Source organism: Lepus europaeus, chromosome X (assembly GCF_033115175.1).
Source record: "Lepus europaeus isolate LE1 chromosome X, mLepTim1.pri, whole genome shotgun sequence".
NCBI classification, from domain to species: Eukaryota; Metazoa; Chordata; class Mammalia; order Lagomorpha; family Leporidae; genus Lepus; species Lepus europaeus.
Genome location: NC_084850.1, coordinates 11,723,879 through 11,868,057, shown reverse-complemented (window position 1 = coordinate 11,868,057; position 144,179 = coordinate 11,723,879).

The following is a 144,179-nucleotide window of genomic DNA, read 5'->3' as shown; positions in this document are numbered from 1 at the left end:
TATGGACAGTTCAAACATACTTGATTGTATGCTGATTCATACATGCAGGAAAGTTAAGTTGTGTATTATTCAATTTTTTATCAATTTTTACTTAATTTACCAAATACACATTAGCCAAGAAATATGATCCCTAACTAGGGATAAAATGATGGGGCAGTCATTGTCCTAGTTTAATCATTTATGAAACTGAAGCTGCAGATACCTTCCTGAGTCACATGCATTAAACAAGTATTATAAATATTGCCTTACTACCTCACTTGATTTTTATAAGGATCAAAAGAGACCAGATCAAAAAAAGTACTTTGGAAACTTCAAAATAGTTAGTGACAATCAGTAACCATACTCTATGCTCTTATCATTAGACTTCCAGGGTGGTTAAAGTATCCAAAACACAAACACTTAACTTTTCTGACTTATATATTTGAATTTTCATAGGAGGTTTTCTTATCTCTGTTTCAACTAACTTAGCACAGGAAAGAAGGCTCTCTTAATCATCAAAATATGAATGTTTCCATGCAGGTAGCTAAGTCAATGAGTAGGACATCTGGTTATTTTACACTCATTTTAAATTTGTGAAATGTAGGCCGGCACCGTGGCTCAACAGGCTAATCCTCCGCCTTGCGGCACCAGCACACCAGGTTCTAGTCCCAGTTGGGGCGCCGGATTCTATCCCGGTTGCCCCTCTTCCAGGCCAGCTCTCTGCTATGGCCCGGGAAGGCAGTGGAGGATGGCCCAAGTCCTTGGGCCCTGCACCCGCATGGGAGACCAGGATAAGCACCTGGCTCCTGGCTTCGGATCAGCGAGATGCACCGGCTGCAGCGGTCATTGGAGGGTGAACCAACAGCATAAAGGAAGACCTTTCTCTCTGTCTCTCTCTCTCACTATCCACTCTGCCTGTCCAAAAAAAAAAAAAATTGTGAAATGTATTTGACTGGTTTTTCTGTTTTGATTTTGAGTATGATTGTAGCTTCCATGTAATTATGGCAGTTTTGCAACACATCATGGATGTGCATTATTTTTGAGTGCACATGAATGTGCTTGTTTTGATACTGTGTAGACACCAATCCATTCAAAATGAATTAGCTGTGTAATTTACACTGGTATGTTCCCTCAAAGAAATGTGATAAGTGAAACCATTGAAGGCCCTTTTGATTGGCAAAAATGTGTATCATTTATTAAGAATATGATTTTGCTTCAAAATGTACCATTTGCTTCTTTCATCTTCACTTTCTACTCTATTGTCTCTACAGGTTTTCATTTTGAACTACCTGCAATAAGTTCAAAGCTTTAAAAATCTCCATCAATGAACATAACTTTTCTTTGATTTTTCCACCCAAAAGATGTATTGCCCCATATTGATTTCACCAAAATGAAATGTCAAATAAGTCAAATAAGTTTTTCTAATATTATTAAAGACTTACCATGTTATAAATAACTACATGCATACTTTTATGTATGTATATTTTATGTACACCACTTAATTTCATTACTTTCAACTTACAGGAGAGAAACTGAGGCTCAGGCTTCAAAACAGATGATTCGATATTTTCCACTAGTAATTAAAACTCATTTTTATTATTATTTTGTATAGAAAAGCTACTGCTTTCTTCTCTCCTTTGTGTCACTTGCTGTTCTTGCCCTTAAAAACCATTATATTCTTGGAGCCATCACCAAAGGAAACCAGAAAATATGTCTTCTTTTGTAGACATATGAGGGACAGATTTAAATATGGTGCTATGCAATGTCCCTGGAAAAGATAAAATGTTCATTTTGGCACAATCTCGTTCCCTATCTCCAGACTACCAAGTCTGCTACATTTTCAGAGCTCTAGCTAACTCACTCCCTTACTCAGCACTAATTATTTGCGGAGCTTGTTGTCTCTAAATTATTCTAGAGATAGAGAGAAGAATGTGAAAACCAAAGACAGACCTGCTTTACTCATCTCTAAATAAAGCCACAATGCTTACCTCGAAAAGGGATTGCAAGGTCTAAATTAGAAACCTCTCAGGATAGTCTTTGTTTTACATATGAATTTAAGAAGAGGGGGTTACTAAAGATCAAACAAAATTAACTTGTTCTGAGACATTAGTGGAGGAAATAAACCCAAAAGACAAAGAATCCTTAATCAAATGTAGCCCAAGAACTATATAGTCCTTATGAGCCATGAGCCATATCCTATTCAAATCATAGCAGTCTATTATGAAGCCCCACAATATGTACTGAGTAGGTATTGAATACTAAGCATCATACTCAAATCTAAGGTGCAATTACAAGCCTAATGGAATTCAGAAATGAACAACTCTCTGCTCTAAATCGCTAGCTCTTCACTAGCCATCCGTTGTCGTTCTCCATGAGGTTAGAGTTTCTGAACTCCATCAGAGTAGCCTGAGCACTTCTTCCTAATCAGCTTAATAGAAATATTCTGCTAAATGCTGCTCTGTTGCAACTTAGCAGCCCAGGTTGCTCCTCCTGAGAAATGGAAAAATGTCTTTCATCCCTACTTGATGAGTTGTAGAAGATGAGAACAAAGCACTAGGTAATTTTTCAACAGGTCACCCTGCTAGATAAAATTCTCAATAAATCATACTGCTACATTTATAAAGATCACAGTTTGAAAAATGGCTTTGAACAAGAAGAGATTTGAGGAAAGACCAGTTAAGAGGCTATTGCAGTAATCCACGGGAGAGATTATGATAGACTGAATTAAGGGAGTGGCACTGGGGACAGAGAAAAACAGAAGGGTTTTGAGAGCTATTTTCGTAGATTGAACTGACAGAAGCTATGAAAAATGAGGCTTAAGATGTAGGCATGAAAGTGCTTATAAAGAGTTTGTGCATCAAATTAAGGGATTCAGATTTTATTGTAAAGGGTAGAAGTTGCAAACTGGTAGTCTACAATCCAAGAAGCCTACAGGACTATTTTGCTTTCTCTTCCCAGAGGTTTAAGAAAATCAACTACTTGACAATATTTAACTAGAGAGGAGTAGTTGTGAAGTCTTCCAGTCTACTAAGATATCCACCCAAGGCCAGATCCATTCATTTCTATTACCTGTCAAGCCCACATATTCAGTTGATATTGCCCCTCTTGCTGTAGATAACGAACAGCTCCTTGAAATATCTAAACCAGAGAGTGGCAGGGGCATTGTTTAAAGATAAATCTCAATGGAGTACAAATTGGAGAGACACAAGATCAGTGACAAGACCACTTAGGAGATTGTAGTAGTAGCAGGTCTGAGAGAAAACCAGACCTGAACTAGGACACTGAGCAATCCAAATAGATTGAGGGTAACGTCCAATGGTATTTAAGTAACTGAACCAATAGGGCTTAGTGATTCATTGATGTTACTACAGAGGACAAGGTAAAGCAGTCAAGAGTTACTGAGTTCTCAGGTTTCTGGTTGTGTGTATTTGAGTTTAGTTTAAAATACACAAGAAGAAACTGATTAAATTCCTGTTTTGAGTTCAATTTCATTAAGTATATCTCTATGAGAAAATTAAAGTTATGGGGTACATGAAAAATCAACCCAAGATGTTATCTATCACACAAAAAAGTCAACTTCTGAAGACAAAAATTGGTGTGGGGTCCCATTGGATATATAATCTATCTGATTTCCTATGTCACCATAGAACCTGCCATACTATTGCCAAGATGAGCATGTAGATTTCAAAAGCAAAAATGAGTGAGAGCAGGATAAACAAAGATAAAGTGAGAACACAAAGCCATTCGATTATGCCCATAATTTATGTTCACTAAAGAAGCAGCTTTATGCTGTCTATGCCTGTAGACATTTATTAAGATTGCTGTAACTAGTTGACACATAAACTTAATTCGGTTTTCTTCTATGTTAGCTAAGTTTGACAGTGGAATGAATGTTTCCTGTGGGGAAAGATGAGAAATTAAGGCAAATAAAATTACCATGAAGTAATTTCTTTTTTTCTACACACAGAATAACACGTAGTGCAGTGAAGATGAGGGTTCAAGATTACAGAGGTGTAAATATTTACTGATATTGTCCTTAAATTACCTGTAGATAGAGAGCCTTCAATGCTTTATCAGAGAAAGATGAATCCTGGTTTGCATTTCATCATTATTTACTATCAATTGTGCAGCCACTGTCAAGAAAAGAAAAGCTTATCTAAAACTGGAAGATTTTACAAAGTTGACTTATAATGAAATAAAATAGCCTTTTTATCAAAACCTAGTTCTTCCTTTGTTTCACCTCCTCAGAGGAGATGAATGTGGGTAGATTTGAAAGAAATTAAACATATGAAGACACCTTGTATTCAAGTTGCAGATGTCATCCTTTGATCATTTGTATTAAAAACTATCACTTTTCAAATTCTCTTTCCATCTCAAATAAGCAACAAGAAGGAGGCATCACTGATTTGTCAAGGATACTTCAAACTGAATTATTGTATGTAGCATGAATTGAAAAATAATATTATGGGAGATTTGCAACTGATATCTCCAAATCAAATTTGCCTCTCTTCTACTAGAAATTATGTATTTTATCTAATACTTCTTTTTCAATGTTATTTGTGTGTTGATGCTATTCTTTCATTTATGTATCAGGTTGCATGTCAACCATTTACATTTCCAGAAATCCAACTCCTAAGATCATCACCATGATCAAAGTGATTAGACTAATTGTATTTCTGTTAGAATCCATGTCACCAAACTGAGGTGATGTAATTATGTCTTCCAAGCAATGACTTTTATGATTTTCTTCTTCCTGTAGACTGTATGTCAAAACAATATGTTCAAGTGAAGATTTTAAAATGATACGTTTCCACTAACCTTTATCCCTAGCTCTAAGTTATTATAGGGTTGGTCTAACTCCAATAGAGGTTGCAGTTCCTGGGGAATGTGTTATGTTGTATTATCTTCATCTGAAGTTAAACTATCGGCACTTTTATCTGATCCAGTTGTACGTGCTTGAAGCCCAATGCTTTCCCTGGAATCTCTAAACTGGAATGTGATTAGTCTCTAACTTCAGTTTTACCTTGGCCACAAACAAATCTGATACAATTCTTGGAAAAGCAACTGTAGTGTACTAATCTCCTTCTAGTTTTCCTGAATTCCAGATCTAACCCCATCCACAGACAAGATAAAGTAGGCACATGAGGTTATTTGAACACAAATATACATGAAAGTCTTGCTAATTTTTCTCTTGTATTCTGTACTGCTCATCTAACCACCACCAAAGTCTAAATACATGTGATTTGAGACATTTTAGGAAAAATGGTATTTCGATCTGAATCACATATATTTATCTTTCCTCAGGATGAGAGGATTCTTCCACATGTGATTTAAAATTTCACTGACTTTGATGATTTCTCTGTAACCAATATTTGTCCCTTGCTTTTAATTTATGAAGAACATTCCAAGGAGCTTTTCTCCATAAAGGGAACAGTTATATATAGATAAACCGAAAAATGAATGGCTTTTTTCATAGCATTCCATTTTCTAAGCACGACAGATGGACATTCTAAGCCATTAATAAACGCAGACGAAAGATGATATGCTGGCTAGCTGTCTGACTGGTATGTTAGCAGAGTTTTCCCAAGATGAAACAATGACTTCAGTGAATATGAATGCTCCCCAGTTGTTTAAATAGATGGCTCAGCACTTGTTTTACTAACATACAATGTTAACTGGCAATTTACAAGCATTTAATAATCATATAAATGTATCATACGCTGATTTGAATATTGGACTGTTTATTGTCATTCTAACTAAAGGGCTTTGGAGGCAGAACATATAATTATTTTGTAATTCCGTTTAAAAGGGTATAGGGTTAATCAAGCATGTTGCTAATAAGAAATGATCAAATGAAGAGGCCACACAGCTGCAAATTTCCATAACTATATTGCATAATCTGGCTGGAATTCTAGAACATCACACTACTATGAAATCCTATATAATTGTGGTTTCACACAGTCTTCCATATTTGTCTGTACTTTCAATAAACATTGTTAAGAAAAAAGTAGAATATTCATCCAAACTTGGGCCAATATGGATTATATAAAAAGGATGATTGTCCAATTTACGTTTATACAAGGTAAACAAATTTCAGCATGCCTATAGTAACTTGGCATTTGAATGCCAGATTAGTGTAGCCATCTTCAAGTAGGCTTGAGAATGAGGTTCGTAAATGTTTGACAAAGCCTAATGAGCCATAATCATAAGCAATAGAGTGATAATATTGAAAAAGGAAAATACTATTTGAGATGTAGTTTTCCAGATAATTTTTAGATTTCCCACTGTATTATTTCCCTAATGCAAGTGGCGTATGAACGAATACTTCCTAGTTTAGAACTATGACCAAATAACTAGACTGCATTTTAATTCATATTCTTCATTCCCAGACCCACATAATAATTTTCATACTTTTCTACATTTAATGGGACTGGCCATCTGGCATGCATGAAGACCATTGTAAGAAAGAGCTGTGGCCCTCCTATTTCACACATATAGGTAAATGATGAAAGTTGTGTGAAGAAGGCTTTTAATGGAAGATTTTACTGGATGACAGTTATGGAGAATTTCACTAACATTTCAATCTGACTGGAATTATTCATTATAATCTGTAACAATCTTTGTAGTCAAGAGTGTGATCTGGAGAAGAGACTCAGTCTGCACAAGGCTTCTTGCTATAGGGTCAATTAGAACTGGTAGCAGACATCAAGTGCACTGTACCCCAAGATACACAGTGACGGTTTTGCAACTTTGCTGAATGACCATTTCAGTGGTCTGCAAAGGAATATGAAGTCAGGACTGCTTAAATACAGCCTGGGCAACAGAACAGGCGGTCCTCAGTGAGTCACAACTGCCATATGGAGAGAGAGAGAGAGAGAGAGAGAGAGAGAGGAATTTAAGTAATGTTGTTAGTCCCACATGATCATCAGTCTAAAAGGCTACTAGCAGAAGTGCCCTAGTGGTAACTAAACAAGGGATAATTATGTCAGGTTCAGTGCCTCCACTGTTTGGTTATCTAGTCATTAGACTTTTGATCTCCCTTTACACAGTACTGGCATCTGATACTATGTTTTTCTTTTCCCTAGCTCCTGTAACACATCTGTGTTGCATCAAAATCACAAAAGGCTTTTTAGCAGGGTTATTCTTAACCAAACAGGCTTGGGTTAGGTAAATATCCCATACATAAACAAAATATATTTTCCATGTTAATCCTTTTTAAATCTAACAAGAAGCATTTTGCAGAAACATGTTGGTCAATTAAAAAGGCAAATATCAGAGAACCAAAGAATGTCACAGCTGGAATGGAGTGGAAGAGAGGGTACTAGGAGGTCACCTAAAACAACCCTCTGTTTCCATATAAAGATACCAACATCCAGTAACCGTGAGTTGACAAGGTTTCAATGAGTTAAGAATAGAGCTATATGGAAAATATTTAATGAGAAGTTTAATGATGTCTATGATTTAGTTTGAAATATACCCAAAATAAGATGTACTGAGAGAGGGATAGAGGAATGGAAATGGGATAAATTAAATGCATTAATATGCTAACCATAGGATCTGAATTGTGAGGTTATGATTATTCATTGTGAAAAATAATTCAATTCTTTTGCATATGTTTGAAAAAATTCATAATACAATGTTGTGTATTTGAGCCTTACAGCAACATTATGTATCTCATAAGTCAATGAAACTGCGTATAGGTGCCTGAAGAATAACTCTGATGTGTGCATGGGTGAGTGTTGGCATCTATAGTCAAGGAAGATAATCTGATGGTAGACTCTCATGCAGAGAACACATTTTTACATGATACACTGAAAGGATTCAAGGAGACAAAATAATATTTGTTTATTCAGGATTATTAGTATTCCAGGTGAAAAAACTCACTCCATAGTGGCTTAAGCAAATAAAGTACCTGTCCTGGTTTCCATAACTAGAAAGTCTTGGGATAACCCTGGTTTGAAACTAGACTTGACCCAGGTTGTTTCCTGACTCTTCCTTCTTTTTGTATCAACCCTGTTGTTGTTCAGCCTCTTCCTTCCTAGTTATAAGACTGCATGTTTTCCTGTTTTATATCCTCACAGATCCAAACCCTAAAGAAATGTGAGCATGTCCCCTCTGAACAGTGAAAACCAAAGTCCAATGAGTGTATTTTATTTTCTTGGCTTGAACTATACATCCAGCCTCCCTGAGCCAAAGATCATGGCCAGGAACTGCAATACTCCAAACATATCTAAGCTGGCATGTCTACACAGACTGAGAAATTACTTATGTCTCAAAGGAAGTTCCAATTTGTGTTCCATAAGGCTGGAGATGCATAAATGATACGTTTCTTCACAAGTTGCTCTCAGAATGTCTCTCATATTGTTGTGGAAATCGTATTAAGGTCTGAGATGGTGGCAAAGATCAGAGGTTCTAGATGTAATCCATTTCCCAGTAAATTCTCTGATGTTTTTCTGAGTGGGGGGATCACTCTCCAAATGACTCAAAGTAGTCCATTCAGTATTAGGTACACACAGATAGATTTGGGATTAAGAGGACACCCTGGAGACCAGTATAGGACTTATTGGAAAAGGAGCTCAAGCTCTTGACATACCTAGATTCCAAGGAGGTAGAAGAAATCATATTCAATATCAAATAGCACCCTTAACTCAGAATCACTCTCAGAGCCATTTCCTGGAAATCTAAGCTATTTATTTCTCAAGACATATTGGAAGGAAAGTCACTGACAGTTCTCATTTTCAGGTAACATAAGTTAATTTCTAAATAAATTTAAGAGAAAGTATGAAATATTTCTATTATTACTGGACTACTCATTCCAATTATTATCAGCTGCACTTCTCTTTTGAGACCATTTTTATAATCATAATCATGCATTGGGTTAGACAGAGCTGTGAACACCATAAAGATACTGAAGTTGTCTATCCATTCCCCTTCCCAGGGTATAACTGGTGGATCTAGCAATGCTAGTCAGTAAGGCCAGGTTGCCATAGCAGACCAGAGTCTTTCTCTGTGCTGTCACATATGGAGCCAGACAGCAGTGACCAGATATCCGCCCAAGATTCTTTGTAGTCTACTACCAGAGAAATATCTCTCTAATGAGTAATGAGACTCTGAAAAGCCAAAAGCTGAGATCAAATTACTTGGGAAGATTAGAGGAAGGCAGCAAGTCATGACTGGCAGAGGAAAATGGCCTGGACAAATCCTAGTAATAATGCTGCTGCCAATACATTAGGTGAATTGGTTAAAGTGTCCAGGGTAGGAAAAATACTGACTAGTTTCCAGTGATGTCTGGCAACATGCTCACAGATCTAATTTAATCCATATAAAAATACCCCTTCAGACCTAACCTGACCTAAGCAGTCTTTTCCAAAGGTGGAATGCTACCTAGAAAATGTCTTGAAAAAAATTAATGAGCAAAATTGGGGTTTTAAAAATGTCTAAAAAAGTATCTTGATTCAATATCTGCACTTGCCTTATGTCTTTGTGCTAACTATGAAAGTTACTATTTTACACATTTCTCTTAGTTGTCAGGGAGACACAGCTCATCTTTAATTCCAACATATCATCTGATTGGCAAACACGGTGGAGGTATAAATTGTAAAAATGAGTATTTAAATTTCATTCATTCAAGAACTGTTTACAGAGCACAGACTATTTACTAGGCATATGCCATGCTTCCTGTTTGCCAATGGAAGGCTATGGCATATAAAATAGAGTGATGAGAAGTATCTAGAGGCAATGCGGACAGGTGCACAGGAGCCAAAGCCCCCAGGGTTTCATAGGTTATATTGAAATGCTTGGTTTCTATTTAAAGGGCAAGAGAAAACTATTGGAAGATCTGGAATTAAGAATGGCATTCCAATGACATGATAAGAAGGAGATTATTTAAGAATCCAGAGAAGAGATGGTGTTGATTTAATTTAATGTGATATTTATGGAAAATGAAATGACTTTAGTTACAAAATGAGCAAGGCTAGGTTATGTATATGTATAGAATGCTGAACAAAACATTAATTAGGCTCCTCTTAGGTCTCTGCTTGACCATGCCAACGTGGGGCTTCCCTTTATCTTTATAGAACATTGCTACATCAGACCGTTCCCTTGATGACTGACCATTCATGCCATATAGCACACTGGTCTGTCTTCAGCAAGAATTTTATTCCTCCTTAATAATTTTCTATCCATTGATCGCCTACCCTTCTCCTTAGTATCAACTTTAATTTGTCCTGGTTTGAGTCAGACTTGAGTCCAGTCTCTCTGACTGCAATATCTCATTGCTATGGTTTCTATACCTACTATCATGCCCTAACCTTAACAAAGTCTACCTTATCACCTTAACAAATTGAACTCTGTAATTAACACACAATTATTCTTAGGTGTTTAAATTTTAACTGAAAAGTGATCCCTGTTAAATTTAAGAGTGGAAAAAGAGAGGGAGGAGATGTACAATTTGGGATATGGTCAATCAGACTTGCCCCAAATGGTGGAGTTAGAAATGTGCCAGGGGATTCCAATACAATCCCATCAAGATTGCATGTACCAATGTCATCTCACTAGTCCAAGTGATCAATTTCAATTCACAATTGATGGCTCTGGTAGGTCTAAGAGTCAAAGGGATCACACAAACAAGACTAGTGTCTGCTAATACTAACTGATAGAATCAAAAAGGGAGAGAACAATCCAACATGGGAAGCGGGATACACAGCAGACTCATAGAATGGCAGATGTCCTAAATAGCACTCTGGCCTCAGAACAAATGTCATTTAATATGTTTTTCTTTAACAGAAGGAGGAATGAGGTGCTAAGGATAACATGCATGGGGTAATTTAGGTCTTGACTTAACAGTTACTCCACTCTTTTTTTTAGGTGCCCCTGCACCAGAGGCAGAAGAACCCAATATTAATTTCCTCTGCACCTTACAGACTAGTCATATGTTTGTGTTCACATTACTTTTCAGACCCTCAGTTGCAAGAAAACTCCTTTTTCAAAGATCAAAAAGGACATTCTGTGCTGACCAAAGGAATGTGAAATTGAAGAAGATGTACGGGTTTCTTTAATTGATGTCAGGTTCAAAGAGTCTGGTTTAAATGCAGAAAACCCTAAGTTTCCCTTCATTAACTATTATGGATTAATTATCAATGGCTAGGTCTCAATTCTTTTTAAATCTATTTCAGAGGCTACAGAGCAGGGAATGAGAAACTGACAGGATATTGGAACTAATGTAACATAGTCACTAGAGAAGTTTCATTTTTCTCTCAGATGAAGGAGGCAGTATGGCATAGAGGAAAATAGTAGCAATGCTAGAGTCAGATAGACCTAAGTTCAAATCTTGGTTCTGCCACATAGTGGGCTTATGACCTTAGAGCACATTATTTCTGAAAGTAATTTTTGTTTAAAATTAATTTGGAAATATTTTCACATTTATTATAAGGATGAAACTAGATTACCACAGTTTCCTTGAACCCCATAATGAGTACAACTGTGCCTACTTTTCAGAGTCAGTGTTTGGTTGACAGATAAGGAAAAACATGTAAAACATGAGACATTGAAGGTTTTAGATAGATCATAGTTGTTAATAGGAAAGAAATGTTGTACATAAGTAAAATAAAAATATTATTGCTAAAAAATTATAATTTGAATAAAACTGAGAAGAAACTAATTATGCCATTGATAAAATTCTATTTTTTTTCAAATTAATAAAGAATGTTGTTCGAATAATAGTAAAACAAAAACAACAGTTTTTGTTATTCAGTTACATCTTAACACTATGATATAAAATTACTAAATTTATTTCAAATGGTACCTCATCATATTCTGTGATTGAATTATATAAACTTATGCCCCTTTCCTCATCAAGTGTTCAAACACAAACTCTAGTACTATGACTCTTATCGCTCTCTCCCTAGCCTTTATAAATCTAATATATTACATAATTACCTGTTGGTTTGTTTTTACTGTATATTCTCCAAATTATGAAAAATTCAATGAGAGTAGGACCATTTTGTTTTGTTCAGTCACTTATCCTGGGCACCTAGAACTATATCTGCCACATGGTAAGCACCAATAAGCATATACTTTTGAATGAATAGTAATATTTGTGTAATTTGATCAAGCAAAGATGAGTCAACTAATATGAACTAATACATCAGCAAAGCTTTTGTTCTATCCACATGCAACATGCAGTTTACAATTTCTTCTTTTTAACTCACACTTTCTGTGATTAGGCTAAGGGAGGCTTCAATTAAACATATTTTTAAATTGAGTAAACTGAAGCTCAGATAATTTATGTGATTTGTCTATCACACATCTAATGTGCTATTCCTTCATTGAATCATGATTCTACAAGAAGCCATTACAGTTGCAGTCTCACAAATATAGAAAATAGTTATTCAAAAATGTTTATTATTCATTTTCAATCTATTTAAAAAGAAAACAGAGACAGAGAAAGAACTTCCATCCACTGGTTCACTAATCAAATGCCCACAATCGTCAGGACTGGGTCTAGCCATAACCAGGAGTCAGGACTCCCGAAGGATCTCTCATGTGTGTGACAGGGACCCAAGTACTTTAGTCATAGTGATTATCTGCTGCCTCCCAGGGATTCCATTAGTAAGGAGCTGTGTCAGAAGTGGAAGAACCAGGACTCGAACCAGGCAGCCAGACATGGGATGTGGGCAACCCAAGTGATAGCTGCTCTATTTGGAAAGATCACTTTAAGAATGCAGAATGAAACCTTTGTTTGCATCTGTTGTTGATTCACTTACTTTCCAGTTGAATTTCCAGTCTCTTGTATTAATGAAAGTATGCAAATAATGACTTTTTCCTCTACCTGCATTACAAAGGTTAAGGGCAAAAAACATACACTTGCTGTGTGATATTGCTTCTGTACAGATAAAGCAAAAATATTTGGAGCTTAGTTTATAAATGTCTGCATAATGGCAATACATAATAAAGGAAAATGCCTGGCTTCCATCTGACGGAAAGTGGCAATAACATACTAAGAGTGAGCCGGCGCCCTGGCTCACTTGGTTAATCCTCTGACTCCGGTGCCAACATCCCATATGGGCTCTGGGTTCTAGTCCCGGTTGCTCCTCTTCCAGTCCAGCTCTCTGCTGTGGCCCAGGAAGGCAGTAGAAGATGACCCAAGTGCTTGGGTGCCTGCACCCGCATCAGAGACCAGGAAGAAGTACCTGGCTCCTGGCTTTGGATCGGCGTAGCTCTGGCAGTGGCGGCCATTTTGGGGGGTGAACCAACAGAAGGAAGACCTTTCTCTCTGTCTCTCTCTCACTGTCTAACTCTACCTGTCAAATAAAAATTAAAAAAAAAAACATACTATGCTCATCATGCTTGGTTGAGACCTATATTTTTCTTCTTTATCACAGAATATTTTGTTAATACAGTGATATATGATGAGTTTTGATCATCAGCATCTTATTAAGACTCACCTGGGACAATTTGAACATAGCTAGACCTTGGCTTTTGTGCTTTGCCAGTCCTCCCATGCTGCCACCACCACTGTGACCCTGTCAAGCAATAACACACTTTTTGAATAGTTTCTTTTATCATGTTATAGCTTGCTCCTTTGCCAAATGTTCGTTGTAAACCCATGCCACCACTCAAACAAAAATAACTTTAAAAGTCAATTTATGCTAAATTTTTAGCCCAGATACATTTTAGTGTGAAATTAGGCTCCACCATTTACTCGCTATCTGGTTTTGGATAAACTATAAATTTCTATGTACTTCATTTTTTTCATCTATAGAATGGAGATATTAATATTCATTATGATACAGGATTGAGTGAAGATTAAGTGTGTGTGTGTGTGTGTATTAAGTATTTACTATTAAAGAGATACAGGTCACATAACATAGTCAAAGGAGAGATAGTTTTATCCCAGTTTGATTTCTGTGACCTGGACAAGTTATTTACTTCTCTGAAACTCAGATTACTTAGTAAAATGAGAATGCTCCCTATTTTACAAAATCATAGTAAGGATATTAAAAATATGCATAAAGCATCCAGAATGTTGTCTGATGCAGAGAAAATGTTCTATAATGTATTAAACATTATTCTTGGAAATTTAAAGGAGAGGGGCCAGCATTGGGGTATAGTGGGTAAAGCCACCTCCTGTGATGCCAGCATCCCATTATGGTAGCTGCTTTGTCCTGGATGCTCCACCTCTTATCTAGCTAGATGCTAATGGCCTAGGAAAAGCAGCAGAAAATGGCCCAAATTCTTGGGCCCCTGCTACCCACGTAGGAGACGCAGATGAAGTTCCTGGCTCCTAGCTTTGGCCTGGTGCATCCCTGGCCATTGAGGCCATCTGGGGAGTGAACCGTCTGTGTCTCTCCCTATGTATCTGTAACTCTGACTTTCAAGTAAATAAATCTTTTTTTTAAAGAGGAAATTGTAGCATATATTAATGTCAATCTAAATTTATCAATTGGATCAGACCTTAAAGGAGTGATTTTATTGGAGAATGAGACCTTTAACATATCTCTCTAACCACCAAAATAGAAAATTCTGTTTAAATACTTTCTATGGCAGATTGTATTTTCCTAAGGTGATCACAGCAACATCTCTTATTCAATATGCTCTTGTTACTGTGTAAATTTGACACACCAGGAATGTTATTTGGGTCATCAAAATGTTTAGGGAAATGCATATGATGAATAAACTTGGCATGAATTTTATTTTTTGCACCAAATAAGCTTATTTTTTTTAAAATTTTGCTCTCTGTCCACTTTCTAAAGTACCCTCATAAATAAGGGGTATATGACCCTTCCCTTAATTTGGGTCTTTGTGATAGGCTTGACCACCAGAAATGTTATGTGACTTTCAAAACTTGGTTTTATATATATATATATATATATATATATATATATATATGTCATGTACTTCTGCCTAATTTAGGATATTCCAATCACTATGAAAATAATAGAACTGCCCCAAGACTGCAATGCTATGAAGAAACCCAAACTAGCTCACCTGGAGATAGCACATGGAGAGGTCCCAAAGCTATGTGATAAAACCCAAGCCAGAACTTTGCAGCTAAGCCCTTCCCAAATTGCTATAGCTTAGATGCAGGAAAAGACAGTAAAATCCTTGTATTAAACCAGAGAACTTGGCATGGTTTGTTGCACAATTTTAAATAACCAATTCACTGTGAGCAAGTTTTCAGGTGTTTTACTCTGTTGAAAGATCTTTTACTACAAATTATTTAGTTCAGCACTCCCATGAAATAAGCTTTAGTATTTCTTTTATGTCTGAGGAATTATTCCTTTTATGTCTGAGGAAACAGAAGGTCTGAGAAGTTTAGTGATATTTCAGATGTCACACAGCCAAGAGCAGTGACAGAGCAGGAGCCAATTTTAAGCCAAAAAATTTCTTTATCAATATTACACACCTAAGAATAAAGAACTTTAAAAGATAAATATAAAAAGTGAGATGCTGTAAGCAGATGTAACTCATTTCAAGTTTTTCCTGGTGTTTGGCTAATGGATTTCCATAGTTCTATAAGTATGAGTTAGTGTTATTTTTAACTACTTAAAATGAAAACCTAAGGCATGTTCAATATTTACATTTAATTTTAGTAGATCTTGGTCATTTTATTGTTATTCAATTTCATATTATAATTTATGATTTCTTAGTGCATGAATATTAAGCAGAATAGGAAATGTATTCAGTGATTTATATGCATTTTTAAGTATTTGAGGAAAAATTATAATTAGGATGGCAAGTCCTGATAAAAGTCATTCTACAGAAATGGAAATCACTGCCATATTCTCTTATCTGAAAATGCACAGTGAACATAGATAGCCAATTAAAGACCATGCTAACTGTTCTCTTGAAATTTGTACAGATAATTTAAAATGTCATACTTTTATTTCATAGTATGTAGTTTCAATGTACAAAATGTTTTTAATCTATTTTTGATTTCTGATTGGTCATGGTACTGAAGGCTGTCTCCACAGCATGGTAAAGTGAACATCCAGAATCATCTCTCTTCAATGCATTGCCCTGTATACAACTAGGTCTTAGCCTGGTATGCTTAGAAAGGATGGGTCATGGGAATGAGGACTTCATCCAATTTCTCTTCCTCAAAGTTTTCAATTCAGAATTTTATTACTCTGGTATCCTATGTCTCTTTCCTTCAGTGATTTAAAAAAATAACTATTTTGAGAATAATATCTGTTGAAACTTGGGTTGTAGAGATATTTTTAGAAATCTTTGACATGACACTTCCTGAAATTCAGATTGACACTTTCAGCTTTCCTAGGATTACAGAATGTCAGAGTCAGTAGGGCTTCTTGAATTCATTTAGTCCATATCTTCTTTGAAAAATAGGCCAACTGAGGCTCCAAGAGAGAAAGGACATTGAACCATAGTTAGAGTAAGCTGGTGACTGGCTTTTTCTAAACCCAGGGCCTCACTGCCTATTCTTTATACAGGGAGCCTCTTGTTAACTTTTCCCTTGGGGCAATTTTGACCCTGCAAGATCATCTGAACGTATCATATATATTAACCAGCCATATGTATGATTCTCAGGTTCTTTCCCACGTGGTACGTGATCCTTCAAACTGTAATAGTCATATTACCATAAACATTGTAGAGTGTACATCTATAAGACACTATGGAACCTACAAATAGAATCCCGGAATGACTGATTTGAAAGACACAGTAGATCTATCTTATTCAAACACCTTCTCTGCCCACTGAAAACCACTTGACCATATATAGAAAAGACTATGGGTATTATAATGAAACGATTTTCTATACCATTGAAGGAATAAGGAATGTGTCCAGAGTCTGCTCCACCCTAGGCAGCCACACATGCAAACACATTCCTTTCCTACTTGCTCCTCAGGTTATTTTAGTTGCAGAAAATGAATTTTCTATCAAGCTTCTGCTGGTCTTTCTGAGATGATATTTGCACTTGAACACTCATTTTAGTTCCTGAACTCCTTTGGCTCTGAAATGTCTATTGGGATTGTTTCTTTTGTTCAATATCCATTGTCCTGAGTCAAGCCAGAGGAGTGAGTTCCCAATTGTTATAGAAGGAAATTTAGATGTTTCCAAACAGAGAAAGTAATGACAAAAAAAAAAAAAAAAGGAAGTCTTAATTGCTCTATCAGTACACATTGTACTCTATAAATATATTCAATTATTATTCATCAAAAGCTTTATTTTATTGTTTTTAACAGGTAACTTTTTAAAAATATTTTATTTATTTATTTGACAGGTAGAGTTACAGACAGTGAGAGAGACAGACAGAGAGAAAGGTCTTCTTTCCATTGGTTCACTCCCCAAAAGACCTCTATGGCCGGAGCTGTGCCGATCTGAAGCCAGGAGCTAGATACTTCTTCCTGGTCTCCCATGTGGGTGCAGGCACCGAAGCACTTGGGCCATCTTCTACTGCTTTCCCAGGCCACAGCAGAGAGCTGGACTGGAAGAGAAGCAACCGGGACTAGAACCGGCACCCATATGGGATGCTGGCGTCTCAGGATGATTAACCCAGTGCACCATGGTGCCGGACCCCAAAAATATTTTAAATGTTTAAAGAGATGCAAATTGAAATGTGACTTGATCTTAATGCATGTTGACTTACCAGACTGTACCCTATAAATATGTTCAATTAAAATAATAATAAATTTCAATTAAATCTATTACATTGATTTTAAAATTTTAATATCAAAATATAATTGGCTGTTGTCACAAAAGTTAATTTAGCCTTTGGCATTATATACATGAGAAAAATAATTTTTTTTAATAATAACATTAACTGGGTAATTCAGGAAATAAAATGTTGATTTGGGAAGAAATGTGCTTTTGTGCAGACCTGACTTAACCATATTCTCCTTCTAGCTAAACCAAATTTAGAGGGTAACGCTTTAATTCTTCAATGTGCTTCAGTCATTATCCCAGGCCAAATAGAATTTTCTCAGTTCAATAACAAACATTAATGTGGTCACAAGTGAGGTGTCAAGTTTCCCACCATGAACTTCACCCTTGAGATCGATTGTCACAGTTGCAAGGTTAAGTGATGGCCCCAGGCCAGTCATCATGCAAAACCATGGTCACAATGTGAGTATAAAATATTGTTGTAAAATGGAAATCACTTAATTAAACAAACAATAAAACCCAGACTTTTTCCCTATTAAGCAGAGGCCAATTTGCAAATTTCTCCATGTGCCTAGCACATAACAGACACAAAATGTGCATTGTGTTGAAAGCAAAAATAAAAGAACAAATAACTCCTTCAAGTTGAAGTTTCCATTATTAGTTAAAACACATACATTTTTGTAAGATTTGCACAACAATCCTATAAATTAGTGCTTCTAAAACATGAAGATATTCAGGAATAATCTGGTGATCCTCTAAAAATTCAGATTCAGATTCTTGAGCCCAAGAACATGCATTAGAAAACAAGCAGCTTGGTGATGCCCACATTATTGGTACCTGCATGATGCACATGTATTATAAAAAGTTTATGGAAAACTGAATTAAAAGATAAGTTTATTTTGGTGTAAAACATTTTTGAAATCGATGAGTTTTTTTTAATTAATATACATTTTCCACAAACTTTTTGAAGACTCCCCCTCTCATACTTGAAGTATTAAAGCTGCAGACTAGAATTTCCCAGACATTTTAATGCAATATTGTACTGAGAATAGATTTCTGTAGCCAGAGATATTTAGCTCCATATCCCTGGTAGCAAATGAGCAGAATCTAAACCTGATTCCAGAGGCAGTGAAGTTTCCACCAGTGGTTATCCATATATTGTCATTTTTATGTGTGCCAAGGGTAGGGGACATGTCTGGAGGCACATCTCTAAATAACAATAGAGATTGTTACATAATTTCCATCATTGCAATAAGTTATTCTTAATACTAACAATCTTAGATTGAACACTTACTAGGTGCCAAGAACATTATATAGGCTTACTCATATAATACTTACATAGTCCCCAAAGACACATGCTATTATTAGCCCATAGATAACCTCAATGGTTTCCATGGCCTTGCACTTTAAATAGTATCCACATATTGGTGATTCTCAGATTTTTATCTGCAACTCTGGCATCTCCTTCTGAACTCCAGATACATTATCCAGCTGGTAACATTCAAAATCTATAATGTTCCCTAGCAGAGTACCTTTTCTTCTCTCTAGTGACTTATTTTGTTATGCTGTTTTTCCAGGCAAGAAGCTTTAAACATTTTTAGTTATTTTTAACTACTCATTTTCTCATTCTATTACATCTAATTCATTAGGTTAAACTGTCAATTCAACTTTCAAAAATTGTCTGAGTCAAGTTACTTTTTTTCCATCTCCTCTGGCACCATCAGCTCTTGCTTGGATCAATGGGACATTCTCCTGGCTGATTCTCTGCTGTTCTCTCTGAGTAGCTTGGCTGGAGGGAGGCTACATGTTTGCAAGTGACAACTGGTGAAGGCTGACTGGTGGAGTGGAGCCAGGTGATAATAGCAAGCACTTATATTTCACTACTATGCTGTAAATCACTTAAGTAAATCACTTGTGTAAATCACATAAGTAATATATTTAATATTCACCCTGACCTTATAAGCCATCTAATATTATTCTCATGTTACAGATGAAGAAAGTAATATTTAGAGAAATCATGCAACTTACCCAGCATCATCCAACCAGTGACTAATGAAAGCATATTCAAACCAAGATAATTTGGCTCTAGAGTATGTCATTTGAACTCCTCTACTCTATATCCTCTAAGGAAACACTTTTATCTTATCACACTAATGAGTATACACTATGAGACAAAGACCAGGAAAAGGAGCACTTAAATGAACACATCCACTAGAGCAATCATGTGATCCTGTCTACAGATGGATAAACAACGCCAGGAAAATGAAGATTTTATAACTGAATTGACCATTTGAGTAAACTGAATCAAAATAGACAAGGTGCTGAAGTACATAGGCAGCTTCCATTAGAAACTGTATATTGCTAATTCTGTTGATTGACTCCCACATCCTTGGGGAGGTGTCCCTAAGGAACATCAATTGCTTTAGAGAAAGAACACCAGTCTGCTGCTTCCATATATTTAGACCAGCATATAGTTTTACACTTATCATCAATGTTTCATTCTAGCTTGAATAAGAAGTAGGAGAATATGAATACCAATACCTTCCATGATTCTAACAATACTTTGCCTAGTCTAAAAAAAAGTTGATCCCAAGAGACCTGGTTTACACTTAACTTACATATTAGGAAATAAAACTTATAATGTCACTCAATACAACCCTGGCAGCAATCAGTCTATGCACTGCACTAATAAAAAATAATTCACACCAATCCTTTGCCTGTAAGGGTTTGAGAGGAAAAGCATGTATTAGAAAGCACATATTCTGGTTGTAAGTTGTGCATGTGACTCTATTAGCATTGTCTACATAAGCTTGCTTATTTGTCCATCTTGCATGGTGGTCAGTATACTCCCCCAGACAAGAACTGCATTTTTTCACCTTTGGTAATATGCCTGGAAAGACTGAGGCCTTATTAAATGATTATTGGATAAAATACTCTTTGACATAGTTGATCACTCCTTCTCTCCTAAATACCCTTTGTATTTAAAGTTTGAGGTGTTACTCTCTCCTGGCTTTTCTCCTATACATACTGGCTATTCCATTTCAGTCTCTCAGTGTTCTATTTAACTACCTTGTGAATTTATCCATTCTCATGACTTGAAATGTCATCTGTATGTGAAGAACTCTAAAATCTTTTTTTATTCTAATTTATTTTTTTCATTTATTAAACTTTTATTTAATGAATATAAATTTCCAAAGTACAGCTTATGGGTTACAATGGCTTCCCCCTCCCATAACTTCCCTCCTGCCCGCAACCCTCCCCTTTCCCGCTCCCTCTCCCCTTCCATTCACATCAAGATTCATTTTCAATTCTCTTTATATACAGAAGATCAGTTTAGTATATATTAGGTAAAGATTTCAACAGTTTGCCCCATATAGCAACACAAAGTGAAAAAACTACCGTTGGAGTACTAGTTATAGCATTAAATATCAGTGTACAGCACATTAAAGACAGAGATCCTACATAATATTTTTTAAAATTAATTAATTTTCTATGCCATTTCCAATTTAACACCAGGTTGTTTTTTTTTTATTTCCAATTATCTTTATATACAGAAGATCAATTCAGTATATAATTAGTAAAGACCTCATCAGTTTGTACCCACACAGAAACACAAAGTATAAAAATACTGTTTCAGTACTAGTTATAGCATCACTTCACATTAGACAACACATTAAGGACAGATCCCACATGGGGTGTAAGTACACAGTGACTCCTGTTGCTGACTTAACAATTTGACACCCCTGTTCATGGCATCAGTAATCTCCCTAGGCTCTAGTCATGAGTTGTCAGGGCTATGGAAGCCTTTAGAGTTCGCTGACTTTGATCTTATTCCGATAGGGTCATAGTCAAAGTGGAAGTCCAGACCTTTCCCCTGAACTCTAGCTTCACATAGTAGACTGTCTAATTTATATCTCCATTTACATAGCTAAACACCAACCTCATATACCCAATGCCTAACCCTTGACTTCTGTCTCCTAGCTATATACTCTTACAGTCTTCTGCATCTTAGTATGTAACAACTTCATTTTTCAATAGTTCAGGGAAAAATTTAGTTGCACCCTAATGCCCAATCTGTCAAGCAAATCCTGCTGTCTCTATCTTGATGAGCTACCCCTGAATCGTTTCACTAACTCCACTGCTACCATCCTAATTCAAGCCAGCACAATCACTTGCTTCAACCATTGCATTAACCTCCTACCTGGTCTCACAGTTTCAACCCTTGTCCTTTACCTACTTCCCTATAATTCTCAGTGCAGCAGGGAGAGTGATCCCTTAAAAATCTAAAAGAGACCATGTAACTTCTCTGCTCAAAATCATATAACTGTTTCTATCGATGCTTTGAACAAAATCCAATTTTTGTATTATCCCTCATAGGTCCAACATAGCCTGTTGTGTTGCTACCCATCTGACTTCTTTTCTAGCTGACATCTCTCACACTACACTAGTTCACTCTCCCAGTGGCACTCATGTGCATATTGTTTTCAGGAATATAGAAAGCACATTTTCATTTCTTGGGAAATTCTTACTTCATATCGCCAACAGTTTTTTGGGTCTCTTCTCAAAAGCTTTTTTGGAAATCAGCTTTCCCTACCCAAGTATAAAGTAGCCCAATACCTCAATTCCTATAATTTCCTTTTATTCTTAATTAGTTTCTTTTCATAGCACCTTTCATAAATTGAAATATGTTGCATTTGTTTGCTTTTCTCTATTTTCTGCGTCCTTCCTCTAGGCTGTCAGCTCCTTGAGAATAGGGCCTTTAATGTATTTCTAGCACCCTGAATGGGGCCTGGAACAGAAGAGACACTCAGTATTTCTTGACAAAATGCATGAGTAAAATGACAGATTCTAGAGGGTAAACTATAAATTGTAATTTATACTTGTAGTTCGTGAAAAAAATCAAAATCCTCAGAAACTCACAGCTCCAAATGTACTCCTCATCTAACTTTGTAACCAATTAAACTTATAATTCTGCTCTATGCATCTCAGTATCTCTAATGCTTAGGATAGAAGTAGGATATGTAATGTATTCTGTAAATGTTGAGTGGGTGAATTTATTTTATGGTTAAAAAGAAGGTCCTAACTATTTCAACTTGTGCTCCTTGCAATGATCTGATACAGGCTTGTGAAAGTTGATTGTAAAACACTTTACAGTTGTTGGGTACTAGAACCATGCATTGTAGCAGTTGGATTTTATGTGAGTGGAGTAGCCACTACCGTTAGCACTGTGCTTAATTCAATGATGTGATTTGTCTACAAGGCCTCCTTCATGTGGCTTGCTCATCTCTTATGTGAGGATTAAACTGCTTGCTTTTGCATAATGGGAATATAGGCACATTACAGATAAAAATCACATTACTATAAAAGAGTTAACTCCTATAAAGCTTTATATGTATGCCAAACTAAAGCCTTTTGGGAATGACTCAGAATTATAAAATCCATTCTAAAACATATATGAAGTTATGGTTGAATATCAGGGCAATTTGGTACATAAAAATGCTTATTTTTCAAAATTATTCAGCAATATTGAAATGTTCATGCATATACTACTCACTAGATATATTATTGCAATTTATTTTTATTCTTTGAATGTTATTTTGATAAGCTTCAACATTTTCTATATGTAGACAATGAGCATAAAATGTACAGTTCAAACGAGAACACTTAAGAATGAAATTGGAATGGCTGCCTTTGTGGTGCAGCAGGTAAAGCCTCTGCCTGCAGTGCCAAGCATCCCATAGCTGAGTAACGATTTCATTGAGTCAGGCTCCTCCACTTCCTATCCAGTTCCATGTGCCTGAGATGCAGTAGATGATGGCCCACGTACTTGGGTCCGGACACTCATATGGGAGACCTGGGTGGAGTACTTGGCTCCTGACTTCAACTTGGCCCAGTCCTGGCTGTCATGGGTATTTGAGAAATGAACAACAGGATGGAAGATCATCATTTTGGCTGACGACAAAAGCAAACTGATGGCTTCAAGCCGTTTGAAACATGGGCTCCGTCTGCCCAAATGTGTAGTTTAGCTCTTGTGTAGGAAAATTCGGTGTAAATACATGCAGATTTCTGGTTGCTTGATTTTTTTCAGGTTATAACAAAATAGATAGCAAACACAATTATTGCAATGTCTTGTACTGTATATATTTAAGCCTCTTATTGCATTTATGGCACCTAAGTACTTATTAAGTGGGAGTGGATTAAACAAAATAGGATTGACCATGAGTTGATGAATATTGAAGCTGGGCAATAGGCAAATGGAAGTTAATTTATACTATTTTAAGTATTTTTGTTCATGTTTATCATTTTGTATGGAAAAAGCATAGGTTTTAAATTGTTTTTGTTTCTTCACTCCACTAACTCCAACTTTCATTGTGTGCTAGATTTAAATATTAAAGTACACAGGCTGTAATTTCTTTAACAGTTTATGATGAAAAAATTAATACATGTTAATAATGTTATCTACATTTTAAAAAATTGACTTTTAATTTCATATGCAGTTGAATAAATAATACAGATTAATTCTCCTTTATCCTTTAACCACTTCCCAACACTGGTAACTTCTGGCAGAACTATACTGTAATAGCAAAACCAAAGTACTGATATTGATACAATTAATATCACATTAGTTCATCACCATGAGGATACCTCATGTTTCACTTTAACGGCCACATCCATTTTTTTCTTTCTTTTCTCATGTTAGTGTGATATTAATTCAAAGAGAACAGATGCCATGTACTTCATGAATGCAATTCTGAGGATATAATGATTCTTACCTCCCTCCCTTCTCTTTCTTTCTTTGAGAAAGCACATTTTTAATTTACATTATAGTCAAATGCTAAATGCTCCACTAATTAAAGAGTTCAAAGACAAAAAAGTTAAAAAAAAAACTATAGTTCAGTGGGAATATATGCAAGTGCTATGTTAATAATCAAATGAGAAGATGTCTATTTCACTCATATACCATATATTTTTAAAATAATATGTTGTCAGTAATTTACAGTAGACCATCATTCTTAACCATTGGTTTAACAAAAATATAAAACAATTATTTATAAAACTATTTTTCAGCAATACTGATAAACACAAGCATTTCTTTTTTTTTTTTATTTTTTTTTCTTTTTTAATCACACATATAAGGGGGAACATACAAAATATGTCTTTCTGGGTCTGGCTTATTTCATGAGGTCTGCCAGTTCCAACCATTTTGCTCTAAGTAGTATAATTTCATTATTTTTAGAGCTGAATAATATCCCATCGTATATATGCACCACATTTTCTTTTTTTTTTTTTAAGATTTATTTGTTTAATTGAAAGTCAGAATTAACATAGAGAGAGAAGGAGAGTCAGAGAGAAAGAAAAAGATCTTCCAACCGCTGGTTCACTCCCCAATTGCCTAAAATGGCTGGAGCTGAGCCGATCTGAAGCCAGAAGGCAGGACCTTTCAGGTCTCCTATGTGGGTCCAGGGGCCCAAGGACTTGGACTTTCTACTGCTTTCCTAGGCCATAGCAGAGAGCTGGATCGGAAGTGGAGTAGCTGGGACTTGAACTAGCATCCATATGGGATGCCAGCACTGCAGAGGTGGCTTTACCCGTTATGCCACAGTGCTGGCACCTGGATATTTTTAGTCTTTGTGGTTCTATATGAATTTTTGGGACTTTTTTATTAATCTGTAACAAATGTCACTAGTATTTTGAAAGGGATTGCATTGAATCTGTAGATTGCTATATGTAGTAAAGACATTTTAATGGTTTTAATTCTTCCAAATCACGAGCAAGGGTCAACTTTCCAATTTTTTGTGTATCCTTGATGATTTCTGCTATCAATATTTTAGGATTTTCATTGTAGACATATTTCACTTCTTTTTAAAAACTATTTATTTCTAAATATTTGATATTTGTGGCTATTGTGAATGGCAATTTTTTCTTGATTTCTCTTTTGGTGATTTCTTTATTAGCATATAAAAAGTTTCGTATGCTTATTTCATAACCTGCAACTTCACTGAGTTGGTTTATCAATTGTAACAAATTTTTAGTGGGATGTTTAGGTTGTTCCATATAGAATATCATGTCACTACAAACAGGGATACTTAGAGTTCCTCTTTTCCAATTTTGATGCTGTATCTTTCTCCTCCCTAATTGTCCTTGCTAATACTTCTGATATTTTAATAAATAAGAGTGATAAAAGTGGACATCCTGGTACCATTCGAGATATGAAGGGAACTGCTTCCACCTTTTTCCTGTTCAGTATGATATTTACTGCTGGTTTCTCATATAATTTTGAAATGTGTTCTTTCTGTACCTAATATGTGCAGGGTTTCTTTTTTATCATGAAGGGATGTTGAAGTTTTTTTTTTTTTTAAGATTTTGTATTTATTTATTTGAGAGGTAGAGTTATAGCCAGTGAAAGTTACAGACAGTTACAGACAGAGAAAGGTATTCCTTCTGTTGGTTCACTCCCCAAATGGCCACAACGGCCGGAACTGAACCAATCCGAAGCCAGTAGCCAGGAGCTTCTTCCTGGTCTCCCACACGGGTACAGGGGCCCAAGCACTTGGGCCATTTTCCACTGCTTTCCCAGGCCATAGCAGAGAGCTGGAGTGGAAGAGGAGCAGCCGGGACTAGACCGGCACCCATATGGGATGCCGGCACCACAGGCAGAGGATTAACCTACTGTGCCACAGTGCCGGCCCCTGAAGTTTTTCAAACAATTTTAACACATCTATTGAGATGATCATATGGAGTTTGTTCTTCATTCTGTTGATGTGATTTATTGTGTTTATTGATTTGCAGTGTTGAGTTATCCCTGCATCTCTGGGATAAATCCCACTTAATTGTGGTGTATGATTTTTTTATGTGGTTTTGGATTTAGTTTGCTAGTATTTTGTTGAGAATTTTTGAATCTTTATTTGTGAAGGGTAGGTCTGTAGTGTGTGTGTGTGTGTGTGCGCGTGTTGTGTTTTTGTTCTGTTTTGGTGTCAGAAGTCCAAGATCAAGGCACCAGCAGATTAGCTGGTGAAGATCTATGGCCTACCTTTTGAAAATGCCTTCTATCTGTGTCCACACTTGGCTGGTGGGTTGTGAACTCTCTGGAGTTTTTCTTTATAAGAACAATAATCTCATTAGATTGGTGAATTAAGTTTTGACATTTTAATTGAAGTGTACACATATATCCAGGTATAAAGGATTAATTTAATGAGTCACTGAGCAGCAGCCAGAAATACACATAGTTTATATGAGCAAAATCATTGTCAACTTGAATTGAAAGAGAAATAGATGAGAGGATAGAATGAAATGAATGAAAGTTCTTATACTTCTTGAATTTTACATGATCAAATAATAGGTCTACTTGGGCACAAACATATGGCAATCTTCAAGAAAATGTAAGCATAACTCCGGCCGGCACCGCGGCTCAATAGGCTAATCCTCCACCTTGCGGTGCCGGCACACCAGGTTCTAATCACGGTCGAGGCACCGGATTCTGTCTCGGTTGCCCCTCTTCCAGGCCAGCTCTCTGCTGTGGCCCGGGAGTGCAGTGGAGGATGGCCCAAGTGCTTGGGCCCTGCACCCGCATGGGAGACCAGGAGAAGCACCTGGCTCCTGCCTTCGGATCAGCGCGGTACGCCGTGGCGGCCATTGGAGGGTGAACCAAGGGCAAAAAGGAAGACCTTTCTCTCTGTCTCTCTCTCACTGTCCACTCTGCCTGTCAAAAAAAAAAAAAAAAAAGAATAACCCCAAAGTGTATTAAGAGATTATAAATGCTACCACTCCCACCATATGTGCAGGGGAATGGCTGTTACTCTTAGTATTCAAAGGGTGAGGCTTCTTTGGTTTGGAAGTGACAGGATTTCACTAGCCAGAGTCATAGGGACAGGTCTATGGCCCAGTGGTGTAAAGGTAATTTCACTCATAGAGTTGTGGGGATGCAATTACCATCCCAGTGGACTTAGAGAAGAGAACTGTGAACCAAAAGAGATTATTCTGGAGCCATAAGATAAAATGGAACTTGTAGTGTTAGGTTTCAGATTTTCATAAAGTGTCTGATTTCACAGGTTTGCAGCTAGAGAAAATTTGCCTCTGTGTAAATTATACCTCAGATTTCATTCAACCAGACTTAGACAATATTTGGATTCAGATTTTAGACTTGTGAGTTGATACTAGAATGAGTATCAAAACCTTTAGGGCTTTGGGGGTAGATAATGCAGTGGTGATGTCTCAAATAAGTGGGTTTCTGTCAACCATGTTAGATTCCAGGATTGAGATTCTGGTTCATGGCTTTAGCCTGGCCCATCCCTGGCCATGTGGGTATTTAAGGAATGAAGGAACAGATGAGAGTCTCTCTCTCTCTCTCATTGTCTGTCACAATTAAATAAATAAGTAAAAGGTAAGTTAAAAAAAGAAGAGACACAAGAAAGCTATCTTTCTCTCTGAGAGCAATGATATCACTCTTAGAGAAAATGATATCACTCTTATAGGTATATATGTATCAATACATATATAAATATAGATATAGATTGATGAAATATGGAACAAAGCATACATTTTGCATATGAATGTCCAATTGTTATAGATCCAATTGCCAATGAAACTATTCTTTTTTTTTTTTCTTTTCTTTTTTTTCTTTTTTTTTTTTATTTTTGACAGGCAGAGTGGACAGTGAGAGAGAGAGAGACAGAGAGAAAGGTCTTCCTTTGCCGTTGGTTCACCCTCCAATGGCCGCCGCGGTAGCGCGCTTGCGGCCGGCGCACCGCGCTGTTCCGATGGCAGGAGCCAGGTGCTTATCCTGGTCTCCCATGGGGTGCAGGGCCCAAGAACTTGGGCCATCCTCCACTGCACTCCCTGGCCACAGCAGAGAGCTGGCCTGGAAGAGGGGCAACCGGGACAGGATCGGTGCCCCGACCGGGACTAGAACCCGGTGTGCCGGCGCTGCAAGGCGGAGGATTAGCCTGTTGAGCCACGGCGCCGGCCAATGAAACTATTCTTTCTAGTCTCTAATTTTCATTTGCAACTTTATCAATAATTGTTTATCTATGTATGCCAATGCACATAGATCCATTTCTGGACTTTATTCAGTTAAATTGAATTATCTATATAATTATGGAAATACCACACTATCCTGAATGTTGTTAATGTAAAGCCTTGAAATGATGTATTGTAACTCCTCCAGGTTTGTTCTATTTTTGAAAATTTTCTTTGACTATTCTAAGTTCTTTACATTTATATATGAATGTTAGAAACAGTCTCCAAATTTCTACAAAAATATCTTCTGAATTTTTATTTAGATTGTATAGATTCTACTAATTCATTAGATAAGAATTGACATTTTAACAATATTCAGTCTTGTGACTGATGGAAAAGTTTATGGCTCTGATTATTTAGATCTTCATTAACTTATCCGCAATACTTTAAAGTTATTAATGGGCAGATTCTGTAAATTTTCTGTCAGATTATTCCATTTTTTTTCTTTTTTTTTTTTTTGACAGGCAGAGTGGACAGTGAGAGAGAGACAGAGAGAAAGGTCTTCCTTTTGCCGTTGGTTCACCCTCCAATGGCCGCCGCGGTAGCGCGCTGCGGCCGGCGCACCGCGCTGTTCCGATGGCAGGAGCTAGGTGCTTATCCTGGTCTCCCCTGGGGTGCAGAGCCCAAACACTTGGGCCATCCTCCACTGCACTCCCTGGCCACAGCAGAGAGCTGGCCTGGAAGAGGGACAACCGGGACAGGATCGGTGCCCTGACCGGGACTAGAACCCAGTGTGCCGGCGCCGCAAGGCGGAGGATTAGCCTGTTGAGCCACGGTGCCGGCCTAGATTATTCCATTTTAATTCATACTTCCTAAAACTATTTTAAATTGTATTGTTTTTATTTCAATTTCCAGGTGTTTACTGCTAGTACACAAGCATAGTAATTGTACATCTAATGCCATTGCAAAAATCAGCTATAAGCATTTTTTAGATTGATGGGATTTTCTGCATTTGCTGTCTTTCTTATAAAGGCAATTTTACTTCTCTCTTTCCAATCTGGATGCCTTTTTATATTGCAGTTGACAGAAACTACAACGTGGAACAACCATTCCACCCACCCCTGTGAACTCAACAGTCTCAAACCGTGATTTCCTGCCTTAAACACCAGTAGAACTTCAACTGCAAAAATATCTCCCTCATCACCCTATACCCTGTTAAAACTATAGACTGTGTACTACACCTATAGCCTCACACCCAGATTTTAAATAAGATAGCAAATCTACTGGAGCAGGTCTGTTTCTCGAAAACTGACAGCTTGAAGACAGTGATTGCTTCCTTAAAAACAAACAAACAAAAAAGGAGCAGACCTCTGTAATTAGTGGGAAAAGTAGGTGGGATAGAAATGTGTCTGGTAGTTGGCAAGAAGTGAGTGGTTTTCAAAGTGCACAAATACATTATTAGGGGAAAAGGCAGATGAGTCTCATCTCCATCCACATAGACTTAACTATGGCCAGGTTACTTGAAAGAGTTTCAGACAAAACATAGAAAACAAAGAGAGTGGTGGGAGGTGTCAGAGAACAGAATGACCCACTGAATGGGGTGTCAGTTGTACATTTGGAGGAAACACCCTCTCACATGTCATGCAGTGATAAGAATTTAACATGGAGGTTCCAAGACAGTGGAATAGCCACAGGATGGCCTGACTTATGCGGGGCAAAATTAATGTTTTAAAAAAGGGAGAAAGTATACTCATAGGAAAAAGCTTCAGGAGAATCCCAACAGGAGACCCAGCAAAAGCAATAGAAACAATCCAGACCTGCTCAGAAAGAGCAAATACACAACAAAAAACAGCAAAAGCTTGGATCCTGGGAGGAAGATGCCTGCTCCAGCAAACCAGGCAAGAGGGGAATCCATGGGCCATGGCACTGCTGAACAGGGGGAGGATAGCTTGGTGAACTGTTTTTAGAGTTCCACACGAACATCCTAAGACAGCAGAGGTGGAAAGAAAAAAACAAGTCGGTGTGTCTCTTTCCTTCTCACTCCTTCCCTGCTACAGCAGAGACTTTCAGCCACCCTGGGGGGGTGGAGAGCTCATGCCATTTTTTTTTGACATAGGCAGGTAGCTGCTGCCAAACCTCCCAGTGTAAACCCCAACCAATCAGCAAGGGCAACAACTCAGAATTCCTTCCCCCTGGCAATGGGAGGGGTGGGGGGCTGCCAATACAGAGGGGAAATGCCATCTGCAGGACTCTCGTACCTATATAGCACCACTGAGAAGTGAATGGGGCTGCAGTGGGTGGGTACTTTGTGCTCACATTCACCACGGATCTAAAACCAGAGGGAAAAAAATTCCGCCCCCACCAACTGACACCAGAGCTGGTTGGGAGGGCCACACAGAGACAGCAGCTCTGGGAACACCTTAGTTCCCTATAGACAGGACTGGCTAGTGGGGCAGAGTGGTCCCACTGATAATCCATGACCCAGAGAGTCTTGGGAGCTGAATCTGAGAAAACAGTGACTGCATAAGAGACAGAGTGTGGCTAGGTCCTGGGAAACCAGAGTGTCCCCACACTCTCCGAACTCCTCCATTACCTATAGCAGCTCATAACAGAAGGAATTGTGCTCCAAGAAAAGACACCACAGATCAAATATACAGTTCATTAAGCATGCAGATGAGTGCTGAGCGCACTGGGGACTAACACCTGGGCATCCATCAGCTGTGAGAAGGGCTGGTCGCACCAACAGAGGTGACCATTCCTCTCCATCCAGCTAACCAGTGGAGAGCTACCAAACTCAACTGGGGTCTTACCCTGGATCCTCACCCCACCAGGGAATACTGAACAGAGCACCCTGGCCACACCCAACACACACTTCTTGGTATTCACAGAAAGTGTGTATGTCCCACTAAGCCACAGAGACACAGACCAAATATAAAAGACACCAGACAAAACAAAATTCTACAAATACGACAAATTAAAGGCAAAAATTCAAGAAATAAGAATAAGGAAGACACTCTGAGCCCCCCAAATGAACATGACAATAGTTAAATATTAGAAGGTGAAGATTAAGAGATTGAGGAAATGCCAGAAACACAATTTTAAAAAACTAATCATCAGATTACTCAGAAAACAATCAGAAGCCAATTCACGAAATAAAGAAAACTATACAAATGGAAACTTTTCCCATAAAATTGAGAACTTAAAGAGAAATCAAAATGAAATACTAGAAATGAATAATTCAATAGATCAAATAAAAAATCCAGTGGAAAGTCTTAACAACAAAGTTGGTGAAGCAGAAGAAAGAATATCTGAGCTAGAAGACAAATCTCTGGAAATTTTATAGTCAGACTGAAAACAACAAGAAGAAATTAAAAACTAAAAAGCACTGTTGGAGATCTATAAGATATTATCAAATGACCCAACATATATGTATTAGGATGTCCCTGAAGGTGTAGAAAGAAAGAATTAGAAGGCATTTTCAGTAAAATATTAACAGAAAACTTCCCTAATTTGGAGAAAGAAAGGGACATCCAAGTACAGAAAGCACATAGAACTCCCAGTAAACATGACCAGAAAAGATGTGTACCACAACACATGGTAGTCAAACTCTCCAGGGTAAAACATAAAGAAAAGATTCTAAAATTTGCACAAAAGAAACACCAGATTACTTTCAGAGGAACTCCAATTAGACACCAAGTGGACTTCTCATAAGAAACCCTACAGGCTAGGAGAAAATGGCAAGATATAGTCCAAGTATAAAGAGAAAAAAGCTGTCAACCCAGAATAATGCAACCTGCAATATCTCATTTATGAATAAAGGTAAAATAAAGACCTTCCATAACAAACAGAAATTGAAAGAATTTGTCATCACCTGTCCAGCCTTACAAAAAGATGCTTAAGGATGTGCTACACACAGAAACACAGAAGTATGGACATCACTATGAAGGAAGCTGATGGTAGGCAGAAAATCTCCCAGTAAAAGTACAAAGTAAATCCAAAGTAAAAAATAGGAATATTAATGGAAAAATGGCAAAGCAAAATCGTTGCTTATCAATAGTCACCTTGAATCTAAATGGCTTCAACTCCCCAGTTAAAAGACACAAATTGGCTGAATGGACTGAACAAGAAAGCCCATCTATTTGCTGCCTACAAGAAAAAGATCTCACCAACACTAATACTCATGGACTGAAAGTGAAAGGATGGAAAAAGATAATCCATGATAACACAAACCAAAAAAGATCTGGTGTAGCCATCCTAATATCAGACAAAATAGACTTTAACACAAAAACTGTCAAAAGAGACAAAGAATTACTGACTAAGAATATTGACTAAGGGATCAATTCAACAGGAAGATGTGACTATTATAAACATATATGCACCTAATTACAGGTCACATGGCTATTTAAAAGAAATGTTAATGGATTTAAAGGGAGTAATACACTCTAATACAGTGGTAATCGGGACTTCAATACCACACTTTCAGCAATGGACAGATCAACCAGACAGAAAATCAGCAAGGGAACAACAGAGTTAATCAACAATATAGACCAAATGGACCTAACAGATATCTACAGAACTTTTCATCCTATAGTTGCAGAATACATGTTCTTCTCAATAGTGCATGGAATTTCCTCTAGTTATTGACCACATACTAGGCCATAAAACAAGTCTCAGCAAATTCAAAAGAATCAAAATCATACAAAGCATCTTCTCTGACCACAATGGAATGAAGTTGGAATGAACTCAGGAATCTACAGAACATATGCAAACATGGAGACTGAACAACATGCTCCTGAACAAACAGTGGGCCATTAAAGAAATTAAAAGAGGAATCAAAAAATTTCTGGAAACAAATGAAAGCAACAATGCAACATATAAAAACTTATGGGATACAGCAAAAGCAATGTTAAGAGGAAATTTATAGCAAACAGTGCCTACGAAAGAAGTTGAAAAGGCACCAGCCGGCACCGTGGCTCAACAGGCTAATCCTCCGCCTTGCGGCGCCGGCACACCAGGTTCTAGTCCCGGTTGGGGCACCGATCCTGTCCCGGTTGCCCCTCTTCCAGGCCAGCTCTCTGCTGTGGCCAGGGAGTGCAGTGGAGGATAGCCCAAGTGTTTGGGCTCTGCACCCCATGGGAGACCAGGATAAGCACCTGGCTCCTGCCATCGGATCAGCACAGTGCGCCGGCCGCAGCGCGCCTACCGCGGCGGCCACTGGAGGGTGAACCAACGGCAAAAGGAAGACCTTTCTCTCTGTCTCTCTCTCGCTGTCCACTCTGCCTGTCAAAAATTAAAAAAAAAAAAGGCACCAAATATATGTTATCAATGTAAATCAAGGGCCTAGAAAAACAACAGCAAACTAAACCCAAAACTAGGAGAAAAGAAATAATTAAGGATAGAGAAGAAATTAACAAAATCAAAATCAATAAAACAATACAAAGATCAGCAAAAAGAAGGACTGGTTTTTTGAAAAAATTGAATTGACACACCATTGGCCCAACTAATGAAAAAAATTAGGGAGAAGATCCAAATTAATAAAATTAGAGCTGAAAAAGGAAATGTAACAATAGACACCATAGAAATAAAAAGAATCATCAGAAATCACTACAAAGAATTATATGCTAACAAAATGGGAAACCTAGAAGGATAAAAATCAACACATAAAAATCAATAGCCTTTGTATACACAGACAATGCCACTGCTGAGAATGAGCTTCTAAGATCAATCCCATTCAAATAGCTACCAAAAAAATAAAATACTTGGAATAAAAATAACCAAGGATATCAAAGATTTCTATAATGAAAATTATTAAATATTAAAGAAATAAATAGAAAAAGATACAAAAGATTTAAAAAAAAATCTTCCCTGTTCATGGATGGGAAGAATCAATATCATCAAAATGTCCATACTGCCAAAAGCAATTAACATATTTAATGTCATTGCAATCAAAATACCATTCTTCTTAGGTATAGAAAAAATGCTGAAATTAATATGGAAACACAGAAGAAACCGAGTTGCTAAATCTTTTGCAACAAAAACAAATCTGGAGGCACCATAATACCAGATTTCAAGACATACTACAGAGCAGTTATAATCAAAACTTCCTGGTACTGGTACAAAAATAGATGGATAGACCAATGGAGCAGAATAGAAATTCTAGAAACCAATCCAAGCATCTATAACCAACTTATCTTTGACAAAGGAATTAAAATCAAGAGCAAGGACAGTCTCTTCAACAAATGGTTCTGGGCAAAACTGCATCACCCCATGCATCAGCATGAAGCAAGACCCCTACCTTATACCTTCCACTAAAATCCACTCAAAATGGACTAAAGACCTAAATCTACAACCTTATACCATGAAATTATTAGAGAACATTGGGAATCCCTACAGACATCGGTATAGACAAAGAGTTCTTGGAAAAGACCCCAGAGGCACAGTCAATCAAAGCCACAATTGACAAATGGAATTACATCAAGTTGAGAAGCTTCTGTACTGCCAAAGAAACACTGCAAAGTGAAGAGACAACTGACAGAATGGGAGAAATTATTTGCAAACTATGCAACTGATAAAAGATTAATAAGTAGAATATATAAAGAAATTAAGAAACAACAACAAAACATACCATTTAAGATATGGGCAAAGGACTTAAACAGACATTTTTCAAAAGAAGAAATCCAAATGGCTAACAAACACATGAAAAAATATTCAGCATACCTAGCTATCAGAGAAACGCAAATCAAAACCACAATGTGGTTTCACCTCATCCCTGTTAGAATGGTTTTCGTACAGAAATCAACAGACCAACAGACAACAAATGCTGGTGAGGATGTGCAGAAAAAAGGTACACTAGCCTACTGCTGGTGGCAATGTAAGCTGGTAAAGCCACTGTGGAAGACAGTATGGATATACCTCAAAAATTTGCAAATAAACCTATCATATGACCCATCCATCCCACCCCTGGGAATTTACCCAAGGAAAATGAAATCAGCATATGAAAGAGCTATCTATATACCTCCATGTTTATTGCAGCTCAATTCACAATAACAAAAAATTGGAATCAACCCCAATGCCTGTCAACTGAACACTGAAAAAGAAATTATGGAATATGTACATGATGGAATACTACACAGTGGTTAAAAAAAAAAGAAATCCGGCCATTTGCAACAAAGTGGATGAAACTGGAAAACATCATACTTAGTGAAATAAGTCAGTCCCAAAGAGACTAATATCGTATGTTCTCAATGACCTTTGATAACTAACAGAGCACCTAAAAGACTACCTTTAGAAGTGAAATTGACACTTTAAGAATCAATGACTTTGAACAGCCTTAGTCTTGACTGTTGAGCAACAGCTTTTCTTTTCTTTTATTTCTTTTACTATTTTTTTCTTTCATACTAATCATAAACTCTTTATTAAGATAGAGTTAACCATATGTGTATAACATTAATTGAAAATAGATTTTAGTAAAGAATAAGAGTGAGAATAAGAGAGGGAAGAAGAAGAGGTGTGGGAGTGTCTGTGGGAGGGTGAGCATGGTGGGAAGAATCACCATGATCCTAAAGTTGTAATTTTTGAAATGTATGAAGTTTTAACTATAGTTATGCATTCCTACAGACTTACTTCTAAGGGTACAGTTCAAAAATTTGCAATGAGACCCCAAATCCCCTTAAGCTGGGTGGTAAAAAGAGCATTTTAAGTGTTATACAGATCATAGGGGTATGATTAAGTGTTAACAAGTGATCATATTGATAGGATCAAGTGTTAAAGTGATCATATAAATAGGATTAAGTGCTTGGTAATAATAATAGAATTAAAAGGGAGTGTATTCACCAACATGGGAAACAGTCCATTCAGCAGACTCATAGAATGACAATCACTTTAATTAGCACTCTGGCCTCAGAATCAGCAGTTAAGGAATTCTAGAATGGCACCTAATTACACCTAATCCTGAAATGGGAGCATTTCAGGCATGGAAAGCCAAGACACTGTGGCAAAAAAAATGTTCTACATGAAGGACCTTTGTGTGTGAGACTACAGCAGAAAGAAATGTCCATCAAAATAGGATGCACTTTTCTCTGAAGAGAGGAGAGAACTTCCACTTTGCTTATGACCTTTTTAAAATACTGAAGGAGTTTGTGGATCCAAAGGGTTTCCATAGACAAGCCAGCTCATGTCAAGAGCTTCAGGTGATCACTGACATCATAAACAAGAGTGCTAATTTTTAAATTTATGGCAGGAGTCACTGTGCACTAACTTCCCATGTCCTCTAAGAGTTGTATTATGAGAGTTAATAGTGAAACTTGTTCTCAAAGTGTTACTTCGTTTTAGTGTATTAAGTGGAGGATATTCTTATGCCTCATAACTTATAGCTATGTCTAAGTGCTTGCAAGAGATGTGTCATTCTTGGGTTCTTTAAAGGTAATTAAATTTCTTTAAAAAAAAAGTAAAATTACCTCTGAGATGCAATGACTTTGAACAGCTCTTGTCTGGACTGTTGAGGAACAGGTTTTTTTCTTTTTCTTTCTCATACAAAATGTTGAACCCTTTACCTAGGATAGAGTCAATCTTCTGTGTATAAAGTTAATTGAAAATAGATCTTAGTAAGAAATAAGAGTGGGAACAGAAGAGGGAAGATGAAGAGAGGTGAGAGTTTGGGTGGGAGGGTGACTGAGTGGGAAGAATTACTACGTTCCTAAAGTTGTATTTATGAAATGCATGCAAATAAGTACTACTACTACAACAGCAAAAGAATTTAACATAGATTGCTGAGGAGGAGGCACATGTCAGCATGGGCAAGCTCTCAGTAGTGCCATTCTGTCTCTACCCACACTGCCGTGACCCCCTCATCTGAACCCCCAGCCCCACCCATGGTCATGTGCAGGTGGTGCATTGTGATGTCTAAGCCCCTCCCTGGTCAGGGTCGGATGACCTGGAGGGTAGCATGCTGACAGAACAATGCCTAAGTTTGTGACGCAACCCCACCCAGGAGACTATAAATAGGGCGACGCGGTGGGCCAGGGCCAGACGGCTGGACAGAGCCACGATGGAAAAGGCAAGCTCCCCACCACAAGCTGCAAGCACCAATGTGGACAGGAAGAGGAAGGCCCCCTCAGCCCGCGTCCAGGTGCCTCGACAAGGTGAGTGGACCCACCCAACTCTTCCTCCTCTCCCCCCAGCCCCTCGCTCCCAAGACTCCTACCTTGTCCTCGCCGGACACAAACCTCCACTCAGCCCACACCCTTTCCATGAAGCCCCTAGTCCCACGCCTCCTGCACCCTGTTTCCCAACCCAAAGCCCTTCTCTGATCTCCCTGCTGTCTCTCCAGGGCCCAAAGGCAGACAGCAGCGTAGAGGACCTGTGCGAGGGAGAAAAATAGTCCGTCCCAAACTGCGCCGTCCTACCGTGAAACCGAAGAAAGGGAGGGGGTCAAAGCCCGTCCAAATTTATTACTATCTGAACACGAAAATCAGTCCAAATGTGCCAGCCAAGGCCAAGAAGGACCGGGAGGCCCCCAGCACCTCGTGCGGGACCCCGGCTGCCTTAAACTCGGCCGTGAAGCCCGAGACTTCGGAATCATCTAAGAAGTCACCCGAGGCTCAGCCGCTGAGCAATGCTCAGTAAGCAGATGTTGGGTTAAACACCAACATCGTGCACGGGGATGATTGAAATAAATCAGTCTCTTCTGAGATGTGTGTGTGTGCAAGTGTTTGTGCGCGCACTGGGACGGGCAGAGGGAGGGAGGACGGGACAGGGGCGTGTTCGGAGGGGAGGCATCAGGACTGGCAGAGGGAGGGAAGATGGGACAGGGGTGTGTTTGGAGGGAGGGAGGCATCGGGACTTGCAGAGGGAGGGAGGGATGGACAGGGGCGTGTTCGGAGGGAGGAAGGCATTGGGACTGGCAGAGGGAGGGAGGGAGGGACAGGGGCGTGTTCGGAGGGAGGGAGGCATCAGGACTGGCAGAGGGAAGGAGGGAGGACAGGACAGGGGCGTGTTCAGAGGGAGGGAGGCATTGGGACTGGCAGAGGGAAGGAGGGAGGGACAGGGGCATGTTCGGAGGGAGGGAGGCAGCTCCAGCGGAGCTGAGGGCCAGAACAACAGGTGCAGGGTCAGGCAGACAAGGGGGAGAAGGCCTGGTTGGCACTGAGCACTGAACACGACTCTTCCTTAACGCTATCTCCACAGTGCGATGAAAAAGGCCTGGTGATTTGGCATGCGTTTGCAGGGGTGCGGATCCCCAGAACACAGGTGTGGTAAGCTATGTGGGATGACAGTGCCATCCCTCTGTACACTCAGAGAAATGCATCATCTTTAGGCCACTGACCTCATAGTGGGTGTGTGACGTTCATTTACGTCGGCGGGGTATGTGACGTCCCACTTCACGTTGTGAGCCATTAAAAGGCCTCAAAAGGACTGAAGCCCTCCGCCTACTCAAGTGAGTGAGGACACCAAGGAGCAAAGGAATGGTACTTGTAGGCTAGAGACTCAAAGGTTTGGGGCACTTTCTTTGTCAGGCGAATTTGAGCGGGAACAGTTGGCTATGAAGGCCATGGCAGAGGCAGGGAGGGATGGACAGGGGCGTGTTCGGAGGGAGGGAGGCATTGGGACTGGCAGAGGGAGGGAGGGAGGGACAGGGGCGTGTTCGGAGGGAGGAAGGCATTGGGACTGGCAGAGGGAGGGAGGGATGGACAGGGGCGTGTTCGGAGGGAGGAAGGCATTGGGACTGGCAGAGGGAGGGAGGGAGGGACAGGGGCGTGTTCGGAGGGAGGGAGGCATCAGGACTGGCAGAGGGAGGGAGGGAGGGACAGGGGCGTGTTCGGAGGGAGGGAGGCATCAGGACTGGCAGAGGGAGGGAGGGATGGACAGGGGCGTGTTCGGAGGGAGGAAGGCATTGGGACTGGCAGAGGGAGGGAGGGAGGGACAGGGGCGTGTTCGGAGGGAGGGAGGCATCAGGACTGGCAGAGGGAGGGAGGGAGGGACAGGGGCGTGTTCGGAGGGAGGGAGGCATCAGGACTGGCAGAGGGAAGGAGGGAGGACAGGACAGGGGCGTGTTCAGAGGGAGGGAGGCATTGGGACTGGCAGAGGGAAGGAGGGAGGGACAGGGGCGTGTTCGGAGGGAGGGAGGCATTGGGACTGGCAGAGGGAAGGAGGGAGGGACAGGGGCGTGTTCGGAGGGAGGGAGGCAGCTCCAGCGGAGCTGAGGGCCAGAACAACAGGTGCAGGGTCAGGCAGACAAGGGGGAGAAGGCCTGGTTGGCACTGAGCACTGAACACGACTCTTCCTTAACGCTATCTCCACAGTGCGATGAAAAAGGCCTGGTGATTTGGCATGCGTTTGCAGGGGTGCGGATCCCCAGAACACAGGTGTGGTAAGCTATGTGGGATGACAGTGCCATCCCTCTGTACACTCAGAGAAATGCATCATCTTTAGGCCACTGACCTCATAGTGGGTGTGTGACGTTCATTTACGTCGGCGGGGTATGTGACGTCCCACTTCACGTTGTGAGCCATTAAAAGGCCTCAAAAGGACCGAAGCCCTCCGCCTACTCAAGTGAGTGAGGACACCAAGGAGCAAAGGAATGGTACTTGTAGGCTAGAGACTCAAAGGTTTGGGGCACTTACTTTGTCAGGCGAATTTGAGCGGGAACAGTTGGCTATGAAGGCCATGGCAGAGGCAGGGAGGGATGGACAGGGGCGTGTTCGGAGGGAGGGAGGCATTGGGACTGGCAGAGGGAGGGAGGGAGGGACAGGGGCGTGTTCGGAGGGAGGAAGGCATTGGGACTGGCAGAGGGAGGGAGGGATGGACAGGGGCGTGTTCGGAGGGAGGAAGGCATTGGGACTGGCAGAGGGAGGGAGGGAGGGACAGGGGCGTGTTCGGAGGGAGGGAGGCATCGGGACTGGCAGAGGGAGGGAGGGAGGGACAGGGGCGTGTTCGGAGGGGAAGGAGGCATCAGGACTGGCAGAGGGAGGGAGGGTGGGACAGGGGCGTGTTCAGAGGGGAGGGAGGGATGGACAGGGGCGTGTTTGGAGGGAGGGAGGCATCGGGACTGGCAGAGGGAAGGAGGCAGGGACAGGGGCGTGTTCGGAGGGAGGGAGGCAGCTCCAGCGGAGCTGAGGGCCAGAACAACAGGTGCACGGCCAGGCAGACAAGGGGGAGAAGGCCTGGTTGGCACTGAGCACTGATCACGACTCTTCCTTAACGCTATCTCCACAGTGCGATGAAAAAGGCCTGGTGATTTGGCATGCGTTTGCAGGGGTGCGGATCCCCAGAACACAGGTGTGGTAAGCTATGTGGGATGACAGTGCCATCCCTCTGTACACTCAGAGAAATGCATCATCTTTAGGCCACTGACCTCATAGTGGGTGTGTGACGTTCATTTACGTCGGCGGGGTATGTGACGTCCCACTTCACGTTGTGAGCCATTAAAAGGCCTCAAAAGGACCGAAGCCCTCCGCCTACTCAAGTGAGTGAGGACACCAAGGAGCAAAGGAATGGTACTTGTAGGCTAGAGACTCAAAGGTTTGGGGCACTTACTTTGTCAGGCGAATTTGAGCGGGAACAGTTGGCTATGAAGGCCATGGCAGAGGCAGGGAGGGATGGACAGGGGCGTGTTCGGAGGGAGGGAGGCATTGGGACTGGCAGAGGGAGGGAGGGAGGGACAGGGGCGTGTTCGGAGGGAGGAAGGCATTGGGACTGGCAGAGGGAGGGAGGGAGGGACAGGGGCGTGTTCGGAGGCAGGGAGGCATCAGGACTGGCAGAGGGAAGGAGGGAGGACAGGACAGGGGCGTGTTCGGAGGGAGGGAGGCATTGGGACTGGCAGAGGGAAGGAGGCAGGGACAGGGGCATGTTCGGAGGGAGGGAGGCAGCTCCAGCGGAGCTGAGGGCCAGAACAACAGGTGCACGGCCAGGCAGACAAGGGGGAGAAGGCCTGGTTGGCACTGAGCACTGAACACGACTCTTCCTTAACGCTATCTCCACAGTGCGATGAAAAAGGCCTGGTGATTTGGCATGCGTTTGCAGGGGTGCGGATCCCCAGAACACAGGTGTGGTAAGCTATGTGGGATGACAGTGCCATCCCTCTGTACACTCAGAGAAATGCATCATCTTTAGGCCACTGACCTCATAGTGGGTGTGTGACGTTCATTTACGTCGGCGGGGTATGTGACGTCCCACTTCACGTTGTGAGCCATTAAAAGGCCTCAAAAGGACTGAAGCCCTCCGCCTACTCAAGTGAGTGAGGACACCAAGGAGCAAAGGAATGGTACTTGTAGGCTAGAGACTCAAAGGTTTAGGGGCTTTCTTTGTCAGGCTAATTTGACCTGGAACAGTTGGCTATGAAGGCCATGGCAGTGGGAGTGGCTTGTCCCTTGTGCATTGAGGGAAATTTTACAATGTAATTCTTGTATACCAAAAAAGGAAGGGTCTGGCAGTTGGCTTGGAAATTAAGAAGTCCCTGAGTCTTGTCTTGGAGTGTCTGAGTTCAGCACCCAGCTCTTGATCCCGATTGCAGCTTCCTCCCAATGCAGACCCTGGGAGTCAGGGCTGATGACTTAGGAACTGGGCCCTTTAATCCCGCATGTGACGTCTGAACTGAGTCCCCCAGCACAGGCTTTGGCTGTAGCTGGGGACATTGTGAACATTTGGGGAGTGAATCAGCAGATGGAAGTGCTCTATCTTCCTCTTTTTCTCTGTCTCATTCTCTCCTTCTCTCCCTCCCTAAACTAAATTAATAAAAAGAAAAAGAAAATAAATAAACAGGAATACTTTTGTATAAATTTAACAAACCTTGTACAGGGTCCATACACTGAAAACTACAATATATTTATGTACATACCTAAATAAATGGAGACATACTATCATCACTAATTGGAACATGCCCAGTCTTTAAAATTTCAATTCCCATCAAAATGATCTATGGATGCTATTGCATCAAAATTATATCAGGTTTTTGTTAGATATCAACACACTGCTTATAAAATTTTTAAATAAAGCTTGTGACATAAAATTGAATATTTTGGATAAGAAGAACAATGTTGGAGGTTTGACACCAGCTGCTTAAAGACTTAAGCTAAAACTATAGCAAATAAGCCAATGTGATACTGGTTGAGGAACAGACAACTAGATGAAGAGAAAAAGAATAAAGAATTATGTCATAGACTCACACAAATATGACCTAATATTCTTGATAAAATTTCAATGACGATTGAAAAATAAAAGCTGTTTCAAAAAAGGTACTTAGAGGCCAGCACTGCGGTATAGAAGGTTAAACCTCTACCTGCCATGCCAGTGTCCCATATGGGTGCCAGTTCAATTCACAGCTGCTCCAATTCTGATCCAGCTCTCTGCTAATGCACCTGGGAAAGCAGCAGAAGATGGTCCAAGTCCTTGGGTCCCTGGCACTCATGTCAGAGACTAGAAAGAAGCTCCTGGATCCTGGCTTTGGTCTGGCCTAACCCCAGCAATTGTGGCCATTTGGGGAGTGAACCAGAAGGTGGAAGATCTCTCTCTCCCTCTTTCTGTATCTCTGCCTCTCAAATAAATAAATATTTTTTAGATTTATTTATTTGTTTGGAAGTCATAGTTACACAGAGGACAGGCAGAGAGAGAGAGAGAAAGAGAGAGAGAGAGAGAGATCTTCATCCGATGGTTCACTCCCCAATTGACCACAACGGCTGGAGTTGCGCCAATCCAAAGCCAGGAGCCAGGAGCTTCTTCCAGTTCTCCCATGCAGGTGCAGGGGCCCAAGGACTTGGCCCATCTTCTACTGCTTTCCCAGAGCATACCAGAGAACTGGATGGGAAGTGGAGCAGCTGGGACTTGAACCAGAGCCCATACAGGATGAAGGCACTGCAGGCAATGGCTTTACCCACTACACCACAGTGCCTGCCCCATTTAATAAATCTTTTTAGATAAATAAAACAAAAATGTGTTTAAACAATTGGCTATGCATATGCAAGAAGGGAATTTTTGTGTCTGCCTTTAATCTTTTTTTAAGGGAAAGGGTTTATTGGGGGGGACCCAACAGAATGGAAGGAAGGGATGAAGGAGGAAAAGATGGAGAAGGAGGGCGTAAGAGAGAGATTGAGAGAGATCAAGACAGAGAGAGCCACGTGTTCAGGAATAGGTCCTCTTAAAACTTTGCTGGGGGGTAGGCAGGGAAGTAGGAACAGCCAGTCCCATTAGGATGGGGGTGGAGCTTGACACCGGTAGTTGGGCTATGTGGCCACCTGGCTTCCAGCAATGGCGGCAGGGGCTAGAGACTAGGAAGGTGTCGGGGTATAGATTGCACCGTAGGTAAGACTGTGCCATTTTACTAACATTCTCTCTTTGTTTTTTATACAGTAGGAGTTGCGTGGGATTACATCGGCCTAAAAGTTCAGGAGCATCAGAGGGATGATGATCTGTCTTTACAGCTACTTCCTGCTGACATGGGGCATTGAGGTACTCTCTGCTAGCATGGGGCGATGTCTCAAGTCGCTGTCTCCTGGGTGGGGAGCCGAGTATATCCCTGTAGCAGCATTTGGTTGGATGCCTGGTTGGTGAAGGCCTTGGTTCATTCCATTATCACCTCCTGTAAATACTTAAACAGACACGGTAGTATAAAAGACAGGGTTAGAGTAGCAACCAATGGTCTTAGTAGTAGCATTAACCAAGTAATGAGAGGATTTCATAGAATAGAGGTAATGAGGGGAGTTTCTGGACCCTTGTAAGGACTGTTTGATGGATGTGGTTTGAAGCTAATCTCAACCAAGACTGGGAGAAAAGCCACTCATCTTTTGCAGGTAGAGGGGTTTGTTTGTAGAAAAATTCTGAACAATCATACAACCTTAAGTGGGGGAGAGGACCATCAATACACACAGGTCAGGAGTAGAGCCATTGATGTAAGAGTAGAGGCTATGATGACAAAGGAATGAGGCCCCAATTGGGCTAGACAGGGTGTAGAACAAAGGATATAATGAATAAAGGCACAGCAATCTTCAACATAATATTAGCAAAGTGAATTAGTAGCATATAAAAAGCATTATACTGTAGGCTGGTGCCGTGGCTCAATAGGCTAATCGTCCGCCTGCAGCGCCAGCACCCCAGGTTCTAGTCCCATTTGGGGCACTGGATTCTGTCCCGGTTGCTCCTCTTCCAGTCCAGCTCTCTGCTGTGGCCCTGGAGGGCAGTGGAGGATGGCCCAAGTGCTTGGGCCCTGCACCCACATGGGAGACCAGGAGAAGCACCTGGCTCCTAGCTTCTGATCAGCATGGTGTGCTGGCCGCAGCGGCCACTGGGGGGTGAACCAACGGAAAGGAAGACCTTTCTCTCTGTCTCTCTCTCACTGTCCACTCTGCCTGTCCAAAAAATGAAAAATAAAAAAAGCATTATACCCTATGACCAAGTGCAATTAATTTTATTTGGAATCATTATTGAAGGACTTAAGAAGCTGCTGTTTAAGCCACAAATAAGTTCTCTGATTGAAGTCAGATAGAAACTTACAGAAGGGGACTGAAAATAATCTGGTGGGCTTTAAGCCTTGTAAGTTAAGAAGCCCAGACCTATCTATCTCTTCACATGGGGTATATCCTAAGGGAGGTGTGAACCTCCTAGGGGAAGGCACCCTGTTGACTTTCATTACTCAGCTGGCCTGGGAGGAGAGCTGGCCAGGTAAAGGCAGGTGGCATCTCTAACAAGAAATTTACAGTTCTGCCTGCAATGTTAATGACCCTACCTGGCCGTCCTCTCAGCAATGGTGTTACTTGGGAAAGCCCTGGCCATTGCAGCCATTTGTAGAGGGAATCAGCAGATGGAACCCCCCCCCCCCCCGCATGTAACTAGTTTTCAAGTAAAAAATAAATAAACCTTTAAAATAAAGTGTGGAGATCAGCACTGTGGTGTAGCAGATAAAGCCACCTGCTGCAATGCCTGCCTTCCATATGGGTGCTTGTTCGTGTTCCAGCTGCTTCACTTCTGATCAAGATCCCTGGTGGTGGACTGGGAAAAGCAACTGAAAATGGCCTAGGTGCTTGTGTCCCTGCTACCCACATGGTACACTGGAAGAGGCTTCTGATTTTAGATTTGCCAAGTCCTAGCTATTATGGTCATTTGGTGGGTGAGTTGGCCTATGTAAGATTTCTTTCTCTGTCTCTCCCTCTGTCTTTGTAACTCTGATTTTCAAATAAATAAATAAGTCTTTTGAAAAATAAAATTTGATTCTATCTGTAGTGTTTATGTACATTTCCTTTATCAAGTTAACTAACTTCTTTACAACTTTTAGTTTGTTCAGTCTATCATGAAAGAATTTGTGTTTTTTTTTTATTAAACTTTTATTTAATGAATATATATTTCCAAAGTACAGCTTATGGGTTACAATGGCTTCCACCTCCCAAAACTTCCCTCCCACCCACAACCCTCCCCTTTCCCGCTCCCTCTCCCCTTCCAATCACATCATGATTCATTTTCAATTCTCTTTATATACAGAAGATCAGTTTAGTATATATTAGGTAATGATCTCAACAGTTTGCCCCCATATAGCAACACAAAGTGAAAAAAAATACTGTTGGAGTACTAGTTATAGCATTAAATAAGAGTGTACAGCACACTAAAGACAGAGATCCTACATAATTTTTTTTTATGTATTGTATATCTCTCTTTTTTTTAACATTTATTTAATGAATATAAATTTCCAGTGTACAGCTTATGGATTACAATGGCTTCCCCCTCCCATAACTTCCCCCCACCCGCAACCCTCCCCTCTCCCACTCCCTCTCCCCTTCCATTTGCATCAAGATTCATTTTTAATTCTCTTTATATACAGAAGATCAATTTAGTATAATGATTTCAACAGTTTGCACCCACATAGAAACACAAAGTGAAACATACTGTTTGAGTACTAGTTATAGCATTAAATCAAAATGTAAAGCACATTAAGGACAGAGATCCCACATGAGGAGAAAGTGCACAGTGACTCCGGTTGTTGACCCAACAAATTGACACTCTAGTTTATGGCGCCAGTAACCACCCTAGGCTGTCGTCATGAGTTGCCAAGGCTATGGAAGCCTTCCAAGTTTGCCGACTCTGATCATATTTAGACAAGGTCATAAAAGACAGGGTGAGGATAGTAACCAATGATCCTAAGAGTGGCATTTACCAGGTTTGAACAATTATACAGCATTAAGTGGGGAAGAGGACCATCAGTACACACAGGTTGGGAGTAGAGCCATTGGTGGTAGAGTAGAGGTTATGATTACAAAGAAATGAGGCCCAGGTGCGCTAGACAGGGTCTAGAACAAAGGACAGAGTCATTATTAGAGGAGCTAAGAAAGGTGCTATCTAAGCTACAATTAAGTTTTCTGATTTAGAGGCAAATAGAACCTGACAGAAGGGACTTGATAATAATCTGTTGGGCTTTAGGCCTTGTACGTTAAGAGGCCCAGACCTATCTATCACTTCACATGGGGTACATCCTAAGGGAGGTGTGAACCTCCTAGGGGAAGGCACTCTGTTGACTTTCATTACTCAGCTGGCCTGGGAGGAGAGCTGGCCAGGTAAAGGCAGGTGGCATCTCTAACAAGAAATTTACAGTTCTGCCTGCAATGTTGCTGACCCTACTTGACCATCCCCTCAACTGCAGTGGTCACTTTGGAAGTTGGGCTGAGTGAAGGGCTTTTCAGCTTAGAGCCAATAAGATCTGTGGCTCTGACCTGGGCATCCTTCGACTCCAGGGCAGGTCCATTTCCAGTGATCCAACTCTTGGCAGAGCTGCCAGGGCTCTTCACAAGCTGACTTCTGCTGAAGCCCAGGCTTACCACATTGAAAGCCACTGCAGTGGACTGGCCTGTTGGGTCTCCTTGAGGGCAGATCACTGTACAGATCAGCCATTAATAGGCCTGCCACCCATTGCTTCTGAGGCCGAGCTTTCTTTTCCTCCTGGTTTGTGTTAAAGCAGACCAGAGGATGCAAGTCAAGGGAGTGCCCAAGTCCCATCTCTAATCTTCAGTAGCCTGAACTACAAGTCTATAGTCACAGGTATACAATGCCCATGAGGAAAATTATATTCTCACTTCAAAACTTTCTTTCCCTTTGGTCTGAAAGGGAGGTTTTTTCTACTTACTATATACTTCGCTGATGGCGAAGAGAATCTAGCTATGAGATTATTATTTAAGTTCTTATTTTGGCTATGCTATTACAGAAAAATGTTAGCCATCTCTTTTATAAGGTCTAAAGATTAAATTGTGCATCCTACAGATTCCTTCATAATAGAATTAGTTTCCAACCTTGAAGAGAATAGAGAAATGAAAGAACAAGTTGGGCTTAGAATAGAGAAATGAGGGAGCAAGTCCTAGATCGCTTGCTGACAATAGCAATATCACATGAATACTTAGCAAACAGTTTCAACCATTAGATAACAACTGAAGAAAACATTTACCAGAAGGTCCAATGCCTTCTATAAATTTTAAGAATCATGTATTTGTAAACACCTCTTAAATATCTAACATGGTGTAGTTTGTTTAACCAGTAAACTTAAGCACAGCCATATAACATGTTTTTAGTTTCTTTCTACCAACACGTTTAAAACATATGATACACAGATTCAGGTCACATAAATTAAAATGTATCTTTGATTGATTTTAGCAGCTTAAATTTATGGACAATCTTATCTATAAGTTTATATATATGAGTTTATAATTTTAAACATGGCGACTTAAAGTCTTTTTTCATCCACAGTTATATATGGTTTGCTTCTCATAAAACTAAAGCGTTGTTGGTTCTGTGTTTAGCTGTCCTCCTATAGGTTCCTATGGACTTTTTCCAGCCACTTCTATGGCATTCAGTACTTTATGATGCCTCTGTAAACAGATGAAGCCAATAATGTATTAACAGTGCCAACTGAGAGGAAGTATGGTTAACTGAGGTTACTAAAAACAAAAAGCAATTCAAATCAATTGGCAATCTACAAAAAGAGTTAAAGATTTTAAAAGCTACTATTAAAATTGCTATATTGGTCTATTATGCTATGTTATATGTGTGTACATATTGTATGTCCACATGGGGAAATTTTATTAAGAGTTTTATTTTAATTGGCTTATAGAATTTGTGTTTTGTCATCTGTGTCTATTGAGTTGATTATGTGTCTTTCCCTTTATTCAATTTATTTGTGTTGTTATCACAGCAATTGATTTTTGGTTACTAAGCAAACCTTGCCTTCAAGAGATAAATTGCACTTGGTCATAGGGTATAATAATTTTTATTTTATTTTTTAACTTTTATTTAATAAATATAGATTTCCAAAGTACAGATTTTGGTATTACACTGGCATTTCCCCCCCTATAAATTCCCTCCCACCTACAACCCTCCCATCTCCCATACCCTTTCCCATTCCATTAACATCAAGATTCATTTTCAATTATCTTTATATACAGAAGATTGATTTAGTATATATTAAGTAAAGATTTCAACAGATTCCACCCACACAGAAACACAAAGTGTAAAGTACTATTTGAGTACTAGTTATAGCATTTAATTCACATTGTACAACGCATTAAGGACAGAGATCCTACATGGGGAGTAAGTGCACAGGGACTCCTGTTGTTGACTTAACAATTGCCACTCTTGTTTACGGCGTCAGTAATCACACTAGGCACTTGTCATGAGTTGCCAAAGCTATGGAAGCCTTTTGAGTTCGCCAACTCCGATCTTAGTTAGACAAGGTCATAATCAAAGTGGAAGTTCTCTCCTCCCTCCAGAGAAAGGTACCTCCTTTTTTGATGGCCCGTTTTTCCACTGGGATCTAACTCACAGAGATATTTCATTTAGGGTTGTTTTTTTTTTTTGGCCAGTGTTTCATGGCTTTCCATTCCTGAAATACTCTCATGGGCTTTTCAGCCAGATCTGAATGCCTTAAGGGCTGATTCTGAGGCCAGAGTGCTGTTCAGGACATCTGCCATTCTGTGAGTCTGCTGTGTATCTGGCTTCCCATGTTGGATCGTTCTCTCCTTTTTAATTCTATCAGTTAGTATTAGCATAAAACTAGTCTTGTGTGATCCCTTTGAAGCTTAATCCTATCAATATGATCAGTTGTGAACTGAAATTGATCACTTGGACTAGTGAGATGGCATTGGTACATGCCACCTTGTTGGGATTGAATTGGAATCCCCTGGCACATTTCTAAGTCTACCGTTTGGGGAAAGTCCAATTGAGCATGACCCAAACTGTACATCTCATCCCTCTCTTATCCCCACTCTTATATTTGAGGCAGAGATCACATTCCAGTTAAATTTAAACACCTAAGAATAAGAGTAAGAATACTATTTTTTTAAACTTTTATTTAATGAATATAAATTTCCAGTGTACAGCATATGGATTACAATGGCTTCCCCCTCCCATAACTTCCCTCCCACCCGCAACCCTCCCCTCTCCTGCTCCCTCTCCCCTTCCATTTGCATCAAGATTCATTTTCAATCCTCTTTATATACAGAAGATCAATTTAAGAATACTATTAAGTAGAACAAAAAAAAGTACTAAATGGGATAAAGTATTAAGTTGTTCATCAACAATCAGGACTAGGGCCGATCAAGTCACTGTTTCTCATAGTTTCCATTTCACTTCAACAGGTTTCCTTTTTTGGTGCTCGATTAGTTGTCACCAATCAGGGAGAACATATGATATTTGTCCCTTTGAGACTTATTTCACTCAGCATGAGGTTTTTCAGATTCCTCCATTTTGTTGCAAATGACCAGATTTCATTGTTTTACTGCTGTATAGTATTGTATAGAGTACATATCCCATAATTTCGTTATCCAGAGTCTACTGTCCATGGGCATTTAGGTTGATTCCAGGTCTTAGCTTAGTGAATTGAGCTGCAATAAACATTATGGTGCAGACAGCTTTTTTGTTTGCCAATTGAATTTCCTTTGGGTAAATTCCAAGGAGTGGGATGGCTGGGTTGTATGGTAGGGTTATATTCAAGTTTCTGAGGAATCTACAGACTGACTTCCATAGTGGCTTAACCAGTTTGCATTCCCACCAACAGTGGGTTAGTGTCCCTTTTTCCCCACATCCTTGCTAGCATATGTTGTTGGTAGATTTCTGTATGTGAGCCATTCTCACTGGGGTGAGGTGAAACCTCATTGTGGTTTTGATTTGCATTTCCCTGATGGCTAGTGATCTGGAACATTTTTTCATGTGTCTGTTGGCCATTTGGATTTCCTCTTTCGAAAAATGTCTATTGAGGTCCTTGGCCCATCTCTTAAGTGGGTTGTTTGTTTTGATGTTGTGGATTTTCTTGATCTATTTGTAGATCTTTATCTGCTGTATAGGTTGCAAATATTTTTCCCCATTCTGTCATTTGCCTCTTCAATTTCCTGAATACTTCTTTTGCAGTACATAATCTTCTCATTTTGATGCAATCCCAAATGTGAATTTTGTGTTTGCCTGTGCCTCTATGGTCTTTTCCAAGAAGTCTTTGCCTGTGCCTATATCTTGCAGGGATTCTCCAATGTTCTCTAATAATTTGATGGTGCTGGTTGTAGATTTAGATCTTTAATCCAAGTTGAGTAGATTTTTGTATAAGTTGTAAGGTGGGGGCCTTGCTTCATGCTTCTGCACATGGAGATCCAGTTTTCCCAGCACCGTTTATGGAATAGACTATCCTTACTACAGGGATTGCTTTTAGATCCTTGATCAAATATAAGTTATCTGTAGATGTTTGGATTGATTTCTGGTGTTTCTATTCTGTTCCATTGGTCTATACATCTGTTTCTGTACCAGTACCGTGCTATTTTGATGACAACTGCCGTGTAACTTGTCCTGAAATCTGGTATTTTGATGCCTCTGGCTTTATTTCTGTTGTACAAGATTGCTTTAGTTATTCGAGGTCTCCCATGTCTCCATATGAATTTCAGCATCATTTTTCCTAGATGTGAGGAGGATGTCTTTGGAATTTTGATTGGTATCACATTGAATCTATAAATTGCTTTTGGGAGAATAGACATTTTGATGATATTGATTCCTCCAATCCATGAGTATGGAAGATTTTTCCATTTTTTTGGTATCCTCTTCTATTTCTTTCTTTAAGGTTTTGTAATTTTCATTGTAGAGATTTTAATGTCCTTCATTAATTTTATTCCAAGGTATTTGATTGTTTTGGTAGCTATTGTGAATGAGATTGATCTTAGAAGTTCTTCCTCAGCGGTGGCATTGCCTGTGTATACAAAAGCTGTTGATTTTTGTGGATTGATTTTATATCCTGATACTTTGCCAGACTTCTATGAGTTCCAATAGTCTCTTAATAGAGTTCTTTGGGTCCCCTAAATAAAGAATCATATCATCCACAAAGAGGGATATTTTGATTTCTTCCATCCCAGTTTGTATCCCTTTAATTTCTTTTTCTTGCCTCATGGCTCTGGCTAAAACTTCCAGAACTATGTTGAATAGCAGTGGTGAGAGTGGGCATCCCTGTCTGGTACCAGATCTCAGTGGAAATGCTTCCAACTTTTCCCTATTCAATAGGATGCTGGCCGTGGGTTTTTCATAAATTGCTTTGATTGTATTGAGGAATGTTCCTTCTATACCCAGTTTGCTTAGGGTTTTCATCATGAAAGGGTGTTGTATTTTATCAAATGCTTTCTCTGCATCTCTTGGGATAATTAAATGGTTTTTCTTCTGCAGTCTGTTAATGTGGTGTATCACATTGATTGTTTTGCGAACATTGAACCATCCCTGCATACCAGGGATAAATGCCACTTAGTCTGGGTGGATGATCTTTCTGATGTCTTGTTGCATTCTATTGGCCAGAATTTTATTGTGGATTTTTGCATCTATGTTCTTCAGGGGTATTGGTCTGTAATTCTCTTTCAATGTTGCATCTTTTTTTTCTGGCTTAGGAATTAAGGTGATTTTGGCTTGATAGAAAGAATTTAGGAGGATTCCCTCTTTTTCAATTGTTCTGAATAGTTTGAGAAGAAATGGAGTTTGTTCTTCTTTAAATGTCTGGTAGAACTCAGCAGTGAATCCATCTAGTCCTGGGCTTTTCTTTGTTGGGAGGGACTTTCTTACTGTTTCAATTTCTGTCTCAGCTCTGGGTCTGTTTAGTTTTTCTATGTCTTCCTGGTTCAATTTATGTAGGTTGTATGCGTCCAGGACTCTATCCATTTCTGATAGATTTCCCTGTTTGCTGGCATACAAGTCCTTGTAGTAATTTCTGATGCTTCTTTTGATTTCTGTGGTGTTTGTTGTTACATTCCCTTTTTCATATCTGATTTTATTGATTTGTGTCTTTTCTCTGCTTTTTTTTCAGTAGTTGGGCCAATGATGTGTCAATTTTGTTTATTTTTTCAAAAAACCAGCTCTTTCTTTGATTGACCTTTTGTAATGATTTTTTTTTATTCAATCCTGTTGATTTCTTCTCTGATTTTAATTATTTCTCTTCTCCTACCAGTTTGGCTTAGGTTTGCCACAGTTTTTCTAGATCCATGAGATGCATTGAAAGCTCATCTATTTGGTGCCTTTCCAATTTCTTGATGTAGGCACCTATTGATATAAACTTTCCTCTTAACACTGCTTTTGCCGTATCCCATAAGTTTTGATATGTTGTGTTGTTATCCTCATTTACTTCCAGAAAGTTTTTGATTTCTCTTTTAATTTCTTCTATGACCCATTGTTCATTCAGGAGCATGTTGTTCAGTCTCCATATGTTTGCATATGCTCTAGGGATTCCTGAGTTGCTAATTTCCACCTTCATTCCACTGTGGTCTGAGAAGCTGCATGGTATGATTCTAATTCTTTTGAATTTGCTGAGACTTGCTTTATGGCCTAGTATGTGGTCAATCCTAGAGTACGTCCCATGTACTGCTGAGAAGAATGTAAATTCTTTATGTGTAGGATGAAAAGTTCTGTAGATATCTGTGAGATCCATTTGGGCTATGGTGTCAATTAAATCTGCTGTTTCTTTGTTGATCTTCTGTCCAGTTGATCTGTCTATTTCTGAGAGTGGAGTATTGAATTCCCCCAGTACTATTGTATTGGAATCTAAGTCTCCCTTTATTTTCCTTAATATATCTTTTAAATAAACCGGTGCCCTGTAATTAGGTGCGTATAGGTTTATAATAGTTACATCTTCCTGTTGAATTGGTCCCTTAATCATTATATCGTGCCACTCTTTGTCTCAACAGTTTTTGTGTTAAAGTTTATTTTGTCTGATATTAAGATGGCCACGCCAGCTCTTTTTTGGTTTCTGTTGGCATGGAATATCTTTTTCCACACTTCCACTTTCAGTCTGCGTGCATCTTTGTTGGAAAGATGTGTTCCTTGTTAACAGCAAATAGATGGGTTTTGTTCCTTAACCCAATCAGCCAATCTGTGTTTTTATCTGGAGAGTTGAGGCCAGTAATGTTCAATGTGACTATTGATAAGGAGTAACTTTGCCCTGTCATTTTCCCAAATACTATTGAAAATAATGACTTTGCATTGCCATTTTTCCAAATATATTCCTAGTTTTTACTTCGAATTTCCTTTGAACTTTTACTGAGAAATTTTTTTCTTTACCTTTTTTCGTAGCAATGACCATGTTTCTGTGTTTCTGTCTTCAACACATCCTTAAGCATCTTTTGTGGGGCTGGACGAGTGGTGACAAATTATTTCAATTTCTGTCTGTTATGAAAGATCTTTATTTTACCTTCATTCATAAATGAGAGATTTTCAGGTTATCATATTCTGGGATGACAGTTTTCTTCTCTTAAGTCTTGGACTATATATCGTCATTCTCTCCTGGCCTGTAGGGTTTCTAATGAGAAGTCTGCTGTGAGACTAATTGGAGATCTTCTGAAAGTAGTCTGGCTTTTCCCTCGTGCACATACTAGAATCTTCTGTGTTTTACTGTGGTTTGATTGATTACAATGTGTCCTGGCAAGGATCTTTTCTGGTCATGTCTATTAGGAGTTCTGTGTGCTTTGGGTACATGGATGTCCCTTTCTTTCTCCAAACTTGGGAAGTTTTCTGTTATTGTTTCACTAAAAAGGCTTTCTAATCCTTTCTCTCTTTCCATGCCTTCAGGAACTCCGAGAACCTGTATATTGAGTCTTTTTGTAGTATCCCATAGATTCTCAACAGTGTTTTTTAGTTTTCTAATTTCCTCTTCTTGTCTTTGGTTTGAATGTATACTCACTTTCCTGTGCTTTGTCTTCTAAGTCCAATATTATTTCTTCTGCTTCACCCATTCTGTTGTTAAGGCTCTCCTCTGCATTTTTTATTTGTTCTAATGAATTCTTCATTCCATTTTGATATCTCTTTAAGATCTCAGTTTCATGGGAGAAATTTTCTTTCATGTCCTGTATGAATTTCAGTAGTTCATGTGTTTGTTTTTGATTACTTCTATATAATCTTATGATCAATTTTTTTGAATTCCATTTCTTACTTTTCTTTCAACTTATCATCTTCACAATCTAGTATTAAAGTGTCATGTTCTTTTGGGGGCATCATATTGTCTTCCTTATTCCTTTTTTAAATTTTTATCTTTATCTTTTATTTATTTGACAGATAGACAGTGAGAGAGAGAGACAGAGAGAAAGGTCTTCCTTCCGTTGGTTCACTCCCTAACTGGCCATCACAGCCAGAGCTATGCTGATCTGAAGCCAGGAGCCAGGTGCTTCCTCCTGGTCTCCCATGCGGATGCAGGGGCCCAAGCAGGCAGAGGATTAACCAAGTGAGCCATGGCACCACCCCCCTCCCATTTCTTGAATTGGTCAGTGTGTTGTTCAGCATTGTGTTTTTTCTTTAGCTGTTGTGGCTTTTATCTTTGTACTGTGACTCTGTAGGTACTTTTTTCAGTGAATATCACGAGGCTTGTAGTGGGTGTGGACATACAGGTCTCCAGGGTTAAGGGTATACCTAAGGTGACACATCCAGGTTTGGTGTGGTAAATCTTCTCTCTCCCTCTCTCTTTTTTATTCATAAGGGAAGTAATTCCACTCAGCTGAGTTCTTCTCCTCAACGGTGATCAGTGCCTGAGCCCTAGGCCCAGTGGCTATAATATTCGTCTGCTCTGTCCCAAGGACTGTACAAAGGATCTGTGCACTCCTCAATGTAAATTCAGTTTTCCTAGCAATGTCTCTCACCAGGTAACCAGGGAACACTGAGCATGTAGTGTCTCCTACTGTGACTACTCAAAGTTCAAGCCACAAACCCTCAGTTTTTTTTCACAGTTCCGGTACATAAGCCACACAAAGTCACATGCTCCTAGCCCCCTGTTAGTTCTCCCCACCAGAGTTAGGGTCTCCACTCGGCTGGTTGCTGGGCACAGATGCGAGCTGCCACAGCTGTTACATATGTACACAATGATGCCTGCTCTATCAGCTTGTTACAGGATGTCATTGTAAAGTGATGGGGGAGAGAGAAATAGCTCTGTCCCATCCATTTTTTTTCTCCTCTAGTTTGGCTGGCACACCATCCTCTATGGGGCTCCAATCCAGGATTCCTCCAGGATCTTTCCGCAGCTCCTTCACCAGTAACTTGGGCTGCTGAGTTCTGGTCTCACCTTACATACCAACGTTGGTCCATATGCTATCAGCCGCTGGAGTCCCAAGCCATGGGTGCCCATGCCCTGCACATAGGTCGGCTGTGTCCCTCTAATTTTGCTAGAGTTTCCTCTGCGATTTTCTCCCCTTTTTTTAACTTTTATTTAATGAATATAAATTTCCAAAGTACAGCTTATGGGTTACAATGGCTTCCCCCTCCCAAAACTTCCCTCCCTCCCGCAACCCTCCCCTTTCCCGCTCCCTCTCCCCTTCCAATCATATCATGATTCATTTTCAATTCTCTTTATATACAGAAGATCAGTTTAGTATATATTAGGTAATGATCTCAACAGTTTGCCCCCATATAGCAACACAAAGTGAAAAAAAATACTGTTGGAGTACTAGTTATAGCATTAAATAAGAGTGTACAACACATTAAAGACAGAGATCCTACATAATATTTTTAAAAATTAATTAATGTTCTATGCCATTTCCAATTTAACACCAGGTTTTTTTTTCATTTCCAATTATCTTTATATACAGAAGATCAATTCAGTATATAATTAGTAAAGATCTCATCAGTTTGTACCCACACAGAAACACAAAGTGTAAAAATACTGTTTCAGTACTAGTTATAGCATCACTGCACATTGGACAACACATTAAGGACAGATCCCACATGGGATGTAAGTACACAGTGACTCCTGTTGCTGACTTAACAATTTGACACTCCTGTTCATGGCGTCAGTAATCTCCCTAGGCTCTAGTCATGAGTTGTCAGGGCTATGTAAGCCTTTAGAGTTCGCTGACTTTGATCTTATTCCGATAGGGTCATAGTCAAAGTGGAAGTTCTCTCCTCCCTTCAGAGAAAGGTACCTCCTTCTTTGATGGCCCTGTTCTTTCCACTGGGATCTCACTCACAGAGATCTTTCATTTAGGTCTTCTTCTTTTTTTCTTTTCCATGGTATCTTGGCTTTCCATGCCTACAATACTCTCATGGGCTCTTCAGCCAGATCCGAATGCCTTAAGGGCTGATTCTGAGGCCAGAGTGTTGTTTAGGACGTCTGCCATTCTATGAGTCTGCTGTGTCTCCCACTTCCCATGTTGGATCTTTCTCTTCCTTTTTGATTCTATCAGTTAGTATTAGCAGACACTTGTCTTGTTTGTGTGATCCCTTTGATTCTTAGACCTATCAGAGCCATCGAATGTGAACTGAAGTTGATCACTTGGACTAGTGAGATGGCATTGGTACATGCCACCTTGATGGGATTGTATTGGAATCCCCTGGCACATTTCTAACTTCACCATTTGGGGCAAGTCTGCTTGTGCATGTCCCAAATTGTACATCTCCTCCCTCTCTTTTTCCACTCTTAAATTTAACAGGGATCACTTTTCAGTTAAAATTTAAACACCTAAGAATAATTGTGTGTTAATTACAGTGTTAATTATACAGTGCATAATTACAATTTATACATTCAATGCAATACCAATCAAGATACCGAAGACCTTCTTCTCAGATCTGGAAAAATGATGCTGAAATTCATATGGAGACACAGAAGTCCTCGAATAGCCAAAGCAATCTTGTACAACAAAAACAAAGCCAGAGGCATCACAATACCAGATTTCAGGTCATACTACAGGGCAGTTGTTATCAAAACAGCATGGTACTGGTACAGAAACAGATGGATAGACCAATGGAACAGAATAGAAACACCAGAAATCAATCCAAACATCTACAGCCAACTTATATTTGATCAAAGATCCAAAACTAATCCCTGGAATAAGGAAAGCCTATTCAATAAATGGTGCTGGGAAAATTGAATTTCCACGTGCAGAAGCTTGAAGCAAGACCCATACCTTTCACCTTACACAAAAACTCACTCAACATGGATTAAAGACTTAAATCTACGACCCGAAACCATCAAATTAATAGAGAGCATTGGAGAAACCCTGCAAGATATAGGCACAGGCAAAGACTTCTTGGAAAAGACCCCAGGAGCACAGGCAGTCAAATCCAAAATTAACATTTGGGATTGCATCAAATTGAGAAGTTTCTGTACTGCAAAAGAAACAGTCAGGAGAGTGAAGAGGCAACCGACAGAATGGGAAAAAATATTTGCAAACTATACTACAGATAAAGGGTTGATAACCAGAATCTACAAAGAAATCAAGAAAATCCACAACAGAACAAACAACCCACTTAAGAGATGGGCCAAGGACCTCAATAGACATTTTTTGAAAGAGGAAATCCAAATGGCCAACAGACACATGAAAAAATGTTCCAGATCACTAGCAATCAGGGAAATGCAAATCAAAACCACAATGAGGTTTCACCTCACCCCAGTGAGAATGGCTCACATACAGAAATCTACCAACAATAGATGCTGGAGAGGATGTGGGGAAAAAGGGACACTAACCCACTGTTGGTGGGAATGCAAACTGGTTAAGCCACTATGGAATTCAGTCTGGAGATTCCTCAGAAACCTGAACATAACCCTGCCATACAACCCAGCCATCCCACTCCTTGGAATTTACCCAAAGGAACTTAATTTGGCTAATAAAAAAGCCATCTGCACATTAATGTTTATTGCAGCTCAACTCACAATAGCTAAGACCTGGAACCAACCCAAATGCCCATCAAGAGTAGACTGGATCAAGAAATTATGGGACATGTACTCCATAGAATACTATACAGCAGTAAGGAACAATGAAACCCAGTCATTTGCAACAAGATGGAGGAATCTGGAAAACATCATGCTGAGTGAATTAAGCCAGTCCCAAAGAGACAAATGTCATTTGTTTTCCCTGATCGGCGACAACTGAGCACCAAAGGGGAAAACTGTTGAAGTGTAATGGACACTATAAGAAACAATGAACTGATCAGCTCTTGTCCTGACTCTAGATGTGCAATGTAATACTTTATCCTTTTTAGTATTTGTTGTTGTTTTTGTTGTTGTTGTTCTAGTACTAGTGGTTGAACTCTGTGATTTTCTCCCCTTTTTTTTAAACTACCTTCTCTTGGGCTAGAGCAGTAAGCTCGCTCCCTACTCTGCCATCTTGGAACCTTCCCCCAAAATTTATCTTTTAATTCCATTTTCCCATGAAGCTTTTGAAATATCCTCATACTGTTGCAGTTGATTTCTCAACAATGTTTCAGTGGGTTCGTTTCTGAGAGGAGCAGTGTGGTGGGGGCAAGAGGCACAGAGTCACCACACAGACCCTGGGAGTCAGGTGAAAGCAGGCCTAAGGTGAGCAGCCTGCAGACTCATTTATTTGAGTTAGTACAACAGCTTATATAGCCAAGACCAGCCAATCCGATCAAGGGGCGGTCTATGCCCCAACCAATCACAGCCTGTTGCCAGGCAGTTTCCAAAGCCATCCAATCACAGCCTGCTGTCAGTCAGGCTCTGTTGTCATGTGGTTTCCTCTGTTGTCATGTGGTTTCTGAAGCCATCCAATCATGGGCTGTTGCCAGGAAGTTTCTGTTGTCAGCAGCCATCTTGGCATGACCTTTTCACCTCATTCCACCACATTTCCCCCTATTCATTTATTTTTGAGCAACGGGAGCCATGATTCTTGGCCATACCATTGTTGACCCCGTTTCCATGTGGTCTCTGTACACAGCTGGGCCTGTCTTAGGTTGTCCCCCAGGGGATCTTACCCGTTATTGACTAACCAGCGCTCAAATCGAGAGACCACAGGATTGCTTGCTCAGATAGGGGTAGGAATGAGGAATAATGGTTATCAGGAGTGGCATGACCACACACAGGCTGTGGGCCATTGGAGTGGCTGACCACAGCTAGTGGGGTACACAACAGTAACAGATATGGCTATGGGCAGTTTCTCAGGGTAGGATGATAGGGCAGGTGCGTCTGCTAACAAGGCGGAGTCTCGGTCTTGTTCAGCTGGTTCTGGTTGGCTGTCAGTTGCAGGCTTGATGTTTCTGGCTGGTACCCAAATGGGCTGTCCCACATTCTCTGGAAAGACACAAGCATATCCTCGACCCTTGGTTAGCAGAGGGTGTGGTCCTTTCCATTCTCCTGTCAGGGGGTCTTTCCACCTAACCATAGGGACTGGGGTCTGGGATGGAAAGGATCCCCAGTGTTCATAAGCTGGGCTTATCCCTTGGGAATCAAAAGTAAGAAAATTGATAGTGAAAAGGACCTCAATCAAAGCAAGCTGTGAGTCTGAGGGCATGATTTTTTTTTTGTCTTTGTAAGAGATCTTTAATCGTCCTATGAGTTCTTTCCATGATTGCCTGTCCCTGTGGGTTGTATGGGATACCTGTGGCAGACTGTATGTTCCAAGATTTCCAAAATTTGATAACTGGGTGTTAATCTTTTCCACAGTGGATTTTTTAAAACTTTTATTTAATGAATATAAATTTCCAATGTACAGCTTATGGATTACAATATCTTCCCCCCCCATAACTTCCATCGCACCTGCAACCCTCCCCTCTCCCGCTCCCTCTCCCCTTCCATTCACATCAAGATTCATTTTCAATTCTCTTTATATACAGAATATCAATTTAGTATAAAGATTTCAACAGTTTGCACCCACATAGAAACACAAAGTGAAACATACTGTTTGAGTACTAGTTATAGCATTAAATCACAATGTATAGCAAATTGAGGACAGAGATCCCACATGAGGAGCAAGTGCACAGTGGCTCCTGTTGTTGACCCAACAAATTGACACTTTAGGTTATGGCACCAGTAACCACCCTAGGCTGTCGTCATGAGTTGCCAAGGCTATGGAAGCCTTCCAAGTTTACCAACTCTGATCATATTTAGACAAGGTCATAAAAGACAGGGTGAGGATAGTAACCAATGATCCTAAGAGTGGCATTAACCAGCTCTGAACAATTATACAGCATTAAGTGGGGAAGAGGACCATCAGTACACACAGGTTGGGAGTAGAGCCATTGGTGGTAGAGGTTATGATTACAAAGGAATGAGGCCCAAGTACGCTAGACAGGGTCTAGAACAAAGGACAGAGTCATTATTAGAGGAGCTAAGAAAGGTGCTATCTAAGCTACAATTAAGTTTTCTGATTTAGAGGCAAATAGAACGTGACAGAAGGGGCTTGATGATAATCTGTTGGGCTTTAAGCCTTGTGAGTTAAGAGGCCCAGACCTATCTATCTCTTCACATGGGGTATATCCTAAGGGAGGTGTGAACCTCCTAGGGGAAGGCACTCTGTTGACTTTCGTTACTTAGCTGGCCTGAGAGGAGAGCTGGCCAGGTAAAGGCAGGTGGCATCTCTAAGAAGAAATTTACAGTTCTGCCCTCAATGTTGCTGACCCTACTTGGCTGTCCCCTCAGCTGCAGTGGTCACTTTGGAAGTTGGGCTGAGTGAAGGGCTTTTCAGCTTAGAGCCAATAAGATCTGTGGCTCTGACCTGGGCATCCTTCGACTCCAGGGCAGGTCCATCTCCAGTGATCCAACTCTTGGCAGAGCTGCCAGGGCTCTTCACAAGCTGACTTCTGCTGAAGCCCAGGCTTACCACATTGAAAACCACTGCAGTGGACTGGCCTGTTGGGTCTCCTTGAGGGCAGATCTCTATAGTGGATTTGACTGCTGGTGTCAATGTGATTTTTGAGAAAGTGCTGTTTCCCTTAGTCAGTAAATCATATAGCCATCTAAGTTCTGCAGGTGTTAGGGGAAGGAAGGGCTTCAGCCAATTGATTTGGCCACATAGTTGCTGAAGTTCATTGGGTATTTATGCTTGACTTTTCGGTTTGGGCCCAGTGGAGATATATGGGAGATTTGATGACCCAAGAATTGAAAGGGAGGAAAATGTTGTACCTTTTCTGTGGCAATAGACAAACCCAGGAATTGTAAATTTCTTACTGTCTCACTTAGACATACATTCAGAGTTGCTGCATTCTTGTGAGCAAGTAAGATATCATCCACATAATGTATGACCAAGCACTGATCTTTAAGTGTGCTGGTCACATGGGAAACGTATCTTTGGCAAATGGCAGGGCTATTTATCATGCCTTGTGGGAGTACTGTCCAATGGAATCTTTTGCAGGGAGCTGGAAATTTGGCTCCCATACTGTAAAGGCAAAGTAAGCCTTATTCGGCTCCGCAATGTGAATGGAAAAGAATCAGTCTTTGATATTAATGGTAACTATGTGGTATCCGTTAGGAATGGCCTCTGGATGGGGAATGCCAGCCTGGAATGTTCCCATTCTTTTTTTATATTTTTGTTAATACCTATCAAATCCTGTAGAAGCTGATATTTTCCCTGCTTCCTTGGTATCACAAAAATGGGTGTGTTATGAGGGCTAGTGGAGGGTTCTATATATCCCTTTTCCAATTGTTCCTATACAAATTCTTTAAGGATGCTAAGTTTGGGTTGTATTTTTGGCCACTGCTCTACCCAGATGTTTTCTGTTTTTTTCCCATTCAATGGGGATTGGGCTTGGCTTTTGTATGAGGTGAGCAGTGACCCCTAGAATTGGGGGTGAATCTTACTTGTAGGTTCTCCATTAAAGCTATTGGTTTGTGGAGATTTGTGATCTGTAGTAAGGACCACTTGCATTTGTGAGAGTACATCTCTCCCCCATAAGGTCATGGAAACCTCAGCAATTAGTGGAAAGATGGTTCCTGTATCTCCATTGTCATCTGGCCAAGTTACAGGCATGATGACCTAATCAGCCAGTTTTAATCCCCCAACACCTTGGAGGTCAGGTCTGGGTGCTGTCTTCCAATGTTGTATTTTTCTTGCATCCCTAGTTTTAAGACAGTAACATTAGGTCAATTTTGGCCTCTGATTGAAGATGGGAATTGACCAGTGGGACAGTGGTGGGACTTCCTCTTACTTGCTGGGCTGAGGGCCGCCCCACTGGGAGTTTAAAGCCTTGGTCTTGCAATCTTTTGCCCAATGAAAGCCTTTTTTACATCTGGGACACAGCGTTTTGGCCTTGCCCTGTCTTTCAGCGTTTGGGCAGTTTCGCCGTAGGTGTCCTATTTCCTGGCATCCCCAACAAACTGGAGGGTCATTAGACTTCTTTGTGTTCAATTTGTTAGTGGCTGCAGTTAGGGCCTGTATGGGTATATTGGCAGGGTTTACCTCTTTTGTGGCTACTATCCATTTAGAAATGTCTTCATTATGAACCGGGGTGAATGCAGCTTTTGCCTCTTTGGTAGCACCTTCCCAAGTTAATTGTTTGACCAAATTGTCTTGATCAGGGCCAGACAGTAATCTTTTCTCTACTGCCTCCAAGACTCTGGCAAGGAAATTGGGGAGCCATTTGCCGGGGCCTTGAACTAGATTTCTAAAGAGCTGACTATAATCAGTAGGATTTATATTTTTTAAGGCTTTAATTGCCAAATCTCTGACCTGATCAAGATAGGCAACTACTCCAATGCGGGCCTGTTCTTAAGGATATATATAGGTGCCACAGCTTGTAAGCATATCAAAGGTTACTGCTATTCCATAGGCAACATTATTTCTTGCCACAGTTTCAGCCTCTTCCTGATAGGAGGCTTTCAACTGTAAAAACTGTGGTCTCAACAAACATGCTTTGGAGCAGTGCAACCCAGTCAAAATGAGTTTGCAGGTTTACTGCCCATTGTTTAAGCACTTGTTCAAAGTAGGGAGAGTTAGGACCTGACTATTGAGAAGCCTTTTTTAGCATAGTAAGGTCATTTATGGGTGTTGGAATCCAGGGACTGAATTCTGCATCTGCTCCTACATTAACAGCAAATGTGCAGGTGGGACGGGGTCCAGCGGCTGCCCTGAGAGCTTGGGGTGCCCAAGTACTGCCACAAATGTGGGGATCCTCACTGGCTGTGGATGGGATGACCTCGCATGAGTGATTGTCTAGAGGTCCTCTTAGTTCATCCCACGGGTATGTGGGGGGTGGCTGACTAGGCATTACTACATTGTTTGCTACCTTGTTTGCTACATTGTTTTTTTCACTGTCAGAGCTCTCTCTCCCTAAGTCATCAACCATTGTCTGTGAGACAGGGACCTGGAGTGTCAGGCTCCTATCACTCACAGATTCACTATCTTTGATAATCTGCACAGGATTCTGAGAGGGGGGTGTCTTTCCCATGTCTGAGTGCTTAAGAGCGGCACGATACGCCAACTCTAGCCAAAGGAAAGACACGCACAGCACTGCTGCCGTAACAAATCAAATTCCTAGCACCTCAGCTGTGGATGGCATTTTGCAGGAGGTTTCCCTACGTTAGACAAACAGACAGTGATGTATCAGATCGTACGTATGTCCTGTGCTTAGTGGGGGACTTCCTTGATTCGTTAGGTCAAGGCCGTATGCCCACACGGTGTCTCCGGAGCGTCACCTCTCTCAGTGAGGGAAGATGACTTGGTTCCGAATTCTGGGATGATCAGTCCCTTATGTGAATTTGCCGGGTGAACCGAAAGTAAAAGGAGGAGTCGAGAAGCGACGGACAGTTCAGGGCGGTGTGTGCTAACCTGGGGTCACGTAGACCGAGGACAAGGACAAGGAAAGGGGCGTAGGAGGGGGTTCTGTGCTCACCCTCACAGAACCGAACAGCACACAAAACACCGAGGGGCCTACTTGCCGAAATCCAGGGGGGACCTCTCCAAGTCCTACACGCTGTCTCTTTCTCAGTCACGTTGGGCGCCAGATGTTGCCGTTGATTTCTCCACAATGTTGCAGTGGGTTCGTTTCTGAGAGGAGCAGCGTGGTGGGGGCAAGAGGCGTGGAGTCAACACACAGACCCTGGGAGTCGGGTGAAAGCAGGCCTGAGGCGAGCAGCCCGCAGACTTGTTTATTACAGTTGGTACAACAGCTTATATAGTCAAGACCAGCTGATCTGGTCAAGTGGTGGTCTATGTCCCAACCAATCACAGCCTGTTGCCAGGCAGTTTCCAAAGCCATCCAATCATGGCCTGCTGTCAGTCAGGCTCTGTTGTCATGTGGTTTCCTCTGTTGTCATGTGGTTTCTGAAGCCATCCAATCATGGCCTGTTGCCAGGAAGTTTCTGTTGTCAGCAGCCATCTTGGCATGACCTTTTCACCTCATTCCACCACCATTTTTAAAAAATTAAAACTATTAGGCCGGCGCCGCGGCTCACTAGGCTAATCCTCCGCCTCGCGGCGCCGGCACACCGGGTTCTAGTCCCGGTAGGGGCGCCTGATTCTGTCCCGGTTGCCCCTCTTCCAGGCCAGCTCTCTGCTATGGCCCGGGAGTACAGTGGAGGATGGCCCAAGTCCTTGGGCCCTGCACCCGCATGGGAGACCAAGAGAAGCACCTGGCTCCTGCCATAGGATCCGCATGGTGCGCCGGCCGCAGCGGCCATTGGAGGGTGAACCAACGGCAAAGGAAGACCTTTCTCTGTCTCTCTCTCTCACTGTCCACTCTTCCTGTCAAAAACAAAAAACAAAAACAAAAAACTATTATATGATCCACTAATTCCACCTCTTGGTATCTGTCCAAAAATATTGAAATCAGAGTCTGAAAGTGTTGTTATGACTTTCATGTTCATTCACAGCAACTGAGATAAATAAGTCTAAATGTCCACCAACAGATGATTAAATAACTAAATAAAATATGGTGTATATTTATAGAGGAATACTATTCAGCCTTTAGATGTAAGGAAATTGTCTAACATGTGATAACATAGATGAACCTTCAGGACATTATGCTATGCAAAATAAAGCAGCCACAGAAAGACAAATAGTATATGATTATGCTTATGTTAAGGAATATATTACTGCATTAGTTTATCAGGGTCAGTGCAAATGCATCGTAGTTATTACAACACAGTTCTCATCAATTATCATGCTATTGTGATTTTTTATTTTTACTAATATAAAGAGAAAAACTTATTTATTTCATAGATAAGATTCTAAAAATATAACCATACTTCCCTCCCTTCCTTAATCCCATCTCCATTCTTCTTTTTTTCCTTTAATTTTTGTGATATCATATGTTTAATTTACTTCATATTCATAGGCTTGATGCACCACTAAAAATAATTGTTCAATAAGTACAAAGTAGAAAGACCTTGTTCCACAGCACTATAGATAAGGATTACAAATGATAATCAGATATCAAGATGCCAGTTTCATTCTTATACATTATTTTTTGTATTCCATATTAACTAACACATATCAGAGAAAACATATGATATTTGTCTTAAGGGACTGGCTTACTTGGCTAAGCATAATGGTCTCAATTTGCCTCCATTTGTTGCAAATGTCAGGATTTCATTTTTCTTTATATCTGTGAAGTATTCCACATCTGTGTGTGTGTCTGTGTGTGTGTGATTTTCTTTGTCCAGTTACCAGTTGATGGACTTCTGGATTGATTCCATTTCTTAGCTACTGTGAATTGAGCTGCTATAAACTGAGCGTATACATAACACTTTCAGATGTTGTTTTCATTTCCTTTGGGTGTATTCCCAGGAGTGGTATAGCTGGGTCATATGGTAGATCTATTTTTAGATTCTGATGATTCTCCATAGCGTTTCCCAAAATGATTGTACCACTTTACATGCCCACTAACAGTGTATTAGGGTACCTTTTTCTCCACATTTTCACCTAAAATTGTTATTTTTTAAACTTTTTTTTGGATGATAGCCGTTTTAACTGGCATGAGGTGATAACTTATTGTGGTTTTTATTTGCATTTCCCTGATGGTTCGTGATCCTTGGATATTTTCATGTATTTTTTGGCCACTTTTATTTCAGCCTTTGCAAAATGTTCTCATGCCCTTCGTCTATTCCTTAACTGGATTGTTTGCTTTGTTGTTGAGTTCCTTGTATATTCTGGATATTAATCTTTATCAGATGCATAGTTAGCAAATGTTTTCTCCCAATCTGTTGACTGCCTGCTCACTCTGATAAGTGTTTCTTTTGCTATGCATAAGCTTCTCAGCTTGCTGAAATATCATTTGTCTATTTTTACTTATATTGCCTGTGTTCCTGGGGTTTTTCCAAGAAGTCTTTGCCTATGCCAATGTCTTGTGGAGTTTCCCCAATGTTTTCCTCTAGGAATTTAATTGTATCTGATTGTACATTTAGGTCTTTGATGCATTATGAGTTGAATTTTGTATGAGGTGTAAAGTAGGGGTCTTGTTTCTGCATGTGAAGATTCAGTTTTTCCAACACAATTTGTTGAAGAAAGTCTTCTTCTCCAGGGAATGATTTTAGCTCATTTGTCAAAGATTAGCTGGTTGTAGATCTGTGGATTAATTTCCAATGTGATATTAATGCAATGAGCCTTCCCTCATTCTCTCCTTCCTTCCCTCTTTCCTTTCTGTCTTTCTGTCTTCCCTTTCTTTTTTTCTTTTTTAAATTTTTGACACAACATAATTTTAATTTACATTATAGTCAGATGTTTAGTGCTCCACTAAATAAATTTTCCCATAAGTAAAAAGTAAAATGACCAAGGTTCAGTCATGAGTTTCGTTATTTGATCCACTCTAACAGTCTCTATCTTTTTTTTATTATTATTTTTTATTAAACTTTTATTTAATGAATATAAATTTCCAAAGTATAGCTTATGGGTTACAATGGCTTCCCCCCTCCCATAACTTCCCTCCCGCCCACAACCCTCCCCTCTCCTGCTCCCTTTCCCCTTCCATTCATGTAAAGATTCATTTTCAATTCTCTTTGTATACAGAAGATCAGTTTAGCATAAATTAGGTAAAGATTTCAACATTTTGCCCATATAGCAACATAAAGTGAAAAAACTACATTGGATTACTAATTATAGCATTAAATAGCAATGTACAGCACATTAAAGACAGATATCCTACATAATTTTTTTTCAAATTAATTAATTTTCTATGCCATTTCCATTTTAACACCAGGTTGTTTTTTTTCATTTCCAATTCTCTTTATATACAGAAGATCACTTCAGTATGTAATTAGTAAAGACTTCATCAGTTTGTGTCCACACAGAAACGCAAAGTATAAAAATACTGTTTCAGTACTAGTTATAGCATCACTTCGCTTTAGACGACACATTAGGGACAGATCCCACATGGGGTGTAAGTACACAGTGACTCCTGTTGCTGATTTAACAATTTGACACCCCTGTTCATGGCATCAGCAATCTCCCTAGGCTCTAGTCATGAGTTGCCAGGGCTATGGAAGCCTTTAGAGGTCGCTGACTTTGATCTTATTCCGATAGGGTTATAGTCAAAGTGGAAGTTCTCTCCTCCCTTCGGAGAAGGGTACCTCCTTCTTTGATGGCCCTGTTCTTTCCACTGGGATCTCACTCACAGAGATCATTCATTTAGGTCTTTTTTTTTTCCATAATATCTTGGCTTTCCATGCCTGCTATACTCTCATGGGCTCTTCTGCCAGATCCGAATGCCTTGAGGGCTGATTCTGAGGCCAGGGTGTTGTTTAGGACATCTGCCATTCTATGAGTCTGCTGTGTCTCCCACTTCCCATGTTGGATCTTTCTCTCCCTTTTTGATTCTAACAGTTAGTATTAGCAGACACTTGTCTTGTTTGTGTGATCTCTTTGATCATACAAACAGTCTCTATCTTTTAGTTAGTGTATTTAAATCATATAGATTTGATTGAACTTGATTATTAATATATATGGATTAATATCTCACATGTTTGTAACTTTTTCTATTTGTTTCTCATGTTCTTTTTACTATCTTCTTTCTTTTCTCTTAACTGTTTTATATGATTTAATTTTCTTTGCATCATTAGCATATCAGCTATACTTACTGAAAATCTTTTGAGTGGTTTCGTATAGCTTCCAACATATGTTGTTGATCCAAGTCTAATCTCAAAAACTTTTTGAGTAACACAACTATCTTATAAAATATTGCATTATTGTTGTCATTCATTTCTTTCTTTTTATTTTTTTGACAGGCAGAGTGGATAGTGAGAGAGAGAGAGAGAGAGAGAGAGAGAGAGAGGTTTTCCTTTTTGCCATTGGTTCACCCTCCAATGGCCGCTGCGGCTGGCGCATCACACTGATCCGAAGCCAGAGCCAGGTGCTTCTCCTGGTCTCCCATGAGGGTGCAGGGCCCAAGGACCTGGGCCATCCTCCACTGCCTTCCCGGGTTATAGCAGAGAGCTGGCCTGGAAGAGGGGCAACCGGGATAGAATCTGGCACCCCAACCAGGACTAGAACCTGGTGTGCCAGCACTGCAAGGCGGAGGATTAGGCTGTTAAGCCATGGCGCCGGCCTGTCATTCATTTCACTTATATACAACTATCCAGAACCAAAATGAAGTTATATCCCAAAAAACTCATGACAAATTGAAATACCATAAGATTATAATACATTTAACTCACATAACCATCGAAAGATCGTGGCTTAATTACATCCTCATGATTCCATGTCTGACTGGGACCCACAGGTCATTGTTGGTGCCCAACATCACAAGACAGTATTACATTACATACCCACTATGGAAGGAAAACAACAAATATAAAAAAAATTAGGGGCTGGCATTGTGACACAGAAGATTAAGCTGCCACCTGTGATGCCAGCATCCCACATGGGCTCCAATTCCTGTGGTGGTTTCTCTACTTCCAGTCCAGCTCCCTGTTAATGTGCCTGAGAAAGCAGCAGAAGATGACTCAAGTGCTTGGATCTCTGCCCCCAAGTTCCCATCCCTGACCATTTGGGGAATGAACCAGAGGATAGAAGATCTCTGTGTTTCTTCCTGTGTCTCTATTTAAGTCTGATTTCAAATAAATAAATGCAGTCTTTCAAAAAAAGTAGTGCATATGAACTGCTTTTGCATCAAAGCATTATAAGTCAACTCATCATAGGACAGGGACCATCTATATATACAGATATGTGTGTTTCTATACCTATGTCAATACCAATATTGATATTGATATAGTGCTAGTCCATTTTGTGTTGCCCACAAAAAGACTGAATTATAAGTAAATAAAGTTGATTTTGGATAAGAGTTCTGAGTGTGCACAGTTGAGAAGTGGCATTTGGTAATGGCCTCCTTGCTGAGAGTATCCCAAGGGAGTACAAGGAATTAACCACAATACACATGGAAGACATGTGTATCTGTGCTATTCCGACCTCTTTCCCTCTTCATATAAAATGGCAAGACTCAGTTACAAAGGCTTTATCCCAATGACCTTACCAAATTCTAATCACCTCCCAAAGGTCCTACCTCTCAACACAAGAGTTGGATTATTTTTCTTTTTTTTTCTTTCTTTTTTTTTTCTTTTTTTTTTTTTTACTTTTTTAACAGGCAGAGTGGATAGTGAGAGAGAGAGAGACAGAGAGAAAGGTCTTCCTTTTTTGCCGTTGGTTCACCCTCCAATGGCCGCTGCGGCCGGCGCATCGCCCTGATCTGAAGCCTGGAGCCAGGTGCTTCTCCTGGTCTCCCATGAGGGTGCAGGGCCCAAGGACCTGGGCCATCCTCCACTGCCTTCCCGGGTCATAGCAGAGAGCTGGCCTGGAAGAGGGGCAACCGGGATAGAATCTGGCACCCCAACCAGGACTAGAACCCGGTGTGCCGGCGCCGAGAGGCAGAGGATTAGCCTGTTGAGCCACAGCGCTGGCCAAGTTGGATTAATTTTCTACCCTTTTAGCATATCACAATGGCGATCATACCTTAATACATGAAACCTGGGAGGCCACACTCAAACTATATCCAAACCATAGTATATACATATGTAATCAAATGTGTCATAATTATTAGTATTTTGAAGTAATATTTATGTTTTGGATGAATTAAAAGTAAGGAAAATAAAATATTTCCTGTATTTATTGCTTTTTTGCTAATGATCATATAAGTGATCACATAAATGTCTGTATCTTTATACAGATCTAAGTTTCTAACACTTTTTCTTTCTCTCAAAAATTTCTTTGAACAATTCTTGATAGGCAGAGCATGTTAGCATCCAATTTCACTGCTTTTTGTTTGAGAAAGTCTTTATTTCTCCCGTATGTGAAGGATAATCTTATTAGATACAGGCTTCTAGGTTGAGGACATTTTCTCTCAACAACAAAATTCACTCTACTGTCTTCAGGCTTCCATGGTTTCTGAATGGAAGTCAGATAATAATTCTTGGCATTGCTCCTAAAAAGGGAACATGTGGTTTTCATCATTTTGCCTTCCTTCAATACTTTTTATATTTGATTTTTAAGTTTAACTATGATATACCCAGGTGTACTTTTTTTTTCATTTATGCTTTAGAGTGTTTTCTTGGGATTCCTGGATTTGTGGTTTGGTCATTTAGAAGAAATTCTCAGATGATATCGCTTCAAGTATCTTGTGTTCCAATTATGCACATGATACAACTTTTGGAATTGTTTTATGATATTCTATATTGTTCTGTTTACTTTCAGGTCTTTTCTCTTTGCTTCTCAGTTTTGAATATTTTTATTGTCATAGCCTCAATCTCAGAGATTTAACCATTGATCATATCTAATAATAAGCCCATCAGAAACATTCTTCTTTTCTGTTATAGGAGTTTTGATCTCTAGAATTTCAAAAATCCTTTCTTGGACTTTCCATCAACCTGTTTATGTTATCTATCCATTCTAGAATATTGCATATTTCTCTATTAGAGTCAGCATAATAATCATAGCTCTTTTAAATTTCCTTCATTGCTTCCATAACTCATTTTGATTCTGATGCTTGTTCAGCTTCCTTCTTTCTTTTTTAAAAGATTTATTTTATTTTATTTGAAAGACAGAGTTACAGAGAGGCAGAGAAGAGAGAGGTCTTCCATCCACTGATTCACTCCCCAAATGGCTACAATGGCTGCAGCTGGGCCATCTGAAGCCAGAAGTTAGGAGCTTCCTCCAGGTCTCCCACGTGGTGCAGCAGCCTAAGGACCCAAGCCATCATCTACTGCTTTCCCATGCCATAGCAGTGAGCTAGATTGGAAGTGGAGCAGCTGGGACTCAAATCAGTGCCCATATGGGATGCTATCATTGCAGGCGGCAGCTTAATCCACTACACCATGTACCATGTTCAGTTTCTTTGAACTGTGTTTTGTCTTTTTATATGCTTTGTAATTTTTGGATGAAAGCTGTGATAAATCGTTGAGTACAAGAAACTGCAGTAAATAGGCCTTTAACCATGTATTGATAAGGTTTGTATGGGAAAGACAGTGTTCTATAGTTCTATGAGGAAATCTGTCTTTTTTCTGAGTTTGGCTTCTGACTTGTAAACTTCACATGTGTTTCTCCGTAATTTTTCTGCCTGGCTGGAACAGTATTTCTAGACAGAATGGAATTGGATATTTCCCTTCTACCAGATAAGTTGGTCTCTGATAAAACCCCATAGATTAGGCCCTGATAAAACTGTTTATTTTTTTGTAAGATTTATTTATTTACTTATTTGAGAGGCAGAGTTACAGACAGAGAGAGGGAGAGATGAGAGAGAGGTCTTCCATCTGCTGGTTCACTCCCCAAATGGCTGCAACAACCAGAGCTGGGCTGATCTGAAGCTAGGAGCCACGAGCTTCTTCTAGGTCTCCCACATGTGTGCAGGGGCCCAAGCACTTGTGTCATCTTCTACTGCTTTCCCAGGCCATCAGCAGGGAGCTGGACTGAAAGTCAAGTAGCCGAGATTCGAACTGACACGCATTTGGTATGCTGGTGCCACAAGGCAGAGGCTTAGCCTACTATGCCACAGTGCTGGCTCCAACAGAATTTCTTAAAACTATTAGGGCAGTTCTATTGGAAAAATAGAAAATATTGTTGCATATTTCAGAATAGTTTATTTTCTGCAAGGAAGAGGGAATTTTTCTCCAAAATTCACTATAAGATCTACCAGTTTCTGTAGGTAAAACTCACAAAAGCATGCAACTTCCATTATGGCTTGCTGTCTTCGCAGGTTTGTTTTTGTTTTGAGAGAGAGAGAAAGAGAGAGAGAGAGAGAGAAACTCCCACCTGTTGACTCATTCCCCAAATGACGACAATGGCTTCAGTCTGAGACTAAAATCTGAAGCTAGGAACTCAATCTACCACTACCTCTACCACATGAGTGGCAGGGACTCATTCACTTCAGCCATCACCACTGCTTCTCAATGTCTACATATGGCAGGAATTTGGAGTCATTAGCCAGAGCCAAGACTTGAACCAAGACACTCTGATTTGGGATGCAGAAATCCCAATCATTCTCTTAACCACTGAACCAAATGTCTGCCCCACTCTTGCAGGTTTTTACCCTGATTTGTCTACACTGAAAGAAACTTCAGCAACTTGTCAACTATGTCTCAGATTTTTATACCTCATTGTTAACTGTCTTGGAGATTTCTTTACATGGATTTCTGCTCCAGAATGTTCTTTGTGTCTCTCTGTATATCTCTCCAATTTTCCAGGGACTGATTTGATCTCTGATGGATCTAAGAATTGTCACTTTTTCAGCTTGTTCAGGTTTGTTGTGAGGACAAAGTTGAGATTTCTAAGTTTCTGGAAACTAGAAGTCATATTATTTATTTTTCATTATTGTTTTGAGTTTATTATATGTATATATATATATTCTAGATGAGAATCTGTATTAGCTTCTCATTATTGCAATTTAATATCTAAGAAATGATACAAGGGCTATTTATGAAAGATGTTTACTTTGGTTCATGGTTTTGTTTTTATTTATTATTTTAGTTGTACATATTTATGGGGTGTATTGTGATAACACATATATTTGATGTGTATTCAATAAACTCCTCACTTTTCCCAACCTCTAATAGTCACTATTTGATGTTCAGGCTGACTTTTCTTAAGCTTCCATATATGATGGAGAACATGCAGTATTTGTCTTTCCATGTCTCACTTATTTCATTAGACATAATATCCTTCAGTTCCATCCATTTTGCTGCATATGGCAGGATATCATTTTTGTAACGGAATAAATCATTGCGTGTATGTATATACATATGCATATATATAATTGTCTTTATTCATTTATCTGTTTGGGGCGCCATGTTTGGTTCAATGTTTTGACTAGACTTAATATACCTTTTTGTTAAAAACGCCCAATAAATCATGTATAGAAGAAACATTCCTCAAAATAATAAAGGATATATGACACACCCACAGTCAATATCATACTGAATGGGGTAACACTGAAACTTTCCCTGTAAGATCTAGGACAAGACAAAGATGCCCAGTTTCACTACTATTATCCAATATAGTCTTGGCAAGAGAAATTAGGAAAGAGAGAGAAATAAAGGGCATCCAAATTGGAAAGAGGAAATTACAACATGCATTTTTGTAGGTGACATGAGTTTATGTATGAACTCTAAATACTTAACTCAAAAGTTGATAAATGAATTGAGAAATGTATCAGGATACAAATCAACATAGAAAGACCAGCAGTATATCCATACACCAAAATGAACTTACTGGAAAAAAAAAAAGTCACGAAAGCAATCTCATTTAAAATGGTAAAAAAAAAAAAAGCAACAAATAGTATTTAGGAACAAATTTAACAAAGCAAGCGAGTCCCAATTTTGGAGCTTCATATATCAAAATCAGGCAGGCCTCATTTGTTCAAACATCTGATGTGGCTGTAGAATAGCAATGAAAGAACATATGTGGAAGAAGGGTCACATGGTCAGCAAGGAAATAGAGAGAGAGAAAAACTGATCTGACTCAGTCTTGTATAACCAACCATTATTGGAGAATCACCTTACAAGGCCACAGCTCCAATGATTTAAACATCTTCCACTAGGTTCACCTCCTCTACATCATAAGGGGTCAAGTTTCCAGCCTTCTAATACCAACCTAATACTTTGTGATCTTATTCATATTCTTTTTTTCTGATACCTTTGCAAATATTGTATACCTTAATCTGTAACTTGTCATTTCAAGGAATTACCAGATTTTTACAGAGAAAATAATTTTAATTCAAAGAAGTCTAGGTTATTAATATATTCACCTAGAAGCTATATTTTTCTCCAGTCTGAGAACTTTTTGCCTAGAACAAATTTATGAATACTTTCTCTTTTTTTGTCAAAAATCTTTAAATTTCTATATTTCAAAGTAGTCATTTAATTCCACAATCCATTTTGATTTAAGTTTTGAATAAAGGGTGAAATTTGGTTTGTGTTGCCCTATGAATTACTTTAGAACCATTTGTATCCTTCCTCCATTGAACTGTTTTGAACATTCATGTTTCTGAGTCCTGCATTCTGTTCTACATATCTATCTGCCCGTTCTTTAGTCAATACAGCCCTATCTTTCTTATTGTAGTTTTCTAACAAGCCTTACTCTTAGATAGAGTGATTTATCTCTACTTTTTCATCAAGATTATTTTAGCTATTCTGAGGTCTGTAGTTTTCCATATAAATTTTAGAATAAGTTTTCCTATATTTATAATGAAACCTTGTTAGAATTTTGATAAGATTCAAATTAAATTAATGGAGCCGGCACTGTGACATGGCTGGTAAAGCCGCCGCCTTCAGTCCTGGCATCCCATATGGGCACCGGTTCGTTTCCCGGTTGCTCCACTCCCTATCCAGCTCTCTGCTATGGCCTGGAAAAGCAGTAGAAGATGGCCCAAGTCCTTGGGCTCCTGCATCTGCATGGGAGACCCAGAAGAAGCTCCTGGCTCCTGGCTCCTGGCTAGGGATTGGTACAGCTCCGGCCCTTGCAGCCATTTGGGGAGTGAACCATCGGATGGAAGACCTCTCTCTCTCTCTCTCTCTCTCTCTCTCTCTCTCCCTCTCCTCTCTCTGTGTAACTCTGACTTTCAAGTAAATAAATAAATCTTGAAAAAAACAAATTAAACTCATAGATTAGTTTAAAGATATTTTACATTTTTGTCATGTTAAAGATTGCAGTGTATTGATTTGGTGTGACTCCCCAAATATTTGATTTCTTTCATGAGCATTTTACAATTTTTAGCATCAGATTTTGTAAATATTTTATTCATTTAAACTATATTTCATTTTTTTGGAACTATGGTGAATTACATTGCATTGTTAATTTTGTCTCCAGATGTTCATTGTTCACATAGATAAGTGTATGTAATTTTTATGTGGTTTTTATTGTATCCTGCAATGTTTATGTAAACTCTTTGGGATTTTCTATTTAGACAAGGGCATCATCTCTGAGAAGGGACACTTTTTTCTCCATTGCATTGCCATCTTTATGCTTTTATTCCTTTTCTTTTCCTTCTTTCCTTTATTTCCTCTTCTCTTTTGTACTATTAGACTAATTAGAATTTGAAGCACCTTGATATAGTTCTCCAGTGAGATCCTCTGGGCCTAAACATTTATGGGATGGGGGTTTAACCACAAATTAAATGTCTTTCATTCTCACTGGAGTACTCAGGGTGTCCATTCCATCTCGTGTAAGTTTTGGTCATTTCTGCTTTGTGAGAATTCTGTCCTTATCTTCTATGTTGTTGCATATTTGGGTTTACAGTTGTTCATGATATTCTTTTATTATTTTGATGACTATAAGATCTTCAATGACATCACCCATTTTGTTATTAATTTGGTGATTTGTATATTTTCTCCTTTTATTTTTGTTACTCTTTCTAGAGATTTATTATTTTATAGATTTTTAAAAGCAAATTATATTTGATTTCTTAATTTTCTGCCTTGCTTTCTCTTTTTAGTTTCATCAATTTTTGGTCTCATCTATATTATTTCCTTCCTCTTTTAAATATTTTTTTGTTTATTTGAAAGTCAGAGTTACAGAGAGAGGCAGAGATAGAGACAGGTCTTCTATTTTCTGGTTCACTCCCCAATTGGCTGCAATGGCCAGGGCTGTGTTGGGCCAGGATGAAGCCAGAAGCTTCTTTCAGGTTTCCCATGTGGGTGGCAGGAGCTCAAACACTTGAACCATCTTCTGCTGCTTTTCCAAAGCCCTTAGCAGGGAGCTGGATTGGAAGTGGAGCAATTAGGATATAAATCAGCACCAAATTGGAATGCCAGTTTTGCATGTGGTGGCTTTACCTGCTATGCCACAACACCAGCGCTATTTCCTTTCTTTCTCTGATTGCTTTTTGAATGCAAGTTCAGAGACCCCTTAGTCACTCTGATACCTTCTCAAAGACAATATGGCACCAGTTTGCATATTCCCATTGCCTTGTTTGGGGGGTGTAAATGTAACTCCTTGATAAGGGACATCTCACACAACTTTGAAGTTGAAAACTGGAAGCTGAAACTCAGCTTATTGAGGGCCCTTGCTTACACCAACAGAAGAGGAAACAGTGTGCCTGTTCAATGTTTTAAATGTGCAGATTCAGCCTCCCACTGGACCCAGCTAACACAAGAGGACATTTACGTGGGGTGGCAGTGACCAAGTCACTAACCATTGACTGAAGGACACCAGTGAAAGTGAAACCTCTTTGTTAGCAGTGCCACCTAAAATACTTCATTAAATCCTATTCCTGCTAGGTAGGAATGGAGCCTCAGTCCACAGCTAGATGCTAATGACACCATTTTGGAGGCAAAATGATAGCACCAACTGCCTCCACAATATAGGTGTTGGATGATGAGACCTTTGCTAGCTGTTATTGATGCTGTTCTGAAGTAGGCAGGCATACAGGTTGGAGTTGATCGGATTTGTGAACTGGAAGACCACGCCCCTGTGTGACCTCATGCTCCTACCTGATGCCTTGGCCACGCCCTTGTGTGGCTTCATTCCCCTACCTGACCTTACCGGGGTGCCCACCAGCCAATCAGGTTAATTGACCACTCCCCTTTGGAGTGGGTTAAAAGCCTGGGGCACAGTGTGCCCAGCCTGCTCTTTTTCCCTGGTGTCTTGCTAGTAAGGGGCTTGCTGTAGCCCCACGCCTCCAGGGCGCATGGCCTTTGGGCCATGTGCTCTAGGCTTCCTGGCCTAGATGCTCTTCCACGTGGCTGGTTCCTGGTGCTCGGTATGAACCCCTAATTACCCCTCTCTCTTAAATAAAGCTCTCACTCTCCTATGCACCTTTCTTACTAAATAAAAGCTTAAAAGGTACCATGCTGCCTTGTTTATCTGTGCCAGTATTTAGAATTCTTCTCTAAATATTAGGCAAGAACCCTCTTGGGCTTATTAATATCGGGTATTTAATAATAAGCCTGTGGTGAAATCGTATGGCACCCCAAATTCTGGTAGTACATGTGGCACCCTGGCTAGTATTTCTATGGAACTTTAAGGGGCCACATTTTAGTGTGAATTTTAGGGGGTCTTGTCAGATATCATATGGCGACCACGAAGGGATATAAAATATGCAATTTTTAAGGGATTTATAATTTTTAAGAAGGGATTAAGAATTTCTAAAACTAGGCAGCATGGTGGTGGTGAACTTACTGTGGCTTCTGACTCTTATCTCTCTGCCTGCACCCTCTGTCTCCTCCATCTTGGTTGGTGCTTTCCTGCACGGCTCCAAAGCACCCCCCCTGGTGTGTTGCTTTCACGAACTTTGCTGGGGGAGGGGTGCGTCTTTTTCTCCAGCCCTGGTGCTGGTCGCGGGGCAGGTGGTTAAATGCCAGGCCTTTGGCCCGACGTTGCCCCAGGCTCAGCACCAGATCCGGGTGCCATACGCAGCTTTTCCGCGCTGGGGTCTCAAGGGTGGTTTGCGCCGAGCCCCCAGGGGGGCTTTGCCAGCCCAGTGGGGGCAAGCACGATTTGCGCCAGCCCTTTAGAACATGGCTGACCCACGTGGCTTTTCCGCTCTGGGACTCCAAATGCAGTGACCTGCAGCAGCTCTGCGGGAATGCGTGTGGTTCGCGCTGGGCTCCTGGGGCCGCCCCCAATGTGGTGGTAGCATCCCAAGAGTGGAGGCTGCCCACCGCAGCTCATGGGAGCACGCGCAGCCCGCTGCAGCTTGCTCGGAGCAGGCACGGGTTCAGGCCATGCTCTCTGGGGTCCTGCCCGCAGGCGGCGACCCGCCACAGCTGCGCAGGCAGCCTGCCGCAGCTCCTTTAGAGCAGGCACGGGTTCAGGCCGGGTTCTCTGGGGCCAAGCCTGCCCGCAGGCCGCACGCAACCTGCAGCCCGCGGGAGCACAGGAACCCTGTTGAGCTCCATAAGGCCAATTTGGCCAGCAGTGGCTCCGCAGAGGTGCAAACTAGCCCTGTTTTGCTGGTAGTTTCAAGAAGGAAAGACACTGATTGAGTTTCTTTGGCAGTTTTGGCTTTAAGGATTTTTTCTTTCTCTTGTTCTTTGGTGATGTTGTTAGTGCAAAGAGAGATTAGTGTGTTTCAAAGACAATTTACCTGCTTTCTAGGGCTAAGTCTTAACTAGTGTCAGTGGCTAAAAAGTTTAAAACTTCTCAGTCCAGGGAGGTAACAAGTAAGCTTTCAAATGCTAATTTCAAACTGGAGAATTGATTTTGGTTGCTTAGAAACTTGTTGGCGTCAGGGAGGAGGAGTTTTAAACCTGGCTGATGCCCTACTTCCTGACAGAGTTTGGGAGTTCCACCCCAATATGGCGGCCCACAATAGGAACTTCCGCCCTCACAGGAAGAAGGGCAACAGACTCCACCCCAAGATGGCGGCCCCCATGGCCCACCACATGCTATATGCCTGGTTGATAGAGCCGTATCTTTTAAGCCATTTTATTATATGATTTATAGTGTATTATACATATGGTATATATATGTGTGTGTGTGTGTGTGTGCGGTATGCTTGGTTAATAGAGCCATATCTTTTAATCCATTTTATTATAGGATTTATAGTGGATGTATATATATATATATATATATATATGGTATATATATATATTCCGCATAAGTATGGGATGTATATATATGTGTGTGTATGTGCGGCATGCCTGGTTAATAAATATTGTATTATATAATATATCTATAACATAGGTATATATATATGTGACATGCTTGGTTAATACAAATCATGATTTATACTGTATTGTATATATATTATATATATATATATATACAGTATGGGTGTGATATGTGTGCTAAGTTTTTTTTATTACATGATTTGTAGTGTATTTTATATGTATATATACAGCATAGGAGCAGTGTATGTGTATATATATATGCTACGTGTCTGGTTAATAGAGATATATATTTCAAATCATTATTATGATTTATATTGTATATGTAGTACATATATAATATATACATACAGCATAGGTGTTGTGTGCATGTGTATATACACCTACATGCCTGGTTAAGAGATATATTTTATAATTTATATTGTGTGTACAATGCCTGGTTAACAGATGTGTATTCTAGATTATATTATTATGATTTATATTGTATTATGTATAGGTGTTGCGTGTATATGTATATACACATGCTACAATGCCTGGTGGATAAAGATATATATTTCAGATCATATTACAATTTATATTGTGATAGCTATAATATATATCATATAAGGGATAGGTATTTGTGTATACTTGCTACATGCATAGTTAATATAGTTACTATAGCTAGATAATATAAACATGTATTCTAAATTATATTTTGATTTATATTGTGTTGTGCATATATATGTGTAGTATGTATATACACATACTATTATAATAATTTATTGTATATGGTATGTGTGTATACAGCATAAGTGTAGTGTGTATTGGTAAATATATATTGCATACATAGTTAATACAGTTAAATAATATTACGATTTATATTATGTTTTATATATAGTATATGTATGGCATATGTGTGGTGTATATATGTATATACACATGCTACAATGGTTGGGTAATATATATATTTAAATCATTATTGTAATTTATATTGTATATATATGTAGTACATATACAGCATAGGTGTAGTGGGTATAGGTATATACACATGCTACTATGCTTGGTAAATAAAAATATATATTTTAGAGCATGTTATGATTTAGATTGTAATAGCTATAATATATAATACATATAGCAGAGGTGGGGTATCTAAAAAATGATTTATATTATATTGTGTGTATGTGCATAGTATATATATGTCATGTGTAGAGTGTATACATATACACATGCTACGTGCCTGGTCAATAGAGACATATTTCATATAATATTAGTATGATTTACATTGTATTTTATATATAGTATATGCATAGTCTATGTGTGGGTATGTATGATTATAAATATATATGCTGCATGTATACTTAATATAGCTAGTTAATATTGCTATGTATTCTAGATCATATTATGATTTATATTGTGTTTTGCATATATATAGCATGTGTAGTTTTGCATATATATATATATATATATAGCATGTTGCATGCCTGGTTAATAGAGCTATGCATTTCAAATCATCATGATTTATATAGCACATGTGTAGGGTGTATCTGTGTATGTACATGCTATAATATAGGTGTTGTATATGTATATAACCTACACATAACATGTATGTATATGTTATATATATATCACTATAATTATATAACAACATTAAGTCATGTTATTATTCACTTCTTTTTGTTATTTTCATTCCTGAAGCAGAATTAGCAGAGCTGTGTCTGTTTTTATTTTCTCAGGTCCTGTAAAGTGGTATAGCTCTGCATGCACTCTTATGGAGTTACTTCGAAGGGTACAGTTTAAAGTTTTCTATGAAATTACAAATCCCCTTGGGCTAGATGGTAATGTTAACATCTTAAGTTTTAAAGTAATCATATAGGTGGGATTAAGTGTTAGAGTGATCATGTCAATAGGATTAAGTGTTTATTATTAATAATAATAAAGTTAAAAGAAGTAAATGCTCCAACATGGGAAGGAGTCCATACAGCAGACTCATAGAATGGCAATCGCCTTAAGCAGCACTCAGTGACTTCAAGATCAGCCCTAAAGGCATTCTGGTCTGGCTGGAAAGCCCACAAGGAATTTCAGGCGTGGAATGCCAGGAGACTTGTGCAGAAGGTCTCTACGTGGAGAACCTCCTTGGGTGAGATTCCAGTGGAGAAGAGTGACCATCGAAGGATGGACTTTTCTCTGGAAAGAGGAAAAAACTTCCATTTGCTTATGACCTTGTCTGAATACTGATGGAGTTTGCGGAACTCAGAAGGCTTCCATGTCCTAGGCAGCTCATGTCAAGAACCTTGGGTGATCACTAATGTCACGCATAAGAATGTTAATTGTTAAATTAACAACAGGAGTCACTGTGTACTAACTTCCCATGTAGGATCTCTGTTCTCAAAAGAACTGCAGTATTAACTTTAATGGCAAAAGTTAATCCCAAAGGTTTGCTTTGCTCTATTGTGTGATAGTATGCCTCATAAGTTCTAGTTATGTCTAAGTCTCAGACTCCATTAACTGTGTTTTTAGGTATTTAAGGTTTAGTAAGTGCCTCAAATGTGAAATCTTGCATATGTGTCTCTCTGTGAAATTCCTATCTAATATGTTTTAACATAGGGTCAGATATTTAAAGGTAGTTGAGGAGATTTCTGAGAATGGCAAAGTTCTATGGACTTCGGATTCCAAGATTTGGATTCCAGGCTTTTGTGTATAGCTTTAAAGATGCCCTGATACAGTGCATACTGAAAAGGGTAGCTGCAAAAGTTGTTCCAGAGAACTAAGGAGCTTCTAAATAAAAGCTCCAGTATTGGGAATTGCTGATGACAGGATTCTATGGAACTTGGATTCCAGGATATGGATTCCAAACTTTTGTATATAGCTTTAAAGAGGCCCTGATGCAGACTCTGTACTGAAAAGGGTAGCTACAAGAGTTATGGATTCCAGGATCTGGATTCTAAGCCTTGTGTTTGCTTAAAAGCCTCTGAAACAGACACTGTGCTGGACAGGGGAGCTACAAAGGTGTTCCAAGGAATCAAGGAGTTTTTAACAAAAACTCCATTAAAAATTCCTAAGCAAGCCATTCATATGAAGATCCTCTTCAGATCAGTTTCAGCTTAAATAAAAGGGACCTGACCAGGTGCTAGTGAACATGACTACTTCTGTAAAATTAGGACTAAACTTCTACCTCTTAAGTCTTCACAGGTGTATACAAAAGCCATTCCTGACTATTCCTATAAGCCAATCAGGAACCTTAGAACTCAACTTCTGGGAGTAACTGACTATGCAGGGACACAGACCTTGGCAATGATTGAGACTGCTCCAACCCACAAAGCAAATTTGTTAGACAGAATAGACAGAGACTTACAGACACTGGATAGGCAGGGCCTGTACTACACCCCTCATGAACAGGAAGCAATCACAGAAGAAATGAGTTGACGGCAATCAACTCCCCTTAGGATTAAGGGGATGGAGTCTCTGAGGGGGGAATGAAGTAGGAAGGTGTACTCTAGTAGGCCAGACCTACGAGATGGGACCCTGGAAAATCCAGATGCCGAATGGTTTACTGATGGCAGCAGCTATATGAAGGAAGGAGTTAGAAAGGCAGACAATAGAAGCCCAAGCACTACCACACAATACTTTAGCCCAAAAGGTGGAGCTTATTGCATTGACTAGGGCTTTACAACTGGGAAAAGGTCAGCGAGTTAATATAGATAGGTAGATAGATAGATAGATGGATTCCAGATATGCTTTCCTTGTGTTACATGCACACGCAGCAATCTGGAAAGAGAGGGGCTTACTGACCCCTGATAATAAGGAAAAGAGATACTGGCTCTACTTCAGGCAGTACTGGAGCTTTTAGAGGTGGCTTTCATCCACTGCAAGGGACATCAGAAGGGAGATAATTAAGTTAACCAGAGAAATGCATTAGCAGATAGAGCAGCTACACAGGAAAGTTTGGAAAGGGCCCTTATACCTCAATCTGTGGAAGTCGTTAAGGAACCGCACTATATGGAGCCTGAGTTGAATGGGCCCAACAGCGAGGCTATACTAAAAATGCAAATGGATGGTGGATGCTAAATCATAATTATGCTACCAATGGCCACTCAATGGAAAATTATTAAGGAGATACACAACTCTACCCACTTGGGAAGAGATACCTTAGTACAATTGGTCTCCCGAGCTTTTGGAGGAAAGGGACTAAATACAGTCATAAAGGAAATGACTCGCTCTTGGCCACTGTGTTTACAGAATAACCCTCCCCATGTAAGGCCACCTCCCCTGTTGACTCCTGTGCAGAGGAGGGGAACAAACAGGTGTAGATTGGCAGGTTGATTTTACCAATATGCCCCCAACAAACAACTATAGGTACCTTCTAGTCTTTATTGTTACTTTTACAGGATGGATAGAGGCCTTTTCAACCCGAACGGAAAAAGCACACAAGGTGCTTAAAGCCATGTTAAAAGACATCGTGCCACGCTTTGGACTCCCACGGTCACTCCAGAGTTACAATGGACCTTCATTTATATCTAAAGTAACCCAGCAGAACCCGGCAACTTCTGAAAATAATGATGACCATGCAGGAGACAGTGAGGGTGGCAGTGACTAAAAGAGATCCAGCTCGTGAAGTGAACTCATTAGATGAGATAGGCAGAGACTCCCAGACCGAGAACAGGCAGGGTCTGTGCCCCTAATCAGCAGGAAGTAGCTACAGAAGATGGAGACTCAACGCCCATCAACATCCCCTTAAGATTAAGGTCTGGAGTCTTTAAGGGGGGAATGAAGTAGGCAGGCATACAGGTTGGAGTTGATCGGATTTGTGAACTGGAAGACCATGCCCCTGTGTGACCTCATGCTCCTACCTGATGCCTTGGCCACGCCCTTGTGTGGCTTCATTCCCCTACCTGACCTTACCGGGGTGCCCACCAGCCAATCAGGTTAATTGACCATTCCCCTTTGGAGTGGGTTAAAAGCCTGGGGCACAGTGTGCCGGCCCTGCTCTTTTTCCCTGGTGTCTTGCTAGTAAGGGGCTTGCTGTAGCCCCACGCCTTCAGGGCACATGGCCTTTGGGCCATGTGCTCTAGGCTTCCTGGCCTAGATGCTCTTCCACGTGGCTGGTTCCTGGTGCTTGGTATGAACCCCTAATTACCCCTCTCTCTTAAATAAAGCTCTCACTCTCCTATGCACCTTTCTTACTAAATAAAAGCTTAAAAGGTACCATGCTGCCTCGTTTATCTGTGCCGGTATTTAGAATTCTTTAAATATTAGGCAAGAACCCTCTTGGGCTTATTAATATCAGGGATTTAGTAATAAGCCCGTGGTGAAATCGTAAGGCACCCCAAATTCTGGTAGTATATGTGGCACCCCGGTTAACTTTAAGGGGCCATGTTTTAGTGTGAATTTTAAGGTGTCTTGTCCGATATCATATGGCAACCACGAAGGGATAGTATTTCTATGGAACTTTAAGGGGCCACATTTTAGTGTGAATTTTAGGGGGTCTTGTCTGATATCAGTTCCACAGCGGAAACAGTGCAACAAAATGCACATCTGCTTGCTGACTGAGGAATGGAAGATCAGCATCCTGTTTGTCCCTGCTAACATCCCAGAGCAGAGGAGTCAGAGCATACCCATTGCTTCAGTGGAACCTTGACACCAGCCTCAGATTTCACTTCATTGCTAGCGGACCACAGGACGGGACAGTTTCTCTATTGATGGTTCTTTGGAGTAGGGTTGATATCGTTTTATATATATATATATATATATATATATATAAATTTCAACATTCAATTCTTTAGATAATTTGTTTTTCATGCAGTTATATATTCTATGTCTATTATTGTCTCTGGATTGGTGGTCTTTTTGCAGCACCCTCTCCACGATATATAGGAGATGATAAAGGAAACTATGAACTATGGGAACTCACCATCACACTGTTCCTTGAGTACCAAGGTCCAAACTTTGCATGCTTCGGTCATATTTTCACTTTTCAGTCTTCGTAGGTTTATTTATATTTTAGTTATAAGCAGAAGAACTCAGAAGAATAGGATTACTCCTTTTAACTATGACCAGAATTAGTTTATCAGAGTCTAATTTTACGAATATAAATATATATTCTACATAAACAGGATCATTCTGGAGAAAATTTATTTCTTTAAATAAGAATTTTAAAAGATTCTTAGAATAAATTTAGAAAAATATTAAACACTTAGAATCTAAATTTGGCTTGCTGGTTTGTTTGATTTTTAATTTGTAAAATGCGAAAGTTGAATAGCATGACCTCTAATATATTTCCTGCTTTGTCCATCTAAAATTCTAAGTGCATTCTAGAAATAGAATAAATGATGGCTCCAAGCCACTTAGTATGCACTTTAGGATGTAATCATTGCCTTAAACCTTCAGAGATAAAACTGAACCTTTTAACTTCAGGACCTAAGATTTTTGACAGACAATGCATTCAGCCTAGACAAAAAATGAATTTATTTTCTACATGCAAATCTGCAGACTCAATACAGACTGAACAAGTGTGGCTGAATAATGGGCATAGCATTATAATTATCATAATCATTAGAAAAGTTTATGATAAGAAAAGCTCATGTCTTGATATCAAAGCTTCTGCTTCTTGTGGTGTTCAGAGAGGTGAGGTCATCTTAGTTAATGTAGTATGAACTCTGGAGCACATAAAGCTTTAATGTATGTGTTGGAGCAAATCCTATCTTGCTTATTTCTTACCTGTGTGAAGCATGAGTCACTTAATTTCAGATCTCTCATCTTTAAAATAAAAACACATCCACATCTTAGAGTTGATACAATGATTACAAATGAAAATCTAGGTCAAGTTTCAAGTATAGTAACTGGAAAAAATAAGCAGTCGACTATAACAGCCAATGATGAAAACTTTCATCCTAAAAATACATACCATGGGACACACTTTTGGCACAGTGGCTAAGATACTTCTTGATACATCCTCATCCCATATCACAGTGCCTGGATTTGAGTCCCGGTTCCATTGGTTTTGAGCTTCCTGTTGATGCACACCCTGAGAGGCAGTAAGTGATGGTTCAGGTACCTTGGTCACTGCCACCCCACACATATGACCTGAGTTCACAGTTCCTTGGGTTAGCCTGATCTAATCCAAACTGCTGTGGGCATTTGAGGTGTGAACCAGGGGATGAGAGATCTGCCTTGTGCTCTGGCTATGGCTCTAGCTCCCACTCTTTCTCTATCCTTCAAATAAATAAATTTTAAATGCACTTCACCATCATCTTTATTCCTAATCTGTATAGTAGAGAAAGTAAGTAGAGAAAGTATAGTAAGAAGAAATCTACCTGACTCCTACTATCTAAAGTAAGGTGCCTTGGAGCCAGTGTTGTGGCGTAGTGGATAATGCTGCGACCTGCAATGCTGGCATCCTGTATGGGTGGTGCTTTGTCCAAGCTGCTCCATTTCAGATCCAGCCCCCTGCCAGCAGCTTGGGAAAAGCAGCAGCAGAAGGCCCAAGTGTCTGAGACCCTGCCATCCACGTGGGAAGAAGCTCCTCACTCCTGCCTTTGGCCTGGGCCAGCTCGGGCTATTGCAGCCATCTGGGAGTGAAGCAATGGATGGAAGATCTCCGTCTTTCCCTCTCCGTCTATAACTCTGATTTTCAAATAAAGAAATACACCTTTAAAAAATAAAATAAATGCAAGGGCTTTATCCTGCGCTAACTTTGTGACCAGAGCTCTGTGTCTCATTTCCTCATTTTCTGTAAAGCAGTACACACCTCACATGGATATTATGAGAATTGAATTAGTAAATGGATGTGCAATGCTTAGAATCAAGCTTGGTACATATTAAATACTCAGCACACATTCAAAAATATTATTTACATTTGTAAATATACTGCAGTCTCTGACCACCTGGTACTGGAATATCAGGTAAGTTCAGTAAATATTGAAAGAAACATGATTACTAACTAAACTGGCTGGCTGTTTTCACATCAACCAGTTAGCCATGCACTCATTTGTCAGCTAAGTAAATATTTTAAGTGGCCTAAATTACTCTAGTGAATTCAAGACATCTGTTTTAAAATGGAAACCACTTCAGACAATCATCAGGCCTGGTTTTCCTAAGTATGCTAACAAGTTTTAGGTGCCTCATATCTGAATGTCCTGATTTGAATTTATGATTTCTTTAAAAGCTTGTAAAGTTCAGAACCCTCAGTCTTAGGCCTTTCCATCACTCTCAACCTCAATGCCTTGAGGAATATGGAAAATTTTTTCATCTAATTCTGAAAAATAACAGTAAAGTCTCAGTCATTTATGAGAATATCCCAAACAAAACTTCAAAATTGTTCCTAGCAGTGTCTTCTCTTGAAACCAGTACAGCATAACCATATTTAAAACAATGATCATATTCACAAGTGATGACAAAAGCAATGTAGAGTTCTGGCACAGTCTTTAAGAAAACAGTGTATAGCTTTTGCAGACACCAAGAAAAGCAATATTAAATGAAAGTTTAATGATCACACCATTTTTATCCCACTCTGCATTAGGAACACATACCTCCTGAAGTCAAATTATATTTATGATTGGCTTATTTATAACAGGAAATCATCATCTTTGCTCACCAATATAGATATATTGCAATAATCTACTGAAGAAAATATTACAAAGTAATGAAGCTAACAATGCAGACTTTAGCAGAAAGGAGAAAAAATTGATTGCTGTATGTTAGGTGGCAAGATAATATTCTAAGGTGCATCTAGGCATTTTCAAAATTATAAAGTGTGTATACACATTTTCAGTACCTGGTGGTGGAACCAGAAAAATGAAAACTTGTGCCTGATCTAAGTAAGTTGGTAGCTGGTTGATCATATCCATCTCCTTTCACTCAGCTTGGATTTTAGTATGGATTCATGCCTAGCTTGTGCCAAGTGCATGTCTTGCACATGTGGGGAAAGACAAGAAAAAATGAAAACAGCCTAGGTGATTGGAATATAGATACACTTATTCTCACTGATTTGCATCCTGTGCCCAAGAAATACAATAGAATCCTGCAAGAGATTTTCATTTATCACGTTTTTCTTCTAATCACACTTCAGTTTCACATTTCTAGGCTGTATTGCCACTTTTGGGCTTTAAAGATACTAAGTGTAAACTGGATAGACCTGGCTCTTTATCCTTCCAACAGTGGAGTTCTTCCCACACTGGTTACACACTGATGCTATCTCAATTTTGCTCCGCAGAGCAGAGTTATGGATCAATAGCTTCCCAAAGCCAACAGATGAAGACCTCATCAGTACCACAGCACACCAAAACATTTCAGAGCATCCATTCTTAGCCCATCATCTATACATACATGTCAGCCCTATTTTACCTCCTGACGCATGCACAGATATAGTTCCTATGATAATCTGTTTCCCTCAGCTTCTTTTCTTTCCACAAAGGCTTCTTTGCCTGAAGTCCTACTCCTGTCTTGCCATCCCTTCATAACCCTTCAATCTTCCAAACACCCAGATCTGTTTCCTAAATTATCTCCACAATCCTTTTAAGTTCCTGTATTAGTGCATTTTCCATTGTTGTAGTGAAATGTCTATGGCTGAGGGCTGTATTAAAAAAGATGTTCACCTAGCTCACAGTCTGGAGGTTCAAAGGCATGGTATTGGCATTGGCTGGATTCTGGTGAGGGTCTCATTGTGGATAGCATCACGATGGCAGTGCATGTAGGATACAGATATCACATGATAAAACAGGAAGCCAGACAGAAGGGAAGAACCTTTGTTGCCCTTTTTATATCAACCACCACATGGAAAAAAATTCAGGGTCCCATAACAGCTACCTTAATCCCCTCTGAGAACAGTGTCCTAATTGGCCTAACACTTACTGTTAACCTTCACCTCAGAAAGCTCCCACCATCTCTTAAAATCAGCGCACTGGGTCAAGTTTCCAATACACAAACCTTTGGGAGACAAACTCAAGCCACATGCAAACCATAAACACCTATTATACCTCTGGAATAAATTTTAATGAAAACCTCTCTCAGTGATTTTACACAATTTGCATAATCATCACATTGCTTTTGCAGTGCCACCAATTCACTTGCCTTCACTGAAAAGCTCAGCATATTGTCAGCACCCATGTTACCTGCCCTTGAAGTTAGATAAGATTCACATTTACAAATTGCATCTAATTATTATTTTGAGAAAGGCAATGTTATTGCTTAACTTGATACCAAAACAAAACATGCAATTTACATAGAAGCCACCAGAAATCTAGTCATGTGAGTCTTCAAAAAACTCATGCAATATGTACAATAAAAAAACTATGGATGATTTTCAATTTTTGCATGATAATACACTTATCTTTCAATTCCACTTCACATAAATTTTTGAAGTACCCTCAAATATTTAATCTTATCCCACATGTCCTTCTTATGTTTGAATGACATTTCCTCCCCTTGAAACTGAGTAGGAACTGATTGTAGTCCCAAACAATGGACTATGATCCAAGTCAGGCTTTAGCTTAAGAATATAGGTATAATTTGTATGCAACTTCTACCTGTCTCTAGTTAGAGATATACACTATTGAAAGCAGCCACAAGATTATGAAGAATCCTGAGACACAAGAATAAATCACACATATGTGGTGTGGCAACAATTACTGCTACTGTCAAAGCCCACCAGTAACACCAATTTTCAGATATGTGAGTGAGTGAGCTTTAAGATAGTATCAGGCTTGAGTTGTTTGAGCCTTCCAGCTGAGACCCCAGAGATCACGGGGCAGAAACAAGCTGTACCCACTGTGTCCTGTCTTAATACCTGAGCCAAACTGCAGATATTGTGAATATGATATATGGGTGTTTTTCACCTGCTCAGTTGTGAGATAATTTGTTAAGGTAACTGAAATAGGAAATAATAGGAGTTTGTAAGGAAAAATTCTCCAATTCCTTAATTATCCTCTTTTGGGTATGCTGGGCACTGTGGGAGTGCTCTCATCGACAAACAATACACACAATGTTTGTAGATTGGCTGAGGTTACTGACAATCAGCCTTCTTGATTCTTGGAAAGACAGTTTGCCAGCAGGGCAAGTTCATGAAATTAATAGACAAATGAAGCTCCCCATAAAAATAATTTTAGGTTCAGTTCTCCTACTACTAGTGATCTCAAAGAACTAGTCCTTTAATGTGAATTACCCTTCTATATGCAAGATCGTACTTCTTCTCCGGGGACAACAACCAAATACAGTGACTTTTTTCTTGTGAGGGATACAAGGTCATTGCCTCATTTGGAAAACCTCCCAAGGTGCTATGCAACACCAGAGCTCTGTGTGGACTCAGGTACAGTCTGCCTTGTTGCTGCATCATGGCTGAATTTCTCTGCAAATCCTGCTTCTCTACCTCCCTCACCAGGATGGTTCTCCAATAGCCCTGCACACAGAATCTTTGAATCTTTGTCTTAGAACTTGTTCCTTGGAAACCCAACATTCAGTCAGCTCACTCTCCATGGAATATTTAACAAAGGCCAAAGATCATAACAAAAACAGTGAAGCCTTGATTGTGAAATTTCAGGAATTAGTCAACAGGTAATGTTGGATTGAAGATGAATTGGAAAGTGTCAACCTAATGCAGAGTCAGAATTTTATTTTCTCTTGGTGGTGACTTCTGGGAGTACTGTACTGTGAAGGATTCTGATACCAAGTCAGTGCTTGGGACACAAAATATTCACAATCAGTCAACTGAGTGTCTTGGACAAGAGATGAGTTGAAATAACCTACATGTGAGGCATTTACCAGATTACTACTAATTTTTCAGTAAATGATACTTCGAAATGTATAATTCTGTTATCCTTGTGTTCTTTTAATTGAGATAAAATTCACATGACATAAAAGAGTGACCAATCTTTTCAAAGTATACATCCAATGGAAACATATCTATTCACTATATTCTGCCATGATTTCTATCTAGTTTCAAGACATTCATTAATTCAAAAGGAAATTATGTAGACTTAATTAAGCAACCAGTTCCCATTTCCTTTTCCACAGTCTCTAGCAACCACACATCTGCTTTTGACTTCTAGTGTTTTACCTGTTCTAGTTTGTTGTTATGTTTTCTTAAAAGTTGAACCCTTTATCATTATTGGTTGATTGATTGATGTTAACTGAAAAGCAGAGAGAGAGAGGAGAGAGGAGAGAGGAGAGAGGAGAGAGAGAAAGAGATCTTCCATCTGCTGTTTACTCCCCAAATGCCCTCAAACCTGGAATTTGACCAGGTGAAAATCAGAAAGAGGAAACTCAATCTGAGTGGGTGGCATAGACCTGGCTACTTGAGCCATCACTGCTGTATGCAAGGATGAGCACCAGTAGGAAACTGGAATAGAGAGCAGAGTCTGAGACTTGAACCCAGGCACTGTTTTATGGAGTGCAGGAATTCCAAGTGGTGCCTTAACTACTGCACTATGTACCTCACAAGGCACATTTTTATAGCTGATAATTTCATTTCTTTTAAAATACCCTTTGCCTCAAATCAAAATATCTGTACCAGATTCCATCTTTCTGTTTTTTGATAAAGATTTACTTATTTATTGAAAGGCAAAGTTAGAGAAAGAGAGAGAGAGAATGAGAATGAATCTTCCATCTACTGGTCACTTCTCAAATGCTGACAAAAGCAAGGGCTGTGCCAGGCTGAAACCAGCAGACCAGAACTCCATCCGAGTCTCTCACATGGGTTTAGGAGTCTAAAGGGCTTGTGTCATTTTCTGCTATTTTCCAGGTGGATTAACAAGCAATTTGGGGGGGGGGGTGTGTTGTTGCATAGTGGGTAAAGCCGCCACCTGCAGTGCTGACATCCTATATGGGCACTTGTTCTAGTCCTGGCTGCTCCTCTTCCAAACCAGCTCTCTGCTATGGCCTGGGAAAGCAGTGGAAGATGACCCAAGTCCTTGGGCCCCTGCACCCGCATGGGAAGACCAGGTGGAAGCTCCTGGCTCCTGGCTCCTGCTCTTGGATAGACACAGCTCTGGCCATTGCGGTCAATTGGGGAGTGAACCAGTGGATGGAAGACCTCTCCTTCTCTGTCTCTCCTTCTTTCTGTGTGTAACTCTGATTTTCAAATAAATACATAAATCTTGGGGAAAAAAAGCAGGGAGTTGATTCGCAAGTGGAGCAGTCAGAACTTGAACTGGCACCATATGGGATGCTGGCATTGTAGACTGTGACTTAACCCACTGTTCCACAATGCCAGCCACAATCCAGAATTATTTTGATTGGTGTTAGTATGACATATCCTTCTCCATCACCTTTATTTTTAATTTAACATTTTATTTGGGGGCCGGTGCTGTGGTGCAGTGGGTTGAAGCCCTGGCCTGAGGTGCCGACATCCCAGATGGGCGCCAGTTTGAGTCCTAGCTGCTCCATTTCCGATCCAGCTCTCTGCTATGGCCTGGGAAAGCAGTGGAGGATGGCCCAAGTCCTTGGGCCCCTGCACACACGTGGGAGATCTGGAAGAAGCTCCTGGCTCCTGGCTTCGGATCAGCGCAGCTCTGGCCATTGCAGCCATATGTGGAGTGAACAGTGGATGGAAGACCTCTCTGTCTGTCTCTACCTCTCTCTAACTCTATCTTTCTAATAAATAAAATAAATATTTAAAAATAGTTTATTTGAGCAAATAATGATTCAATAGTTGGACAGTGCTCAAAAGTAGCAGAGATTCAGAGAACTCTGCAGAATGTTTAGTGAGTTTTTATAGCTGGAATATAGCAGCAAGGTATAGAAACAGCATATCTGCTTATTGCTAGGTGTTTGACCTGTTTAAACACAGTATGGTCAGTTGACTGCAAGAGATCGGCTTAAGTTTGGCTTCTTGTGATTGTCCGAGACTCCACTTTTTTACTATCTTTATTATTTATTTCATATTTTGTTATAATCACTTAAAATGTAGACACAAACACAAACACACACACACACACACACACACACATATATATATATATTTTCCTTGAAAACAGAGATATTAAGATTACAGTGTGAGAAATTCATGACAATGGTCACCACATGGGGATAGAAGTGTATATTGTCTGTTACAGGGTATGATTCAGTGAAGCAATAATTATATCTATATGCCTAATGATATGACAGCCACACAATTTTTATACTCTCTACATATTTTCACAAATAAGGCATACAATGTCTGATTTTCTGAGTATGTATTATTTCAACTTAGTATAATGATCTCTGATTCCATTCATTTTGTTTCAAATTTCAGGAATTTTTAATGGCTGAGTAATAGTCCATCATGTACATATATCACATTTTCTTTATCCAATCGCCAGTTGGACACCCAGATTGATTTTTATCTTTGCTATTGTGAATTAAGCTACTACAAATATGAGAGTGCATGCATCTCTTTCATATACTGATTTAATTTCCTTTGAATATATTCCCAGGAGTGGGATAGCTGGGTCATGTGGTGGATCTATTTTTAGTTTTCTGAGCAATCTCCAAACAGTTTCCATAATGGTCACACCAATTTGCATTCTCACCAGCAGTCTATTACGGTATCTCTTACTCAACAACCTCACCATTTTTTGTGTGTTTTTTATTTTTGAATTTTGAATTTTGAATTTTTTGTTTGTTTTTTGAATAATAGTTGTTCTAATTAATGTGGTTATACCTCATTATGGTTTATATTTGTATTTCCCTAATGGCTTGTGATGCTGAGCATTTTTTCATCCTCCTTTTGGCCACCATATCACTCCACAAATATAATGTTTGAAAATTAAAAAAATAAACTAGTTTGCAACAATGAGTTATGAGTTATCATCTCATTCTAGTTAGAATATCTATTATCCAAAATATAACTAATAATGAACGCTGGCAAGGATACAGAGAACAGGGAATATTTGCCCATTGCTGGTGGGAATGCAAGAAACTATAGCCATTATGGAAAATAATCTGTGGGCTCTCCACAAAACAAAAACAGAGCTACAAAATGATACACCTTACCTAATTCTGGATATATAATTGAATGGTATAAAATCAGCATTTGAAAGCAATTCCTGCAATTCCATGTTCATTGCAGCCCTCTTCACAATGGCAAACATATGAAATTAACCAAGATGTCTATCAATGGATGAATGAATAAATTAAATGTGTATATTTACATAATGGAATATTATTCTGTCAAGAATAAGGATGTAATCCTGGCATTTGCAACGAGTTGGGTGGAACTGGATGTCATTAAGTTTACTGAAATAAACCAGACACAGAAATATAAGTACTGCATGTTGTCTTTCATATGTAGAAGCTAGAAGGTACATAGATTTGAACTTCGAATAATGGTTACTAGAGGCTAGAAAGAGTGGAGGAAGGGAATACAAAGAGATTGGACAACAAGTCCCAAAGCACAGTCAGAAACACCTTCCTTTGTGTAGACATCAGCTTTCTCATTCTATTGAGACTTCAGCTGGGGAGATACATTTCACTTTCTGGGATGCTGCTGTACTCAGATTAATATGCTGTATAGCAGGAAATGAAGACCAGACCTTTAGATATTTATTTATTCATCCATTTGTTTTAACTGATACATAGCAATCATACATATTTATGTGATGCTTTGATACATGTATACATTTTGTAAAGTTCAAATTAATGCAATCCTATCTCCTCAAATATTTATTATTTAAGATTAAAGCATTTGAAATCCTTTCTTTTAGCTATTCAAGAGAAATGTACTGTGCATTATCACTTCTATAGTTGTGTTAAAGTGCAATAGAACATTAGACCTTCTTATTCCTGTCTAACCATAGCTTCGTGCCAATTAATCAACTGCAGGTTCATCCCGTGAGCCCCATGTGCTTTTGGTAAGTGTTGGGTGATGGCACTCTTCAGCCAGAAGCCCCAGAGACAAGTTTCAGTAAACATGTCCATTTATTAACAGTCAAGCATAAGCTTATAAAGGGTATAAAAAGGGGGCATAGCTAATGCAGGGGAACACTAATTCTATAGGATAGAGCTAATATTGGTGCCGCTATGCTTCTCCAATTAGCTTGAAGGTCACATAGGCTATGGTAGCTTTCCTGATGGGCTTGGGCCACACCTGGTTGCAGTTTACCTGATGGGCAGGGGTGTGGAGAAGCTTGCCTGCGGCTCCTGCCACCTGCCAGCAGCCAGGCTGCGGGGTCCTTCCCAGGAAGCATGGCACACCATGACCTCTTAACCTCCTGCATAGGCAAGGCAGGCAGTCTCACAGGATCACCCACAATCAACTTTTCCTCTTCCCTCCTAGCCCCTAGGAACCACATTTCTCTCTCAAATTCTATGAGATCATCTTATGTTTTAAACCCCAAATATGGGTGAGATCATGAGGCAATTATCTTTCAGTGCTTGATTTATTTGCTTTAACTATAATGACCTCCAGTTGCATATATGTTGCTATAAATGGCAGGAGTTCATCCTTTTTATGGCTGAGGAGCGGTTCATTGTGTAAGTGGCCAAATTTTCTCCAAGAAATGGAAACAACTAAGTATCCATCAACTGAAGAACTAAACTTTTGATGAGTGAATCTTATTATAGGCTGAGCTGTGATTAGAACCACATTTTATATGAATTATTATCTATCCTATTTTCTCTTACCATGCTATGCTCCGCATTCCATGCTTGTGCCCAATTAGCATATTTAAGCTATTGCCTATTGTGTGTCAGTCTTAAAGCTCTATAAGGATGAAATCACAACAAGGTCAAGGCTGAACTTTCAAGGATTTAGGATTGAAGCTTCCCTACATCCTTACCATTGTTCAGGTTTCTACATTAGATAAGTATTTTCTTATTGCAAATAATATCAGAAAACAAAACAACTTTCTGCTTTCTGCTAGAGTAAGTATAGCTGTAAGAATTGGACATTTTGATGTAAAGAGTGACAGGCATAGTGAGGCATTCATGCCCACAGGTAAGAGCAAAGTGTTCTTAAATTACAATTGGACATCTTGTAAATAGCCTTTTCAGGGTGAACTCATCCAGATAAATTGTCTGATGTAGTTTATGACACTTCCCCATAAGTTCATTATTATGATGCTACTAATCACAGTGACACTCAACAAATCTATTCAACCTGTTTCCAAATAACTCCGTGTCACAGAGCTGAAGAAGGATATGATCTCTCCTGACTCTGACTTCACGGTTCTTAGTATGTCTTCCATTTGCCTCACCAGATCCGTTCTGCACTCTTTTCCACTTTGCCCTGTGCCACCACAAGTGTGACATGGATGAAACAGGGATTATGTTAATGGATTCTCTTGCTCTATGATTCTCTTGCTCTATGGCTTCTAGTTAGTTTTGGTCAATGTAAAGTTTATTGGGGGAACAAGGAGAATAAAGTCAGAATATCTATTATTCTGTCTCTTCCCTTCCAAGAGCTTTATGACCATGTTTCATCCCTTTCCTATATCATTACTTCTTTTCTGGAAATTCCTTCCACACAGCTCTCTCAATCTCCAGTCTCCAGTAACTCGCCTTCTCACTTATCCATGTAGGGTGAGTAATGATTGCTCTCCTATTTCCAATCTCAAGTATGCCACTGTTTCTTTTTGTTTCCTTATACTCTTTCGTTCCTTTTTAATTTTTCATTTATTAAACTATCTTCAAATTGTCCTCATTCAGTGTATAATCTATTACCCAGGCTCTGAAACAAGACTTTTTTCCCCCATCATTTGCTCTCCAACGCTGTTTCCAGCCCAGTGATCATACAGACTTCTTGTTTTCCTCTACTTATTAGTTAATTTGCCTCTATTCTTCAACTATAGACTCATGACTGATAAATTTTCACCAAGTAGTTTGATCAACACGAGATTAAAGGAGAATATTAATTTAGATATTGAATTTCCTTGAACTTAGCCAAAGTTACTAGTAGATTTGAACAGCCTGTTTATACCCTTGGCTCCATTATATTGGCTATGAATTGGAAATCTCTGGGATGATTTTTATACTCCTGTTAAATTAAATGTCTCCCATCCTATTCACTTGGTACCCCAACAGAATGTGTCAGCCTTCCCTTCTATGTGTTTCCTCATTTTTGTTAAATCTGTAGCTCCAGTGCTCCAGAATGCAGTCCATTGAAACTCGTACTGTATTTAAATTCTGCTTTCAGAAAAACCTTTCAATCCTTTTGTCATTTTTAGAGTTGATAAAAATAATATCAGTATCCTTGATCTAAGTCATCATCATGAGTTTGTCAGAAAAAGAAGCCTGAGAATATACAAGGGGCAAATAAGCACATGAAAATAATGTTCAACATCATTGGCCATAAAGGTAATTCAAATTAAGACCACTATTAGATGCCCTTTTATACCTATTGGAAAGGATAAAATTACAACATGACAAAACCAAATGCTGGTGAAGATACTAAGAAGTCAAATAATTAAAGAATTGTTGGTGAGAATGAAAAATCATACAGTGATGCTAGGAGGTTTAGAATTTTCTTTTAAAATTAAGTATTGCAAGAACCATACTAATCACATATTACAAGCTGTGTAACCATTCCAGAGAGCTTTAATCATATGTTCACATAAAATTCTGTATGTGAAATGATATTATCAGTTTTATTTGTAACAGCTCAAAACATCCCAGATGTTCTTCAACAGGTGGAATGGGGAAGTAAGCTTTCACACATCTACACCATAGAATACTACACTTAGGAATAAAAAGGAATGAACTAGTGATACAAGCAACAATCTGAGTGAATTCTGAGAGATTTGTGAATTGAAGAGAAGCCATTTCCAAAAGGTCACATATTAAAACAAGTCCATATGCATATAGCGTTCCCCAAAATATCAAAAATATAGACTTGAGAATATTGGTTGTGGCAAATTTAAGGGAAACATTGAGATTTTTTGTGTTGATGGATTGATTCTGGATACTTACTACAATGGTTTCACATGAATCTATAAATATGTTACAATTGAATGCAACAAAACATACACAGACACAAAACAGCATATGTCAAACTAGTGAAATCTGAATAAATTAGATTAAGTCAGTGCCAATTTGCTTGCTTTGATGTTGTACTATACTCTTAGAAGATGTTACCATTGCAGGAACCTGAGTAAAGGATACATGAAGATCAACTGCATACAAACTTGCAGTTATATCAAAATTAAAATTTCAATTAAAAATTAGTCATGTTTCTACATACTAAAAATGAACATGTGGAAACAAAATTAAACACATGATACTATTTAGCATTACTTCAAATAAAACAAAATATTAAGATATACATAAAATATGTACTAGGAGATGGGGTCCAACGTTAGAATCAAACAACAAATTGAAATGAGGTAATTTTTAGGAATATACAAATAATGAATAAATTCATAAACTGATATAACAAAATAATAGTACATAATTTAATTGATCTCTAAAATTGGTAAACCACTATCTTCAAAATTAATAGAAAATGGAAATATCTTTCTAAAATTTACCAAGTCAAAGGTGTTTCTGACATAACAATTTACAAGGAAGCAATACATTAGACATACAGGGATATAAGTGGATTGTAATAACAGGGCTAATTGAAACCTTAAATAACACATACATACATATATTAAAACCAAACACCCACAAATAAGAATATATATATATATATATATATATATATATATTATTAACACTAATGCAAGGAAAAGTGTATGCATCAACTGCATTAGAATGACAGCCTATGAAGAGAAGGGAGATGAAATGTTAGAGTGGAAATAAAAGGGAATGAATGAACAAATAAACAGTGGATTGTTCTGAACAGTTAATTCAAGGACTACGATTAACTGAACCCGCTACACTTAATGACAAAACCACTCCACCATACCCATCCTCTCTCAAAGAAGCAATATTTTTTCCAGGAAAGAATAATTACTCAACAAACTTACTTAGAAATTTTAAAGCATGGAGAAAATATTTAAATTTCTGATTTTTAGTGTTTTATTTTTGTAGTAAGAATCTCTGTAGACAATTATCCCTTAGATTTTAACTTTTATTTAATGAATATAAATTTCCAAAGTACAGCTTTTGGATTACATTGGCTTTTACCCCCCATAACTTCCCTCCCACCCACAACCTTTCCCTCTCCCGCTCCCTCTCCCCATCCATTCACATCAAGATTCATTTTAAATTATCTTTATATACAGAAGATCAATTTAGCATATATTAAGTAAAGATTTCAACAGTTTGCACCCACACAGAAACACAAAGTGTAAAATACTGTTTGAGTACTAGTTATAGCATTAAATCACAATGTACAGCACATTTAGGACAGATCCTACATGAGGAGTAAGTGCACAGTGACACCTGTTGTTGACTTAACAAATTGACACTCTTGTTTATGGTGTCAGTAATCACTCTAGGCTCTTGTCATCAGTTGCCAAGGCTATCGAGGCCTTTTGAATTAGCTGACTCTGATCATATTTAGACAAGGTCATAGTCAAAGTGGAAGTTCTCTCCTCCCTTCAGAGAAAGGTACCTCCTTCTTTGATGGCCCCATTCTTTTCACTGGGATCTCACTCGCAGAGATCTTTCATTTAGGTCTTTTTCTTTTTTTCCAGAGTGTCTTGGCTTTCCATGCCTGAAATACTCTCATGGGATCTTCAGCCAGATCTGAATGCCTTAGGGGCTGATTCTGAGGCCAGAGTGCTGTTTAGGACATCTGCCATTCTATGTGTCTGCTGTGTCTCCCAATTCCCATGTTGGATCATTCTCTCCCTTTTTTATTCTATCAGTTAGTATTAGCAGACACTAGTCTTGTTTGTGTGATCCCTTTGACTCTTAGACCTATCAGAGCCATCAGTTGTGAACTGAAATTGATCACTTGGACTAGTGAGATGGCATTGGTACATGCCACCTTGATGGGATTGTATTGGAATCCCCTGGCACATTTCTAACTCTACCATTTGGGGCAAGTCTGCTTGTGCATGTCCCAAACTGTACATCTCCTCCCTCTCTTTTTCCACTCTTATATTTAAGAGGGATCACTTTTCAGTTAAATTTCAACACTTAAGAATAATTGTGTGTTAATTACAGAGTTCAACCAAAACAATGTTCCCTTATATTGCTTGCATTAGAAGTAGATCAGGCCAGTGCCGTGGCTCAACAGGCTAATCCTCCGCCTTGCAGTGCCGGCACACCGGGTTCTAGTCCTGGTCGGGGCACCGGATTCTGTCCAGGTTGCCCCTCTTCCAGGCCACCTCTGTGCTATGGCCAGGGAGTGCAGTGGAGGATGGCCCAAGTCCTTGGGCCCTGCACCCCATGGGAGACCTGGCTCCTGCCTTTGGATCAGCGCGGTGCGCCGGCCGCAGCGGCCATTGGAGGGTGAACCAACAGAAAAGGAAGACCTTTCTCTCTCTCTCTCTCTCTCACTGTCCACTCTGCCTGTCAAAAAGAAAAAAAAAGAAGAAAAAAAAGAAGTATATCACTCCTGCTTCCCTGTCCTTGTTAAGCCACTGCTCCACACCAAGTTTCTTAATAAAGTGCCAAAAATTAGTTTTGTGATTGTAGCCTACAAACACCTCTTTTTTAGTACTTTTTGGTGTTAGCAGTGACTTTCTGTAGGTGAATTGTTGGTTCTTGTGATGGCTTTCAGTCTCTAACAGCATTGTATTGGGATATCACATTCACAGTTCACCAAGTGGGAAACCAAAAGATGATTTGTTATCGGTCAGGGAAGAGTGCCATTGCTAACATCCACATGCTACAAATGTCCCTATCATTCTCTTTGGACATACACACATTGTCCAAAAAACACCAAGATCTTTGCATATTCATTAGTGAAATGATATTTGTGAAAGAAATTTGTCTTTGGTGCCAGTCCTACTCCAGTCCTCAGACTGTCTGGTTGACTATCAACCTGTTGGTGTGTCATGCACCCTTGGGAGACACCTGGTCTCTCCATTCTAAACCACTTGTGGTATCACTTCCATCCCACTCCACCCTCAGAGGCAAAGATACACACAGATGTCTCACTCTAAAGTTGGTTTATTTTGCTGTGTCCACAATCTACTCTGCATGTTAGAGCTTATGGCTGTATATGCAGACAAACTCCCCACAGACATTCATGGTCTAAGTCACTGGCTGCTGCCATTATCAGGGAGTTTCTTTTGATCTGTGGGAGCTCATCGTAGATTATTTGCTTACTTGTTGGCAACTTCAGATTTCTTCTTATTCCTATAGTAAAATACTAATATTGTTGGTTTTTTGGTTCTGTTGACGGCTTGAGGATTTTGTTGGACAGTTAACTTCACCTTCGAGAGTATCTTCTGAATCTGGCATGGGAACAGGGAGAGAACAGAAGATCATTAGTTTAGGGGAAGATAATAGAAACAGGATGGCGATTCCAAGATGGAGGAATAGGGAGGGAGCTTACTGCTCTTGTCTAGGGGAACATAGTTAGAAACAAAAGAGGAGAGAGTGCAGTCTCAGGGAAGAATTGGGGAGGAAACTGGAGAGGAAACTACTCACAATTTTTTTTTGTGAGGGATACTATGGATCCAGCTTTGGAGAGGGAGGTCAGACCAGACAGCAGCAGCCCAAGCCACTGACAATAAAGCTGCAGGAAGAGCCTGGTGAGTGTCTGATACAGAGCCCAGTGGGGGATAGTGTACCTGTCAACCTAGATAGGAAAAGAAGGGAGGGGGCATGCTTCTCTGTCCCCCCCACCCAGCCCTGACATCTTGGTAACAGATGAGAGAAGGCGAAGCCACATTGACCATACATAACAACTGTGCCAGCTTGTGTCCACATGCCCAGCTACCAACTGAGAGGAGATGCCTAAGTCTTGTTGGGAGAATTGACAAGGGGATGGGCAGTTGTGACTGTGGGGGCCTTGTGTGCTGGGATGGACTACAAAAACACTGTTGTTGTGTGGGATGGAACAGGGTGTGGCTGGGTCTCTGAGCAGTCACTGACTACCTGGTGAGAGTCATTGTGGGATCCATGCTCACACTGAGGGCTGCACATATCCTTTGTGTGGTTCTTGTGGCAACATGGATAAATATTGCACCCACTGAGGCTTGCACCAAGGCATTGGACTCCATGGAGGAGAGGCGGTGAGTATGAGATTATACCAACAGAGCTGATCACACCTTCCCCTCTGAATCGTTACCTAATATATACTAAACTGATCTTTTGTATACAAAGAGAATTGAAAATGAATCATGATGTGATAGGAAGGGGAGAGGGAGCGGGAGGGGGGAGGGTTGTGGGTGGGAGGAAAGTTTTGGGAGGGGGAAGCCATTGTAACCCATAAGCTATACTTTGGAAATTTATATTCATTAAATAAAAGTTTAATAAGAAAAATGGCACAGCCAAGTCATTACTTATCAATAGCTACCTTGAACGTAAATGGCCTCAAATCTGTAGTTAAAATATACAGATTGGCTGGTTGAATTTAAAAGAAAACAAAAAATCTGTTCACTGCCTACAAGAAACACATTGCACCAACAAAGATACACCCAGACTGAAAGTGAAAGATGGAAAAAGATGTTCTATGTTAATGGAAAGCAAAAAAGGGCAGGTGTTCGCATTCTAATAGCAGACAAAATAGAATTTAACACAAAAGCAGTTAAAATAGAATAAAAAGGGGGGGCACTACGTAATTATTAAGGGTCAATTCAACAGGAAGATGTGATTATACTAAATATATACACACCCAAATACAGAGTGCTTGTCTACATAAAAGAAAAGTTAACGGATCTAAAGGGAGACATACACTCCAATATAATAGTAAAAGGGGACTTCAACACCCTACTTTCATCAATGGACAAATCAACTAGACAGAAAATCAACAAAGAACCAACAGTGCAAATTGACTCTATAGACCAAATGGACCTGATATCTACAGAACTTCTCATCCTACAGTTGCCTAAAACACATTCTTCTCATTAGTGCATGGAATTTTCTCCAGGATAGACCACATGCTAGGCCATGAAGCAAGTCTCAGCAAATTCAGAAAAAGTGAAACCATACCATACATCTTCTCTGACCACAATGGAATGAAACTAGAAATCACCAACTCAAGAATGTCTAGATCATTTGCAAACACATGGTGACTGAACAACATGTTCCTGAATGAACAGTGGGTCATAGAAAAAATCAAGAGAAATCAAACAATTTCTGGAAACAAATGAAGATGACAAAATTCCATTTCAAAACTCATGGGATACAACAAAAACAGTGTTAAGAGGAAAGTTTAGAACAATTGGTGCCTACATTAAGACATTGGAATGGTACCAAATGAAGGAGTTATCAATACATACCAAAGACCTAAGAAAACAGCAAACCAAACTCAAAACTAGTAGGAGGAAAGAAATACATAAAATTAGATTAAAAATAAACAAAATTGACATAAAAGAATACAAAATATTAACACAATGAAGAGCTGTTTTTTAATAAACAAAATTGATATACCGGGGGGCGGAGCCAAGATGGCGGATAGTGAGGACGTGTGCCTTAGTTTGGGAAAATAAACTTTCATAAAAGTGGAATTACTGTAGCCTCAGGAAAAGACTCAAGAAAAAAACTGCAGAGGAAACGCTTCCGGATCTCGTGGATGAGACACAGAGGACTTACAGGGAACCCACCGCGTGGAAAACCAACCGAGAGGAGCCGAGTGGCAGCGGCGAGAGAGGAGCCAGAGCCTCAGAATCTCGCCAGCGCGGGAACGGAGGAGGAGGGTAAGACAAAGACCTGAGAAGTCCCAGACATTGGGGGGAGGGGGAACAGAGGCCTCTCCCTTCACTCACCAAGCAAAACAAAGAACACTGCGAATTTACATATGTAAAGCTCAGCCAAACTCAGTATCTTTAGCGAAACTGGAGAACACATTGAGGGCTGCATAATCTCTGTGGATGGTCCCAGGGGTAGATCAAACGAATACTCACAAAGGCCAGATTTCAACTACACTCAACCCCACTCCCAACTGAGTCAAAAAAAAAAAAAAAAGAGAGAGAGAGAGAGCGAGCCAGCAAGGAGCAAGTGAGTGAGAAATCTGGGAGAGTTGCTCTTTACACAGCCTTAAACCTGAAGAAACAAGCATAGCTCTCTGGCCACACCCATCACAGCCCCTAAGGCTCCAACAAAGCAGACAGCTCACTTAGAGGCATAGTATAACGAGAGAAAAAAACAAAAACAAAAACACCACAAATTATCTCTAACATGCCAAGCAAGAAACATAGAAGCGGAGGTACCAAGGACAGGGAAGGCACTATGACGCCCCCAAGTGAACAAGACACGCCAATGCAAGATTATGAAGATTATGAGATAGAAGAAATGAAAGATACAGATTTCAAAAAATTTATGATAAGAACATTAAGAAGTTCTCAAAAACAAATTCTTGAACTACAGAAATCCTTAATGGACAAGATAGAAAATCTCTCCCGTGAAAATGAAATATTAAGGAGGAATCAAAATGAAATGAAAAAACTAATGGAGCAGGAATTCGCGATACTGACAAAAAACCACAATGAAATGAAGAACACAATAGATCAAATGGCAAACACATTAGAGAGCCTTAAAAACAGAATGGGTGAAGCAGAAGAGAGAATATCGGAATTAGAAGACAGAGAACAGGAAAGGAAACAGTCAAATCAAAGAAAAGAAGAAGAAATCAGAAATCTAAAAAATACTGTCAGGAACCTACAGGATACTATTAAAAAACCTAACATTCGGGTTCTAGGAGTTCCTGAAGGCATGGAAAGGGAGAAAGGATTAGAAGGCCTTTTTAGTGAGATACTAGCAGAAAATTTCCCAAGTTTGGAGAAGGACAGAGACATCCTAGTACAGGAAGCTCAGAGAACCCCTAATAAACATGATCAAAAGAGATCCTCACCACGACACGTCGTAATCAAACTCACCACAGTGAAACACAAAGAAAAGATCCTAAAATGTGCAAGAGAGAAACGCCAGATTACTCTCAGAGGATCTCCAATTAGACTTACAGCTGATTTCTCATCAGAAACCCTACAAGCCAGGAGAGAATGGCGAGATATAGCCCAGGTACTAAGAGAGAAAAACTGCCAGCCCAGAATATTATATCCTGCAAAGCTCTCATTTGTGAATGAAGGTGAAATTAAGACCTTTCACAGCAAACAGAAATTGAAAGAATTTGTCGCCACTCGTCCAGCCCTGCAAAAGATGCTTAAAGATGTGTTACATACAGAAACACAGAAACACGGTCACCAATATGAAAGAAGTTAAAGGAAGGAAACCTCACAGCAAAAGATCACAGGAATCTCAAACCAGATATTAGAAAATATCTTTGGCAAATGGCAGGGCAAAGTTACTCCTTCTCAATAGTCACATTGAATGTTAATGGCTTGAACTGTCCAGTTAAAAGACACCGATTGGCTGACTGGGTTAAGGAACAAAACCCATCCTTTTGCTGCTTACAAGAAACCCATCTATCCAACAATGATCCATACAAGCTGAGAGTGAAAGGCTGGAAAAAGATATACCACGCCAACAGAAATGAAAAGAGAGCGGGCGTAGCCATCTTAATATCGGACAACATAAACTTTACCACAAAAACTGTTAGGAGAGACAAAGAGGGGCACTATATAATGATTAAGGGATCCATTCAACAGGAAGATATAACGATTATCAACATATATGCACCTAATCATAGGGCACCAGCTTATTTAAAAGACTTGTTAAGGGACTTAAAGGGAGACTTAGACCCCAATACAATAGTACTGGGGGACTTCAATACTCCACTCTCAGAGATAGACAGATCAACAGGACAGAAGATCAACAAGGAGACAGTAGATTTAAATGACACTATAGCCCAAATGGATCTAACAGATATCTACAGAACATTTCATCCTACATCTAAGGACTTTACATTCTTCTCAGCAGTACATGGAACCCTCTCTAGGATTGACCACATACTAGGCCATAAAGCAAGTCTCAGCAAATTCAAAAGAATTAGAATCATACCATGCAGCTTCTCAGACCACAAAGGAATGAAATTGGAAATTGGCAACTCAGGAATCCCTAGAGCACGTGCAAACACATGGAGATTGAACAACATGCTCCTGAATGAACAATGGGTCATAGAAGAAATTAAAAGAGAAATCAAAAATTTTCTGGAAGTAAATGAGGATAACAGCACAACATACCAAAACCTATGGGATACAACAAAAGCAGTGTTAAGAGGAAAGTTTATATCAATAGGTGCCTACATCAAGAAATTGGAAAGGCACCAAATAGATGAGCTTTCAAGTCATCTCAAGGATCTAGAAAATCTGCAGCAAGCCAAACCCAAACCCAGTAGGAGAAGAGAAATAATTAAAATCAGAGAAGAAATCAACAGGATTGAATCCAAAAAAACATTACAAAAAATCAGCCAAACGAGGAGCTGGTTTTTTGAAAAAATAAACAAAATTGACACCCCATTGGCCCAACTAACTAAAAAAAGAAGAGAAAAGACCCAAATCAATAGGATCAGAGATGAAATGGGAAACGTAACAACAGACGCCACAGAAATAAAAAGAATCATCAGAAATTACTACAAGGACTTGTATGCCAGCAAACAGGGAAATCTATCAGAAATGGACAGATTCTTGGACACATACAACCTCCCTAAATTGAGCCAGGAAGACATAGAAAACCTAAACAGACCAATAACTGACACAGAAATTGAAACAGTAATAAAGGCCCTCCCAACAAAGAAAAGCCCAGGGCCAGATGGATTCACTGCTGAGTTCTACCAGGCATTTAGAGAAGAACTAACTCCAATTCTTCTCAAACTATTCAGAGCAATCGAAAAAGAGGGAATCCTCCCAAATTCTTTCTATGAAGCCACCATCACCTTAATTCCTAAGCCAGAAAGAGACGCAACATTGAAAGAGAATTACAGACCAATATCCCTGATGAACATAGATGCAAAAATACTCAATAAAATTCTGGCCAATAGAATGCAACAACACATCAGAAAGATCATCCACCCAGACCAAGTGGGATTCATCCCCGGTATGCAGGGATGGTTCAACATTCGCAAAACAATCAACGTAATACACTACATTAACAGACTGCAGAAGAAAAACCATATGATTCTCTCAATAGACGCAGAGAAAGCATTTGATAAAATACAACACCCTTTCATGATGAAAACTCTAAGCAAACTGGGTATGGAAGGAACATTCCTCAATACAATCAAAGCAATATATGAAAAACCCACGGCCAACATCCTATTGAATGGGGAAAAGTTGGAAGCATTTCCACTGAAATCTGGTACCAGACAGGGATGCCCTCTCTCACCACTGCTATTCAATATAGTTCTGGAAGTTTTGGCCAGAGCTATTAGGCAAGAAAAAGAAATTAAAGGGATACAAATCGGGAAGGACGAACTCAAACTATCCCTCTTTGCAGATGATATGATTCTTTATTTAGGGGACCCAAAGAACTCTACTAAGAGACTGCTGGAACTCATCAAAGAGTTTGGCAAAGTAGCAGGATATAAAATCAATCCACAAAAATCAACAGCCTTTGTATACACAGGCAATGCCACGGCTGAGGAAGAACTTCTAAAATCAATCCCATTCACAATAGCTACAAAAACAATCAAATACCTTGGAATAAACTTAACCAAAGACGTTAAAGATCTCTACGATGAAAACTACAAAACCTTAAAGAAAGAAATAGAAGAGGATACCAAAAAATGGAGAAATCTTCCATGCTCATGGATTGGAAGAATCAATATCATCAAAATGTCTATTCTCCCAAAAGCAATTTATACATTCAATGCAATACCCATTAAGATCCCGAAGACCTTCTTCTCAGACCTAGAAAAAACGATGCTGAAATTCATATGGAGACACAGAAGACCTCGAATAGCCAAAGCAATCCTGTACAACAAAAACAAAGCCGGAGGCATCACAATACCTGATTTCAGGACATACTACAGGGCAGTTGTTATCAAAACAGCATGGTACTGGTACAGAAACAGATGGATAGACCAATGGAACAGAATAGAAACACCAGAAATCAATCCAAACATCTACAGCCAACTTATATTTGACCAAAGATCCAAATCTAATCCCTGGAATAAGGACAGTCTATTCAATAAATGGTGCTGGGAAAATTGGATTTCCACGTGCAGAAGCTTGAAGCAAGACCCATACCTATCACCTTACACAAAAATCCACTCAACATGGATTAAAGACTTAAATCTACGACCCGAAACCATCAAATTATTAGAGAGCATTGGAGAAACCCTGCAAGATATAGGCACAGGCAAAGACTTCCTGGAAAATACTCCAACAGCACAGGCAGTCAAAACCAAAATTAACATTTGGGATTGCATCAAATTGAGAAGTTTCTGTACTTCAAAAGAAACAGTCAGGAAAGTGAAGAGGCAACCAACAGAATGGGAAAAAATATTCGCAAACTATACTACAGATAAAGGATTGATAACCAGAATCTACAAAGAAATCAAGAAAATCCACAACAACAAAACAAATAACCCACTAAAGAGATGGGCCAAGGACCTCAATAGACATTTTTCGAAAGAGGAAATACAAATGGCCAACAGACACATGAAAAAATGTTCAAGATCACTAGCAATCAGAGAAATGCAAATCAAAACCACAATGAGGTTCCACCTCACCCCGGTGAGAATGGCTCACATTCAGAAATCTACCAACAACAGATGCTGGAGAGGATGTGGGGAAAAAGGGACACTAACCCACTGTTGGTGGGAATGCAAACTGGTTAAGCCACTATGGAAGTCTGTCTGGAGATTCCTCAGAAACCTGAACATAACCCTACCATACAACCCAGCCATCCCACTCCTTGGAATTTACCCAAAGGAAATTAATTTGGCTAATAAAAAAGCCATCTGCACATTAATGTTTATTGCAGCTCAATTCACAATAGCTAAGACCTGGAACCAACCCAAATGCCCATCAACAGTAGACTGGATAAAGAAATTATGGGACATGTACTCCATAGAATACTATACAGCAGTAAGAAACAACGAAACCCAGTCATTTGCAACAAGATGGAGCAATCTGGAAAACATCATGCTGAGTGAATTAAGCCAGACCCAAAGAGAAAAATATCATTTGTTTTCCCTGATCGGTGACAACTGAGTGCCAAAGGGGAAACCTGTTAAGTGAAATGGACACTATAAGCAACAATGAACTGATCAGCTCCTGTCCTGACTTTAGATGTACAATGTAATACTTTATCCATTTTAGTATTTGTTGTTATTGTTGTTGTTCTAGTACTATTGGTTGAACTCAGTAATTAACACACAATTATTCTTAGGTGTTTAAATTTTAACTGAAAAGTGATCCCTGTTAAATCTAAGAGTGGAAAAAGAGAGGGAGGAGATGAACAATTTGGAACATGCTCAATCGGACTGGCCGCAAATGGTGGAGTTAGAAACGTGCCAGGGGATTCCAACACAATTCCATCAAGATGGCATGTACCAATGCCATCGCACTAGTCCAAGTGACCAATTTCAGCTCACAATTGATAGCTCTGATAGGTCTAAGACTCAAAGAGATCACACAAACAAGACAAGTATCTGCTAATACTAACTGATAGAAACAAAAAGGGAGAGAAAGATCCAACATGGGAAGTGGGATACACAGCAGACTCATAGGATGGCAGATGTCCTAAACAACACTCTGGCCTCAGAATCAGCCCTCAAGGCATTCAGATCTGGCTGAAGAGCCCATGAGAGTATAGCAGGCATGGAAAGCCAAGATATCATGGAAAAAAAAAAAAAAAAGACCTAAATGAATGATCTCTGTGAGTGAGATCCCAGTGGAAAGAACGGGGCCATCAAAGAAGGAGGTACCCTTCTCCGAAGGGAGGAGAGAACCTCCACTTTGACTATGACCCTATCGGAATAAGATCAAAGTCAGCGAACTCTAAAGGCTTCCATAGCCCTGGCAACTCATGACTAGAGCCTAGGGAGATTACTGACGCCATGAACAGGAGTGTCAAATTGTTAAATCAGCAACAGGAGTCACTGTGTACTTACACCCCATGTGGGATCTGTCCCTAATGTGTCGTCTAAAGCCAAGTGATGCTATGACTGGTACTGAAACGGTATTTTTATACTTTGCATTTCTGTGTGGGCGCAGACTGATGAGGTCTTTGCTAATTATATACTGAAGTGATCTTCTGTATATAAAGAGAATTGGAAATGAAAAAAAAAAAAAAACAACCTGGTGTTAAAATGGAAATGGCATAGAAAATTAATTAATTTGAAAAAAAAAATTATGTAGGATCTCTGTCTTTAATGTGCTGTACATTGCTATTTAATGCTATAATTAGTAATCCAATGGTAGTTTTTTCACTTGATGTTGCTATATGGGCAAAAAGTTGAAATCTTTACCTAATATATACTAAACTGATCTTCTGTATAAAAAAAAAAAAAAAAAAAAAAAAAAAAAAAAAAAAAAAAAAAAAAAAAATTGATATACCATTGGATCAACTAACCAGAAAAAGAGGTAGAAGACCCAAATAAATTTGATTAGAGATAAAAAAGGGAATGTAGGAACAGATATCACAGAAATAAAATGAATAATAAAAAATTACTACAAAACGATGCATTTCAACAAATAGAGAAACCTAGAAGAAATGGGTAGAATTTTAGACACATAATATCTGCCAAAATTGAGTCATAAAGATATAGAAAACCTAAACAGACCAGTAATGAAGACAGAAATTGAATCAGCAATAAAGACTGTCCCAGCAAAGAAAAGCCCCACACCTGACAGCCTCACTGCTGAATTCTACCATACATTCAAAGAAGAACTAATTCCAATTCTTTTCAAGCTATTAAAAACAATTGAAATGGAGGGAATCCTCCCAAACGCCTTCTATGAAGGCTCTATCACCTTAATTCCTAAGAAAGAAAAAGGTACCACAGAGAAAAGGAATTATATTCCAATAGCCTTGATGAAGTTAGATACAAAGATCCTCAACAAAATGTTACCAATTCCAACAGCACATCAGAAAGATCATTAACCCAGAGTAAATGGAATTTATCCCTGGAATGAAGGGATGTTTCAACATTTGCAAATCAATAAATGTGATACATCACATTAACAAACTGAAGAATAAAAATAATATGGTGATCTCAATAGATGCAGAGAAAGCATTTGATAAAATAAAATATCCTTTCATGATGAAAATCTTAAGCAAATGGGGCATAGAAAGAGCATTGCTCAACACAATCAAGGCAATTTATGACAAACCCACAACCAGAATCCTATTAAATGGGGAAAAGCAGGAAGCACACCCCCTAAGAGCCAGAACCAGACAAGGAAGCCTACACTCACCATTGTATTTTAACATAGTGCCAGAAGTTTTAGTCAGAGCTATTAGGCAAGAAAAAGAAATCAAAAGGATACAAATTGGGAGGGAGGAAATCAGACTATCTCTACTTGAGATGGTGTGATTCTATATATAGGGAATCCAAAAGACTCTACTGAGACTACTGGAGCTCATAAAAGGGTTTGGTAAATTGGAAGACTATAAAATCAACACAGATAAATCATTAGTCTTTGTATGCACAGATAATGTCATGGCTGAGATAGAACTTTAAAATCAGTTCCACTCACAATAGCTTCAAAAGTAATTAAATGTATTGTAATAAATAAAAAAATTAGGATCTCAAAAGTCTCTATGAAGAAAATTACAAAATGCTAAAGAAAGAAATAGAAGACATTTAAAATGGAAAAAAATATCCCATGCTCATGGATTAAAAGAACCAATACAATCAAAATTTCCATGCTAGTAAAAGCAGTTTACAGATTCAATACTATCAGTATCAAAATACCAATGACAGTGGAAACACAAGAGAACCAGTGTAGCTAAAGCGATTTTAAGCAACAGACAAAAGCCAAAGACATCACAAAACGTGATTTCAAGATATACTACAGAGCAGTTAGAATCAAACAGCCTGGTACTGGCACAAAAACAGACATGTAGACCAATGGAACAGAACAGAAAATCCAGAAATCAATTCAGGCATCTACAACTAATGCATCTTTGACAAAGGAGCAAAAATCAATCCGTGGAGCAACAACGGTCTATAAGAAATGGTGCTGAGGAAACTGTATCTCCACCTGCAGAAATTTTAAACTATACGCATACCTATCTAACACCTTACACAAAAATCCACTCAAAATGCATCAAAGACCTAAAACTATGACCTGATATTTCAATTTACATTGAGGAAACACTGAACAAAATTGGCGTAGCAATGTTTTCTTGAAAAAAAAAAAAAAAACAGACCCACAGGCAATCAAAGCCAAAATAGACAAATTGGATTACATCAAATTGAGAAGCTTCTGCACTGCAAAAGACACATTCAGCAAAGCAAAGAGGCAACCAACAGAATGGAAGAAATTATTTGCAAGCCATGCAATTGCTAAAGGATTAATGTCCAGAATATGTAAAGAGCCTAATAAACTCAACATGAATGAAACAAGCAATCCATTTATGATATGGGCAAAGGACTTGAGCAGCCATTTTTCCAAAAGAGGAAACCTAAATGGCCAACAGACACATGAAACAAAAAGATTCAGGATCACTAGCTCTAAGGGAAATGCAAATTAAAACCACAATGAGGTTTCATCCCACTCAAGTTGGAATGATTCGCATACAGAAAACAACAAAGAACACACACCAGGGAGGATGTGGGGACAAAGGTACCCTGGTCCACTGTTGGTGGGAATGCAGTGGTTGGAATGTTGGTGGGAATGTAGTTGGTGGGAATGTAGTGGTGGGAATGTTCGCGGGAATGAAGTGGTGCAGCTACTGTGGTAAACAGTATGGAGGCACCTCAGAAATGTGAGTGTAGACCTATCGTATGATCCAGCCGTCTAACCTGTGGGAATTTACCCAAAGCAAAAGAAATTGGCACATGAAAAGTTATCTGTACCCTCATGCTGATGGTAGAACAATTCACAATAGTGAAAATACGGAATCAACTCAGATGTCCATCAACTGCTGATTGGATAAAGAAATTACGGTATATATACACCATGGAGTACTATTCAGCTGCTAAAAAATGAAATCTTGTCTTTTGCGACAAAATGGATGAAACTGGAAATGATTGTACTTAGTAAAATAAGCCAGACCCAAGAGACAGATAGCATATATTTTCCCTGATCTGAGGTAACTAATGGAATACCTGAAATGTAATGTATTAGAGTGAAAAAGAATTTTGAGATTTGGTGTCTTTTTATAGTCCTTGTCTTTCCACTGAGGAACAGTGCTTTTTTTTCTTCATACTATTCTTGAAACTTTTTAATTAGTTTAGGGTTAACTGTATGGTCACTAAGTAAACTGAAAATAGATCTTTGTAAAAATTAAGAGTGGGATTGTGAGAGGGAAGAGGAGGAAGGGTTGGAGTGTGGTCTGCTGGGAGAGTAGGAGGGAAATGTAACTATGTTCCTAAATCTGTATATCTGAAATACACAAAAGGTATATAACATAAATAACATTTGAAAAAAATCCAAGCCAATCAAATCCAACAACACATAAACAAGATAACTTACCCAGACCAAGTAGGATTTATGCCTGGTATGCAAGGATGGTTCACATTTGCAAATCAATAAATATGATACACAACATTAACAAACAAGAAAAAATACCATATGATTATGGCAATAGAAGCAGAGAAAGCTTTTTGATTAAATTTGATTAAATATAGCATCTTTTTATGGATGTAAACATTAAGAAATTTATTTATAGAAGAAACATTCCTCAACAAAATCAAGGTAATTTATGACAAACCCACAGCCAGTATCCTACTGAATGTGGAAAATCTAGAAACATTCCCATTAACATCTGTTACCAGACAAGCATCCCACTCTCACCTATGTTCTTCAAAATATTCCTGGAAGATTTATCCAGAGCCATTCGACAAAAAAACAAAATTAAAGGGGTAGAAATTGGGAAGGAGAAAGTCAAACTATCCCTATTTGTGGCTGACATGATCCTGTATTTAGGGGATCCAAAAGACTCCACTAAGCAGCTATTGGAACTCATACCATCACGTGGTTAAGTGGAAGGATACAAAATGAACACTCAAAAATCAATAGCTTTTGTATACACAGAAAATGCCATGGCTGAGACAGAACTTTTAAGATCAGTCCCATTTACAAATTTGGAAGGTGGTACTCAAAATATACCTACTTGCAGATGACACAATTCTATATATAGGGGATCCAAAAGACTCCACTAAGTGACTATTGGAACTCACAGAGTATTTTGATAATGTAGCAGGATGTAAAGTCAAGACACAAGAATCAACAGTATTTGTATACACAGACAAAGCCAGGGCTGAGATTGAACTTCTAAGATTAATTGCAGTCACAATAGCTACAAAAAAATCAAATACCTTGTAATAAATTCAACCAAGGAAGTCAAATATCTACAATGAGAATTATAAAACATTTTTAAAAGAAATTGAAGAAGACAAAAAATGGAAAATCTTCAATGTTCATGGATTGGAAGAATCAATGTCATCATAATGTCCATATTACTGAAAGCAATGTGATACCAATCAAAATACTTAGGACATTCTTATCAGATACACAAAAAACAATGCTGAAATTTATGTGGAAACACAGAAGACCCCAAATATCTAAAGCAATCTTAAACAATGAAAACAAATCCAGAGGTATCACAACACCAAATTTCAAGACACACTACATGGCAGTTATAATCAAAACAGCCTGGTACTGGCATAAAAACAGATGGATAGACCAATGAAACAAAACAGAAATGCCAGAAATCAACTCCACATCTACAAACAAGTCGTCTTTGAAAAAGGAGCTAAAATCAATCCCTGGAACAAGGACAAACTTTTCAACAAATGGTGCTGTGAAAACTGGATTTGCACATGCAAAAGTATGAAATAAAACCCTAACCTTAAACTGTACACATAAATCCATTCAAAATGGGTCAAATAACTAAATCTACAACCCAAATTATTAGAGAGAAATGGGAAAACTCTGTAAGGTATAGTCAAAGATTTATTGGAAAAGACCCCAGAGGCACATGCCATGAAAGTCCAAATTGACAAATGGGATTATATCAAATTGAGAATCTTCTACACTGCAAAAGAAACTCTCAGGAAAGTGAAGAGTCAACTGACAGAATGGGAGAAATTGTTTGCAATCTATGCAATAATTGATAAAGGATTTATATCATAAATATATAAAGAGCTCAGGAAATTCAACAACATAACAACCCAGTCGAAAAAATGGGCAGAGGAACTCAAGAGAAATTTTTCCAAAGAGGAAACCCAACGGACAAACAGAGAAATGCAAATCAAACCCACAATGAGGTTTCAGCTCACCTCCATTAGAATGGCTTTCATATAGAAATCAACAAACAGCAAATGCTTGTGAGGATGTGGGGAAAAGGTTCCCTAATCCAGTGTTGGTGGGAATGTAAACTCATATAGCCACTGTGGAAGACAGTATGGATATATCTCATAAATCTGAAGATAGACCTACCATACGACCTAAGCATCCCACTCCTGGGTATTTATTCATGGGAAAAACAAATTAGCTTAAGAAAGAATTATCTATACCTCCATGTTTATTACAGCTCAGTTCACAATAGCTAAGATATGGAATCAACAAAAATGCTTGTCAATGGAAGACTGAATTGGGAAAATATGGGATATGTACAACATGGTACGGTACGCAGCCATAAGATAAATGAAATCTCTTCTTTTGCAATGTTACAGATGCAGCTAGAAAACATACTAAGTAAACTAAGGGAGTCCCAGCAGGGCAAGTACCATTTGTTCTCCCTCACTGGGGGCAACTAAAGGAGCACCTAAAAGGTAATCTAGAGAAGTGAAATTAACACTTTGAGATGCAAAGACTTTGAAAAGTTCTTGCCTCACCCATTGAGAAATTGTTTTTTCCCATACTATTTGTTGAACACTTTGCTTAGTATATAAAGTTAATATTATCTGTATAAAGTTAATTGAAAATTGATCTCAGTAAAAAGTAAGAATGGGAATGGGAGAGGGATGAGGAAGAAGTGTTGGAGTGAGGGTGGGAGGGCTGGTAGGGTGGGAAGAATCACTGTCGACCTAAAGTTGTATTTATGAAGCACATGAAATTTGTATACCATAAATAAAAGGTTTCTGGGTGAGAAAAGAAACAAGGGGTAAAACTGAGGAAGAGATTTGTGCCAGAAAAGGACAGGGTAGGTGTGGTAGGATGGGGATCTGTGGGGAAACAGAGGAGGAGCTTGGTTAGTATCGTTTTACCTTTTCTATTTCCTTATCATCCAATTGGCCGGGCATGCTCTTCTCCTCCCCATCTTCAGTGCTTGAGGTTGGCTCTTCAGTGTTCACGACGGAACTGGGCTTATCTGATTGAGAAAACTGAGCAGACAGGTTACCTCAGGCCTCTCAGAGACACGCAGTGGTCCATCCAGGGCCACAGCCCTACTCATATTTACACACCTGAGGACAATGAGGAGTCACCTGCTTTACCTTTTTTGGTAATGTAGGCACTGATGCAGTCAATGGGATGCCTGGGCTGGCTCTGACATCATAAAGCCTAGCAACTGACATGTCATTGGGCAAGGTGGTAGGGAGACCCAGGAGAGGGCAGCTTCATGTGGCCACTTCTTTAACACTCCCTAAACGTGCACTCCAGGCTGAACTACACCTCCCCTCAACTTCCTATAGTCAGTTCTCCTGGTACCCATGGCAGGGTAAGGGGATTCCCTAATGTTCCTCACTATGGCCACACCTATAAGTGGTTCTTTGTATGTCTCCTAGACCTCACCAGTACCAGCATTTTGGATGTGTCACTTAAACTTCCTCCAAAGTAAAGTGGCTACTCTGTGAATCATCTCATTTTCCTCCTGCAGTTACCTCTTACACACCTTGAAGACCTTGCACTTCTTGGCTATGGCTAGGCAACTTGGCCCTCCAACTTCTTTTCAGAAGTATCCATGTAGAACTCTTCAGTTTTCTGTTACCATTAGAGATCATGGTCTTTATTCTGTCAACCTTCAGTGGATAAACTTTCTCTACCTGGTATCTGACCCTGGTTTCAAATCAGAGCCTTGTATACATGTCAGTAAATATAGTACCCTGAAATGGATATTGCCAGCATAATGGCAGCAGGTACTCATATTATGTGTATTTACAGACAAGATTGTATATCCTAAGAGTAATGTACAGAAGGCTTTGGGAGCCGGGCAGATGGAGTTCACCTTTGTCCCTATCAGAGAAGCTGCCTCGTGTGAGAAGAGAATAAAACAGATGAAGTTTGGAAAAGGGTATGTGGAAGTTGCTCTCTTCCAAGACTAGGAGAGAGTCTAGGGAGAAAATTTGATCTAAGAAAAGCTTCTACAACAAATACTGAGTTTATCTGGATTGAAAGACCAATAATCTATACACAAAGTATTTGTTTATACATTAGCAGGGGTTAATTGCAAAGTGAATGCAAAAACAATAACATTCGGGTATTTGGAATATCATAAAAATATATACTACTTTGAAAGAAAGGTAATCAAAGATAGGAGTCTTATATTATAAAATTTACTAAATATTGCAGAGGTATAATGGCACAAAGGAATAAATGGAGAGCTGTACTTTCCTTATTATTTGGAAGATACAATATTGATGATATCAGTCCTTCCCCTATTCACCTGTAGATTCAACCCAATCTCAATCAAAATCCAGAAAGTTTTTTAATAGAGGGACTAGCATTGTGGCATAGCAGGTAAAGCTATTGCCTGCAATATCGGTATCCCATATGGACGGCAGTCAGTTTGTGTCTCAGCTGCTCTACTTTTGATCCAAATCCCTGCTATTGGCCTGAAAAACGTGCTGGAAGATGGCACATGTGTTTGGGTCCCTGACACACTTTTGGAGACCTGGAAGAAGATCCTGGCTCCTGGTTTTGGCCTGCCCTAGTGCTGGCCATATCTAGGGAGTGAACCAGCAGATGGAAAATGTCTCTCTCTCTCTCTCTCTCTATCTCTCTCTCTCTGGAACTCCAACTTTCAAATAAATAAATAAATATTTTTAAAAGGTTTTTAAAACTAATTTCCTGGATGACTATAATATTCCCATCAGAATGCAAAGGAAGTGGAAAAGAAATAATAACTTATTAATAGTGGTGATCTGATTACCCTCAGGATTGTATCAGTGTCAATGTTCTAGTTTTGACAGTGTGCAGTGACAGTGTCCTGGAGATTTTCCTACTGAAGAGGCTGGATGCAGGAATATTTTCTTGAGGATCCTTTGAAATTTCCAGTAACCCTATAGCCACTTCATAATAAAAGTCTAAAAACTTAAAAGAATAAGAGTGGATGAGGGCTAGAGTGGGAAATCATGCAGATTTCTTCAACAAGTCAACACTGGTCGCATTCTCTTTAAGAATTCACACAACTTAATAATGAAAGAAAATGGATAATATAGGACTATGGCCTCGATTCTTGTTTCAGGGTTTGCCCAGTCCATATGGGATATGTATACCATAATATAGTACACAGCAGTAAAATAAATGAAATCCTATAATTTGCAATGTTATGGGTGAAAATGTAAAACATACTAAGTAAAATCAGTCAGTTACAAATACTATTTGTTTTCCCTCACCTGTGGTAAATAGTAGATTACCTTAAAGGTAATCTGTAGAAGTGAAATTGATACTTTGAGATACAATGGCTTTGAACAGTCCTCGTGTCAAATGTTGAGGATCTGTTTTTTATTTCCCATACTATTTGTTGAATCCTTTACTTAGTATACAGTTAATCTTAAGTGTATAAAGTTAATTGAAAATAGATCTTAGTAAAAAATAAGAATGGGGATAGGAGAAGGAGGAGGAAGTGTGGGAGTGTGGGTGGGAGGCGGTAGGTTGGGAAGAATCATTATCGACCTAAAGTTGTATTTATGAAGCACATGAAATTTGTATACCATAAATAAAAGGTTTCTGGGTGAGAAAAGAAACAAAAAAGAAAAAGAAAAAATTAAGGAAGAGATTTGTGCCAGAAAAGGACAGGGTAGGTGTGGTAGGGTGGGGATCTGTGGGGAAACAGAGGAAGAACTTGGGTAGTATCATTTTACCTTTTCCTCTTCTTTATCGTTTGATTGGCCCGGCATACTCTCGTCCCCCTCTTCGATGGTTGAGGTTGACTCTTCAGTGCTCATGATGGAACGGGGCTTATCTGATTGAGAAAACTGAGCAGACAGGTTACCTTAGGCCTCTCAGAGACACGCAGTGGTCCATCCAGGGCCACAGCCCTACTCATATATATACACCTGAGGACAATGAGGAGTCACCTGCTTTACCTTTTTTGGTAATGTAGGCACTGATGCAGTCAATGGGATGCCTGGGCTGGCTCTGACATCATAAAGCCTAGCAACTGACATGTCATTGGGCAGGGTGGTGGGGAGACCCAGGAGAGGGCAGCTTCATGTGGCCACTTCTTTAACACTCCCTAAACGTGCACTCCAGGCTGAACTACACCTCCCCTCAACTTCCTATAGTCAGTTCTCCTGGTACCCATGGCAGGGTAAGGGGATTCCCTAATGTTCCTCACTATGGCCACACCTATAAATGGTTCTTTGTATGTCTCCTAGACCTCACCAGTACCAGCATTTTGGATGTGTCACATAAACTTCCTCCAAAGTAAAGTGGCTACTCTGTGAATCATCTCATTTTCCTCCTGCAGTTACCTCTTACACACCTTGAAGACCTTGCACTTCTTGGCTATGGCTAGGCAACTTGGCCCTCCAACTTCTTTTCAGAAGTATCCATGTAGAACTCTTCAGTTTTCTGTTACCATTAGAGATCATGGTCTTTATTCTGTCAACCTTCAGTGGATAAACTTTCTCTACCTGGTATCTGACCCTGGTTTCAAATCAGAGCCTTGTATACATGTCAGTAAATATAGTACCCTGAAATGGATATTGCCAGCATAATGGCAGCAGGTACTCATATTATGTGTATTTACAGACAAGATTGTATATCCTAAGAGTAATGTACAGAAGGCTTTGGGAGCCGGGCAGATGGAGTTCACCTTTGTCCCTATCAGAGAAGCTGCCTCGTGTGAGAAGAGAATAAAACAGATGAAGTTTGGAAAAGGGTATGTGGAAGTTGCTCTCTTCCAAGACTAGGAGAGAGTCTAGGGAGAAAATTTGATCTAAGAAAATCTTCTACAACAAATACTGAGTTTACCTGGATTGAAAGACTCATAATCTATACACAGAGTATTTGTTTATACATTAGCAGGGGTTAATTGTGAATTGAATTTAAAAACAGTGACATTTAGAATGTTAAAAATATATAATGTACTTAGAAATGTGACCAAAGACAAAGAAATCTTATATAATAAAGTGTACAAAATGTTACAGAGGTATATTAATGGCTCAAATAAATAAATGGAGAGTTACATTTTGCTTATGAGTTGGAAGATACAATATTGTGTGATGTCAGTTCTTCCCTATTCACCTGTAGATTCAACCTAATCTCAATTAAAATTCAGAAAGTTTTTTATTAGTGGAACTGTCACTGTGAATAGTATTCAAGCCTTTGCCTGCAATATCGGTATTCCATATGGATGGCAGTCAGTTTGTGTCTCAGCTGCTCTACTTCTGACCCAGTTCCCTGGTAATGGCCTGGGAAAAGTGGCAGAAGATGGCACAAGTGTTTGGGTCCCTGACACCCTTGTGGGAAGACCTGTAAAAGTCCTTGGCTCCTGGTTTTGACCTGTCCCAGTGCTGGCCATTGCAGCCATCTGAAGAATGAACCAGCAGTTGGAAGGTCTCACTCTCTATCTCTCTCTCTGGAAGTCTGATTTTCAAATAAATAACTAAATTGTTATTTTAAAAGTGTTCAAAAGAAATTTGGGGATGCCTATATTATTCCCATCAGAATGCAAAGGAAGTGGAATAGAAATAACTTGTTAATAATGTGATACCTGAACACCCTCAGGATTGTATCAGTGTCAATGTTCTAGTTTTGACAGTGTGTGGTGACAGTGTCCTGGAGATTTTCATACTGGGTAAGCTGGATGAAGAAATATTTTCGTGAGAATCTTTTGATATTTCCTGTGACTCTAAAATTGCTTCAGATAAAAGTCTAAAAATTTGAAAGAATTGAGTGGACTAAGGATAGAGGTGGCAATCATCTTGATTTTTACAACAGGTCAACACTGGCCTCATTCTCTTTAGGAATTCACATAACTTGATAATGAAAGAAAATAGATAATATAGGGCTAGGGCCTCAATTCTTGTTCCAGGGTTTGTCCAGTCCACATATTGCACATTAGACCCCAGAAATTAAGGAAGGCCTGCTAAGTCATCCCACATTACTCCTCAGATAAGAAATGTATAGCATCCCCATGAGTACCAACTAAACACTACCAAAGAAAGAGGATGATGTTTACAAAGATATGTCTTTTTCTTAGTGAATTCTAGACGCTGTCTAGTGGTTCCCACTTCTGTTATTCAGTGCTCACAGGACAACTTATAAGTGATTTTTTTTAGTATGTGTGTAACTCTTGTCTGTATCCTGAAATGCCATGTGATAGAAAACTCAATAAAGATCCAACATGGGAAGCAGGATACACAGCAGACTCATAGAATGGCAGATGCCCTAAACAGCACTCTGGCCTCAGAATCAGCACTTAAGGCATTCGGATCTGGCTGAAGAGCCCATGAGAGTATTTTAGGCATGGAAAGCCAAGACACTCTGAAAAAAAAAAAGAAGACCTAAATGAAAGATCTCTGTTAGTGAGATCCCAGTGGAAAGAACGGGGCCATCAAAGAAGGAGGTACCTTTCTCTGAAGGGAGGAGAGAACTTCCACTTTGACTATGACCCTGTCAGAATAAGATCAAAGTTGGCGAACTCAAAAGGCTTCCATAGCCTTGGTAACTCATGACTAGAGCCTAGGGAGATTACTGACACCATAAACAAGAGTGTCAATTGTTAAGTCAACAACAGGAGTTACTGTGTACTTACTTCTCATGTGGGATCTGTCCTTAATGTGTTGTCCAATGTGCAGTAATGCTATAACTAGTACTGAAACAGTATTTTACACTTTGTGTTTCTGTGTGGGTTCAAACTGATGAAGTCTTTACTTAATATATACTAAATCGATCTTCTGTATATAAAGATAATTGAAAATGAATCTTGATGTGAATGGAATGGGAGTGGGAGCGGGAGATGGGAGGGGTGCAAGTGGGAAGGAAGTTATGGGGGGGGGAGCCACTGTAATCCATAAACTGTACTTTGGAAATTTATATTTACTAAATAAAAGTTAAAAAAAAGAAAAAAAGAAAAAAAGAAAACTCAATAAAGAAACCACATAGAAAATTTCACAAGCAAACTCTATCGAGTAGTGCAGATCAAACCCTGATTAGAATAGTTGGCAATAAGGGCCTTCCATTATCTTTGATAGTCATATCCCAGCTTACTTTACTGGACCCGGGTATCCCTGAGACCAAACCCTTGGCTTACTTCGGATGATTGGGCTGAAACAGTGGACAGAAGTCAGCCCTAGAACAGAGACCATCAAGTCAGGCATCAGCTTTCCAATGAGCACATGTTCTGCGTTCATCACTGTGTACCATGTGGGCCACAGACACACCTAGACCAATGCTTGTCCTGCACTTTTGGAACAAAGTTGTACTGATCCATGCCTTCCCAAATGTACATTCCACATGGGGCATATTGGGGGAATAAGCCCCCGAATAATAGAAAAGATCCCAAACCCCTTAAATCAAGGATTTGACAAGTCAGTTCTACAGTGCTCAACATTTTCACATTTTATCCTCTAAGCAGCCTAAGGCTAAGAAGTATAATTCTTCATTGCCATGCCTAATATGAAACGTGCTTTAATGCTACATGATACATGGAAATTTTACTTTGCAATGAGAAGGACTTCCAGGTGCACCTATCAAAGACAGAGGGAAAATGCATTGTGATTTCTTTTGTTTTCTTTCCTCGTTTTCTTTTCATGGGTTTTTTGTGGTTTTATCTTTTTTTCCCCAAGGTCTGACAACTTGAAAAAATATTCTTCTTTAGACGACACATTATGTGTCGTCTAAAGCCAAGTGATGCTATGACTGGTACTGAAACAGTATTTTTATACTTTGCGTTTCTGTGTGGGCGCAGACTGATGAGGTCTTTGCTAATTATATACTGAAGTGGTCTTCTGTATATAAAGAGAATTGGAAATGAAAAAAAAAAAAACAACCTGGTGTTAAAATGGAAATGACATAGAAAATTAATTAATTTGAAAAAAAAAAATTATGTAGGATCTCTGTCTTTAATGTGCTGTACATTGCTATTTAATGCTATAATTAGTAATCCAATGGTAGTTTTTTCACTTTATGTTGCTATATGGGCAAAATGTTGAAATCTTTACCTAATATATACTAAACTGATCTTCTGTATACAAAGAGAATTGAAAATGAATCTTTACATGAATGGAAGGGGAAAGGGAGCGGGAAAGGGGAGGGTTGCGGGCGGGAGGGAAGTTATGGGAGGGGGGAAGCCATTGTAACCCATAAGCTATACTTTGGAAATTTATATTCATTAAATAAAAGTTTAATAAAAAAAAAAAGAAAAAATATTCTTCTATTCCACATAGGATATTTGAGAATCTTTCCTGGAAGTCAATGCTAGATATTTAAATAGTTTCAGGGAGAACAGGAAATGTGGCTATTAGAAGTATACAGATACTGATATTTAGTATAATTTATTCTTCTTGTTTTAATTGGTTCATGTTATCAGTGAACTGGTAGAACATAACAGAGAATTGTAATTTGCCACTGTATTTATTTGTTACCCTCCACATCTATATAGAGGACAGGTACTTGATGTTTTACTCATATTTTAGACTCAGTTTTTTTTTTTTTTCAACATCTTCTGGACTCTAAGCAGAAAGACCCTTGTGAGGGTCATCTCAAAGACAGCAACTGGAACTGTGTCCCCAGGTCACTGCAGGGTGACTCCCCTAGGAGTCTCTTCCCTCTCACTGATGTGGATCCATCAAAGTGTTTTCTTTTTCACTATAGGTATGTCTTTGATATGTGAACCATCAATTTATCAATATCTAAAGCCTTATTTAAATGACACAGTTCAAGATATTGTAAAACCCAGTGGTGATGTGATCCTGTCAATACAGTGATCCCTGCACATCACACACAGCCACCTCAAGACCGGGCCACACTCATTCAGGTCAGGAAAGAGCTCTTCTTTCTTGCCGGCATTTACTTCCTGTCTACTGACTAGAGGTGCCGTGAACGTGTGCTCTTTACAGAGGGCAACACACTCACAAGGCACACCCAAATTGGCTACAGACCCTTGTGGTCACCACCTCATTGATGCAAACATTAAAAATGCATGGAAATCATTTGTTTCAGAATTACCTTTCCAATCATTAATATAAGCAACTTCTTCCTGCTGGTTTTTGTATAGTGCATTCCACTGTGCGGAATGTTTTCCCTTTACAAAGCTTCTATTTGTGACACAGGAGACGGGGTGGATCCCATTCATATTTGCATTCATCAGAGCCAATCACTACCCTGTGCAGTTGGATAAACATATGCAGATCTCCCTACTAATAGAGCTGATTTGTTCCCTCCATGGGGACACAAGCATCCTTCACACGTGACTCCTCACGCTCCCTCTGATGCCCTTCAGTCAACTGAAGTGTTCCACTGAGTCCTGCACACACCTGAAGCATCCTGTGCTAGCCACGATTTAATCCCCTCCTTAGAGAATGGTTATGGGGGCAGCAGAGTGCATTTCTGAACACTTTACCAGCAGAAATCCACAAAATCTACTGAGTCCCTGCCTTGTGCCAGGCACATGGAGCTTGAACGGGTACATGGGTGAATTAGATATAAAGCTTTGATGGAAAATGAGGCATGACATGGCATGAGAACAAGAGTAGTTCAACAGCTGCATCAGGGTATCCAAGGCTCAAAGTGGGACAGATTACAGAAGATAGATCCAATCTATGGAGGCAGCAGTTTCTGGAAGAGCGTTTGTGGAGGAGAAGCGTTTGTGGGGAAGAAGGATGGGACAGAGTGGAGATGGAAGTGGAGGCTGTGGGTCCCTGAACCCTCATGGCCCCAGCCATTCTGCACTTATGGCCCTTCCATGCCCTGGTCTGCTCATTGGTGATGCTTGCAACACACCACCATGACCCCCAGGAGAGCAGGAATCACCATGTGTTCATCTCCTTGGCCCCTTCACTAGCATGGAGGAATATATGGTATCTCACACAAGAGATTCATCCATATTTTCTCAACTAATGTTTGTGTATTGGATGAAATAAATACCAAGAGATTTAGTGACTTTCCCAAAGTCATGCACATTGGTGAGGTGGTGGAGTTAGTACCAAACACAAGAGTGCCTACCTCCAAAGCCTGAGATTGAAAGCCTGATGTCATGTGAGCCCCTGATGAGCAGAGTAGATGCTAACTAAGGGAGAGGATCTACAATCAGAACATCACACAGTCACTGTTATCGTGTGCCTTCTTATGGGATTGGACACAGGGGTTGTCACCACAGTGAGGGAACTATGGGCATCCTAACACAGCCAAGGGCCCACCTCCAACCACTGCTAGGCTGAACATTGCAAATGAAGCAATATACTGCCTTAAGGCAAATGAGACCAATATCAAGGGTGACATCAGCATGAGAGTTTGAAGTCCCCTGACCTAACTGCAAATCCCAGCAAGGCCACTGCTACCTCTGCACCTTCGGTCACACTGATTAACCTTCCAGGCTCTGTTTCCTTGGGAAATAATGTCATCTGCATCAGATGTGTGCTCTGAAGACTGACAGTGAGTGAAAAGAGCAGTGAAGTCTCTGCAACTCACTTTATCTGTTCTTGTTGGTTACAGCCTCCCCTGTGAAGGAGCAATCTGTTCTTTTACGTAAACTTAGGAGGGAAATTGGAAGGGAGTTCCCCAGCAGGAGGTACAGTGGTTAGCGCACTTTCGCCAAATGGTCCTGCATGTCTAAGACTTGCCATTGAGAGGGATCTACATGTTGACTCAATTTGAGTTAGTACGTGTCCTGGGAATGTCTATGGGAAAGTGATGATTGGGTCATCCGACCACATTCTGTGCATCCACGTGTGTGGGGGTGGCATACAGGTTGTCAACAGCACACACACACACACACAGAGATACACATTATGTTCCAAGTGAGCAGGACACATGCCTTTGTAGGAGTCCAGTATTTGTACTACCCCCCCACCCCCCGGCTTCAAGGACTGGCTCCTGCTCCTGATGTACGGGAGAACTGGGGAACCACAAACTTGGCACTAAGTGTCAAGGATGTGGGGGGAAAGGTATCCTGGTCCACAGCTGGTGGGAATGTAAACTAGTGCAGCCACTGTGGAAGACAGTATGGAAGCACCTCAGAAATGTGAGTGTAGAACTAATGTATGATCTAGTCATCCCACTCGTGGAATGAAAAAAAGAAATCAGCATGTGAAATGTTATCTGTACACTCATGCTGATTTTAGAACAATTCACAATAGTGAAGACATGAAATGAACCCAGATGTCCACAAACTGTTGGCTGGATAAGAAATTATGGTATGTTTACAATGCATTGGTTAAAAAATGAAATCTTGTCTTTTGCAACAAAATGGATAAAACTGAAACAATTGTAATTAGTAAAATAAGCCAGTCCCAAAAGACAAATACAATATATTTTCATTGATTGAGGTAACTAATGGAATACGTAAAATGTAATGTATGGGAGTGAAATAGATATTTTGTTTTTGAGATTTGATGTCTGTTTATAGTCCCTGTCTCTTCCATTGAGTGTTTTTTCTTCATACTATTTGATGAAATTGTTTAATTGCTGTAGGCTTAACTATATAAAAATAGATCTTTGTAAAAATTAAGAGTGGGAATGTGAGAGGGAGGAGGAGGAAGTGTTGGAGTGTGGTCTGGAGGAAGAGTAGGGGGGAAATGTCACTATGTACCTAAACCTGTATATATGAAAAAATACATAAAACTTGTATAACTTAAATAACATTTGAAAAAAGTCCAAGCCAACCAAATCCAACAACACATAAACAAGATAATTTACCCAGACCAAGTGGGATTTATCCCTGGTTTGCAAGGATGGTTGAACATTTGCAAATGAATAAACGTGATACATTACATTAACAAACTAAAGAAAAAAGCACCATATGATTATCTCAATAGAAGCAGAGAGAGTATATGATTAAATATAACATCCTTTAATGATGTAAAATTTAAGCAAATTAGGCGTAAAAGGAACATTCCTCAACACAATCAAGGTAAGTTATGACAAACCCACAGCCAGCAATTTACTGAATGTGGAAAAGCTGGAAGCTTTCCCACTAAGATCTGGAACCAGACAAGAATACCCACACTCACCTATGCTCTTTAAAATATTCCTGAAAGATTTAGCCAGAGCCATTAGGAAAGAAAACAAAATCAAAGGGATACAAATTGGGAAGGAGAAAGTCAAAAAATCCCTATTTGCGGAGGACATGATTCTATATTCAGGGGATCCAAAAGATTTCACTAAGTGACTATTGGAACTCATAAAATAGGTTGGTTAAGTGGCAGGATACAAAATGAACACTCAAAAATCAATAGGTTTTTTATACACAGAAGATGCCATGGTTGAGAAAGAACTTTTATGACCAGTCCCATCTACAAATTGGGAAGATGATACTCAAAATATCCCTATTTGCAGATGACACAATTCTATATATAGGGGATCCAAAAGACTCCACTAAGAGACTATTGGAACTCATAGAATATTTTGATAATGTAGCAGGATGTAAAGCCAAGACACAAGAATCAACAGTCAGTTTTGTAAACACAACACCAGGGCTAATATTGAGTTTCTGCAATCAATTCCATTCACAATAGTTCCAAAATTTGAGTATCTTGGAATAAATTTAGCCAAGGATGTCAAAGATCTCTACAATGGAAATTACAGAACATTAAAGAAAGAAATAGAAGAAGAGACCAAAAAATGGAAAATCTTCCATGTTCATGGATTGGAAGAATCATATCATCAAATTGTCCATTCTTCTAAAAGCAATTTACAGATTCAATGTGATACTAATCAAAATACCAAAGACATTCTTCTAAGATCTAGGAAAAATGTTTCTGAGGGCTGGTGCTGTGGCGCAGTGGGTTAACGCCATGGCCTAAAGCGCCGGCATCCCACATGGGCGCCGGTTCAAGACCAGCTTTCTGCTATGGCTTGGGATAGCAGTAGAGGATCGCCCAAGTCCTTGGGCCCTTGCACATGCATGGGAGATCCGGAAGAAGCTCCTGGCTCCTGGCTTAGGATTGGCACAGCTCTGGCCATTGTGGCCAATTGGGGAGTGAACCAGTAAATGGAAGACCTCTCTCTCTCTCTGCCTCTCCCAGCCTCTTCTCTCTCTGTGTAACTCTGACTTTCAAATAAATAAAATAAAAATCTCAAAAAAAGGCAGGCTGGAAAACTGTTTTTATAAAATGTTGCTGAAATTCATATGAGGTACAGGAGATCTCAAATAGCTAAAACAATTTTACACAACCAAAGCAAAGCTCAAGGTATCACAATACCAGATTTCAAGACATAACCAATGCAGTTATAATTAAAACAACCTGGTACTGGCACAAAAACAGATGGATAGACCAATGGAACAGAACATAAACAGCTGAAGTCGGTCCAGACATCTACAACCAATTTATGTTTGACCAAGTAGCTAAAGCCAATCCCTAGAATAAGGGCAGTCTCTTCAACAAATGTTGCTGGAAAACTGGATTTCCACATGCAGAAGTATGAAGCAAGACTCCTACCTTGCACCTTACATAAAAATCCACTCAACATGGATTAAAGATCTAAATCTATGACCATCAAATTATTAGAGAACATTGGGGAAATCTTGCCAGACACCGGCACAGGTGAAGAGTTCTTGGAAAAGACCCCAGAGCCAAAGGCAGTCAAAGCCCAAATTAACAAATGGGACTACAACAAATTGAGAAGCTTCTGTACAACAAAAGAAGCACTCAGGAAAGTGAAGAGGCAACTGACAGAATGGGAGAAATTATTTACAAACTATGCAACTGATAAAGGATTAATAACCAGAATCTACAAAGAGATCAAGAAACTCCACAACAACAAAACAAATGACTCAGTTAAGAGATGGGGCAAGTACTTAAACAGATATTTTTCAAGAGGAAATCCAAATGGCCAATAGACACACTCACAAAAAAATGTTCAGGATCACTAGCCATCAGGAAAATTCAAATCAAAACCACAATGAGGTTTCACCTCACCCCAGTTAGAATGGCTTTCATACAGAAATCAACAAGCAGGAAATACTGGTGAGAATGTGAGGGGAAAGGTATCCTAGTCCACCGTTGGTGGAAATGTAAACTGGCAAAGCCACTGTGAAAGACAATATGGAGATAACTCAGAAATCTGAGTATAGACTTACCATATGATCCAGCCATCCCACTCCTGGGAATTTACCCAAGGGAAATGAAATCAGTAAACAAAAGAGTTATCTGCACAGCCATTTTTATTGCAGCTCAATTTACAATAATTAAGACATGCAATCAACCTAAGTGCCCATCAACAGAAGACTGGATAAAGAAATTATGGGATATGTACACTATGGAATACTACACAGTGGTAAAAAATGAAATCTTGTCATTTGCAACAAAATGGATGAATCTGGAAAACATCATACTTAGTGAAATAAGACTGTCCCAAAGGGACAAATACCATACATTCTCCCTGATTTTTGAGAACTAATAGAGCACCTAAAACTGAATCTACAGAAGGGAAATTGACACTTCAAGAAGGGATGACTTGAGCTGCCCTTGTCTTGACTATTGAGGAACAGTTTCAGTTTATTCATTGTTTTCTCTTCATACTATTTATTGAACTCTTTACTTAACAAAATGTTAATCATATATGTATAAAATCCATTGAAAATAGATCACAGTAAAAAATAAGAATGGTAATAAGAGAGGGAGGAGGAAGTTTGTAACTATAAAGCTCTTTAGTTTGCATACATTCCTAAGGACTTCCTACTAAGGGTAAAGTTTAAAAACTTGTCATTGGTTTCCAAATTCCATTAAGCTTGGTGGCTAAAATGCCATCCTAAGCTTGGTGGCTAAAATGGCATCCTAACATGATCATATCATGTGTTAAAGTGAATATATATATATATATAATTAAGTGTTAAAATGATCATATAAATAGGATCAAGTTCCTGGTAATAATAGAATTTAAAAAGTGGCCGGCGCCGTGGCTTAACAGGCTAATCCTCCGCCTTGCGGCACCGGCACACCGGGTTCTAGTCCCGGTTGGGGCGCCGGATTCTAACCCAGTTGCCCCTCTTCCAGGCCAGCTCTCTGCTATGGCCTGGGAAGGCAGTGGAGGATGGCCCAAGTCCTTGGGCCCTGCACCCTCATGGGAGACCAGGAGAAGCACCTGGCTCCTGGCTTCGGATCAGCGCGATGCGCCGGCCACAGCGGCCATTGGAGGGTGAACCAACAGCAAAAAGGAAGACCTTTCTCTCTGTCTCTCTCTCTCTCACTATCCACTCTGCCTGTCAAAAAAAAAAAAAAAAGAATTTAAAAAGTGAGAATGTTCCTACATGGGAAGCAGTCCACAAGTAACACTGTGAGCTCAGAATCAGTCCTTAAAGCATTCTGGTCTGGCTGAATAGCCCATAAGAGCATTTCAGTCATGGAAAGCCAAGATATTTTGGCAAAAAATATCCTATATGAAGGACCTCTATGGGTGAGATCCCAGCAGAAAGAAGTGACCATCAAAGAAGGATGTCCTTTTCTCTGAAGGAAGGTGAGAACTTCCACTTTGCTTATGGTATTCTCAAAATACTGATGGTGTTTGTGGACTCAAACTGCTTCTATAGCTTAGGCAGCTTGTGTCAGGAACCTCGGGTTGTCACTGATGTCATATGTAAGTGTGTTATTTGTTAAATTGACAGGAGGAGTTACTGTGTACTAACTCCCCATACAGGACCTCTGATCTCAATGGGTTGTATTATGAGAATTAGCTGCAAAACTAGTTCTCAAAAGTTTGTGTGTGTATGTCTGTGTGTGCAAATTGTTGGAATCTTTACTTACTATAGAGTTGGTCTTCTGTGTACAAAGTTAATTGAAAATGAATCTTAATGGAGAATGGTACTGGGAATGGGAGAGGAAGGTAGAGGAGGGGTGGGAGTGTGTGAGGGAGGGTGGTTATAGTAAGATTAACTATATTCCTAAAATTGTACCTATGAAATTTATATTACTTAACAAATACATTTTTAAAAAAGATCATTCACACTCACAATAACTACAAAGCATTTAAATACCTTAGAATAAATTTAACCAAGGATGTCAAAGATCTGTATGATGTGAATTAAAAAACATTAAAATAAAAAAGAAGAAGAAATCAATGAAGACATAAAAAAATGGAAAATCTTCCATGTTCATGGATTGGAAGAATCAGTATCATCAAAATGCCCATACTACTGAAAGCAATGTGATACCAATGAAAACACTAAGGACATTAACTCAGATATACAAAAAAGCAATGCTGAAAACATATGGAAACACAGAGGACACCAACTATCTAAAGCATTCATAAACAATGAAAACAAAGCCAGAGGCATCACAATACCAAATATCAAAACATACTACATGGCAGTTATAATCAAAACAGCCTGGTACTGGCACAAAAACAGATGGATAGACCAATGAAACAGAATAGAAATGCCAGAGGCCAATGCTGTGCTGTAGCGGGTAAAGCCGCTGCCTGCAGTGCTGGCATCCCATATGGGCACTGCTCCACATCCTATCCAGCTCCCTGCTAATGTGCCTTGGAAAAGAAGCGAGGAAGACCCAAGTGCTTGGGCCCTGAACCCACTTGGGAGACCCGGAGGAGGTTCCTGGCTCCTGGCTTCGGATCAATGTAACTCCAGCTGTTAAGGCCAATTGGGGAGTAAACCAGCAATGGAGGACCTCTCTCTCTCTGCCTCTTTTTCTCTCTCCATGTAAGTCTGACTTTCAAATAAATAAGTAAATCTAAATTAAAAAGGAGTTTAAATGCCAAAAATCAACCTAAGCATCTACAAACAAATTATATTTGAAAATAGAGCTAATATCAATTCTTGGAGCAAGGACAGACTCTTCAATAAATGGTGCTGTGGGGGAAAGGGTACCCTAATCCAGTGTTGATGGGAATGTAAACTCATACAGCCACTAGGAAGACTGTATGGATATACCTCAGAAACCTGAAGATAGACCTACCATATGACGTAAGCATCCCACTCCTGGTTATTTATCCATGGGAAAAAATCAGCTTAAAAAAGAATTATCTATACACCATGTTTATTAATGCTCAGTTCACAATAGCTAAGATATGGAATCAACACAAATGCCCCTCAACTGAAGACTGAATTAGAAAATATGGGATATGTACAACACGGTATAGTACACAGCCATAAGATAAAGGAAATCCTTTTTTTTTTTCAACGATACAGATGCAACTGGAAAACATCATACTAAGTAAACAAAGGGAGTCTCAATAGGACAAGTGCCATTTGTTCTCACTCACTGGTGGTAACTAAAGGAACACCTAAAAGGTAATCTATAGAAGTGAAATTGACACTCTGAGATGCAATGACTTTGAAGAGCCCTTGTCTCAACCATTGAGGAACTATTTTTTTTCCCATACTATTTGTTGAATCCTTTACTTAGTATAGAGTTAATCTTATGCACATTAACTTAATTAAAATAGATCTTAATAAAAATTAAGAATGTTCAAAGGAGAAGGAGGAGGAAGGAGTGTGGGAATGTGGGTAGGAGGGAGAGTAGGGTAGGAAGAATCACTAGGTTCCTAAAGTTGTTTTTATGAAGTGTATGAAGTTTGTACACCATAAATAAAATATTTCTGGGTGAAAATAGAAGCAGGGAGAACAATTAAGGAAGAGATTTGTGCCAGAAAAGGACAGGGTAGGTGTGGTAGGGTGGGGATCTGTGGGGAAACAGAGGAAGAACTTGGGTAGTATCATTTTACCTTTTCCTTTTCTTTATCGTTTGATTGGCCCGGCATACTCTCGTCCCCCTCTTCGATGGTTGAGGTTGACTCTTCAGTGCTCATGATGGAACGGGGCTTATCTGATTGAGAAAACTGAGCAGACAGGTTACCTTAGGCCTCTCAGAGACACGCAGTGGTCCATCCAGGGCCACAGCCCTACTCATATATATACACCTGAGGACAATGAGGAGTCACCTGCTTTACCTTTTTTGGTAATGTAGGCACTGATGCAGTCAATGGGATGCCTGGGCTGGCTCTGACATCATAAAGCCTAGCAACTGACATTCCATGGGCAGGGTGGTGGGGAGACCCAGGAGAGGGCAGCTTCATGTGGCCACTTCTTTAACACTCCCTAAACGTGCACTCCAGGCTGATCTACACCTCCCCTCAACTTCCTATAGTCAGTTCTCCTGGTACCCATGGCAGGGTAAGGGGATTCCCTAATGTTCCTCACTATGGCCACACCTATAAGTGATTCTTTGTATGTCTCCTAGACCTCACCAGTACCAGCATTTTGGATGTGTCACATAAACTTCCTCCAAAGTAAAGTGGCTACTCTGTGAATCATCTCATTTTCCTCCTGCAGTTACCTCTTACACACCTTGAAGACCTTGCACTTCTTGGCTATTGCTAGGCAACTTGGCCCTCCAACTTCTTTTCAGAAGTATCCATGTAGAACTCTTCAGTTTTCTGTTACCATTAGAGATCATGGTCTTTATTCTGTCAACCTTCAGTGGATAAACTTTCTCTACCTGGTATCTGACCCTGGTTTCAAATCAGAGCCTTGTATACATGTCAGCAAATATAGTACCCTGAAATGGATATGGCCAGCATAATGGCAGCAGGTACTCATATGCCTCATGCTGTTCTGGGTATTTACACACAAGACCGTACATCCTAAGACCAATGTACAGAAGGCTTGGGTTGTGGGGCAGATGGAGTTCACCTTTGTACCTATCAGAGAAGCTGCCCAGTGTGAGTAGGGAATAAAATGCGTGAAGATTGGAAAGGGACACGTGGAAGTTGCTCTCTTCCAAGACTACGAGAGAGTCTAGGGAGAAAATTTGATCTGAGAAAAGCTTCTACAACAAATATTGAGTTTACCTGGATTGAAAGACTCATAATCTATAAGCAAAGCATTTGTTTACACATAATCATTGAATAATTGCAAATCAAACTTAAAAACAATGGCATTTAGAATATCACAAAAATATAATATACTTAGAAATGTGACCAATGACGTAGAAGTTGTATATAATAAAATGTATAAAATATAGCAGAGGTATATTAATGACACAAAGGAATAAATGGAGAGCTATAGTTTGCTTATGAGTTGGAAGATACAGTATTGTATGATGTCAGTTCTTCCCCTATTCACCTGTAGATTCAACCTAATCTCAGTCAAAATCCAGAAAGTTTTTTTTTTCTTTTTTTAAACAGGCAGAGTGGATAGTGAGATAGAGAGAGACAGAGAGAAAGGTCTTCCTTTTGCCGTTGGTTCACCCTCCAATGACTGCCGCGGCTGGCGCGCTGCAACCGGCGCACCACGCTGATCCGATGGCAGGAGCCAGGTGCTTCTCCTGGTCTCCCATGGGGTGCAGGGCCCAAGCATTTGGGCCATCCTCCACTGAACTCCCTGGCCACAGCAGAGAGCTGGTCTGGAAGAGGGGCAACCGGGATAGAATCCAGCGCCCTGACCGGGACTAGAACCTGGTTTGCCGGCACCGCAATGTGGAGGATTAGCCTAGTGAGCCACGGCGCGAAAGTTGTTTTTTAATATAGGGACTAGCATTGCGGCATAGCAGGTAAAGCTGTTACCTGCAATATCGGTATTCCATATGGACAGCAGTTAGTTTGTGTCCCAGCTGCTCTACTTCTGATCCAGTTCCCTGCTAGTGGCCTTGGAAAAGTGGCAGAAGATAGCACAAGTGTTTTGGTCCCTGCCACCCTTGTGGGTGACCTGGAAGAAGCTCTTGCTCCTGGTTTTGGCCTGGCCCAGTGCTGGCCAAAGCAGCCATCTGGATCCTACCCCTGATGTACAGGAGACCTGGAGAACCACAGACTTGGCACTAAGTGTCCACAGAGTCTGTGGATGCATGAACTAGGTGATCGTTCACGGAGGAGCCTCCCTGCCTCTCCCCCTCCCCTCGCCCAACAGCAGACCCTATCTCCTGAGCTCTTCCCAGTGAGATCTGGGCCTGAGTAAACTGAGTTCTTCCACGGAATGACCATAAGAACTGTGGGTGATCTGCAAAGTGTTCCTTCAGGTCAGCTGCTTCAATGGCACACGCCTCATTGATACTGCCAACAACTCTATGAAGGGAAGGAGCCACCGTCGTCATCCCCATTTGACATATGAGAAAGTGACTCTCAAGGTAAAGACCAACGTCCTTGCATTCCCTAGGAGGGCTTCCTGGGGCCGACCCATCACTGAGCAGGGGAACTGCTCACCACCGTGACCTCTTACACAAAAGGCCACGTCCCGCCCATCCACAACAGGTGTAGTGAGGAAAAGGCGAGCCAAAGTCACTTCTGGGCAGTTCTGGTGACTGGCAGCTCCCCTGCTCAAGGTGCCCCATGGAGATGCAAACTCTTCCCAAAACCGGGGGTGCAGAGCTACAGCCATCTGCACTAATGGCTTCTCCAGGCCTGATCTCCAGAATACTGGGTGAGAATGAGATGAGGGCCCAGAGACACGTGCAACGGACCACAGGAAAGGAGCTTCCTGGGACAGGACTCCAGGGCCTCAGGAGACCAGCACACTTCTGAGGCACCACTTGGTGAAGCTTATGACCCTCTGGTTCCTGCAGGCGTGAATGGAAACTCCATGTCCACGAACGGGGACTGAGTGCCCGTGCTCAGGACTTCCAAGGAAGAGAAGCGGGAAGGCTGCATCCAACCCAGAGGCCTATCTGGGCAAGAATAGGCACCCAGGGGCCGGCACTGTGGCATAGGAGGCAAAGTTGCCGCCTGTAGTCCCAGCAGCCAATATGCACGCCAGTTCCAGTTCTGGCTGCTTCTGATCCAGCTCTCTGCTGTGACCTGGGAAAGCAGTGGAAGATGACACAATCCTTGGGCCCCTGCACCTGCACCCGTGTGGGAGACCCAGAGGAAGCTCCTGGCTCCTGGTTTCGGATTGGTGCAGCTGCGGCCATTGTGACCATCTGGGGAGTGAACCAATGGATGGAAGACCTCTCTCTCTCTCTCTCTCTCTCTCTCTCTCTCCCCCTCTGCCTCTCTGTAACTCTGCCTTTCAAATCAATCAATCAATCTTTAAAAGGGTTTGGCACCTGGAGGAAGTGTGTGGGTGTGGCTATCTCAGCAGGAAGCAGACTAGGCTGAGTTAATTACAGGCTGAGCAGTACGGGGCCAATAAGAAGTCCATGTACATGGTGACCGAAGAGGGCGGCTGGAAACATTGACCCCTTCTGCCCCTTCTAGCCACCAATCCAGGGACTAGCTGAATGGATGGCAGGTGTGACCAGTCCATGCTAGTTAGAGTCCTGTTTGGAGCACTTTAAGTGGGCATTCTTATCCAGTGTTATTACATTTGACTGTGTGCCACTGGGCTGAAGATAGATTCTGCACAGCAATAGAGGAATAAAAAATGAAGAACGTACTTCGGGTAACAAATATTTAGTGATTTCATCATTGCTGAATGTCTTTCACACAGGCTCCTGGTTACCATCAAAAGTATATTAATAATGTTTAGTGTATCCTCAGCTAAGTGATTCATCATTCATTTCAACTCCTTGCTTCCTAAGCAGAACAGGGTGAACCCCAGCCCTACGGGCAGAGAAGCAACAGGTTCTGTCTACTCCAGAGATCACAAGCCCGAGACCAGGCCCACAGATGGGTTTTTGTGGGATTTTCTGAAGCCTGCATGATGATTTCTTGAAAGAGGGGGGAAATATTTTACAGTAAGGAATTTCACATGGACGCCTGCACTTCTGGGTCCTGAAAAACCAGATGATGTGGCAACATGGAGCTTGCAGGTCAGACTCACAGGGTCTGAGTGGCAGAGGCACAGGTTCCAAATAACCCTGGTACCACCCTGCTCCTTCTCTCATCCCTCAGAGGGGCACAGTGCCAGCTGCTGTTTATCAGGGCGCCTCTGGTGATGCTTTCTCTCATATGCACCTTCTTCTACTGATTTGTATTTCCCATCTAGCTCCTGTAGGCCTTGACTTTGCAAATCCTCTTCTCCTCAATTTCCGCCATTTTCAGAATACCATAGCTACCTGGTCTGGAGAGGTAAGGACTCACTTCAAGTTGCTTTCTGGTAAGAGGGGATTATGACTCAGCACCCCAGACTCATAGTTCTGCTGCATATAGTATCATTCAGCCCTTCTTCCTTTCCAGAAAACATTTTATAGACGTTCATTTCTGTTTATTAGCTTCCAGAATATTCAGGAACAAAATCAACTACGCCACACATAGAATATCTACAGAGAACCAAGCACTGCTCTAGGCGCTGTTGGAGCAGAGCTAGAGCAGACCTGGATCTAAAGAGAGGAGTTCCAGAATGGGCTGTGGGAGTTGGGGAGGGAACACCTAATCCTCTCAGAGAAGCCAACAGGCACAGGCAGAGGCCACTAAGATCACTAAGATGGAGGAAATGTTGGGTTGATTGGACATCTGCACAAAAAAAAACAAACAACAACAACAACAAAAAGACTGGTCAAAATTGCAACACAGCAGATTTAGCCTCTGCTTGGAACACTAACATTCCACATAAAGTGCTACCCCAAGGCTGTTCCAACAGCAGTGCTTCCCATCAAGCTTCTTGCAAATGCACCTAGCAGGAGATGAGGATGGAGTTCTGGGCTCCTGGCTTCAGCCTGGCCCAGATCTGGCTGTTGCTATGAGTTGGAGAGTGAACCAGCTGCTGGAAGATCTCCCTCTCTCCCCTTCTCTGATGCTCTGCCTATCAAATAAATACTTTAAAAATAAACACACATAGGCCGGCGCCGTGGCTCAACAGGCTAATCCTCCGCCTGGCGGCGCCGGCACACCAGGTTCTAGTCCCGGCTGGGGCGCTGGATTCTATCCCGGTTGCCCCTCTTCCAGGCCAGCTCTCTGCTATGGCCTGGGAGTTCAGTGGAGGATGGCCCAAGTCCTTGGGCCCTGCACCCTCATGGGAGACCAGGAGAAGCACCTGGCTCCTGGCTTCGGATCAGCGCAGTATGCCGGCCGCAGCACGCCTACCGCGGCGGCCATTGGAGGGTGAACCAACGGCAAAAGGAAGACCTTTCTGTCTCTCTCTCTCTCACTATCCACTCTGCCTGTCAAAAAATAAATAAATAAATAAACACACATACACACAAAATCAACATAAACATTGCACTTTATATCACAATTTAATAATAATTGCATATTGATTTAATGGTAAAACAAATTAAAATTTTCTAAGGAAACATAGAGAAAATATTTGCAATCTAGGGCTTAGTAAGTAATTTACACCCATGAAACCAAAAAGATGACCTACAAAAAGAAAGAATAGTTGAACAGAACTTCAATCAAAGTCAAAATTGAAAATGTTTGCTCTGAGAAATACACTATGAAGAGAACTAGAAAACAAGCTACTGGGGCCTGCGCTGTGGCATAGCAGGTAAAGCTGCCGCCTGCAGTGCTGGCATGGGCACTGGTTCGAGACCTGGATGCTCCACTTCGGATCCAGCTCTCTGCTGTGGCCTGGGAAAGCAGTAGAGGATGGCCCAAGTCCTTGGACCCCTGCACCCACGTGTGAAACCCAGAGGAAGCTCCTGGCTCCTGGCTTTGGATCGGTGCAGCTCCAGCCGTTGTGGCGTATTGGGGAGTGAACCAGTGGATGGAAGACCTCTCTCTCTCTCTCTCTCTCTCTGCCTCTCCTTCTTGCTCTGTGTAACTCTTTCAAACAAATAAATAAATCTTAAAAGAAACAAGCTACAGACTTGAAGAAAATGTTTATTAATCATATATATGACAAATCATTTTTGCTAGAATACATAAGACTTCTAACAACTCAATTTAAAAAAAATATTAAAAAGAGAAAAGATGTGAAGACACACTTAAACAAAGAAGGTATGTATATGGAACATAAACATTTGAAAATATAACATTAGGGAAATGCAAATTGAACCCACAGTGAGATATCACTACACATTTGTTGGAGTGGGAAAATAACAACCAAGCAAGACCAGGTTTTGGCAAGGATGCAGAACATCTGTATCTCATCCACTGCTGGTAAGGATAAAAGCAGTATAAGTTAAAATCCTGAAAGCCCAAATCTCCAAAATTGCAATTTTCATTGAAAAAAGGCCTATATAAAAGTAGAAAGCCAATTTTGAGGAAGGAATTAATAAGTTTTCCTGTGTGCAGAGGATGTTTGTATCAAACTAGGTGGAATGATTACTTAGAAAGCTGATGAAACATTATTCTGGGTGTGTCTGGGAGGGTGTCTCCAGAAGATGTTAGTTGTGAGACCAAGTGGACCAGATGGGGAGTATCTACCTTCAGTGTGGGCAAGCACCATCTATGAAGCTGAGACTGCAGAGAACAGCTGAAGAAGGCGACTTGATCTCTCTGAGAACTGGGGCAGAATTTTCTTGCTGTTTTTGCCAATGTAACTCCAGGCTTAGTGGTCTTTGACACTAAAAGTTTAGTCAGCATGCTCATAGGTACTATTTCTTTAGGAATACTGTTTATCTGCTCATAATTTTATACCTAGATAACTGGCATTATTATATCTGAATGTCTATTTCTGCAAAATATGTATGTTACTATTACCTATTTTATTGTCTAAGTGGCCTATGAAGAATTCTATAATATTTTATGTGTTTATCACGTAAGCCCCCTTTAAAATGTAAATAAATATCTTTAACAATTTAAATTATATTTACCAAAATTATATTTTCAGGATCCCATTTTTTTAAAGATTTCATACTTCAGAAATTTGGGTCTTATAGGATTTCAATATTCAACATTATGGTATTTAGGATTATATAATTCAGTATTGTTACCCAAACCAAAAGCTAACAAGTTTCAAGATCTTAATTGGCAAGCTGTAGACACTTGAGAGCTGATATGTAGTCCCAGTTGAATTCCACATGACTGACAAACAGGAGAGCTGATGCTGTAAGTTCTACCCTGAAAGCTGGCAAGCCTGAGAACTAAGAGAAGTCAACGCTTCAGCTGAAGACCAAAGGGCAGGAAGACTGGAGTTCTTGCTGAAGTAATTCAATAAGGTAGAGTTACTTCTTTTAAAAAAAAGGGATTTATTTATTTATTTGAAAGTCAGAATTATAGAGGGAGAAGGAGAGAGAGAGAGAGAGAGAGAGATCTTCCATTAGCTGGCATACTCCCCAGATGGCCTCAATGGCCGGAGCTGGACCAGGCTGAAGCCAGGAGCCAAGATTTTCTCCTGGGTCTCCCATGTAGGTGCAAGGACCAAGCACTTTGGCCATCTCCCACTGCTTTTCCAAGGCCATTAGCAGTGAGCTACATTGGAAGTGGTGCGGCCAGTACTTGAACCGTTGCTCCTATGGGATGTTGGAGTAGCAAGCAGTGGATTTATATGCTATGCCACAACACAGGCCCCAGCAAGAGTTCCCTCTAAATTAAGCTTCTTGCCCTGTTCAAGTCTTCAACTGATTGAATGATGCCCACTCATATCATGAAGGGCAACTTGCTTTACTCGGTTTACTGATTCAAATGTTAGTCTCGTCCAGGCATAGTCCCATAGACACACCCAGGATGATATCTTACAAAATGTTTCAGCACCCTGTGACCCAGATAAATTGACATATACCATCACTAACTCAGGGAAAGGCTATACAATATGTCACACTGTGAAATGCTCAAGGGTTGAGGCAGATGCCTTGGTCTATATCCTTATACTCTAGTGATGACAGTCATTTCTGATGTAAGGTTGGCACTCAGTATGTTTGTTGATTTAATAAATTTTCAAGTATTTTGTGTATTGTGCATGCTTTTATTTCATTTATTCCTAATCTGAGACATTTTTAGGTCCTATTATTAAACTTACCTCAAATAAGGAGGACAGATATCACATTAGAAGATATTTATCACTTTAATATCTCAGGCAGCAAAATTTTTCATATATTTTCCCAATCCTAACAATATTAACCCCCAGTTCCCTCCCCCAGAAGAAGGAATAGGTTAGTAGTCCAGTGTTTGGCAGGTTGAGCCTTATAAGATGGATAATATGGCACAAGTGGGGGTGTAGAAGGTGCAGGGAAATCTTTAGGAGAGCATTGTGAGTGCATGTTTAGGTGCGTGGGGTTTGTTGTCAGTAGAGTTCATGTGAGTGGATGAGAGGACCCTTGTAAGATCTGAAAACTAAAAGCAACAAGTGGAACCAAGGCTCAAGTCTGGGAAATAAACTTTTAAAGGGTTAGCAGAGAAAAGGGATTCTCTAGTAGGATCTGAAAAAGAGTTGACCTTAGAGAGTAAAAGAAACTCAGAAAAGAATGGTGTCACATAAAAATTCTATAGTAATAACAAAAGGAGGGCGTTAACATTATCAATAACTGCAAAATTTTCTGAAAAGAGAATGAGTACAAAAGAAGGTTCTGTATTAACAGATTATTAGAAGAAATCCACCTACTAATTTCCTATTGTGTAACTCTTTTATCCGAACAGAACAATTTTTTTCTAATTAGAAAGGAGAAAACAGCATTTAAGGAGAAATTGTATTCCCAGATTAACAACAGGGAGCAGGGTATTATCTGACTATTTACTATGACTATAAGCCCTTATGTATTGCCTTATGACACTCTTAGTGCAGAAGAACCTTACAGGTGTAATTTCAGTCAACTGTCAGTCCTTTTTCACAAGGCTTTGAAGCAGGAGAGAGATGCCTGTAGAGTGGAGACTGCTACCAAGTTCACTTCGAATTTGAAGAAAAGAGTGCCTATGTTGATTTAGGGAATTACACTGACATAATGAACAAAATCTGAACAAGGTGTTTAGTAGAGCTGGAGTTAGAGACAACTCAAGGACTCAGGACCAGATCACTGATTGCTGGGTGGTGGGAATACCAAAAATACACAGCAATCTGAGCAACACTCTCAGGCAAAATGTGCATTGTAAAGCTCTGATGTCTCAGGCTGGTCTGATGCTGGGCTATGAAAATGCAAATACTGGAGATGAGCATTGTCCCTGGAGAGAAGAGGGCAGGCCACCACAGCAGGTGCAGTCCATGTAGGGATGGTGTTCCATGTGCTAGTATCATATGAAGGTTCTCAGAAAATAGTAGGAAGAGACCACTGTTGGCTAGGGCCTGCAACCGTGGGAGTGGTTGGAGTGAGTAGAGAGAAAAAGGGTCTGCAGAAGGGGGCACCAAGAAGCCAAAACCTGCAGTCTCAGAGCAAAGGTAGGTCTATAGAGAAGTCCTGGGGACACACTCTTCTCTCACTTGCCTAGTCATGACCTTACACCAGTTGTCCCGTCTATCTGGGGTACTGGTTTCCCACCTGGCCATCCTACGTGGTGATCCCCAATCAACAGGTCAACTTCTGTTCACCCCTAAAACTGCAGCCTAGAAGTCAGCATCCGAAGACATTCCTCCCTGAGCCTCCCTCCTACCACCCCCTCACGGTAATGATCATGATGACCACTCTGTGTCATTCCTCTCTGTGTTTTACAGGGTCGCACAAGAGTAAAAATGGGCAGTGATGGCAAGATGTGTTTCGTGCTGCGCTCCTTGGTTTGTAGATGGCTGTCTTCTCCTTCAGTGCCTTGTTCTTGCTTTTTGTTTTTTTTTTTCTCTGTAATCCTCTCTGTCCAAGCGTCTCATTTGATGAGGACACAGTCACATTGGAACTTGTTTTAACATGATCACGGTGGTCAAAGCCCTATTTCCAAATAAAGATGTAGTCTGAGATACTGGGGGTTCCGGCTTCAAAGTGTGAACTTTGGGAGACACAGTTCACCCATAGCACTACTCAACCCTATCCTTATGGCCTATCAATAGAACAGCATGAAATAGTGAGTAATGGTATCCTATGTGGAAGAGGATTCCAGTCCTCAACTTATCTTCATTTTGTGTGAGAGGAAAACATGCAACATCGGTGTAGCCTCCTTTATATGCACGAGCAATGCAAAGCCAAAGGCTTTCTTGAACTGCAGCTCAACCACAAACTGCACACTCCTTCATGACCCCACTGATGCCTTGCCTCATTGCCCAGTAATAGAGACACAGAAGGGACTTGAGTTGGGGGACCCGACCTGCGACCCAGGAGAACAGGTCTCAGGAGCCCTGCAGCATCACAAGAGCAGAGTCAGACACACTTGACCAACACACTCCACTGCTCTTAGTCCCAGTTCCACTTCACGAAAACAGAGAAGAGAACAAGAGTACTATTCTACCGCACTGAACTGAAGATTAAACAGGATATGAAAGAAAATGAATATCACAGTGACTGACATAT